This window comes from Poromitra crassiceps (genome assembly GCF_964638095.1).
Source record: "Poromitra crassiceps genome assembly, chromosome: 2".
In the NCBI taxonomy this organism is placed as follows: Eukaryota; Metazoa; Chordata; class Actinopteri; order Beryciformes; family Melamphaidae; genus Poromitra; species Poromitra crassiceps.
Genome location: NC_139624.1, coordinates 70419794 through 70563972, shown reverse-complemented (window position 1 = coordinate 70563972; position 144179 = coordinate 70419794). Strand labels below are relative to the sequence as shown.

The following is a 144179-nucleotide window of genomic DNA, read 5'->3' as shown; positions in this document are numbered from 1 at the left end:
CTTTCTCTTATAGCTTTTCTTTAGAAGGTTTGCTAGATGCATGTCTCCGATTAGTAATAATCATATTTACATGACTACACATCATATTGTTGCAAAGAAAGTAGCCCGTGTCTGCTCTGTGCAATGATTTGGCCTGGCTGGAGTCATACATGATTGCAATTTGAATCATTAGTGGTTTGACCACATTGCATTATAGATGATGTCTTTCTTTCTTGTCTCTTTTCAGGAGTTGGAGGATGTGTTCAGCCACTGGTCTCAGCTACATCAAATGGATTTGAGTGGAAATCCTGTATGTCAAAAACCCAAGTACAGAGACCGCCTGATAACTGTGTGCAAAATACTTGGTGAGAAATTACACGCTCACCTCCAACGCGCAAACGCTTCATGATAAAATGTCACACACATATGTCAGCTGAACAGACGAATGAGAAATTAACTTTTAGTTTGGATTTTTGTGTTTCCTTTTTTTTCCTATAGAGGATCTTGATGGAAAGGAAATTAATGACTTATCCAGACAGTTCCTTATTAACTGGAAAGCATCGAAAGAGGCAAAGAAGAAAGTGAAGGATGAGCAGATCATGACTGGACAGATCGCCTATTCAAGTAAATCACTAAATCTATACTTTTTTTTAATCTACTGTAACTTGTTTTGTATTTTGCTGGACACTATCATGAGTATTATTTATTCCTCACAAGATTGTATTTTGAACACATCAGTCTTTTTATTTCTAGTGGTAATTCCCATTTTCCTTTTTTTTTTTTTACCATTTCCCGTGGGTCTTCCTGATCATATCTCTGACTAGCTAGTATTGATTATAGAAGTGTATTGGAAGTGTAGTCATGTGAATCAGCATAACCACCTCAATAATCCTATTGTAACTGTTCAGTAAAATGTGGAAACCATTAAACCAAAGTGTTAATTGAATTATGTGGCAACGTGTTAAGGACCTTCATAGAAATGTCATTCGGAATTTGATTTGTCTTTGCTGTATTTCCTGCTTCCATCATGCTGGCTGGATTTATATACATTTAACTTTTCATTTTAATTGGTGTGTGTGTGTGTGTGTGTGTGTGTGTGTGTGCGTGTGTGCGCGCGTGTGTGTGTGTGTGTGTGTGTGTGTGTGTGTGTGTGTGTGTGTGTGTGCGTGCGTGCGTGTGTGTGTGTGTTGTGTCACTTGTTTATATTTCAGATGGCTTAAGCATAGTTCCACATCCTGGACAGAACTACAGCCAGATGAAGGTTCTGCATGAGAGGAAGCCGGTGCAGTCTCTGAGGTCCAGAGCGAGAGCCCGCTCCGGCCCCTCAGACTCGGACAGTGAAGCAAGAAAGTACAGGCATGCTGCACTGACTCAGTTCTGTTTCTGACAAACTGATAAAGTACAGGCACTCTGCACTGACTCAGTTCTATTCCTGACAAACTGATAAAGTACAGGCATGCTGCACTGACTCAGTTCTATTCCTGACAAACTGATAAAGTACAGGCATGCTGCACTAACTCTGTTCTATTCCTGACAAACTGATAAAGTACAGGCATGCTGCACTGACTCAGTTCTATTCCTGACAAACTGATAAAGTACAGGCATGCTGCACTGACTCAGTTCTATTCCTGACAAACTGATAAAGTACAGGCACTCTGCACTGACTCTGTTCTATTCCTGACAAACTGATAAAGTACAGGCACTCTGCACTGACTCAGTTCTATTCCTGACAAACTGATAAAGTACAGGCATGCTGCACTGACTCAGTTCTATTCCTGACAAACTGATAAAGTACAGGCATGCTGCACTGACTCAGTTCTATTCCTGACAAACTGATAAAGTACAGGCATGCTGCACTGACTCAGTTCTATTCCTGACAAACTGATAAAGTACAGGCATGCTGCACTGACTCAGTTCTATTCCTGACAAACTGATAAAGTACAGGCATGCTGCACTGACTCAGTTCTATTCCTGACAAACTGATAAAGTACAGGCATGCTGCACTGACTCAGTTCTATTCCTGACAAACTGATAAAGTACAGGCATGCTGCACTAACTCTGTTCTATTCCTGACAAACTGATAAAGTACAGGCATGCTGCACTGACTCAGTTCTATTCCTGACAAACTGATAAAGTACAGGCATGCTGCACTGACTCAGTTCTATTCCTGACAAACTGATAAAGTACAGGCACTCTGCACTGACTCTGTTCTATTCCTGACAAACTGATAAAGTACAGGCACTCTGCACTGACTCAGTTCTATTCCTGACAAACTGATAAAGTACAGGCATGCTGCACTGACTCAGTTCTATTCCTGACAAACTGATAAAGTACAGGCACTCTGCACTGACTCAGTTCTATTCCTGACAAACTGATAAAGTACAGGCACTCTGCACTGACTCAGTTCTATTCCTGACAAACTGAGTACAGACATTCTGCAGTGACTCTGTTCTATTCCTGACCAACCGATAACTGCAGACAATGCTTGAAATGAAATATATCTACTCATACACCCTGCTGTCATATTTGTCTGCCAGAGGATGGAACGTACAAAACATGAGTGATGAATCGCTAACAGTCGGGTGAAACGCATCCTGCTTCTAATTTTCCATAAAAGAAGAAAGACTTTACTCTGAAGACTACAAAAAATAGCTGAAACAAACCTAACGTACACTGAAACTTATATTAGCTAAAGATTAAAGTAGACAAGATTAGATTTGAACTTAATTTAATTTCAATTCTTTATTCCTTCTTTCTTCCCTGACTTGCCTTTTTCTGTCATCATCCAAACTGTTTTATTCATCTACTGTTTCGCATGGATATGATAGTTGTTATTGTGATTATATGATAGAACAACATATTTATGCATCACAAAATGTTCATTTCCCAACCCCATATGTAATGCAACCCGAGTATAGGCTACAAATTAATCGTACAGGGAAAAGCTCATTGACCGTTGACTAATGTTCTGATGGTGCGTGACCTTCATAAATTAATACGTTCTCTCTGATCTTGTAGGACAGGAATGTTCAAGATCCCAATGAGCGCAGGACTGCTCAACAATATGGCTGTCTCATCCCCCATCTGCAGCCATGTTGAGCTGTAAGAAACCTGCCAGTCCAGTTAACACAAACACACACACACACACACACACACACACACACACACACACACACACACAGCTATGACACTTCACAACTCCCCCCCCCCCCTACACACACACACACACACACACACACACACACACACACACACACGCGCGCGCACACACACACACGCACACGCACACGCACACACACACACAGAACTGTCAATGCTGGCTCTGCACCTTGCCGATATCTTATTATCCTGTCTTGCATTCTATATTACTGTTTAACATTAACAGCTTTAGACACTTCAGTCATTCTAATACTTTGTCCAGTAAATTATTTAGTCTGACTTGTTTTTGAAGATTTGACTTTTTTTCCACCTTCTGTTACAATATACGTTACATTTGTATTTTAATGTAATAAACTTGCTTTAAATTGGTTCATAATTTTTATTAATATTTTTTTGTATTATTAAATTGTCTTTATGTGATGAAAGATGTGTAAGTAAAATAATATAAATGGCAGTAGTGCTATATTGATTCTTTGCTGACTTTGATTCTTCATGGTCTCAAAGTCATTTATATAGGCTATATATTTCACAGCTGGTTTATTTCCAGTCACTTTTTGGTTTTTAACACAATACCCTCAGAGTCTTACAATAGGAACAACCATATCTCATGGGGTCAAAATCAAACTGTATTTTGCTGGACAAATTTGTCCACATCAGTGTCAAGAGTTTGCATGGCCTATATAAAATATATTTTCTCCATGCATTTTGGTAAATAAGTGAAGCATGAGACAGACATACATCACAGTTGCCCATAATGATCGTCAACGTCATAACAGGGTTTGTTTAATTATCCAAAGTTAATAAAATATGCTTCTATTCTGTCAGCTATAGATATACATCCCTCTTTTGGAGGCTGCTATATGTAGATAGCCTGCACAGTAATAACTTCAGGACGCATTGATGTATTAACTGTCATGGATGTGACTGAGTGTTTGAAGGAGGTTTTTCGAGCCACGTGGGTGTGTAACCCCTGAAAGATGTGGGGTAATTAGGGAACCAAGCTTACTTAACCTCCTTTTACTTTGCCTCATAATTAGTGGCCCCGAGCAGTACTGTTACTCCATCCTTACAAAAACAATGTTTATTAAGAACAGTCCGAGGATATACATAATATGAATAATTCCTTCCATTAATTTACCGACATCTCCGTTTGGAACCCTGGAAATCAGAGTGATTAATTTATGAGTCTTGCAAGAATTTCCTCAATGCCTGCCTGTTGATTGCAGTGTTGGGCTTTATTTATTAGCTGTTCCAATGAGCTTGCAATTCAAGACACCCTGGCAATTAGTCAAATGTTTTGCATATCAACTTACACTTGTCAACTTGTTTGCATGGTCTGTTGCAAATAGCGTTTTGAGTCTAGCCTTTATTTTGGACTATGACGGGCAGACTTTTGGGGGATAGAAATCATTTTGACCAAATTTCCTCTTTTTACTACTTTTTGATAGGCTTATAGTTATAGCCTAAAGAAAATACAGTGTCAGGTTCGCAGCCAATTGGAGTGGGCCTACCACATCAGAATTAAAGGGGGGAAAGTATGCCTCTGGCGTTGAAAACGAGTCTCTTCGCTCCCTTCAGACAGAAATAAGTTCGGAAAGGGAAAAGAGTCTCCTCCACTGCAGGGGAGTGTAGGCTTGTGATTAATTACTTGGGAGGGAAAGACTTGTCTACCGCTTTGTGTATCCAATAAATTAAGGGCTCCTCCTGAGACTTTTACGCACACAGGTGAAGTGCTCGATGCGCGGACAGGGACTGCTGCGCACCTTCTGTCTCCAGACGCGCCTCTTTATAAGGATAAGCTGGACGTGGACCGGGACTATTCTACATTGTATAGCGCTAATTCTGTATCTACCGACGCCCTCGTTGGATTGCCTTGATGTCGTTTTTCAAGACGGCGCTTTTGAGGAATACCAGAGGTAAGCGTGCAGACACCACCCAGGCGACCCAGCACGCATCGGCTCATGAGTTTGTAGGCTACAGACAGACAGGGATTTAGTTTGTAATGCAACTCTTTGTCAAATCAACAAGCAATCATCTCAGATTCAGGTGCCTTCAGCCCCAATGTAAGCTGCTGTTTGGTCATATGACTCGTTTGTTTGCTCGTTAGTGGATGACATGTGTGTTTAGTTTGTAGGACGATGCAACTTTTCAACATCATAAATAGTTTCCAATAATTGATCGCAGGCACAGAGAACTTTGTAATTGTTTAATTAGCCTAATAAACACAATATTCATCAGTTTCAATGTAGGCTATAGGTTAATGCTACAACAGACACATGGGTAGCCTAAAGATACGATTTCATAATATATGCCTAATTTATAACTTAGTTTTCATAAAACATTCAATACAATTAGGCTACTATAGTCTACAGTAGCCTCGACTATTAAAGCATATCCTATTAAAATATGAACTGATAGGCTATTCATCTCATGTAATCCTTCAGGTTTGTAAGTGACCCCCGATGGTAGGAAGGCAGACGAGTCGAATGGACAGCGACAACGGCCCCGGGACAGTGGCGGAGGAGAGCCCCGCATCCAGCCCGAGCTCCAGCCCCAGTCCGGACGGTCGTCGCCGGGAGCTGCAGCGGGCTCGCGACAGGGTGCTCCAGGCCGGGCCAGGCAGCGGGCTGGGCCTGGGCGGCAGAGGACGGCCGGCGGCGGCGAACGCGGCGCGGGAGAGGAGCCGAGTGCAGACCCTCAGACACGCTTTCCTGGAGCTACAGAGGACTCTGCCGTCCGTGCCGCCGGACACCAAGCTGTCCAAACTCGACGTGTTGATATTGGCCACCACGTATATTGCTCATTTGACTCGGACGCTGCAAGAGGAGGAGGGAGAGAGCACAAAACAAACAGAGGCATTACATTCGCTGAAAGGTGACGGCTACCTGCACCCTGTCAAGGTGAGCGATAGTAATATAATAATAACAACATAATAACATGCTAATAACAACTGCAAATATGAAAGATAATAGCAACAGCCTAATAATAATAACAACAACAACTTTAACCTAATCTAATCATAATCATAAAGGAAAGGTGTAACCTATTTTTGCTGCTGTTACAATTAGGCCTACATCATTTTCATCATGCTATAGGCCAGAAGGTGGCTAAATACTAAACAATTGTAATATATATATATATATATATGATATGATATATATATATATATATATATATATATATATTTGGCAAAGCATGTTTATGATCAGAACGAAATGTCTCACTGAATTAGGACTATTCAACATGAAAAAGTGTGACTTTCTAAACAGTGATTATACTTTGAATCGAGTCTTCTTCTTTCGAAAAGCATGTCAGCCATATTACTGAGTTCAACAGTGTATCTAATAATAATCATGTTGAATGTCTTTACAGAAATGGCCAATGCGGTCCAGACTGTACGTCGGAGCAAGCGGACAGTTCCTGAACACTTCAAATCACTCTGAGTCAGAGAATCAAGGGCCATCATCGTCCAAATCCAAGTAGCTAATAAAATCATTTGTATGAAACAATTTAATATGTGCATGAGTTCATGCTGTTTATTCTGGCATGGCGATTGTCGACAAACAATTAGCCGAACTGATTTTACTCCCACTAAATAGGAAGACATTGTAAATTAATATATTACGTGGATTATATGTGTATACATTTTGAGTTAGCATAGGCTACATTGTTTCTCTGTTGTTACTTTTGGCTAGTCCCTGTTTAGCTCTGCGTTGTGCAGTTCTATACATGTCCCAGGTATTATATTTGTTGAAATTCCATGGGGTAACGAGCCCGTCATGCTTGAGGTGTGCACTTTCAGTTAAAACATTTGCACTAAATGCATGTGTGAATAACTTAACATCTGTCATGTGAAGTGGTCTGTCAGAGAGTCAACAATGGAGCCTCTTCATCTCATGTTCTTTCTTATTTTTTTTTTTTACATGCATGCATGGATGTAATGTGTTTGTGAATAAATGACTTAAATGAAAGAAGACCCTGTCTCATAATAAACAGATAAGAAGGCTATATCATACATCTCATGGAAATAGCTTCCATTATTTAATTGGCTAAATAGGCTAAATAAAAGCAAAAAGGGTGTAGCTGTAGAATAGATGATCAATAGAGTTATGGTAGGCTATGTCCGAAATTGGACTTTTTAATTTTTTAGATCAAATTTATTTTGTTCATGTCATGATGACAAACTATAGCCTATATATTTGCTGGCCACACATTGAACACATCTGTAATCTGGTTCATCGCTATAGCCTATACTCGCTTCTGCTTCGGTGAATTCATATCGGACATATTCTCAGCAAAATAATTAAATATGCTATGGTGACTTGTAAAATAATCGATTTTAATAAGTCACATATATCTACAAAATCAAACTGTACAGCCTAGGCCCGGCCTAATCTTATTTAATGGGCTTTATGATTTAAAAGATTGTGGTGTCAAATTAAGTCTTTGGAGGGAGAGAGAGACACACACACACACACACACACACACACACACACACACACACACACACACACACACACACACACACACACACACACACACACACACACACACACACACACAATTAATAATAATTCCTGAAATATCTGTGCAAATTGGAGGCATGTAAATGTTAAGTCCATCGCTCAGTATTTTTACTAGAAGCAAAAGTTGCCTGTGCCTTTTTGACACTACTTATTTGATAGTGGGATAGGTGTAATTTATTATTCCCTAATTTAATTTAATTCTGGTTATTTCATGCCTCTTATAATATAGCCCATGCCCCAGTATCCCATAAATGTTTGGGCAAATCACCCCGTAATAAATACAGAGTTTGTTAGCCTACATTACAACAAGAGTTCAGTCTATTTTATCGGCAGAATCAAGGAATGCCCCCAAACTGGAATTCCTATTATAAAAACGATTGTGTGCTAGATAGTGGTAACCCCTTTGCTTTAGAGTAGAGCATGGTGAAGGTAATATTAATTCAGTGGCCACTGTTTAGTTAAGGACTGGTCCTGTGCGCCAAGAAAATCAAGGCAGCGTGGATCGGATCAGCTGCGCACATTTCTTCTTCTTCTATGAGCTGCGCACATTTGCTGCGCTGCCCAGCCGTCATTTCCTGCAGTGCGCAGCTCTGTGACGTCACGCCGCACGGAGCGGAATAAAAACCCTCTTTCTTTTGGTGGGCAGCCGCAAGCAGCACGCTCCGTCTCCAGCCTCTACAAATGAACTTCTATGTGATTGCGAATCAACAGTATGTAGGTAGGCAATAGCAGCATGGCATTATTTATCTTCACAACTCTCACGTTATTGTATGCGTGCTGCCGCCGTGTTCTCAAGTAAACACACAACTGATTCGTGCATAATGCACTGCACACGGTGGTTGCTAGCTAGCTAAGCTAACTTAAGCTAAATGACCTAGCTCTCTTGGCCACGTGGAACAAGGGAGCAGTTGTATCACAAGCTGGGTTCAAAATACCTTAGCTAACACTAATGTTACAAATGTTATCCTGTAATATAGATCAATATCCTTCAGCATTGCAAACTAGCTATAACAATTATAACGTTACTCCTTCAGTTATAGTTTGTTGAACCAGGCGCCTGGCTGAACGGGCCTGGCGTTAGCTAAAACCATGGGCTAAAACGTTACATTAACCTTACTGCTATCAATTATTAACGCGATTTTTGTATTCCTATTTTGGACTTTACACTCATAAACATGAGTTAATGGAATAGGAAAATTAACCGAATCTGTTAATGTCCCCCCTCACTGTACGCTATACAAGTCGCATCCCTCAAGAAATGCAATCAATCATTCTTTGGACAGTTGAAATGAGGAGCTGCCCTCTTTGTCATTGAGCGTCTTGCAGCACTGTCCATACATGGTTTGCGCCAGGGCCAGGGGGTCAGCAGGAGATCTGGCGGTCAGGGAATTGTCCCCTCAATGATTTCATTGGGGAAACCACTTCTTTGGCCCCCCTCAGAGGAAAGGTTATGGCATAGGTCGTGGCCTGCTGTTGAACCCGTCCTCAGACCTGCGGTCTTAGCTCTGCTCCCAAGCTGTGTTACATTTTGTCCTTTGACCTTCTGGTGATCAGTCATCTGCTCTGAGCATATTGGCTATTCCTTCAGTAGAGCTTATTCATGCAAGCTAAAAATCAATGGCTCTTGAGTAATTGGTTAAAGTTTGAAGTTGCGATGACAATCGCATGCTCTGATCTCGTGGAAATTATTGCAAAGCCAACCTTACTAACCTTTCAAACTTGTGTTGACTTTCACATGTGCAGATGAAGATGGCTGACTGGAATCATTTGCAGATGAAGATGGCTGACTGGAAACATGAAGACTGGTACACCTGATGTGGTAAGATTATTAATAATAAAGCCATCAGTATGGTATTTTTTGGTTATATTCTGGTTACTGTGTATTTCTGCTGCTGGAATAGTGATGAATTCACATTTCTGCCGTTTACCCATCAGACAATAAGGTGGTGAGACTGTGAATAACTGAATCTCCAGTGTAATCACACAAAACAGGGCTGGCTTATTGGACATCGATATTACCTTATATATGTGTATATATATATATCTATTTCAGAGGCTTCATATCTGTGGCGTTGCACACACATATATAATATATACAGTATATCTATTTCAGATGCTTCCGATCTGTGGCGTTGTCGCGCATGAGATGCCAGATGTAAGCCTTTGGATCGTCTGCTGATCTGGAGGTGAGCGCCTTAAGTGTTCTTTCTGCTACTGGACATTTCCGCTGTTAGAACAGTGATGTCACATTCTCAGTCAGGTTATCCATAAGACAGGGTGGTTAGCCTCTGACTCACCAGTGTAACTGACAGGCTGGTTAGCCTCTGACTCACCAGTGTAACTGGAAAAATGTACACTGTTTCTGAAAGGGATGATGTAGGTATTTGTCCTGATGTGAGTGAAAGGTACTCTGTACTAGTAAAATTATTTGGTGATGTTGCCCATGTAGTCTAACCTAGTAAATTACTATTTTTTAGGTACCCTGGGTCGAAGCCAGGTGTGTCAGGAGAAGGCTTGTCTGCTGTACTCGGTCTTCGGTAAGTTTCTAAGTTTGAAATATGTGTTGAGAATGTGTCACTTCTGCTGCTGGAATAGTGATGAGTTCACAATTTGCCGTTTACCCGTCAGACAATAAGGTGGTGAGACTGTGAATAACTGAATTACCAGCTACAACCTCAGAAATGCCCATTCTCTTGCAATTGTCTATCACTCTTGTCATACATGAATCCAACAAAGATCTGATTTTATGCATTTCCTGTATTTAAAGTAACATGTAAATGACTCATTTAGTAAAATTATTTGGTGATGTTGCCCATGTAGTCTAACCTAGTAAATTACTATTTTTTAGGTACCCTGGGTCGAAGCCAGATGTGTCAGGAGAAGGCTCGTCTGCTGCACTAGGTCTTCGGTAAGTTTCTAAGTTTGAAATATGTGTTGAGAATGTGTCACTTCTGCTGCTGGAATAGTGATGAGTTCACAATTTGCCGTTTACCCGTCAGACAATAAGGTGGTGAGACTGTGAATAACTGAATTACCAGCTACAACCTCAGAAATGCCCATTCTCTTGCAATTGTCTATCACTCTTGTCATACATGAATCCAACAAAGATCTGATTTTATGCATTTCCTGTATTTAAAGTAACATGTAAATGACTCATTTAGTAAAATTATTTGGTGATGTTGCCCATGTAGTCTAACCTAGTAAATTACTATTTTTTAGGTACCCTGGGTCGAAGCCAGATGTGTCAGGAGAAGGCTCGTCTGCTGTACTAGGTCTTCGGTAAGTTTCTAAGTTTGAAATATGTGTTGAGAATGTGTCACTTCTGCTGCTGGAATAGTGATGAGTTCACAATTTGCCGTTTACCCGTCAGACAATAAGGTGGTGAGACTGTGAATAACTGAATTACCAGCTACAACCTCAGAAATGCCCATTCTCTTGCAATTGTCTATCACTCTTGTCATACATGAATCCAACAAAGATCTGATTTTACGCATTTCCTGTATTTAAAGTAACATGTCAATTATCCATTTGAAACTAAGTGCCGCTACGTGTTTAGAGATCAGTGGTGTTTTGACATGGATCTTCCCCTGCAGATGAGCTGCAGCAGCAACGGAAAATAAAATCTGAATATGGGTTCAGCTTCATCGTAATTGTGGTGAGTAAAGCGAACACTCTGAAATTACCTCGTCGCTGTTCTGCATTTCCAATGACCTGAGACAGAAATGTGCACTTGACTGCTTATCTCCATAATAAGTAGTGGTGATGAATTCACACTTTCGCCCTTTACCCATCAGACGAAAATGGGCTGCTGAAACTGTGACTTAACTGAACTACCTTTGGAATTACATATTTCCATAGACTGGTGTCAATGCACAGATTTGTTATTATATATAATTAAAATGTATTTTTCCTTAGGTTTACTGTGCCAGTTGAATGCCCTGACTTGATACGAGGAAACTTTTTAGTGGTAAGTAGCATTTCTGGATCCATACACCACCACAGCTATTATGTAATATTGTGGATTTTGACTATGAACTTGTATTATGCCTGTGCTGTAATAGTGATGAGTTCACATCTTCGCCGTTTACCCATCAGACAAATTGGGTGTTGAGACTGTGACTAACTGAATTGCCTGCATAATTACATGCTGTCCTGCACTGTTCAAGTACCACTTGGTCTGAATGTGTTTTTATGTCTTTACAGTGATGCTTGAGCTGTTGGATCACCATTCGGAAAAACCATAGTTGGCTTCCAGATCTTTTGTGGTCAAGTTCTTGTCCCTGTTGGAAATTTGACTGCACCTATCATTAATTAAACTTACAATTTTGCCAGGAAAATGCCTCAACTTGATTTTATTCTTAATAAATCTATGAAACTTGAATCCTGAATTTGAAATTTTCGTTTTTTTTTTAAATATATTACAAACAGTTATGAAATCCTGCTTTATTTATTAATATTTTCAGTTCAAACTCAATACAGTTACAATACAGGGTTCAGGTTGCCTGAAAGTGCTGGAGAAGTGCTTGAATTGTACTAAAAAGCTGTACGAACCCTGTACAATGAGTGAAATGAGTTTGCTTTTGCTGGTGCCGATTACATACGTTTGAAATTGTGAAGAGATGCTCGTGTGGTCTCTACCTGTGCTTTTTTAACCTTGCATCTTAGAGGTCTTATTCCTCTGTGATGTATGCGTTGGCACCGGGTGCGTAGGCGTAGATGAAGCGCAGTATGTTCTGGTGGAGCTGCTCCAGGGTCAGGTCTCTCCTGTGCAAGTCGTCCAGATCACCCAGGTCACATGGAAACACCGCGTCAGGAGGAATAACCAGAGCAGAGGTCCCTGTAGGAAGCAGTTGTTGGCCTACTTAGGTACTATGCAGGAATCCTGTAGTTAAGTTAAATACATTTAATACAAGCCATTTTCGTCACATCAGTGATAGTGTAAATCACAAGTTTCATACGATATATTACTATGTAGATTCTTTCGACAATCGATATATTTGCTGATATTAAGGACTGCCATGATACAATTTTGATTCAATTCAGGGGTCTGCAAGTGCAATCAGACGATTAGAATATGCCCATTTAACATAATCAAAATGTAATACCTCATCAAATGGCGATTAAGACTACAGGGATGTAAACTAGTCACCTTTTTCATCCTAAAATAGGATTTCTGAGTGGTTTTATGCCTGCCTTGGTATCTGTCACCTTTTTCACTACCAATGACTTTGCATCCATGAGCCTTAATACTTTTTAAGAGCCTTAATTTTCCCTAAATTGATTTCTGAACTTTTAATACTTTTCAAGACCCTGTTTATAGTCTGTGAGCCTTTACATTGCTTGTAAATAACTAATAAATGGCACCTGGATAAAGCCTTGTTGAGACAGGTGAGAGGGAAACTTGATCTGTGAATGCATATTCTACCAGGATAGTTGCATTCATTACACAGCATAGGCTATTGATCAACAGTAGATGGTTTGGTTGCCGAAATGGTTATCAATATCGGTTATTGAAGGATTTTATGAACAGTAATGTAGGGGGGGGGGGGGGGGGGGGAAGTACCATGTTTGAGGGTGATCGAGTTTTCACAAAGGAGCACAGCGATCACAGCATCTTCCTCCAGTACTGTGGTTCTCAGACACAGTTTGCAGTGGGCCTCAGCTAGAGAGATCCTGTGACACAACACCATGGAAAGGACCATTTTTAACAGTGAATGCTTGTACAATTGGTTTTGACTTCATAATGAATATAGATCTGTAAAAGGGTATAAACAGAGGAAATAAAATGGCAATAAATAAATATGATTTAAATTGATATGTATAGCTCTTGCAAATATGCACTGGAACCTTGAAAAGAAGAAAAAATAATTGTGTATTTTCATATTAAATTTGACACCACTCTGAAAGGGCTTTGTAAACATTTGTCAAAACTATAAGCAAAAATAGTCTTTGAGAGGGTAACATGAAGGAGGGTGCTCCACCTAGTGGGGGATAGTAGCATCACAGTGGACATTGCCCATGATGGTGATGCAGGCATGTCGTTTTGAGAATAACTACAGATTAAATGCTTAATTAAAAAATGAAAGCCTCACAGTAGTTTGACGGAGGCCACAGACACTTTGACCCCCAGACTCTGGCCTGACCGGACCCTCCGGCTGGCCATGTAGTAGCCATGGATCATCTTCTCTGCCCCAGAACTCAGCTCCACTTGCAAACTCCGTGTGTGGGCCAAGAGCTGGAAGACATAAAGATGGCAAATGCCATGTAAGGTAAATGCATAGGATTGAATATAAAACATAGACACCCAGAGAGTGCATTGTAATAAAAAAAAAATCACTGCAAAGGACTTGATAACAGAGCTGTATTTGTTTACTTCCTGGTAGTCTTGTGTGGAGAACTGCATGCAGGATGGGTAGAGCGGTTCCCCGGGCTGCACTGCCTGCTGGATGGTGTGGACAGTCTGTGCGAGCAGGGCCTGCTCTCCCACCATTTCCCGACAATGAATGACCAGGCCAAAGACCTCTGCCAGCTTAGCTGGCACTGGACCCATGTCCTGCTCCCCAAAAAAGAAACTGGAGATCAAAAAGCTGTCCAAGTTGATTGTGATGCCATTTGTAAAAATGCTGTTTTCACATGGTTCTGCCAAGATGCTTGAAGTGCTTGGATTTTGAGTTGAAAAAATAAAGTCCTGGAATACCTTGAAAATAGCCCCTTTTTTAAACAAGGTGCTTAAAAGTCCTTGAATTTCACATGAACCACATAACGGTCTGTCAGTGATGTCACGTCTTATATTTTCACCAAAGTTGGTATTAAAAAGACAAAAGGCGCTTACTGAGGTATGAGCATCTGTTCAAAGTCAAAGCAATCTTTAGACAAATATTTTCATGTCCCATTCACAAGATTGATAGTAGAATTAACTTGTTAAAGACAGAATGTAATATAATGCAAATTTGATGCCCCTTTTGGGCCAAATTTATATTTGAAAATCAATTATTTGATTTGTGTTTAGTCCTTGAAAATGAAACAAATAGTGCTTGAAAAAGTGCTTGAAAGTCCTTGAATTTAACTTTGTAATGTCTGTATGAACCCTGTCTTCACAAGTGTTATACTTCCCTTCATATTGAAATCACTGAGACCATTCTATTTTGAGACAGACAGTAAATGGAAACAACCTAAAGAGAATGACAGCTTTTGAACGTACAGTACTGTTTTACCTACTATGGTAATAGATTAATTGTCCACCCTTCTTCAGCTATAAGGAAAATAGAAGCATTGTCTATTCTCAAGGGCTCTGCTCGGTAATTTGTTTTCTGAGTAGGGCCAATTAACTAACTTCCTTCAGGGAAGATAAATTGTCTGAATTTCCTGTTTTGCCTGTACTATCTATAAACATTTGCATCCACAGAGATCTGACATTTCTTGAACTCCTAATGCATTGTCCCAAACAACCTTCTAAAAAGTTCTACTGACAGTCTGACATTGTAACACAATATGTTTGTAAAATTAAATAAATTCAGACCTGCTAGTGTACATCCAGAACATGTTTTGTGTGACCTATATAAAGGTAATATGACATATGTCGGGATTGCACCCACTGCTGTTCCCAGTACGGCACAGTCTGTCTTGCCAGGCCGCCGGCAGGGATCTGTGGAGTCTGTCAGGGCCCAGAAGCTGCACTGGACTGGGAAGGAAAGGTGCTGGTCGGCATCCTCACCATACTTCTTCCCCGGGATGAACACAGACACGGTGCGGCTCTCCAGAACTGACAGGAAACACCAGAGGTGGAAAGTATATCAAAAAGCTCTGATTCTCTTATACCTAGCAGTATCCTCCACTTATACTTAACGCCATCAAATACTTATCAATGAATGACATGATGTTGTTATACTATTAACCACCTTGGTGCTCTACCTGACTGAATGGCATCCAATCTGTCCCTCTTGTAGCAGCACAGATCTCCCAGCATGCAAATGCCCCCAGAGGCCAGCAGGGCGGAGCCAGCATGGATGTTAGCGGTGCCCGCTCCACGTTCGTCCCGGGACAGTGATGCAAACATCTCCCCCGAGACCTGATGCCTGACCCCACGACATGCCAAGCTCAAACTGTATGCCATTAACCTGGCACACAAACACACATAGCAAATAGTAGTCACCATCTTTTTTTTCAGTGTGCCAATAAGGCACTAAGCATGGGTCGATTTCCGGTTTTACCGGTTCGGTGTACGAGCTCAAACCGGTTTGATCATGTGCGAACCTGAAAAAAATCATCTATTTTTTATTTTTTATAAAACAATAGTGCCAGTCCATTCTGATTGCACTATTTTTCGTATTAGCCTCTTCTCAAGTTGCACTAGCAGGGGCGTATCTACGGGTGGGCCTGGGTAGGCACACGCCCACCCACTTCTTGCCCTGGCCCACCCAAAAAAAAAAAAAAAATTTAATTGGTTGTTTTCTAGAGGCAAACTTGCTGCTGCATTGCTAGCCAATGGTTTTGTTACTTTTGTAAAAACGCAGGGCACATCATCTCCAGAGTCTAATGCATGACAACTTCATGACATCTAGGAATTTTGTTCTCTCTGTGGATAAATGAGGGCGTCTTGTTCAAACTTGAAGCAGCCTCAGTGTTGTTATTTTTTAAACTCACAGCAGTATATGGATCAGTGGTTCTAATTTCTGTATAAAGTAACAGTATACACACAAGTATAAGCATTCATGTATGCAACATTTGGCACCTATATGTAACCTTTTAAGGTTGAGATAATTGTATTATCATTATATGGTCCAAATATTTCAGTAAAGCACTTGAAACACTTGAAATATTCTTGCTTGGGTGGTATCATTCTACTTGAAATGATGGTCAAATGCATTATTTTTAGTAAAATAACACGTCAAATTTTTCGGGCGGCCGGCCTTTGGCCGGCCACCCGAGTGGGCCCGGCCTTTGGCCGGGCATCTGCACCCCTTCCTATCCAGGCCCACCCAATTTGATCCAGGCCCACCTATAATTCAATTTCTGCATACGCCCCTGCACTAGTAGGCAAAAATCTTCTTTTGTTTATTATGTTGATGTTTGAAGAAAAGTTAAGCTGAATAGTTATGAGAAATAAAAACAGTATGTTGTTACAGTTAAATGGTTCTGCTTATTTTTATTCAGTGTTAGTGTTGGTTGGCATACCAGCTTAGAGGTGCATTATCGCCACCAACTGCAGTCGCATTACAGTCATTATGGGCTACACAAAAAAAAAAAAAAAAACGATATACCGTTTTTTTGGGGGATTATCGAACCGGTTTCAACATTTTCAAACCGACCCATGCCTATAAGGTGCTACATTCAGATCACTTTACCTGTCTAGTATAAGAGTGTCAGCGGTCAGGACTAGCACATCCAGGCAGTGAAAGATGTCCGCTGCGTCCGCTCTGGTCTGCACCAAGCTGAGCAGCAAGCCGAGCTTCAGGGTGTTGTAAAGGCCTGGAGGAACCACGGCCGACCCAAAGGATTGAGCCACCATGGCAGAGAACCTCCAGGGAGAACAGGCTGTGGCCTTCAACAGAGCCTGGAAGTTGTCACTGACTTTATGTGGATCTGTAGGTAGTTGGTGAACATGGTGAAGGTTTAAGCACTGGTGCAATGCAATGCTGAAACGTGTTCTGAGTAATCGTATGGTATCCCATCTCAACGATTAATTCTCACACTGTACAAGTCAGAGATGCTCACAAGTAATTTTTTACAAGTCCAAGTCAAGTCTCAAGTCTTTGAGCTCAAGTCCAAGTCAAGTCTCAAGTCTCTTATGGATGAGCATTCTATCATCAGCTGCATGCCATCTGGTCTGCTTAGAACACTGCATAGCTCAAACTAAGGAATTCAAAGCATACACTGTATTATCCTCACTTCTGTATTAGCATACAGTATCAGCATTGATTGTTGACATTATCATTAGTAGACGTTTCCTTCATGTTAATGCACCAAAAAAAAAAAAGATTGTTCACGAGTCCCAAACCTTCAAGTCCAAGTCAAGTCTCAAGTCTTTGAAGTCCAAGTCTCAAGTCCCCATCTCTGGTACAAGTAGCAGCTGATACAGTATTTCTGTAGATGTGGATTTAAAGTGAGATGCTTGACTTCCTTACACTCTGGCTCCCATGGATGTATACGATTTGCCTCTACGCTCCAGGTGATGTTGGGCCACTGGTGCACATGCGCAGGAATGCCCAACACCCTGTAGAGTCGACCGATTGTCATCGAGTTACACAGCTCATCTATGAGGAGGAGGAGGAGGAGGAGGAGAAGGAGAAGAAGAAGAAGAAAAACAAAGCCATAACACTCAGGATTGTTCTGTCGTGCCTGGTGATTATTGAAGCCACCTACACAGCACTGCCAAGAGCAACACAGAGAGTGAGGCCTTTAGAACAAAGAGTGGTCTGTGTGGGAAGCTAATGAGTCCTCCTTGCACTTCTTAACATATATGTGTAGTAACGGGAGCCTCTGTATTGAATTCCTCCATAGGACGACTGGGTCAACACACAATATGCTAATCCTGCTGCTGAGATCTGCTGCTCTCTCAGGGGTAATGACTGCACAATGTTATTAGAGGGGACAGGAACACCTAATATCTCACCAAGAGGCACTATGCGTGTGTGTGTGTGTGTGTGTGTGTGCGTGCGTGGCTGGCTAGTGGCTACTCAACCCCCCCACACTGAGTTTGTGTTCCAAAATGAGGCTCATTTAGAAAGCAGTGGAAAATTAATGACAAACCTCAAGACATGTGACTGTGTGTAAATACAAGCTATTACAGCCATATCATTCACAGTGGAGAATTCATCTAACAGATTGTTTTCTTCTTTACCATCTGGGGATATTCACATACAGTGGGCTCTATCGTTGCATCGGCCTATAAACTGCGCTTAGTGCCAGGCGCAGCCCAGATTAGTGGGTGTGGACCAGCGCACTCGATATCTTGGTGTACATCTGCTCATTGGGGAAGTGCAGTAAACGAATCACATGCTTCACTTTTCAGCTCCAATTCCACGGAGCGATACAGTCCGGCTTCAGAAAAGCCGAGGGCTCTGATCTCCCCCCTCCCTTTTATCCCCTCTGTCTGTCTCCATATATAGGCTATTATTCCATATTATTCTCAAACCAATCTAACTGCAGTTTAAATACTGCAAGCATGTAAATACGCTACACTATAGCAAGATCAAAGTGAAAAGAATGTTCTAAACGCATCAGCTAGAAAAATATAGCCAATCCCTATGATGAGATTAGATTGGTGAAAGTTTGTCCAGAATGATATCGTTTTGCTACCTTTTCTTCTCCCCTGCTGCACAGGTAGGATGATGCACATAAATATAGCCTACATTATGTAAAGTCATTGCATGAATGTGTTTTTATTGTAAAACTAAAATGTTAAGTAGGGCCAATTTATTGGAGCGGCCATCACGGTAGGACATGACAGTAGAACCGCGTTACACTGTCACTCATCTAAATCACGTTAAATCTGCAAGGGATATATATAGCCCCAATATGACATATATGCCAATATGACATATATGTTTCACATAGGGTTGTGTTTTCATTTCAATGTTTTATTTGGTCCAATATTGAAATGTTCTGCAATTGCAGGTTGTGTTAACATTACACATTATTTAGATCTACCTTTCTATCTATTTCGGCTCATTTGGTTGCTATTTATTAGCTAAATGGATTAGCCCAATGCATGCTGGGAGATTTCACATTTGTGGCTTTGGAAGCCAGGCAGTGAACATTTGTTTGGGCAGGCTCAAAACTGTCATGTTATAAAAAACTGTCATGTTGTTATACTATGTACGGTACAGCACCTTCTTTTTTCTATCGGACTTGTGCGCAGGCGCGGCTCCAGTATTGGGCCTGGCGGGCCTAGGCCCACCCACTTTTTCCCCAGGCCCAATCAGATTTTTTTTTTTTTTTTTAATATATATATGTTTTTTTAATTAATTAATTTTTAAAACGAACATTTGAATACAAAATAAACACACAAAAACGTTTCCTGACTCTTTCTAACAATAAAAGAAAAATAAAACTGTTATATTAGACTTCAAGTACTGACGGGAGTTAAATTTGGCGCTTCAGTTGTTGTTGTAATGTACAGTGTAGCTAAAAAAGGTCAAAAAAAGCCCTCAAATCATTAATTTAAATGAGATATTCCTCTAAATATCGCTAAAAATGTAAAAAAAAAGACCTCAAATTTTTTTTTGGCGGCACCCGAAGGGTGCCGCCAAATCGGGTGCCGCCCATCTTGGCGGCACCCTTCGGGTGCCGCCAAGATGGGCCCAGCCTACATTTGTTGAGCCCACCCAAAACTGAAATCCTGGAGCCGCCCCTGCTTGTGCGTCCCTGTCTGAACGAGGGAGTGAGAGAGAGAGAGGGGGACAAACTGAGATCAGCAGAGGCAGAGCAGCTGTGCCTGGAATATCCGCGGCGCTATGAATAAGGCCTGGTTTTCAAAAGCGCAAAGCGCTAAATTAACGCCAGGTGGGAAGATATCATTAGGCCGGTATTTAAGGCCGAAACGCCCATTCTGGCCTATTCTGCCACTGTGCCACGCCTGTTTACCCTACAGTGCATTTCGTCGCCTAAAACCATGTTGCTATCTTCCCGAGGCAGGCGCAAGGCGCGTTTTTTTGCGTTTAAGTTTCTGCGCCTAAGGCCTGTGGGAAAATAGAGCCTCTTGAAGGATTTGACTTGCAGATGAGAAGGAAGCTTTTTAGAACTTTCATAACCCAACAAAAGTCAAAGCCCAGATTTGTTCTATGCTACAGTACAAACACTATAAGTCAGGGGTGTCCAAACTGTATGGGTTATAAAAAATAAAAATAAAAAATCACATACAATCGTACTCTTAAGTATTTAGTTTACCATCTGAAAATATTAGTTCTGCCTGTGTTGTTCCTACTTGGTGCTTGTCTACAAACTGTATGATAGTGTTGTCATCATTAGGTGAATGGAAAAAATGCAAATTGAACTTGCTTGATTAACCAATACTGTGTTGAGGGACATAGAGCAACAGTAAATATACAGACGCTGGCATGTCCAATCATAACGCCTAGTGTCTCATTGAGACTATAACCCTGTGTGCACATTAAGGTTGTTAAATGTATTGATAGTATTGATTAGTATCGATCAATTGTTTGTGTGTGAAACGGATACAATCAGTATCGATACCAGCTGAAAAATCAAACATACTGGTACTACTGATTTTCCCTCCCTATCTATTGGTGGGTATCTGTTGCTTCAACAAGTTGAAAGTGCTGTATACGTGCACATTTTTCAATGAGCTTGATCAGGCCTAGATTATGGAGAAGCGTACGTTTGTCAGTCCATCTGTCTTCCTTTATTTTTTATTATGCCTCCTGATGTGTTGTCACCCCCCCCGTATCGAAAATGGTATCAAGTATGGATATTTCCCTGGTTATCGGTCAGACATAGTTAGAAATTCTAGCATTGTGACAACCCTAGTGCATAATACTTTCTACTAGGGATATGAAGATTTTGGCCAATACTGATAACCGATATTAACACCTTAAGTGCCATAGCCGAAATAATTCGTCTTACATAATCCAGCGCTTGAGTGCCAGAGCCGAAATAACTCGTCTTACATGTTTTTTTGACGGTGGGACATCAATCAACCCCTTTTACATCTTCCAGATAACTATTTGGAGCAAGAGCATGCGTGTAATCTATTTTACCGACCACTAAGTGGCGACAGAGACCGAGAGAAGTCACAACCACGGGACCCAAAAGCCACTAAGCAGCCGCCTCCCGCGGAAAACCCCGGACACACACACACAGAACGGACAGAGATCCCTTCCCCCCAGAGCCGCGCAGCAACGCAGCAACGCGCGAACACACACACACACACACACACACACACACACACACACACACACACACACACACACACACACACACACACACACACACACACACACACACACACACACCGCGGGAGAAAGCCATTCAAGGAAATGGCGACGCGATTTTACAGTAATCCGTTTCAGACTCGTCTTGCCCGACAGGCAGACAGGCAGGCAGGCACGCAGACAGACAGGCAGGCAGCACAACGCGCTTCTGACACGCCCGCTGAAGCCAGGAGGAAGGAGGAGAAGAGCACGGAGGGAGGAGTTTGAATGAGAGGGGTGTTTCCTGTTGTTATGGAGGAAATTACTGTTCAAAACTATTGTTTAGAATGTCTGACGGTCTTACTGATGCCAAAAATGAATGGTTAAAGTGACTGTTTCACAAAAAGCCATTTATCTCTGAATAAATTTCCAGACGCTGAAACCATGCTGTACTCAACGGCTAATATCTACATAACTACTAACTCTGCAAACTAACTCTTTTAGACAGAGAAAGCACACATTCTATTAGTTATTTTTAGATGATTGGTGTTCATGAATTCTTAACAGAAAAGAATCCTCGGCTCTTCTAAAATGAGCCAGAATCGTCAAAAACACCCCTGGCACAACTTACCTACAGGAATGAAAACATGGCTGGCATTCAATGTGTTAACATTGCTGTTATATGGACAGTAACCGATATTTACAGATGATGATATGATCTGTATAAACACATTTCTATGATCATCAAATTTTGTCCATACTGAAAAACACATGTAAACACATGTGAATTTGAAAAAGTAATGCATTTCTTTATTTCCAAAACATTTGGAAAAGCCCATAAATATAGATTTACCACATTGTTTCCTCTCAGTGTGAACATTTTGGCTGATACGATAACCAATATTAACATTGCAACAGTCGGCCCGTTGCTGATATGTTAAAAAATCACTAACATCGGTCGATACCGATATGATTGCTGATATATCGTGCATTCCTACTTTCTACTGTATTACATTTTGGCACCCACAGCCTCCACCACCACTGACCATCACAAGCCCAAGCTCTTACTGAGGTGCTCCTCCCCAGGCACCTAATAAATCACTCACTCATAAGCAAAGCCATTCGTAGGGTAGTCTGGTCTTTGTTTTTTTTTTAGCAATGTGTAGCACGTACACAGTGTGAACTGTTACAAGTAATTTGATGAGTGGTGTGGACCTACTGCTGAGGAAAAGTCTGACAGACTGGTATCTACCTCTGAGGAAAAGTGTGACAGACTGGTATCTACCTCTGAGGAAAAGTGTGACAGACTGGTATGAGTGGTGTCGACCTACCTCTGAGGAAAAGTGTGACAGACTGGTATCTACCTCTGAGGAAAAGTGTGACAGACTGGTATGAGTGGTGTCGACCTACCTCTGAGGAAAAGTGTGACAGACTGGTATCTACCTCTGAGGAAAAGTGTGACAGACTGGTATCTACCTCTGAGGAAAAGTGTGACAGACTGGTATGAGTGGTGTCGACCTACCTCTGAGGAAAAGTGTGACAGACTGGTATCTACCTCTGAGGAAAAGTGTGACAGACTGGTATCTACCTCTGAGGAAAAGTGTGACAGACTGGTATGAGTGGTGTCGACCTACCTCTGAGGAAAAGTGTGACAGACTGGTATCTACCTCTGAGGAAAAGTGTGACAGACTGGTATCTACCTCTGAGGAAAAGTGTGACAGACTGGTATCTACCTCTGAGGAAGTGTGACAGACTGGTATGAGTGGTGTGGACCTACCTCTGAGGAAAAGTGTGACAGACTGGTATCTACCTCTGAGGAAAAGTGTGACAGACTGGTATGAGTGGTGTGGACCTACCTCTGAGGAAAAGTGTGACAGACTGGTATGAGTGGTGTAGACCTAACTCTGAGGAAAAGTGTGACAGACTGGTATGAGTGGTGTGGACCTACCTCTGAGGAAAAGTGTGACAGACTGGTATCTACCTCTGAGGAAAAGTGTGACAGACTGGTATCTGAGTGGTTTGGACCTACCTCTGAGGAACAGTGTGACAGACTGGTATCTGAGTGGTGTGGACCTACCTCTGAGGAACAGTGTGACAGACTGGTATCTGAGTGGTGTGGACCTACCTCTGAGGAACAGTGTGACAGACTGGTATCTACCTCTGAGGAACAGTGTGACAGACTGGTATCTGAGTGGTGTGGACCTACCTCTGAGGAACAGTGTGACAGACTGGTATCTACCTCTGAGGAACAGTGTGACAGACTGGTATCTGAGTGGTGTGGACCTACCTCTGAGGAACAGTGTGACAGACTGGTATCTGAGTGGTGTGGACCTACCTCTGAGGAACAGTGTGACAGACTGGTATCTGAGTGGTGTGGACCTACCTCTGAGGAACAGTGTGACAGACTGGTATCTGAGTGGTGTGGACCTACCTCTGAGGAACAGTGTGACAGACTGGTATCTGAGTGGTGTGGACCTACCTCTGAGGAACAGTGTGACAGACTGGTATCTACCTCTGAGGAACAGTGTGACAGACTGGTATCTGAGTGGTGTGGACCTACCTCTGAGGAACAGTGTGACAGACTGGTATCTACCTCTGAGGAACAGTGTGACAGACTGGTATCTGAGTGGTGTGGACCTACCTCTGAGGAACAGTGTGACAGACTGGTATCCGAGTGGTGTGGACCTACCTCTGAGGAACAGTGTGACAGACTGGTATCCGAGTGGTGTGGACCTACCTCTGAGGAACAGTGTGACAGACTGGTATCTGAGTGATGTGGACCTACCTCTGAGGAACAGTGTGACAGACTGGTATCTACCTCTGAGGAACAGTGTGACAGACTGGTATCTGAGTGGTGTGGACCTACCTCTGAGGAACAGTGTGACAGACTGGTATCTGAGTGGTGTGGACCTACCTCTGAGGAACAGTGTGACAGACTGGTATCTGAGTGGTGTGGACCTACCTCTGAGGAACAGTGTGACAGACTGGTATCTGAGTGGTGTGGACCTACCTCTGAGGAACAGTGTGATAGACTGGTATCTGAGTGGTGTGGACCTACCTCTGAGGAACAGTGTGACAGACTGGTATCTACCTCTGAGGAACAGTGTGACAGACTGGTATCTGAGTGGTGTGGACCTACCTCTGAGGAACAGTGTGACAGACTGGTATCCGAGTGGTGTGGACCTACCTCTGAGGAACAGTGTGACAGACTGGTATCTGAGTGGTGTGGACCTACCTCTGAGGAACAGTGTGACAGACTGGTATCTGAGTGGTGTGGACCTACCTCTGAGGAACAGTGTGACAGACTGGTATCTACCTCTGAGGAACAGTGTGACAGACTGGTATCTGAGTGGTGTGGACCTACCTCTGAGGAACAGTGTGACAGACTGGTATCTACCTCTGAGGAACAGTGTGACAGACTGGTATCTGAGTGGTGTGGACCTACCTCTGAGGAACAGTGTGACAGACTGGTATCCGAGTGGTGTGGACCTACCTCTGAGGAACAGTGTGACAGACTGGTATCCGAGTGGTGTGGACCTACCTCTGAGGAACAGTGTGACAGACTGGTATCTGAGTGATGTGGACCTACCTCTGAGGAACAGTGTGACAGACTGGTATCTACCTCTGAGGAACAGTGTGACAGACTGGTATCTGAGTGGTGTGGACCTACCTCTGAGGAACAGTGTGACAGACTGGTATCTGAGTGGTGTGGACCTACCTCTGAGGAACAGTGTGACAGACTGGTATCTGAGTGGTGTGGACCTACCTCTGAGGAACAGTGTGACAGACTGGTATCTGAGTGGTGTGGACCTACCTCTGAGGAACAGTGTGATAGACTGGTATCTGAGTGGTGTGGACCTACCTCTGAGGAACAGTGTGACAGACTGGTATCTACCTCTGAGGAACAGTGTGACAGACTGGTATCTGAGTGGTGTGGACCTACCTCTGAGGAACAGTGTGACAGACTGGTATCCGAGTGGTGTGGACCTACCTCTGAGGAACAGTGTGACAGACTGGTATCCGAGTGGTGTGGACCTACCTCTGAGGAACAGTGTGACAGACTGGTATCTGAGTGATGTGGACCTACCTCTGAGGAACAGTGTGACAGACTGGTATCTGAGTGAGCTTTGTGGATGGGCACTCAGAATATCCAGTGCTCTGACATGGATCAGCTCCACCAGCTGTTTGTCTGTCCACAAACATACAAGCACACATACAGTACATAACCACACAGACACAGCTTCTTATGATAAACCTTGTCTACCCAGGAACCCATTCAGATCATGCCCCATGCATCACGATCAGAGGCATCGCTCTCACCTCCTAACACCCTGAACTTGACATCCTCTTTGAGGGGAGAAGAGCAGACCAGACAGGTGAAGTCATTTCTCACGGTCGCCGACTCCGTGGCCCCAGGGGCATGGACCCGGATGTGGTGGAATCCTAGAGGCATCAGGGAAAAGCAATCAGATATGAATGTGAAGCTGGGATTTGAATCAGCGTATAAATCCAATCATATATTTGCTCTAGGGTTAAAGTCGAACTGAACCCGTTCATCACGTGCGTCGCAGTCCGTTTCAGACTGAAAACACAATTTGTCTGAGATGACAAGTTGAGAGGCGGGTCCAGGGCCCGAAATTAGAGCCCGCCACCCGCCAATGGCGGGCATATTTTAGCTTTGGCGAGTTAGATTTGGCGTCTCCGCCACGTGGCGGGTCGCAAAATAGTCGTCATGTAATATTAAAACTGTGTGTAGCCGCCTGTGTCCACCTAGCGACTGTTAAACGCTGGGAGTGCGCTGGGAAGCACTGATCCCAGCCACAATATACAAGGAAGCAGTCTGAAATTAACGTTAGTTCAGTGCAGTAGTATAACATGAGTGCTTCCTGAGGCTGTTTCATTCTAGCTCTCCCGTATAGGCTACCAGACTCTGGAATGAAATGCAGTCGTCAATTTAGACGGGCGAATCAATCAATCAATGAATCAATCGCTCGCGCTTGTTGCCGAGCTCTGATGAGGAGATGAATCAAAATGCTTACCACCAATAAAGCTGGAGCAGAGAACGAGTGCAGGAGAGCTAACGCAGGTGCCAGGTTTGGAGTGGGAGAGAAAGGTCCGTAGCCCAAGTTGTGCGCTGTCTGCACTGAGACTGTTGCAGTTATTACTTTTAGCTGCTTGTTTTTTTTACAACAATTTAAGCTCAAGATTGACTTGACATGTATTGATAAGATTGACTTGACATGTATTGATTAATCGATCATCAATCAATATATTAAAATAATTTGCTTCAAATTTTACTCTGGCCTCTTATTTAAGTGTGTATTCTTCAACGTAATACCTTATCTACTTGAAATGTACTGAAAAAAATGGATATATATTGATATATGTGACACAAAAATGAGTTTTTTTTTTTGGCCGGTAAGAAATATGCTTGGCGGGTAGATGTTTTCCATCTACCCGCCACTGGCCGGTGGGTCAAAAAGTTAATTTCGGGCCCTGGGCGGGTCATAGTATCATGTCTTAGAGATTATAGTTTTTGTTTTTTGTTCATGTTTCTAACAATTGGCCAAGTTAGTAGTTAGTTTATGGGATAGGAATTCTGCCAGATGACAGGCACTAGGCGCCATTTTCTACTTCATTTGGAAGAGACAATTATCCTGAAATGAATTGAATTGACAGCTGCATGTCGTGATATGATTGGTTGAAATGGGGTAGAAATTTGATAGTACTAGGTGATGTCAGCAAACTGTACATTACTGTTATCAATGAAATCTTGAAAAATGAACTTTTGATGTGAAAGAATTGTGAAAAACTTAAAGCAGCTACGAGCAACTTTTTCGATTGTTATTAAACAGTATAAATTTAATATCAATGCATCACATCTTACCTCTAATAGTCGACGAGACCAACGCGGAGTAGTCTCGCTTGAGCCCCGAGTGAATCGGCCAGTGTAGTCTGTCTGTGGCCAGGGAAGATCAGGAAGTGAAATGAAACGGTTTGCAGCAGCCACTTCGGCCATAACCACAAAATAACTTCCAAAAAACCTGTTAGAATATAACGAGAGATGTTCGCGAGAGTATGCGTGGCGTTCACATTGTTTATGTTATGTTGCTAGGCAGCGCGAACGGCGAGGCAGGCAGCTGCGTTTCACTTCCGGGTTTCACTTCCGCGTTTCACTTCCGGGTAGCCGGGCCGGCGGTAAGGAGAGAGAGAGAGAGAGCCCCCTGTTGACGCGAGTTTAGACAGACACAGACTTAATAATCATCCAAGGGAGCAATCTCCAATTCACAAGGCTTTGGTCTCAGCTAGTATTATAGGTAAGATGTGATGCATCAATATTGTAATTATACTGTTTAATAACAATCGAAAAAGTTGCTCGTAGCTGCTTTAAGAAATTAGACTTTTGTGATTTCTTTTTGCATACATTATTAAATAGGTGCACTGCATACCCAGGTATTTGAACTAAAAGAAAAGAAAAGTCATTTTTGGGTTCAGCTCGACTTTAATATTGCCACCCAGTTACTATACTTTATTACAAAGAGGAAATGAGAGCCCAGAGGAGAGTGAGTATCTTGTACCTGTAGAGCAGTGGCAGTCCTCCTGGCTGCAGAGGAATCGGGCCCCCTGGGTGTATTTCGTGACCCTCGTCATGGCGATGACCAGGCCCTCCATGACAACAGGCCTCATGGGGCCGTACCCACGCGGGAAAGCACAGAGGTCCAAGGTGTACTCAGGGAACGGAGGCAGGTGTGTCAGCTTCAGAATGACATTCACCTCAGAATGAACAGGCAGATGATGACAAACTGTTAAAGGACCAGCTGATATCCACAGATTGGAAATGAGCCTCTGGCTAAATCTGGCATATTGACATTCATTCAAACAAATGTTCATTACTATCATTGTCCCAATAGACCCTTCTCACGGGGGCCATTTTGTGTCGAAGAGGCAGGATAAACACAGGTGCAAGCACAACACTAATGAGGGTTTCCTTCTTCCATGATTGGAAGTTGGAAACCCTCATTAGTGTTTTGCTTGCACCTGTGTTTATCCTGCCTCTTCGACACAAAATGGCCCCCGTGAGAAGGGTCTATAGTGCAGTGGTTCCCAAACTGGGGTACGCGTACCCCTATGGGTACATGGAGGTACTACAGGGGGTACTTAAAGGGAACAATTGAAAAAGTGTAAGAATAAATCATGAAAATAAATGAAACATTGAAATACATCTGCTCAGGAGGCACTAATTGCAACTCATTCACTCCATTTCTTACTTTCTAATGTTATATTCTTCAAAAGGTGGGTTATCATTCATTCGTTGCATCATTATGCTATATTTTTCTCTTGCAGTTTTCTAAGCAAAATCGTGTAGTCTGTTAAGGGGGGTACTTGGATTCAGAGATCAGGGAAAGAGGCTACTGAAGCCAAAAAAGTTTGAGAACCACTGCAATAGTGGATGCAGGACAGGCACTATAGCTAGACTCAGCCTCCATGAGAAATATGTAGGCCGTAAATGACCAAGAGGGGGCGATCAACACAAATCAGACATACCTGACTCTGTTTGTGTATTTTTTCAATGAGTGAAAGTGTCTTTATTGCTACGAAGCAAACCTGAGAGAGGATATGAGCAAAATGCAGAATGTAACACACTTCATTTTAACTCAAGCCAAGATGTGGTAAGTCGGAGAGAGAGAGGTGAACACTGATCACGACTCACAGACTGAAACAGGGCGGTTGCTTTCAGGGGCTCGTGCAGAACACAGTCACCCAATGTAGGGTCCATCTCCATCACATCAGAGGGATTCACGCTGATACAAAACCTGTACACTGCCTCACTGTGCTGGGGCTCTGCAAAGAGTGGAACATCTCAAAGCCCACAATCTAGCAGCTAACGTAGCTAGAACGATAACTTCCAATTAACGTTACCTAACAATAACATAGAGCTAAAATTACGCCCCCCCCCCCCCCCCCCATCTCCTGCGTCTTACCGTTGAACGGCTTGCAGTCTTCAACAAGTTTCAGAAGACCACCACTCCTATCTAAATAGGACAGAACCGCTTCTTTTAACGATATAGTGGCGTCCATTTTCATTTACTTTACATAAAGTTAAAGTACCGTTACACGGAGATACATCCACGGGCCAGATGAGTCAAGAACGTTACAGGTAGGTAGCACGAGACGCTTTGGCATTGGGGTACTTGATTCAATTCGGAATTTCCCGGTCCATCATCTTAAGTGGCATAGCGCCTGTAGATGGCGTGGTTCAGTCATTTTTTTCAAGCTAATTCATGAACTGATAAACGTAACAAAATGGGAGGGGGGGGGGGGAGGTTAAATTAGAATGAATTATACAATGAATCATGGATTGTGTTCGTTTTACTGTAGTACCTCCCCCCCCCAATCTAGACTGCACAAAACCAGGTCCAGTACAAAGACCAAAATCTGGGCTAGAGTACCAAGGGACTAGACTGAGTAGTCTCATCAAGAAACACTTTCAGATTTGTGAAAACTGAAATAAGGGTGATTCCACTGTTGCCCCCCCCCCCCACCCCCACCCACACCCACAGATGGGTTATATTGGACTGGATTCTAGTGGAGAATATGCTAATGTAATAACATAAAGTCAGTATTCTAATCGGCAAAGCTTTATTACATACATTCAAAAATATATATTTCAATGAAAAATAAGCAGTGTACAATCTTAATATAAATCTTTATTGATTACAAAAAAAACAAAAAAAGGACCCCAGATAAGCCAGATAAGCTTGTTTTAAAGTCCCATAAGACATGTTTTATACAGTTAAAATATATGGGACCTTCTTATGTTGACCTCTTGCACCTGAGTAGCTCTGAAAGAAATTAGGGAAAAAGTCTGTAATTATAGACATATGATACACACAATTACTGAAATATTAACATTCAAACATTTACACATAAAAACACACAAAAACATTTGTTTGACTCAACACTAGGACAAAGAGAAGATCAGAGCCAAAGACACAAATGTAATAAATAAATGTATCTTCCTTCAAGCCAGTGGTTTGCAATACCTCCTAAAATCCCTGCACTTAAGATTCCTTCAAATAAAATGACAAGTCATACCTTCTCTCAGTCTCATTAGTTCTTGAGATTTCTCCTTGAGCTCTTCAGATTGCTCCTTGAGCTTTTGCTGGAGTTGAGCACAACCTGCACAACCTGCAGAAACATGAAACATACAACATTAAACCTCTGTATGCCAAGATTTCAGGGATTTCAGCGGTGCAGGCGCTTCTATAAAGTGACATGTGTGTCTGTTTTCACGCACATGTGGGCAATTCACCGGGATTTGAGCAGCGCACTGTGAGGTAAGCACGAGATTTAGCCGAGGCCCCTCCGCCCACCTCTACAAGGAAGCACAGTGCCGTGCCAGAGGCGTTATTTCGAATCGCACATAGGCTCCGCAATAACCACACCCTGTGCCCGCCTACGCAGCAGTCAAGCGCCGGGATTGGCCAGGCGCCCATGCTCACGAACACTGCAGGGCTCGCAGCCCAGCGATTTCATTAACCAACTGAATTGCTCTTGAGAGCGGACATTGAAATTAATTATGGTCACAAACTGAATGGGTGAATTGGGTGGGAAGTGAAAATGGCTAATTCATGTATTCAAAGCAGACCTTCAAAACAGGAAACCCAGAGATATTACTCTTGGGGTTGATGCATGTTAATGCGATTTTCTCACAGGGCTTTCTGAGGAGAAAGATCATTATTGCCTCAAATATCAGATTAAGACGAGATGAAAAAGTTGCGCTATAAGAACAATCTAACTGTTAGTTTTGCTAAGAAGTTTTGATGGAGAAAAATTTGTTAAAACATTGTTAATTTACCCTTTTACCGAAATCATGTTGGCAGCAGCACGCCGAGCTGCATGCAGGCTGAGGCCTTGTCAGTGTGCTTCTAGCGCACCTGGAGCTTGTCAATAAATCATCGTCCCATTGGCTCACGTAGCATGGGCGCCTGGCCAATCCCGGCGCTTGACTGCTGCGTAGGCGGGCACAGGGCGTGGTTATTGCGGAGCCTATGTGCGATTCGAAATAACGTGTGCCAGAGAGAGGGGGAGCCTGCGCAAACCTGCGCCTCTTACTTCAGCACCTGTGTCCAGGGCGTGACTTATTTTCAAATAAGATTTGGCTGAGTGAAGGCAAATATTCAATTGATGACACACCCACAAAATTACAAATGTATCCACCAACTGAAGCCATCTGATCATGGTGGTGGAGTAGCTGCAATCCACAGATTTGATTTCAAATGCTCTATAACTTACTTGGTTTGACATAATGAAGCCTGATTTAATTGTGCTTACCATGGCTTTGGGGATCCGCTAGCCCAGCTTTCTGTGTGGGCAGCTTCAGATTTCTAGATCTGCTCTCTGGGACACAGAAGGATGTCGAAGCTTCAGCAGCGGATGCCATTGAAGCATCTAAAAGTATGATGACATAAAAAGCACAAAAGGACAATTGTCAACTCAAACGTGTTTGGTACATGATCCACGCCTGCTTAGGCGGCAAACATGCTCAGATAGCCACAAAGACTATGATGTTGTAGAGGTCAAGCTACACTAGGTATACAAGGTGCCTTTTATGAAAGAACCAATGATACAACCAATAAAAAAAATATATAATTGTGGTTTAAACTTTATAATTTAAAACTCTGTATTTACCCATCTTCTTCTTCTTTGGCAACGGCAAAGATTCACCTCTGGCCAGGAGGTGCTTCTTTGGCTGCTGGCTGGATGCTTGTGCAGTCTTAAAGGTGTCTGTATGCAAGGACAGGAGAAATCAGTGGATTTAGTTCATGCACGTCACAAATCAAACAGCCCCACTCATCTAAATATATGATCTTTATTATTAAATGCTGGCTCAATCCCCCAGTGCCAACAGCACAGATACTTCAAAAGGGCTCAGTTGTCAATTTTTCAGTCCAGACCAGCAAGGTAGAAAAACTTATTAACATAGACTTTTATTGCTTGTCATAATGTGTCAAAACAAACCCAGACATGTAAAGCCTGACCACTAATGGCCCATTTCCACCGCTGGTATCAGCGCGGCCCCGCCCAGCTCGTCTCGCTTTTTTGTCTCATTCCACCGATCAAAAACCTGGACAGCCCGGGTTGAGTTGGGGTTGAGTCGTGCTAGTTTTGGTCCCTGCTTTGTTGAGGTTCTAGCGCTGTGGACCCGGTACCATACGGTGACATGAAAACACTGCAGACGACTGATTCGTCAGGCAGAATCGTGTCTACTCTATCTACTGTCAATGCTGGATACCAGTTTAGTGGGGATTACCTTCTCTTCTGTTATTTCCATCAGTCTTTTGTGTTGCTGCCTTCGGCTCTGGTGAAATAAAAGCGATCTCCTTACTCAGCTTAACATGACGGTGGTTTTCAATTGTTTTGAGAGAAAAAAAAAGCGCTCCTCAGGAAGCCCTTTGTAGCTGTCTGCAGCGTCGGCTCCGCTAGGCCGCAGGCGGGGCTTTGGTGAAGCCGCGGTCTTGCCAGGTGAGAGGCTGCCGGGGTAGAGGCTTCACTCTGTAGCGCAACCCCCGTCCCACGTGCCCGTCCCTCGCGCATCGCATGTGAGTTTTGACTAACAACAAAGTGATATCCATTCTAGTGGCCGATTGTCACATTTGCCCATGTACACTGTAGGTCATTTAGAGGCACCAGTATTTCATAAACAGTTTAAAAGTTCTGTGTATGGATTTAATTGTAACGTTATATGTTATAGCCTACTTCGGAATATGGGCAGAGGGCAGATATAGGGTCGCTATGACGACCAGGTGTGGGCGGGGGCAGATGACCAGCGGTGGAAGCAAAATGTCCATCGGGTTGAAACAAGTAGAGCCGAGTGGTGACGAGCTGTGCAGGGCTGTAAAATGTGGTGGAAATGAGCCACAAGTGTGTACCTCCTTTTCCACGACTGGCTGGGATGCCACTAGGCCGAGGTCTCAGCAAGCTGGTACAGGGTTGCTTGGATCCTAACATCAGAACAGAGGGGGAAAACCAGGGTGAACACACACACCAAGTGTGTTATTAGGCCTATGAAACATTCACCTGAATGATGAAACATGTAATTGTAAACTAGCAAGCACCTTCTGAAATGACATTCATGCAGGTACACACACACTTGCACACGCTGCCTACCTGTAACCGGACGCCCATAGCAGGAAGTGGGTATTCCTGTGGTCTTTGATACACAAAATCGGGGGGGGGGGGGGGGAGAGATGGGGGGGGAGAGATGGGACACAGATTTTAAAATAGAGCTTATTGTTATATGCCTAATCCTGGTTTATCCCCATCACCTCAATCCAGCTGATAAAAATTCTGTCAGAGAGCTTTACTACAACAGCAGCTATGTTACAGACAGCAATGATAAGTTAACATAATGGTGTTGCACTGCTTTTTGCTTATCCAGTGGTTTTCAAACTTTTTGTGCATGAGGCACACCAAAGGGCAAGACAGAATCTCAAGGCACACCACCTATATCAGAGGCAAAATAGCCTCTGTAACACGTGTTACCATTCTAAATGTTTTTATTTTATTTACTAATGCCAAATAAAAGTTGACAAACTACTATTACTCATGAAATGGTTAACAAAATAATTCAGGAATTAGTTTGAAACTGTAAAATTACTACATCAAAGCTTAAGCAACACACCCATTTAAACCAGGCACATCCCAAAATGAAAAATTGTGTGTGTAGGCTAATGGAATTGAAAAGAGGAAGACACTGAAAAGTGTTTGTGTGAGTGCATAGAAAGTAATGATATAGTAAAATAAAAAAATCACAACTTTTTGTACACTGGTCTAATCAAAGGATCAGAGGTATAAACAAGATGAGCTAAATGAGAGTGCTTGCTCGTCACAATTTCTCTATCAAAATTATAAACTATTTGTACTTTGTAATGACATTTTTAAATTCTTGTTCACATTCTAGCAAGCCATTGCCATTGCTAGAAGGATTTGTGGTTCAGAAATAACAGGCTAATTCTGCATAGTTGATACTACAAAGAGTCATACTTTGTGTCATTGAACTTTGTATTACTTTGCATTATGGTCATATCAAATCGTGTACCTATATATTTGCATATAGAATCATATCATTCCATCCCTAGCAGGCGCCGTTTTAATTTTGCACACATTGTATAAAAATAATGATCAAATATTCCAATCTTACCTCCAAGGCCTCTGCCTGGACTCTCTGCCGTGTCATCGGTGGACCAGAGGTAGGTAGCCCACCACACCTTCCTGGAATTCCGGAGGCTGGCTTGTATCTCATTTGGGATGCAGCTCTCGAAGGAGGCAACAGTGATTTAGCACTGGGGACTTTGAGGAATGTCTTTCGGTCACTGACTATGTTTGATGGGGGAGACTGGCAAACTGGTTTACTGGGGCCAGTCGGCTTACTGGAGCCATCCCCATACAGCTTCTTCTGCACCTCGGAGGCTTTGCCTGCTCCTCGTTCAGCAATTAGGCCCACCACTTTGGAACCAGGCATGGGTGTAGACGTAACAAGAGAGTCGCACCTCAACTCTAACGATTCATCCAGGTTGAACGCAGCCGCTTTGCCGTTCTCCATATCCGTGTTTTGATTGTCCAAAGTGTCAGAAAGCCCATCCGCCACAGATGGGACAGCAGTTGGTGCAGAGGCCAATGCCAAGATGGCTGACCTCTGTGAAGAAAGCACTTTTGAAGCTAACGCTGTTGTGGTGGCCGTCTCTGGAGCCGAACCAGATGAGACCAAGGAACGGTCAGTGGGAGTGTTGGCTTCAAACGTTTGGTCTGGAGGGCTCGTGGTCGGGTTACTGATCTTCTTAGGAGAAGGCTGCACGTCCAAAGCGTTCTGCGGACTGGAGCTCGATTCGGACAAATCAACTGTGCCACTGAGCTTGGAAGGAGGTTCCGAAGTGTCGTTTTGGAGGCAAACTGCTCGAGGAGCTTCACCTAAAATCATGTCGCCATTGGATTTGTGAAGAGAATCCATATTACAAGCGTTGTTCTGGGGAACACACAAACTGTGAGTCACAACGGGGCCAGTCTCAAAAGTTTTCTTAGAGATTGAACTTGTTTGCTCTTCAGCCTCTGCAGTGGGGTTAGCAACATTGAATGGAGGAAGAGCTGAGGCGTCATCTTGAGGGCAGGCTATTTGAACAGGAGGGTTGAAATCCGTCGCGGTGCTGCTCAGCTTGGAGGTCTGCAGAGCGGTAAAGGTGCTGTTCACAGGTTGTGGCACCTTGCTTGTTACAGCAACATCATCATGGTTGGTTAGCATCTTTGTGTCGTCGGGTTCCCCAGGATCGGAGCTCTCTATAGGCTCCACTCGAAGCTCGAGCGTGCAATTCTTTGAGTTGACATCGCTCTCCATATCACAAGTAGAGGACTGTGATATGATGCACTGAGCAGGCTCGTCACTGGAGACGCTCATGTTGCGGGTGACGTTAACAGGAAGGCTACTAGACAAATCCTCAGCTGAGCCTTCAATCACGACTGGTCCACCACGTTCTGCAATGCATTGTCCACTCAGCTCCTGTGAAGGGCAAGAAGGCCTATTTAGCAAATGATCCAGCGTAGAAATATCCAGAGTGACTTGGAGGCGGCTGGAGTCATTCATAGTTGTGTTTTTCCCAACGCACTGAGCAGATTTGCCACTAGAGGTGCTCATGTCGCGGGTGACATTGCCAGGGAGGGTACAAGATGAGTCCTCGTGTAAGCTTTGAAGCACAAGTGATCCAGCAACCACCTCCGCCATGTTTTGTCCGCTGAACTCTGATGAATGCATAGTGCTTTTCATACCATCTACTGTAGAAATATCTTGAGTGACTTGGAGGGAAGCTTCGAGGCAGCTGGAGTCGTTCATGGTTGTGTTTTTCCCAATGCGCCGAGCAGATGTGTCACTAGTGGAGCTCATGTCATGGGTGGTGACGGTGACATTGCTAGGGAGAGTACTAGACAGGTCCTTAGCTGAGCTTTGAATCATGGCTGATCCGGCAACCTGCGTTGCGTTTTGTCCACTCATCTCCATTGAAGGCCTATTGTTTTTGATACCATCTACTGTAGAAATATCCAGAGTGAGTTCCCAGGAAGCTTTGAGGCAGCTAGAGTCATCCATGGTTGTGTTTTTCCCCATGCACTGAACGGACTTGTCACTAAATGAGCTTGTGTCGTGCGTGGCATTTCCAGGAAGGCCACTAGGCAAGTCCTCCCCTGAACTTTGAATCATGGCTGATCCAGTGATCTGTGCCATGTTTTGTGCACTGAGCTCCAATGAATGCATGTTTTCCAAGCCATCTACTGCAGACATATCCCGAGTGACACCCAAGGAAGAGGTGCGGCAGCTGCTGGAGTCATTCATCGTGATGCGTCCCCCCACTGGAGTTAGCACTGAACTCATCTCGGACTTCATGGTTAGAGTAGAGCTCATTTCCAAGTCTGGACTCGTATCAACAACCTCTTCTGGGTTAGTGGCCTTGTCCCTCAGATATACAGGAGTCTCAGGCAGGATATGAGGAGAACTTACAGTGGACGGACTCACTGGCATAGTGGTATCAACTGTATCATCCATGAGACTACACTCTGGCAGGATCTCATCTTCCATCATGGACACTGGAGAATTCATTTGACTTGACAGTTGGGCAGAAGAGAAGCCTGGTCGGGCAGTGGAGAACCCTGTGACAACACATTGTCTGAGGTCTCCAATTCCTGCTGCTACCCCATGGTAAAAAGAGGACACGTTCACATCAGGATTGTTTCCATGACTCAAAGGCTCTGGAGACTTTGAATTATGACATTTCATGCCAAGATTGAAGTATTTGAAAATTGGAGTGAGAGCAGATTGGAAATTGGAGATTCGTCGTGACTTTGCTTTGCCACTGTGTGGAGCTGGGGTTGTAAAGTGGCAGCCATCAGCTGGAGGCTTTGTTTCTCCACTTGGCTCCGAGGAACATCCTACCACATCTCCGACTTGGACTTTGGAATTGAAAGTGACTTGTGTGGCACCGACGCTGGGGGGCGGAATATTCTCACGGCATCCATGCGTTTCTGGATCACCATCAACAGATGCTTGCATAGATGCCCGACTGGCCATGTTAGGCTCCTGGTGCTTTTTCACAAAATAAATGGGGCACACTTGCTTTTCACCACAAGACACAGGGGCTCCTTGACAAGTGTCAGCAGCTCTTCTCGAATTATCTTCGTCTGCAACCTGCGGATTGAATGAGTATATTGTATGAATGTAAAACACTCATTTCATATGGCTAAACAATGAAAAATAACTTTGATTGCCAGGCTAATACTCCACTAAGTTAAACAAACAAATTGTACTTTCATATTTCAACTAATATATATATATATATATATATATATATATATATGCTGTGAATCTTCACTGGCCTCACGATTCGATTACGATTCATCAGTCAACGATTCGATTCCACAATGCATCTTGATACAGCTCAAAGTATTGCAGCTCCAAGTATCAAATCCTCAATTTTCTGTATTATTCCTGCACATGGCTACTTTTTCATCAATTAATACAAGCAGTCAGATAAATATCAAGTCCCTTTTTTTACTTAGAAAGTGCTTTAAAATCTGAATCTCAGAAATTTAAACATAAACGATTCGATTCACACGTCCGTATCGCGATGCATCGATTATACGATTAATTTTGACACCCCTAATAAATTATATATATATATATATATATATTGTAAGGTTTTTGTCCAACAGGTTCAGGGAATGAACACCACTATGGTACAACGGTCAGGTCATATAAGGAAGGGAGTTCCAGACAATCTGGTCAGGTTGAATATATTTATTGTGACTGTTGCATTTGATTTGTTTTCCTGTGTGTGTGTGGTTCTGAAATAAACAGAGGAATCAAACTTAATCTAGCAATTATCAACTAGACAGAGTGCATAAAGGAGGATTCAGCATAGAAGCATTAAACATCAAAATGATAGTGTTTAACTAGCCAATAACCCAAACAGCATAAGCAGGATTTACCATTAAACAATACAAATCAAATCATTACTTACTTTCTGTCATGACACACACGGCTTGGTGCTCTCAACAACACTGAAGGCTTTTGCACACCAAGTCCGTATTTTCGTCCGAAATTGACGCACGAAAAAAAAGAAAGAATACGACCTCATTTGTGTCAATCATCATTGACACACCGAGTCCGACAATTAGTCCGTCATTTAAGTTGTCGGACGAGGTTCGATTTTCTGCGTTTTTCGCATCAGTCAATAGAGGGTATGCATGTGATGTCAGAGGCAGAAGTCACTGTGGGGTCTGAGTCACAGCAAGACTGAGCTTGAATGCAGTAATCAGCCTAGATAAGCGACACCTGCTGCTCAGGGAGGAATTTGACACTCATTTTGACACTCGTTCCCAATTAAGGGGGCGTGTTCCAGTGGGTGTGCATACCCTCTATAGATTTTTGCGAGCTGGGACCAGTCTGTCTTTTCAGATGACGGATTAAAAAACACGCATACGAAAACAATCGGACTGTGTGTGCAAAGACCTTGAGCAGAGGGTTTAGTGGCAGAGTGACTGCGGCTATAAATTAGTCCAGAGTACTGTCAGGTGTGTATGGGTGATTGCTGGCAGGCGTGTGTGCATTGGTGAATCAGGGGAAAGTGCAAATGTGAGGTGTGGAGGATTATGGGAAACTGAGTCCAGGATGTAACAGTCCGAGTAACTCTTTTGTGCACACACAAATTATAACATACATATATATATATACCGTATATATATATATATATATATATATATATATATATATATATATATATATATATATATATATAAATAAAAGAATATCTAGTATTTATTAATAATAAATCATATCCTCTCATTCAAATTACCTCTGAAATAGGATCCGATAGGTATCAAGTATCAAATCCTCAATTTTCTGTATTATTACTGCACGTGGCTACTTTTTCTATCAGTCTATATCCAACAGTTTGTTTTCATAGCTTTGTGAATGGGTCACCCTATAATAATTAAGGATAGGTATCATAGGATATATATATATATATATATATATATATATATATTATATATATATATATATATATATATATACAGTGTTTCCCACAGGATTTTGAGAATTTGTGGTGGGGGACCGCAGACCCCCTAGGGGGGTGTGGGGGCATGCCCCCCCGCGAGATTTTTTTAAACATTTTAAAGTAAAATGCATGAATTTGGTGTACTTTGAGAAAGCTTAAGAGCAAAATTAAAAGGCTAGATCTATGAAGAACATGTCATCATTACTGTGCTGTGGGTTTACAATGACAAACTAAATTTCTCCCTATAGGTCAGGGATACTCAACTTGCTTTGCCACTTTTGTGAAATGATAGAAGGCGAGGGGCCAGTTAATAAACAAACAATATACATTTTTCTGTAGCGGATTGTAGGTTTTTGGGGTGTCAGCCGGAGTTTAGGCTGACAGTGTTGTGCACGCCGGATAGTTAGTTAGGTTAAGTTAGTTAGGTTAAGTACATACATAAGTGCCTGGGTAGCGAGCAGATGGCGGTATTTGACAAATTAGCCCCTAAATCATAGATTATTGAAAGATATTCCATATTCCAGACTGAAATGCTATAACAGAAGTATTGGCCAGAATGACATGAACATTTATTGGACACTTATTCAGCGGATATCTTGCATGTTGCGTTCAGGTGCACTGTAATAAAAAAAAAAAAAAAAAAAAAAAAAAATTTTTTTTTTTGGTCAACATCTTATTGTGGCGGTCAAAATATTATTGTGGCGGCCCGCCACAAATTCCTTTATGTATGGGAAACACTGATATATATATATATATAAAATAAGAGGTTATTCGCGGGGGTACACTGGGATTTGACTTTTTTATTTATTTACTTAATATATCAGCATTTCAAGCCATCCAACTTTATACACATTATGTGTTATCGGATCCTATTTCAGAGGTAATTTGATTGAGATTTAGTACTACTAAACAAACGTTATCCTGTCGGATTTTCCACTGTCATTGGGGTGAGTTTATGTGAAGGCTGGATGCCAAAAAAGTATCTGGCTAGCTTAGCCTACTAGCCTACAGTAAAGTAAACACGTTATCGCGACACTATACATTTCCTGGAACCCGCCGTTTCTATTGGCCACTCGTCTGACGTCATACATGACGCCAGGCCGTAGGCCTATATAAAAGAGCATCTCCTTGCAGCCCAGCTATTCCTTGTAGCTGACGTCTTTGAGCGCTTGAAAGTGACGATGGAAGAATCACACGCCAAGGGAATTGATTGCACCCCTGCCTCCACAGCCGTGTCCACCACCCAAATGTACCATGGCACAATCCGCCTGGCCCCTCCAGAATCTGAAGGCATTCAGGGACTACTAGTACACGGTGCAGGAGGAGAGCAGATCGACACAGGCACAGCAGCATCCACAACCAACTCCCTATCTGAGACCCCAGTGACGCCCCCTCCCGTGGGACTGCCTCAACCTCCAACTATTAAGGAAATCCGCCGTGTAAAACAGAGAAAGGTAGCCAGAAGCATGGCCAGAATGGCGCGCGCAGACGGGCAGTCCGTGAATCCCCCCGCAAGAAAAAGGCTCGTCTTCAACGATGCTTTTCCAGAGAACCAGACCGTGACTGAAGCACTGAGATGGGATCAGCTGTTTGAGGAGAGCAGCAGAGGCACAGTGACAGCACAGCTCTTCCGCACTCTAGAGAGAACACGCACCACCAGCCTCCGCCTCCAAAGAAGAACATTAGTGTTTTCTCATCTGTGGGCAGATGCTTTACTCCGCGAGTGAAGACCCAAGACCCCCCCACTAACATCTTCCCTTTAGCATTGTCTGCATCAATAAAATCTTTATCTTGACTTACTGTAGTTTGCATTTGTATTTTTTGTATCTGTATACTGGCGGACCGAGATCACAATGTCCAGTGAACTGATAACCTCGCGTCACCAGGCTCTTCTCGGCGAGAAAGAGCCTGGCTTCCGTTCACAATTGATTTTGTCACCCTACCTGGTTCCGGCCTAGAGCCCGCCCTAGACAGGAAGGGCAGCGTTTCTAGCTCGTCAACTTTTACGTTAACTTGACAATTTGACACAAGTATCAGAACGGCAAACAACAAAACAAAAGATGGACGTACCGAACGAAGTTTTTGAAGAAGTTATTTTAGGAACATTGCGGATTCACAATCTCACATCTTTTAAGCCAATACAGAAGCTTTGAATCAGATAATTAATAGAGCGGCGATCCTCAAAGTCCGGACTCCGGTCCGCATCCGGACCGAGACGCCGTCCTATCCGGACTGAGCCCTATAACCTACAAATCATTGATAACTTACATTTTCACGGAGCTTTTCTATTTTAACCGGCACATGCTTTTCTAATCTTTACGGTAATACTGGTTCATCTGCCAGGAAGCTCACAGACCAATGAATGCGCTGTAAATCATCGCACGTGATGCTACTCGGCCAATCAAATAAGCGAATCGTTTCTCCCTGTCGTTTCCAAGTGCTGCTGTGAGAGTGACACATGGACGGAGGGGATGATAGAAGTAATTTCATATGGCGTGGTCAAAACAAATGACTCTTACATGTCCATTCATTGTTCTTACGGGCAGTTCAAAACCAGTATGTCTCGGTTGAAGTGCGATCCGATCCTGACCTGTCTATGGAAGCGCCACACATGAGCAAGCACACACACACCAGCGCGCACACACATTCACTTGCCCCACACATTCACTTGCCCGACGGAGAAGTTTGCATTGGGAACGCTCGACAGACAGACACGGACAGACAGAGGGGGCAGACGGATAGATTGATATATATATGGATGGATGGATGGATAGATAGATAGATAGATAGATAGACAGATAGATAGATAGATAGATAGATAGATAGCTCACTTCTCTAAAGAGAAAAGGTGGAGCCGGAGGTTTGTTGGCTTGATTTAACAGTCAGTTGTATACAGACATTGAGTTCAATGGCACTGAATCATAATGCAAGCTACGTTACAATGTTCCGGACCTTTGCTTAAGGAAATTTTCTCGAACTGGACCTCTTTGAATTTTAATTGAGTGCCCCTGTAATAGAGGAAAGAGACGTCAAGCTAACGGCAACAAAGACGTTTTTTGGCGCACTGCCTTCCGGTGTTCATTCTGGTTCCGTGGTTTACGCCCCATGACAAAAAGCGGGGTGAAAGGTGCCCAGACTAGTGAACTGATGCAGGGGTTATGTTTTTTATGCTGAGCACGTCTGTTATGTGTGTATATTTTATTGTTTTTCAATAAAGATGGAAAAAACTGAGGCACAACGGGCACCTGGCCAGTGATTTATATCACATCACTTATGGACGATGTCAACAGCTATCCTGAAGTGAGACCAGGCAGATTATGTGGTTTACAGAATGCACTCACTGAGTCTCGGTCGAGGCTACTGTATGTTAGGTCAGTGGTTATAGTAGGCTACTAAACGATTGATTCAGGTACTTTACCAGTAACTCTCACTGCTTCTAGATTTTCCAAGATGGACTATTGAACCAACTTCTTTATTTTCAACTTGTTACAAGGATGTCTAACAATCTCCGATAAGAATACTAGCCTATAACGTTACTGACAGCATTAGGGCCTTGTGGATTTTGGTCCAAAACCTAGCCTCAATAACAGGAAGTCAGTCAGTTTACTAGCCTCGCGTTGAGGCTATCAGTGTACACATTCGATCGCATTACCAGCGGTTTATTTGTCCGATATCGCTACAAGGTTAACGCTAGTTAAATCTATGCTAACGTCACTGTCGTCTCTGTTAAACCAATGTCAATGCTAATGTTAGTTTGGTGACGTTAACGTTAGCTAGCAGAAGGCGAGAACGTTCTTACCCGTGTAAACGAGGACTTCTGGATGGAGAGTGACTACGATGGAAATTATCGACATTAGCTAGGTATTGTTCTTGGATCCCCCAAATAATATAAAGTTAACTTAGGACACGGCGCACAACGACCACACTCACCACTTCCAAAGCGCTGTTAGTTTGAATCACGGTCTTCTTCTTCTTTTGTTTTATGGCGGTTGGCAAACAGCTTTTTGTGCATTACCGCCACCTACTTGAATCACACTCGTCCGTGATTGGTTCTTTTGCAGAGGAAGAAGACTGTCCCTCTCGAGTCGTCTCCGAGAATGACATTACCACCACCTATCGACGAGGGTGAGCTGCTACCCTTGCATTAGTACCACATCATGCACTAGATCTTGATCTATCATTTATATACCTCACGCCCTCAAGATCTTCAGATTTTTTTCTCCAGCATCATCAGCTCTGTTCAGAAATATTTTACCTGGACAAATACCACAACTCTCTACTTTTCCTACTTGATCTGTTCCCTCATTTGGTTTCACCAGAGACAATAACCCACTTCAGCATAGAACACAATTTCTCTCCTTGTTCATTTGTGGACACTGCTGCCTGGTGCTGCCAAGCTTCAATGAGTTATGAGGGCATAGTGGAATCTTGGATAAATAGATTTGAACCAGATTTACATGCTACCAACAAAAGGTGTGTGTGGGACTGTCCTGAAATACACTTTGTAGCTCTCTCTTCTGTTGTTTTGGCAAGATTTGGTGCCAAATTATGCTTGTGTGTTCCAACAACCATTATTCCTACTTTGTGAACTCATGTATAGGCAGAAAATACACTCCCATAGGCATACCTGGTTAATATAGTCAGATGAAAGCACGGGTAACAGGCTACCTGCTGGGCATCGCTGCCTGTCGCACCTCTGACGGTGCAATCAGGGCAGCTGCATGAAATGCAGAAATTTACTTAATTTTTATGCCGTCAATGATCTAGATCCAGATTTGAAAGGTAGTGTTATTGTGGCTAGTCTTTGAACTGGATCTGGTCTTATGCAGTCTAGATGGGGCAAAAACAGTGAAATCACCCCCCCCCCCCACACACCAGTTTTCACAAATAGGATAACGGTCTTGAGGTCAATTAGAAGAAAATGCTCCAGTAAAAACAAACACAATCCAGGATTCATTCATTCTCTCACACCCCCACACAGATTCATTACTTGAAGAATGTCATCCAAATATCTGATAAAAGACAGTCCACCACACACACAGTTCTCTAAGTTGTTATTCTATTTTTTTTTATTATTAGTAGTATTATTATTATTGTGCAAGAGTATAGTTGTGCATATTTCTAAATGCTTATTTCTGTCATATGAATACATGTCTTAAGGCGAAAAAAACAAACATAAAAAATGAACTCTGCAGACATAAAGAAAAAACATAATTTTTTTTTTTACATACACATAATGCATTGAAATGACCTGCCAACCAAAATGCTCTTTTCAGTGATCTCTCAAGTATTCCCAATTTCCAGCTGAAAGCTAAATTCACCCTAAATGAATATGATAGCTTTTTACAGTAAATACAGTGAGAACACATGAACAGAGAGCACAGACAAACACATACATTTCCACCTGTCTGTCAAACAGCTGAGAACATTTCATTTTCCTGTGAGGCTTACGTTTAAATTCAACTTTTGAAGTAAACTGCTGTGTGAAGGATGGATTTCATTTCAATTGCAGATTTTGTTCTTTTTAACCAATGGATTATTAAGGCTTTTTTTTAAAGGCTCATTTTAGGAACCACTTTAACTGGATCATCACAAACCAGAAAGTAATACATTAATAAAGAAAGGCTGTCCTTAATTCTTAAAAATATAATCTGTTATATATAAATACAATTGGTAAAAAATAAAAATAAAGTCTTTTTTGACACATTTTCCTGTAACCAAAATTTGTATTTACGTGCCATATTTTCTCAAATGCTTGCTTTGGCTTCACAGAATGGGTTCATCCATGGTATGAATTCTTCCCTTTAGTCAAAAGAAGTTAAGACAGGTTAAGGCAATTCAAGATGTCATCAGGGAAAGATTCATAGGAAGGAGTCATCAGAAGGCGGGGCGTAGGAAAAGCCAAGAAAGGCGTCGTCTGCCTCCATGACACTGGCGTTGACTATGGAATGATCTGCAGACCAGCACACAGAGTTGGGCACCATCTCATCTGTGAACTCGGGATCGAAGTTTGAGATATCATAGGGAGAGTTCTGTAAAGACATGGGGAGGGGGAAGCACACATATAACATGATTGACGATATTACAGCAGGCAGACATACAGATCAGTATCCAGCTTTGTTAAACAGCACGAAATTGTAAAGTGAATTTGAGTCACCTGTCAATCACAGCAAAAGATGTGTACATGTCGGAAGCAAATTTCAGGAGTAAATGACCCTGGTCCAAAAAAAATAAATGCTGCAATATTGCTCACCGAAACTTCGCCGTTGATATATGCACAGTTGCATTGACTGGATATAGGTTTGAAAAATATTTCCTAGTTTATTGTTCCATCCTATGCACCTGATTTAAAGTTTTTAAGGTGTGCAACAGCTCTTTCACAGACTTTGAAAAATATTATTGACATGCAAATTAATCACACGAGAGAAGAAGAAGAGAGAGAAAAAACACTCCCCATGTGTAACGGCCTTAAGGCTGTGACTACTGGCTGAGAAATGAGATCTTTACCACATTGGGCATGAACGGGGGAGGGATCTTCTTCTGTTCAAGGTCATCCCAGTTGATGGAGAAGAAGAAGGTGTGTCCTTTGATCTCATTCTGAACAATGAAGAAAACAAATATCACATCTACAGTAAACATAACTTTGTATTTCTAGAAAATGTTTACGTACTAGATCAAGTAGAAGTAATCAGTGATAATTCCTCTAATCGATGACTAAAAAGAGGTGAACTGATGTACACACATTGGCCACCAGAGGGTGCCCAGTGAATAATCCCACTCACAAAGTCGTCCCTGGAGCCCAGTCTGTGGGCGCCATCTTTCTCCAGCAGTGCCTGCAGGAGGGACCAGGCTGTGCTGGATGCGCCAGGGCGCATCACCAGTGGCTTGTGGAGGATGTTGTCATACATTTCATGTGTGTCCCTGCTGTAGAATGGAGGCTGGGAGACGACAAAGAAGAGAGAAGTCGCTGCATGAGTGTGACAGTGCAATATGGTGCTTTCTCATTTAGCATAACACTTCCCCTCTAATTTGCTACAGACAGTTCAGCAGTACAAAGAGTTAGAACTTTAAGCTGTGGGCAAGAGTAATATCCTCTTACAAGGCCACAAGCCCCCCCCAAAACAAAACAAAACAAAAACAACAACAACAACTATAATTTTGAGGAAGATGGTCCAAAGTAATAACTCACCAGGCCAAAAAGCATTTCATACAGTACTGAGCCCAGGCACCACCAGTCTACTGTGTTGTCGTACGGCTGCTTCCTCAGGACCTCTGGAGCTAGGTACTGCCAGTAAGAAGCAAAACTCATGACAATACATTCACAACTTTGCTTCTGATTTAATACAAACAAATCAAATGTATTATCAACTACATCTGTTCTTAAAAAAAAGAAAAGAAAAAAAAAAGTTCCTGCCCTGCAAAACAAGACACCCTATGCATGCGGTCCAAAGAATGAATACACTCATCCTTGTAAAATGATTAACTGCATTTCATTCTAAAATGGGTAGTTAATTATTGCAAGTTTGACACTGAAGGTGAGGGTTGTTCGTAAAATGCTGGCACAAAACTGGCAGTAGGCAGACAGTACACAGTAGGCAGACACAGTACAGTAGACTGTAGGCAGACACAGTACACAGTAGACTGTAGGCAGACACAGTACACAGTAGACTGTAGGCAGACACAGTACACAGTACACTGTAGGCAGACACAGTACCCAGTAGACTGTAGGCAGACACAGTACACTGTAGGCAGACACAGTACACAGTACACTGTAGGCAGACACAGTAGACTGTAGGCAGACACAGTACACAGTAGGCAGACACAGTACACAGTAGACTGTAGGCAGACACAGTACACAGTACACTGTAGGCAGACACAGTACACAGTACACAGACACAGTACACCAGTGATACTCAACTTGCGGGCCCGCGATGGAATTGCATTTTTTTTTTACAGTGCACCTGAACGCAACATGCATCTTGTCCAATACTCCACTTCTGTTATAGCATTTCAGTCTGGAATATGGAATATCTTTCAATAATCTATGATTTATGATTTAGCTGCTAAATTGTCAAATACCGCCGTCTGCTCGCTATCCAGGCACTTATGTATGTACTTAACCTAACTAACTTAACTAACTATCCGGTGTGCACAACATTGTCAGACTAAACTCCGGCTGACACCCCAAAAACTACAATCCGCTACAGAAAAATGTATATTGTTTGTTTATTAACTGGCCCCTGGCCTTCTATCATTTCACGAAAGTGGCCCCCGGGCAAAGCAAGTTGAGTATCCCTGCAGTACACAGTAGGCCGCGATACCTCAGGTGTCCCACAAAATGTAGAGGTGGTATCCGTCTGCGAAATGCCTTCCTTGCACAATCCGAAGTCGGTCAAAACGATATGGCCCTTTAAAGAGAGGAGCCGGGGACATTTTTACACAGCGTATGCCACACAAGCAGCTCATTATCCCCGGGGACTGAGGATTCTATTGTTGCCCAGGAATGTTGGCCGCAGCGTAGCTCCCTCGCTCCCATTCACGCTTTCCTCACTTTCTCAATAAGGCTAGCCAGGAAAATCGTTGGTAAGATGACCTAATATCCAATCACGACACACACATTCTGTCCTGCTGAAACTGGAAGTGACTCTTGTTCATGGGAGGTATACACTGCTGAGGAATAGGCTTGTGTCATATATCTTATAGTCCTCCTGTGCTGTAACTTTGCAGCATTTGCCCCACCCCCCCCCCCCCCCCCCCCCGACAACATAATATCAAACATGAGAGAATCAGCTGTTCAGCTGTCCTGGTATATATATTGATGTTGTTGATTACACAGCGTCGTCTTGGGGGGGAAGGGGATTACTCACTTCATGGTCAAGAAGGATATTTTCTGGCTTCAAGTCTCTGGAGAAAAAAAAATGTATTTCAACCCAAAAGACACTTCATCATGTGACTGAAGCCAACATCACATCACTTAATTTACAAGGATATCACTTGAAGTATCATGGGGACACACACTTGTGAAAGAAAATTACATTCAAGTCAATTTATCTGCAGTTTTACATTTGCATGCATTTAGTGAGTTAACTAGTGGCTTAATAAAAACGAGCACTGCTAGAGGCTGTAAAATGGCGACTAGTTAAAATGTTCTCAAACCTTTTATATGTGATCTGTTTTTAGGACCTCTGGTTAACTGAGAGATTTTGGTTCGATCATTCAGAGCACTTAAAGGAGAATTCTGTTTTTTTTACAACCTGGACCTTAGGAACCCCCTGGGTGGTACGGGGAGAACATGCAAACTCCACACAGAAAGGCCCTTTCGATGAGATAGCCCACCTGGGCAGTAGGCACTGAAGATATGGGGGGGTCACAACTCCAGCGCCCACAGCGTCCCAGGTGAGAATCGAACCCAGGACCTTTGAGCTGTGAGGCGACAGCGCTTACCACTGCACCACCGTACCCCTGAGTCTGAGCAGTCGATCAGCATGCTAAACACCGCTGATATTTATCTGATTTCCAGAATGTTGACAATGCATTTGAATTCGATGGCCGCCCGTATTTATTTGAGCTGGAATAACGTCATGTGGATTACAAACTGAGGAGCGGGGGAATGGGAGCTGCTATCTCTACCAATGAGACAGACAGCAGACAGAGACAGGGGTGAACACGCTGCACCAAGGTAAATAGAGCGCTCATTTTCTTATTGTCTCTATGATATAATAAGAATATGAGCCGCTGCGTGTCAGAAAATAAGCTATTTACAGGATGTAAATACACGCATTACAGATGCCTCGTTTTCCTCGTTCCCAGGCAGCTGCTTGGCACATACAGCGTCGTGGTACATCGATATAGCTATATATATGTATATATATATATATATATATATATATATATATATATACAGTATATAAAGTGCCCACCTACTATATATATATATAAACTTTCAGGGTGAGTTCAAAATCATAATTAAAGCTGAGAATAATGTCCAGGTTGTAAAAAAAAACTGACTTCTCCTTTAACATGAAGCATGTGTATGTCTAACTCAACCCTCTGCATACCTGTATACAATGTTGAGAGAATGCAGATATCCCAGGGCGCTTGCCATTTCTGCAATATAAAATTTTGCTCTGGGCTCTGGAAATGTCCGCTCTTTCTGAAGATGGAAGAAAAGCTAAAAGAAAAGGGAGGGTTCAGTTCGATTAGTTGAATGATTAGAAATGCCTGAGTGGGTCACGTCTGATCTGAGTGGGTCACGTCTGATCTCAGTGGGTCACGTCTGATCTGAGTGGGTCACATCTGATTTCATGCACTGTCGGCAAGTCCCGCGTCATGAATGCATAGTGCTCACACAGATTGAGCGCTTTGCCAAAAACTGGCTTGGCAAGTTGCTGTTAACTCTCCAATCAGGAAAAGGCTAATGCACCAACACGTGAAAGGGTTTACTACAAACTTGCTGTAAGACAAGTAAAGACATAATCCACAGACCTGCTTATGAATAAATGAACAGTATTGTAATATTTGCTATAAAGTATTGTACAAAAGTGGGAAAAATGCTGCTGGGTCAGAAACAAGGATGTATGCTGTGCTTCTGTCACTGATTTAATGGCATGTATACACATTTTCATAGGTTAATATAGGACGAATCAGCATGACGTCACTTGCCACCAAGAAATGCGGAACCCCGTGGAAGTTATTAGTATGAGTTGTGCCGAACAAACGTTAATATCTCAAAAACTATACATCACATCGCTTATATTTTGACATTCTGAGTGAGAGCAGAAGTAGCTCTCAAGAGTTTGATGTATATGTACATCTCGTGTTAAAGTTGTGTGAACTGTCGCAGTTTTTAAAATGTAAACCGAGTCAGCCGGCTAGAGTCAGACACTCACGTCTCCCAAAGCTCACGCTCCATAGGGTTCCATTGCCGTTGCCACCCAGTGACGCAGTTTGTTTACCAAAATGCTGCTCGGCTGATCCCTCGTATTGAGAGCCAAAGTGCCCAACTACCGTAAATTCCGGACTATAAGCCGCACCTTTTTTCCCGTTTTTTGGCCCCTGCGGCTTATATAACGGTGCGGCTTATCTATGGATTTAAAAAAAAAAAAAAAAAAAAAAAAAAAAAATCTCTCTTTTTTAGCACTCTTTCTAACTATAAATCCTATATAACTATAATAAGTTTTAATTTCCTCTCTTGCCCTCTTTTCACCACACTGTATGACACTGTATGACACTGTGTGCACTGTAAAAAACAACACAGGTGGTGTTGTGTTATGTTGTTTTGTTGAAATGTTAATAAATGGGAGCTTCCTCAAACAGCCATCTCTTTCCCGACAATCCCCTCTGTGCATGAACCCTTACATATGGTAATTAAACATTAAAACACAAAAAAAAAAAAAAAAAAAAAAAAAAAAAATACCATTAAAACACCCGCGGCTTATAGTCCGGTGCGGCTTATATAAGAAAAAAATAGTCAACTTTGCAGGTGCGGCTTATACACCGGTGCGGCTTATAGTCCGGAATTTACGGTACTTCCTGCTTCAGCTACGAACCAGCTACGAATTCGTATACCTACGAATAAATAAATAAAAAATGCTGGTGAGTGGTGACTTTCTTGACTTGCAAAGTGATCTTTTAAATTGACAAACATTATATGTGGACCTCACGGCTGGGATCAAAAAATGATTGTCTCTCGCCATTCACCACCATTCATATTTTTTCGCGGCTGGTTCGCATAGGACCCGAACGGAAGGAGACTTTGGCTCTCTATTGGCTTACACTGCGCACATGGTAAAGAAGTATTTATTCTAATGCAGGAAATTTGGCTAGCTAATACTAGTGTCCTCTAGAGAGAGAGTGGCGTCAGCGGAGGACCAAAATGTGTGACTCATTAGCCAATGAACAGCCAGGAAAGGGTCTCGCGCTACTTTTGAATGCTAAAATAAAACTGATAATGTACAATTTGATTCAAGAAAAAAAAAAAAACGTTCAAAGTACAACACAAACTGTCCATTTTGCTGCAACTCGACAGTGCTGCTTAATCCAGGACCTTACTTCCTGGAACTCTTGAGAGTAAAAAAACTGGTCCATGACCATTGGAGTGAATGAAGATGTTGCGACTCTTCTATATACACGGCTCTGGCTAATACAGTTCTTAGAGAAAGAGTAATTGTATGTAAATGTATGTAATGTGTGGACAGTTTGCAGCTTTAATTTCTGTCACTTTTGCAACAATGTAAGGGTAAGGGTCAGACTATTTACTGAGCATCGTGGCCACTCACTCACTCACACACACACGGTCAGTGACACATGCTGTATGGGCAGCTTTAAAAAGCAGCATGGCGGCTCACGCATGAAGGGGAATCATACTGCATTGAGTCATCTAGTAACCTCTGAGAAGACTTTCACACTGCCGTACTCTCAGTGGACTTCCTATCAAAGCACTTAGGCCATGTTCACATTACAGGCAAATCCGATTAGCTGATAAAGTCATTAATCATCATTATCTTGATTGGTTTCCCAAATCTGATTTGGGAGTGTGTCCGCACTGCCACAAATCTGATTTTCAAGTCAGATCTGTGTGTCCAGACCTAAACAGCCCATCTGCATGAGTTGCTATGGTAACGACGTGGGCGTCAGCAACGTACGTTGGTGATGTGGTTTTCCTGCGCAGAAGCATTTGATGACGAGTTGCGAGTGACGTTCAAATCAGATTTGGTGGATCTGCGCGTCCGCACTGAAGACACATCAGTCAAAAGTACATTTGAAGCAGATTGGAAACTACCTCCATATGTGGTTGGGGACAAGTGACACAAATCAGACTTGGAGCGTCCAGACTCATAAAACCAATCTGGATAAAGTCATTAGTAGGTCACTAAAGTTCACAAATCAGATTTGGCCTCCTAGTCTGAACAAGGCCTTAGAGATATCCTGTGTTATTGGTATTGGCAGCTCCCCTTGGCTCTGTGACTCATTGCTGTGTGAGTGAGCACATCATCACAATAGTGAAACTACTCACTTCTCCTCCATTGACGAAATCCAACACAAAGTACAACTTGTCTGTGGTCTGAAAGGAGTAATGAAGCCCGACCAGGAAAGGGTGTTTCACGTTCTTCAGCAGCACGTTCCGCTCTGCCATGATGTGTTTTTGCTGAGTGGAAAAAGGAAAGGTTTAGTAGGAGAACCTTAATGCCTGTTAGATGGATGGGATCAGGGTGATAAGACTGATATTTGACAGTCAAATAATTACCTCTCTTCTGTTGAGAATGACCCTTTTCTGTAGGATCTTGATTGCATAATACTTCCCATCGTGTTTCCGTTTTGCAAGGAGAACCTTCATCACATGGGTGAGAAAGCACATTGAGCACCAACAGCAGACACAACAGCAGCCTAAAACCTGTGTCACTCCTGCAAAGAAATCTCACTTCCTGAATGCAAATGTCACTACATACAGAAGTAAAACTGTTGTTGCAACTGGTGTTGAGGAAAAACAACAGCAAGAAAAAGTAGCTAGTCATTCAAGTCACTCATATATACTGTATGTGACTGATCTCTTGTCTTCATATTTTAATTTTTTCTGTGATGAAACTGTAATAGACATGGCAGCAACATTTGATCACTATTATAAATAATACATTATATTATTGCATTGGTCTTTTTTAATTCATAGAATTGATTTGTAATTACTCATGAGAATTTTCACACTGGAATTAGAAGAAAGCAACTGCACTTTGAAATACTGCATTGTTCACATACCTTTCCAAAACTCCCCTTCCCTATGACTTTTAAAAAGTCAAAGTCTGTGGGCTTCGCACTGAAAGAAAACAAAACAAGTACGTTTATTTTATGGAAAACAAATAAGATCAAACGAATGAGACGTTTGAAATAGTTACCAAAAAGAGACAACCTGTTTTATGTCAAAAACAACACATTCCTGCAGGTGCAGACATGATTTTTTTTAAGTGCATCTGACTATGGAACATACTGCGGGTTTCCGGACTGTCCCAGATCAATGTTTCTGGAGGTAGAGTTGTTCTGTTAACCAGGAGAGAAAACATGATCGATCAGCAACCAGGAAGTGGCTGAAGGCTATTGAACACTGATTCACTGTCTAGGCCAGTCCATGCATCCAAGAATAGTTTGTCATCAGTACTACACTGACAATATTACACACAACATGTCAACATATTTTGTTATTTGGCAATATTACCAGTTATTCACTGCCTCTCTATCAGTGTTTACCAGGTACCAATCCAAAACAACTTATATTTATATATATATATATATATATATATATATATATATATATATATATATATATATATATATATATATATATATATATATATATATGGAGAGTTGGCAGTTTAATCAGCTTGTAGTATTTCTTTTGATTTATAATTGAGTTGGAATCTGGAGGAAAATCTCTGATAGTGACAAAAGTATTTTAGCCCAGTATCTGACATCAGTGACCGTATCAGTGTATCCACTGTCAAGCAAACAAACAATTGGTCTCGGGACCACAATGGAAATAAGTTTGAGGACTTTTTTGTGATATCCGGATGAATTATTTTGTACTGTATATGCTTGTTACTGTATTTTTTGATTTGTCAAAATAAATTCATTCATTCATTCATTCATTCATTCATTCATTCATTCATTCATTCACAGGTTGATCAGTCACCTACTTTGTCATCCTCATCCTCAGAGGCATCCGAAAAGTTTTTCGTTTTGTCCATCTGTAGGAAGGCCCTCACATCTGGACTGTGACGTTAAAGAGGGAGGAAGACATTGTCGGTGAAATAGCAGAAAGCAGCACTACTTCATCTGTCTTCCTTCATCTTATTCATGTCAAGTATGAAGCATGGCTGATAACATTTGGTCCTCTTTGATTCAGATTTGATACAGTCGGTAATAGAGTGATAGTAACAACACTAATACTTACTGGTGGTAAAGTCGATAATGTAATAGTGATAGTAACAACACTAATACTTACTGGTGGTAAAGTCGGTAATGTAATAGAGTGATAGTAACAACACTAATACTGGTGGTAAAGTCAGTAATGTAATAGAGTGATAGTAACAACACTAATACTTACTGGTGGTAAAGTCAGTAATGTAATAGTGATAGTAACAACACTAATACTTACTGGTGGTAAAGTCAGTAATGTAATAGTGATAGTAACAACACTAATACTTACTGGTGGTAAAGTCAGTAATGTAATAGAGTGATAGTAACAACACTAATACTTACTGGTGGTAAAGTCAGTAATGTAATAGTGATAGTAACAACACTAATACTTACTGGTGGTAAAGTCAGTAATGTAATAGAGTGATAGTAACAACACTAATACTTACTGGTGGTAAAGTCAGTAATGTAATAGAGTGATAGTAACAACACTAATACTTACTGGTGGTAAAGTCAGTAATGTAATAGAGTGATAGTAACAACACTAATACTTACTGGTGGTAAAGTCAGTAATGTAATAGTGATAGTAACAACACTAATACTTACTGGTGGTAAAGTCAGTAATGTAATAGAGTGATAGTAACAACACTAATACTTACTGGTGGTAAAGTCAGTAATGTAATAGAGTGATAGTAACAACACTAATACTTACTGGTGGTAAAGTCAGTAATGTAATAGTGATAGTAACAACACTAATACTTACTGGTGATAAAGTCAGTAATGTAATAGTGATAGTAACAACACTAATACTTACTGGTGGTAAAGTCAGTAATGTAATAGAGTGATAGTAACAACACTAATACTTACTGGTGGTAAAGTCGATAATGTAATAGTGATAGTAACAACACTAATACTTACTGGTGGTAAAGTCGGTAATGTAATAGAGTGATAGTAACAACACTAATACTGGTGGTAAAGTCAGTAATGTAATAGAGTGATAGTAACAACACTAATACTTACTGGTGGTAAAGTCAGTAATGTAATAGTGATAGTAACAACACTAATACTTACTGGTGGTAAAGTCAGTAATGTAATAGTGATAGTAACAACACTAATACTTACTGGTGGTAAAGTCAGTAATGTAATAGAGTGATAGTAACAACACTAATACTTACTGGTGGTAAAGTCAGTAATGTAATAGTGATAGTAACAACACTAATACTTACTGGTGGTAAAGTCAGTAATGTAATAGAGTGATAGTAACAACACTAATACTTACTGGTGGTAAAGTCAGTAATGTAATAGAGTGATAGTAACAACACTAATACTTACTGGTGGTAAAGTCAGTAATGTAATAGAGTGATAGTAACAACACTAATACTTACTGGTGGTAAAGTCAGTAATGTAATAGTGATAGTAACAACACTAATACTTACTGGTGGTAAAGTCAGTAATGTAATAGAGTGATAGTAACAACACTAATACTTACTGGTGGTAAAGTCAGTAATGTAATAGAGTGATAGTAACAACACTAATACTTACTGGTGGTAAAGTCAGTAATGTAATAGTGATAGTAACAACACTAATACTTACTGGTGGTAAAGTCAGTAATGTAATAGTGATAGTAACAACACTAATACTTACTGGTGGTAAAGTCAGTAATGTAATAGAGTGATAGTAACAACACTAATACTTACTGGTGGTAAAGTCGATAATGTAATAGTGATAGTAACAACACTAATACTTACTGGTGGTAAAGTCGGTAATGTAATAGAGTGATAGTAACAACACTAATACTGGTGGTAAAGTCAGTAATGTAATAGAGTGATAGTAACAACACTAATACTTACTGGTGGTAAAGTCAGTAATGTAATAGTGATAGTAACAACACTAATACTTACTGGTGGTAAAGTCAGTAATGTAATAGTGATAGTAACAACACTAATACTTACTGGTGGTAAAGTCAGTAATGTAATAGAGTGATAGTAACAACACTAATACTTACTGGTGGTAAAGCTGAGGATGTGACACAAGTCGCTGGATGAACTCATGTAACCCTGTTCTTCTTTGTTTGATGAACTCTATGCGATCAATGAAAGCAGCTTATACTGATGTACTAGTGAATGATGCTGTCTATAGAGAGGCAAAGTGAGATTTTCATCCGCACATTTATTTTCCCATAGACATTTCGTAAAATGCGTATAAAAATAGTTTTACTGGTTCAAACCAAATGGTACAGATATATTTAGAAACAGGAGAGACCGCATAACTTTTCACTCAGACCAAAACGTAAAAAACTGCAGATTTAAAGAAAATATTTTTTCGATGTTTTTTGTTTTTGTTTTGGTCCAAGTGAAATGTTCTATGGTCTCTCCTGATTCTAAATATAGCTGAACCGTTTGGTTTGAAGAAGTAAAACTATTTTTATACAGAAAATAAATGGCAGATAAAAATCTCTGGTACAGTGATGAAGCAGGAAGTAGGCGGTCACTTTGCCTCTCTATTGAATTATGACACGAGACATATTTACATTGCATGCTGTGTATTGGTAAATGCAAATCTGGAACCACTATATGAATTGCTACTACTACTACTGACACATTAAAAATACTTCAGTGTTTTGTGCCAACACTTACCTGGGTCAAAATTATCCCCAAATATCCTCTTAGCTGGAATTTTCAAGTTCATAGATGGAAACTGTTTCCTTAACTGCATTAAAAGACATTAAAAGACAGTAGCAGAGAGACGTCAGGGCGTCCAAAAAGGCCATAATCACAAGATTTGAATGAATGAATGACACAATGGCATGACAAAAAAAAAATCAAAAAATTTGTGATTGACTCATATGGAACACATACTGAAATAGTCATACTGTCTGTACTTTTACTGAACTCTTAAAGATAATATGGTCATATGTTGGGTATCCCACACCCTGTAAGATTGATCTCTCTAAGTGATGAGGTTCTACTACTCACTGCGTTGTAGAGTTTATCAAACTCTGCATATCGCCTGAAGACAAACCACTCATGTCTTCCAACACTGACCATCACTTTGTAAACCTGCAAAAAAGGTAAGGAGAGCTCATGGAAACACAGTTGCCACAGCAGCAGCGTCACGCGTTAATATGGTGACTTAACGTGATTACGCTAATTTGACACAAATAGCATTCACAGACACTTGGTGCCCGACTATCAAAGATGTCAATGGTAACTGGTAGAATTCAATTCACTCATTGATCAAAGCAGCAGTGAAAAGAGGTTTTAGACGCACGGTGTAGCGCTTCTTCTTGTCCCTCTGCTCGTTGTAGCAGGGGATGCTGACATTGGGGCAGTTGGGTTGTTCCTCCATCCTGGGGGCCGTTGGCATTCACAGGTGAAAGGTCGTAAAGTAATGGTCAGAGGTCCAGTTCTTTAGGGGTCCTCCACAATAAGGCTTCATGTGTACAACTGGCCCATCCCCATGCTGGATCACTATGTCGGGAGGAGGAGAAATGTGCAAAATTAGAATTCCAACAGGAAGTTAAACTATTAGATGCATTTTTTCTTTTCTTTTTTAGAATTTCAAAGACATGCATTGAAATCTGTATAAAACAGTAATGTATCTTCTTTCAGAGAAAACAATTTTATTTGAGAAATTGAGAAAGATAAAAAAAAAAGGGGTGAATATCATTGTATTGACTCATATGTTACTGTTACTGTTACTGTTTTATATCGTTACGTGTAAGATTTTTATTTTGTTTCTTTTAGTTATCTGGTAGTCTAATACAAGTGAATGTGTTAGGCAGGTCTGCCATGCTCACCGAATGTGTGGTCTGTTATAGCAGAATGTGATTTTGTTTGGTTGTCTGTATGTCTGTTGCTAATGTTATCTTGTATTTGAGGGGAGGGGAGGGGGGAGAGTACAGTTCTATTGTGGAACAGATGACATGTTGCAAGTGATGCATAATGTAATTTGTTAGGTTACATAACTGTCAAAAATCCCTCAAACATTCAAACATCCTTGTTTTAAGCTTTTGTTTCTCAAAGAGCTAAGAAAGCCAAAACAAGACAATCAATACTTTTCCAAGTTAGTTCTATTCAGTAATGAGTACTGAAAAAGATTTTTTTTTTTTTTTGATGTAGCCCTTCTCAATTAGCTGATTCATTGATGAAACATTCTAATAATATGTTTGATTTATTATCAAAATAACGTCAATCATCGACCTTTGCCCCACGGTGCATCTACACTTATCAACCTCCTTGTGTTTGAACTGTTTGAATTGTTTGTTATGGCTAATTTATGGCTAGCCTAGCACATCCAATAACAACACAGCGCTCAGGTTCAGATCAAATAGCACATCCAATAACAACACAGCGCTCAGGTTCAGATCAAATAGGCCACTCCTCCCAAAAAGACCCCTTCAGGTATCCCAGTCATTGCCTGCATGAGTGTTGAAGTCTCCCAGCAGGTCTAGGAAGGAAGTCAGTCGGAGCCTTTTCCAGCACCCCACCCAGCCTCTCCAATACCCCTTTCAGAACCAAGGTCCAGCCAGGGTTATTAGAATAAAAGGGTTATTCCCACGTTGAATGTGTGTGTGAATGGGTTAACCCGCCCGCCCGACTCGGCCAGGTGGGTCAGACAAGTTTTGATTTCAGATTGAATGGCACCACCCGGGTTGCTATTTGTTATGCTAATATGCTAATTCTTATGTATCTCTCGGGGGTTGTGAGGGACCCGGGTCCTACCTGAATTGTCATGACCGGGCATTAACCTGTGTTGACTGACTTGGTGTGAATTGACAAAAGAAGGGTTGAACATGGGTCAAGTAACCCTGGTCCGACCCTGGTCGTTGGTCTGAAAGTGGTACAAGAAGGCCAAATACTCCAAACTGCTGTTAGGCGTGTGCACGCAAACAACAAACGTCCGAGTTTTCCCCTCTAACATGCAGTTGCATTGAGGCGACCCTCTCTTCCACTGGGAGAAACTCCAACTGTGCGACTGAGGCCTCCCATCCTGGACGACTCCCGAGTGGGAGAGGGACATCTTTGCTTTGGTTCCAGATCGACACTGTGCAGGAGGTGAGACCAACCACGGTCCACATCCTGGGGACACATGGTCTAACTTCGTTCTCTCTCTTTCCTTATTAAAAAAAAAAACAAAAAAAAAACGAACCTAAACCTAACCTAAACTTGTACCACTAACCTAAACTTGTACCACTGTTCATTCAGAAGTTGTAGTTGTCATAGACTGTGCTCCATAGTTGATTGCTCTATTGCTGACAAAAAATGTGTTATTGTAAGTCGCTTTGGATAAAAGCGTCTGCCAAATGACGTAATGTAATGTAATGTAATGTCTCACGCTGGGGACACATGGTCTCACGCTGGGTTGTTGCTCAAACTCACATGCATGCGCTGCGCGGGGGGCGGGAGTCACGCTACGGGGAGAAATGAAGCCACTTCCCCGGTGGCAACTCACCAGGCAAGACCGCGGCTTCGCTAAACCCCCGCCTCCGGCCTAGCGGAGCTGACGTTACACACAACTACAAAGGGCTTCCCGAGGAGCGGACTTTTTCTCTCTCAAAACAATTGAAAACCACCGTCATGTTAAAGCTGAGCAAGGAGATCGATTTTATTTCACCAGAGCCGAAGGCAGCAACACAAAAGACTGATGGAAATAACAGAAGAGAGGGTAAGCCCCACTAAACTGCTATCCAGTATTGACAGTAGATACAGTAAACACGATTCTGCCTGATAGTCGTCTGCAGTGTTTTCACGTCACGGTATGGTACCGGGTTGACAGCGCTGGAACCTCAACAAAGGCACATGTCCGTCATGCTCCCTGCCATTTTCGTTTTAAAGTATCCGTAGCGAAAAGCACCTTCGCGCAGTGGCAAACCCCGCCCCTTAGCGCCACCGTCAAATCAACAAGCTTATAACATAAATGGGTCGCACGTAAATTGACAGGGTCGGTCAGAAACCGGAACCGAAAAAAAAAAAAATTAGGCCTAAGGGGCACACGGTGGCTCAGTGGTAAGGGCCGTCGCCTCACAGCTAGAAGGTCCTGGGTTCGATTCCCACCTGGGACGCTGTGAGAGCTGAAGGAGTGCGTGCCCGTCCGCATGTCCTCGAGTGCCCACCACCGACTGGGTGGGGTCGTCAAAAAGGGCCTTTCTGTGTGGAGTTTGCATGTTCTCCCCCCGTGCCCCCTGGGGGCTTTCCTTCATATAGGAACCCCTCACCAAAACATGCAATATCCTGGTCGCTGAAGTGGTGCCTCCTCTGGTTGTTCAGGGCGCCTGTTCGGAGGGAGGGGAACTCGTTGGAATAGCGTGATCCTCCCACGTGCTATGTCCTACCAGTGAAGCTTCCCCTGTCAGATGAAAAGAAGCGGCTGGCTACTGCCCATGTCTCGGAGGAAGCATGGAGCCAGTTTCAGCTCTCCCCAGATCAGCAGAGGGTGGAGCAGCAACCAGTATAAATAAATTAAAATTAGCAATAATGGGGCATAAAATGGGATAAAAAATCTGGGGGGAAGCATGAGTGTTTCACTGAGTTTTATTGTCACAGTGATGGTCTAAAACGCTAGATTCAGGTGTGTTTTCACCGCGCCAAGAATGAAACACTGAATCTCTACAAATATTTGCCATGAAACTTTAAAGACATTGGAGTTAAAGCGGGCAGGCTCCCTCGCCGTGGGCAGTTAACTCACCCTCCTTCCTCCTCTGACCCTGAACACCATCATCCACCCTTTCATCTGAGTATTCAGCCACTCTCCCTACTCTTCCCTGCCACGATTTTCATGGAAAACCTCTTTTCAACATTATTGCAAAAATATACCCTAACACTTAAATATCACCGTAATATAGATTCATTTCTCTATAAGACGCCGCATCTCTCTTTTTCCATCGCTCCTTCCAAGAGAATGAGTGCAGATCTGTTAGCATCCTCCACAAGCATTCATCTCACACTCACACACAGTCTCTAGTGTGAACACATGTGAACACGTGAACACACACACACACACACACACACACACACACACACACACACACACACACACACACACACACGCACGCACTCATGCTGCGTCTGTGACATTCTCCCTGGTTCCTGTCGGTGGGAAAGGTAGGCTATTTTTAGATCCAGGGGTATTTGAAGCCTGACTTACACAATAGGCATAGCGCAGACCATGAAGTTATTCTTCCGGGACCTTAAGAGCAGGGGGGAGAAGCTCATTAACGAGTGAAAACACTCCTTCCATGACAGCTACACGTGACCTGCCTTCTCTAAAGAAGAGGGAAGGGGGCACAGCGCTAATACACTCATAGCTGCATTATAGCCGTCCTACAGTAATGAGATGTGTCCGCTGAACTCAACTGATGAGTGAACCGAAGACATGCTATTAAACTGTTCTGCAGGTTCAATCATAACGAACAGTGATTTGGAGTTGTGTCACGTCTGTGTTCCTTTGACAACAAAGCGCTTTTGTCCGCTGCTCTGACTTTGTCCATTGTTTGATGGCAGTGAGGTCAGCTTGGTTTTGTTGTTCCCTATTCTTTCCCTTCAGACCACAAAGCATCTTCTGCTCAGCCCGCTGGTCTCACAAGCATCTTCTGCTCAGCCCGCTGGTCTCACAAGCATCTTCTGCTCAGCCCGCTGGTCTCACAAAGCACTCGGCAACTCTGCTCATGGACACCTTTTTCCCCCATTGGACTATTGATCCTGAAGGCATCCTGACATTCTGCTCACGTCGGAGCGAGGATGCAGCGAGAGAGAGAGAGAGAGAGAGGGGGGGGGGGGGGGGGGAGAGGGAGAGAGAGAGAGAGAGAGAGAGAGAGGGGGGGGGGGGGGGAGAGAGGGAGAGAGAGAGGGGGAGAGAGATAGGGCCCTCTATAAAATGCACGATGTGTGCAATCAGAGGGACCTTCAATGCCGGCCTCTTCATCATCGCTCTCCTCTCCTTCTCTCCTGCTGTCCTTCTCAAAGTTTCTCTTTCATTTTCTCTCTCTCATTTGCTCTCAGAAAGCAGATTCAAAAAGACCAATATCATGAAACTCTCTTTCTCTTTCACACAGGTGCATGTGTGCACGTGCGCGCGCGCGCACGCACGCACGCACGCACGCACACACACACACACACACACACACACACACACACACACACACACACACACACGCACACACACACCAAAAACAGGTGGATTTCAGCTACTATTAAAAAAAGGTTATTAAAATAGCGTAATTGGGTGGGGAATTTTGAGATTTAACAGCCAGTGTCAAAAACGGTAGAGCAGCGGTTCTCAAACTTGTTTGGCTTCAGTACTTTTCCCTGATTTCTGAATCCAAGTACCCCCTTGCCTTTACCCAACTACTTACAATGCAATGAATGAATGATAACCCACCTTTTGAAGAACATAACATTACAAAATAAGAAATGGAGTGAAAGAGTTGATGCATTTAGTGCGTCCCGAGCTTTATTATACAGTATATGGTCCGGAGCAGATTTATTTTAACGTTTCATTTATTTTCATGATTTATTCTGACATTTTTACCATTTTCCCCTTTCTCTCACGTACGCCCTGCAGTACCTCCACGTACCCCTAGTTTGGGAAGCATTGCCGGGTAGTAGAGCCTACTACTTCCTTGAGCTTCCCTCCCTCACATCTGTGTGGGTTTCTCATGGTTCAATGACTGTGGAAGTCCCAGGCTAGGCTAGGACCCGCTTTATAACATTCCACACATACCTGTGTTCAAAGGGGAAATAAACTAGCCCATAAGCCAACAACCTAAATCTTCGGCCACTCATCGGTGTGGAATGCTGTTAGTACACCGCACCTTACTACTGCTGACAGGCATTGTCAAGTTTAGTGTCCAGAGAGCGGTAATTGAAATCACAGGTTGGGGGAAGCATAATGAAGAACAAGATGAATGTTTAAACACACCTCTGAGCCACAGCTCAAGCTACGCCTGCCTGCGTTCACTTCACGCTACGACTTGAATGAACTTGTGCTGACAGGCACAAATATGCTGGGCCACTACACGGGATCAGAAATAGCATTCTTCCTGCTTCGTTCAAACACACATCCTTGCCTGTGTGGACATCCTACGAGGATGTTGGGCATCATTTTTCAGCCCCTGTGTGCAGCATGCGCGTGTGTGTGTGTGTGTGTGTGTGTGTGTGTGTGTGTGTCTGTGTGTGTGTCTGTGTGTGTGTGTGTGTGTGTGATCGCATGAGAAGCAATCTGAGCAAGAGAGAGAAAAAACGAAGTCATCCTAGAATGATCAGATGTGAAAACTCATCCAAACATGCAGCCATTGACAAATACAAAAGGCACCCAGCCAAGCAGAAATGGTTCAAGTTAGCCACACAACACAAGCCTAGTTTGAATTCACTCACAGTGCATTCACAGAGAAACTACCTACTTCAGAAACCTACTGTATATAATGTCAATATTTTTAACAGCCTTTTGTTATAACCAGAGAATTATACTTCACAATATTAACTATTATAAATACAATTTCATTGACTAAACATGGTTTGCAAATGTCTGTTTAATTTGGTAAAAAAACAAGCACACCCTGAACAGTCCGAGTCAAACCATATCAGTTAGGACAGGTTAGGTCAATGTAAAGAATAGTCTGCATTCCTTTCCAAATGTCTCCTTGAAATGCAACTGAGAGAGAGCTTTCACTCGGATACAGGAAGTGCTAGTGCAGCTGGAGAAGTGTGAGGCCTGAACTCAGTCACCCCCTTAATGCATGTGACCTGACTGAGCATCTGGGTAAACGCCTAACCTTAAGCAAACTGTCCAGACCACTCACACACATCCACAGTCTGCTGCAAACTGTCCACACAACTCACACACATCCACAGTCTGCAAACTGTGGCTCAGTCTGCATTTCACACACAGACTAGATAAAGGGGTACCCAAACGAGTGGGATTTAGTTTCTGCATTAAAAATAAAACATAAAAATAATAAATGTTTGATTTCTTCTGCAAGCTACTTATTGATGGCCTGAGAATCTCCCTGTTGGGCACCTTGGCCTGGCCTGGACTAGATCAACTTGTAGTCTAGATCAACTTGTAGTCTAATGACAGACTATTGCCAACGGCTTCATCAACTGTAAGAAACACAATTATAAACACAGAAGCTGAGGTGCCCTAGATGTGCAAGCCAAACCGACTCTCCACATTAGACGATAGATTTGAGCTCATGCCACAATGGTGTGTGCTTGATCAACTTCTAGCTGTCACAGATGAATGGCTCTCAATGTGTGGGTTAGGGAAACCAACAGAAGACTGAGATTAAATTCACCGTGCCATTAAAAAAAAAATCTTACCACATAAACAGGTGCTTCACAGCCACCTGTTACATAAAGGATCCAGTACCTCTTCAACTCGGAACAAAAGGAAAGTAAACACATTTCCAGTTTACTCAAACCGGGCTATTGTTAAGGGGAGGTTCAGAGGGGAGATTGGGGGGGGGGGGGGATACCATCCCCTTTGTCACAACCAATTATCATTTATTTAACTTATCATTAACTGGGTTTTATGTCATAACATTCAAGAGAAAACAAATATTCGCCCACACATCATCCAACATAGAAATGCTTGATGACTTGAGTCTAAACAAATCAGCCACTGGCCATGATGGGACACGTGCAGCTGGATCAACACAGACGACATGACAGGATTCATTTGGACAACTTTTGACGTCTGGCACATCAAAACAGACAGAGCACACGATTTCAAACGTGGGTGTCATTTCCAAACAAAACAGGACTGAGAGGGGCCCACCTTCTCCTTGACTTTTGTTGAAATATATTTGCTAAGCAACATATATCGGCTCAAGAAAAGTAAAATTTAAAGAAAAAGTGGGTTCACTCACAATGTGCATCTAAGTTGCAGGTAGTATTTGTTGTGTTGTTTTATCTTTCTATTTTACTTGATTATTTTCTTTGATATGGATTTGATCGTTTTATCTGTCTTGTATCTGCCTTCTATTGATGTTAGCATTGTGAGATGCATGCTGTGTATGTATGAAACGTCGTATACAAATAAAGGTTATTAAAGTTTTAACTTGAGGCTATGCTGTGTTAGAAATCTCAACACAGATGACATGTATATTGTAGGAAGGAAAACAACATGCGAGAGGAACAAAATAAGCAAGAGGAGTTGAACACACACACACACACACACACACACACACACACACACACACACACACACACACACACACACACACACACACACACACTGAAAGGTTTGACAAGCGAACAAGCTGTTGTGTAGTCTAGAAATTTAAACGAACGAGCAAAGGTACTTACAGAATTGGACCATGCATGTGTTAAAACCCAACTAGTCTATTGTTTATGTTATGGTGCTCCAGTGGAACCTCTGGATTCGTGTCTTCAAAAACCGAAAAAAGTTATGTAATATCACTGCTATATCGCTACTATTCCCTATAAAATGTATACAATGTGTTGATTTCAATGCTTGTTAGGCTCGGTACCTAACTAGCTAGCGTTAACATTAGCAAGAGAGAACAAGGTAACATCCCGTACCTTACAGTATTTTGCTGCGGTTTCCATCTAACGTTATGTGTTTCCTTAGTTCCAGGGGGGGGGTGTCGGTGTAAAGCAAGCGAGTTGTCAATAAACACAACAAAAGCAGTAGTAGTTTGTGCAAAAAGCACTCAACCCTTCAAAAAAGCACAGGGTGTACTTTCTTGCTAAGCGCTACATAAGCTTCTGTCAACTGGCTGAAAAGCAGGAAACATCAGCGTCTATCCTGGCCGCAGAAAGTTCCAATGAAATTTGTCACGGGACCACACTTCTACAACGAGCGTCAAGCCACACATAATAGACAATGTAATTTCCTGCATTGTATTTTTCAAAATAAACCATATATATATATATATATATATATATATAAAATATTGGGAGGCATGATTATTTATTTCCGGTCTAGCTCTGCGCTATGTGGCAGGCTTTACACAGCTACTTGATGGTGAAAACAAAACAGCATGAAATGATCAAACAGTGTCACCTACAGGTAAGGCAGCATATTACGCAGATTGACCACACAAACGAATTGGTCATGATCTTTAGGCATCTTATTTCACGACACTGACACACTGCTAGAACAATAGATAAGCTGCAATGCTTCTAGTGCTGCAGTGTATTATAAACCTCTAGTCCTTTCTCCAACTTATCTGATCAAAATCATATTTATAGCGGATCAGACTAATTATTAGTGATGTGAAAATGATAGCCTATATATGGTTGGGCAGGGGGGGAAACAAACAAAACAGCCTATCTTCAAATAATAATAATAATAATAATAATAATAATAATAATAATAATAATAATAATAATAATAATAATAATAATAATAATGCTACTCTTATAATAACTCTAATAACTACTACTCTTCTACTACTACTACCACCACCACCACCACCACCACCACCACCACCACTAATAATCATCATCATCATCATCATCATCATCATCATCATCATCATAATACAATTGTCATTATCTGGACCTTATTTGCATGGAAATGACACCAGACTGATAATAATGGTAGTTTATTTTAATTATTTAGCATTTGAGCACGAGGTGTTACCGAAACACAATTTAAATCAGCTGCCAGCTGTAGAATATAATGGTGCAAGTCCAAATTACAGACTGATATAAAAATAATTTTAATTATTTAGCATGAATTGTTATCTATAGCTATAGCTGTGTGTGTGTGTGTGTGTGTGTGTGTGTGTGTGTGTGTGTGTGTGTGTGTGTGTGTGTGTGTGTGTGTGTGTGTGTGTGTGTGTGTGTGTGTGTGTGTGTATGTGTGTGTGTGTGTGTGTGTGTGTGTGTGTGTGTGTGTGTGTGTGTAGATAGGCTATAGACATAGATAGGTAGATAGATAGATAGATAGATAGATAGACAGATAGACAGATAGATAGATAGATAGATAGATAGATAGATAGATAGATAGATAGATAGATAGTTAGATAGATAGATACAGATAGGTTATATTTAGATATATAGTTATATAGATAGATATATTACACACTATGATGATGACTGAAAAAATATTGTCCACAAGGTGTCACCCAAACACAATTTAAATCAGCTGCCAGCTGCAGAATGTAACAGTGCGTAAGTGCTGCCTCTCATTGCTGAAGGAGACATTCATAATAGCTTCCTCTTTCGGTTACTGTAAATAATATTTTTTGGTAAATATATGCATTTCAAGTTATCAGGTCAACTAGGCTATTACACTGAGATGCGCAAAGCACACGTAATTAAAATACTAATTAGTGCCACTCAGGGATAACAACCTCAAACTATGAAGCAGCATCACAAAGTGGTTTAATGCACACGTTTTAAAACGTCACATTCGCTGTCTTTGATGAAACAACGAATTCCATTTTGGAACCCACTGGAACGCCGAGCAAGACCCCCGTGGGTCCCCGGACCGCACTTTGGGAACCACTGCCTTAATGAAAAGAGCCATTCTGCAGCAGCTGGTGAGTGGTGGTGATACATACAGTAGTCTGATTATTTTATGTACCTACACGCTCAATACGATAGGTGCATTCAGCTGCAGCAGTGCCCGGCCCTCCCATTTTCTGACCAATCATACGCAAAACTCCTAATTTCTGACCAATCAGACGCGAGTCTCCCCAGCCCTCTTTGCTCACCCCCATTTCTGACGAATGGGAGGCGAGGCCGCCTGCGCAGATTCAAACACCCCTCTATGAAGGAGGCTGGGCGCGAGAATCGGCGGGATGGACAAAAATCATAACGTCAAATAGAAGTACAGAGTGGGATGGAAACAGCCAGCCTGGACAATGTGTAACAGGGGTAGTGTGTTAGCTTCTGCAGCGTAACATTGGCTGTTGACGCTTAGATAGCCTACTTCGCTAATTAACACGTACAAGGAGAGGATATAGTTAATAGTACCGCTTCGCTTTGGTAAGATGCACCGTTGATGAGAAACGTATTTACAGAGATAGCATAATGTTATTATGGACTCTATGCTAAGTTAGCTTGCTCGCTAGCTGAATGATGCTAGCTGGCTGCTGCTGCATTGCAGAAACAGTGAGCAATGAATGACAGCAACTTCTTCTATGGATAAACGTCGGACAACTTCTGTTTAAATGGGATTTTAGAGCGCTGTCACACAGAGACTCGTCGTTGTAACGCCTTGATCAACCGCACGTACCGACTGTCATGGACAACGTGAAGTCACGCAGGTGGGTGCCAGTAGAGATATATTGTTGCTTTATTATCTGACTCGATATCTGTTTGTCACTGTCACTAGTGTTTATGTTGCACGTTGAAAATGGCTACAAATGATCAATACGGTACGTTAATCATCACTGCATGGCATGCCCTGGTGGATGACATTACAATGTTAGTATTGTATCTCTGACAGCCACGTGTGATGGCGATAAATTACATCGCATGTGTGCACCTGCACACAGTCACATTATTGTGACAAGGGCCAAACCAAACAGATTGTTTATGAATAGTTAAAGAGTAGCTACATTATAATTCAACAACGTTACGTAACGCTCCCACTAAGTTATAGTTTGGTTATTATAATGTTAGAGCGTGAATGATGCTTTCAGTTGAAAACTATTAGTACAGTCTTCAAATAGGCGTTATAATTTGACCATGGCTTTCACAGATGTTTTGTGTATTTAGCGCGAATGATATTAGAAAACAAATTACCATTTTCTAGTGTGCACGGTCAAACAGTAGTTATGCAATCCAGTAGCACAACATCCTGGAAACACACATTATAGTTGAAAGTGACAGGTAAGCCAACTTGTAGTTATTACTGTGTCATAGGCGTCGTGATATATTATTCGTGTGGCTTTTTTCTCTCCAAAAGGTCAAGCTACAACAGATAAGTGTTTCCTGCCTGTTTATACATACACATTTGTAGCATCGAGTCATCATGGCACACGGTGTTCCAGCAATCAGAAAAAAGTACATGAAAAAAAAGTACATGCAAGTTCCCCAACGTTAGTTTACAAAAACCTAATGTCAGAAAGAAACTGAGAGACAGACAAGAAATAGGGATGTGTTATTATTGTGACTCGATAACTCATATACTTGGCTTTCTTAAATTATATATTGAAGTAGGCAAAGCCTTGATTGATGATATTCAAAGACAGCTGGGCCTGGGAGCATGATGTACCGAAGATATTTGATATTAGTATTGATTTATGATGTGATTCAAGTCTACAAACATGGCAATGATGTAACTTCAGCCTAAATGAACTGTTCAGAGGCGGGTGTAGTGTACGGTACCCCCACCCACCCACTCCCTTTGTGTTTCCATCTGGGGTGAGATGGGTGGGCCTTTCTTTCACAATGACAAGACAAGCTCAAAGTTTGACCTGGGGAAAGCACTATAATGTGCTGGGCAATATCACAATATTATAATAATCCATATTGTGATATGAGAATAGATCATCTTAGATTTTCGACAGCTCACATGTGGCTTTGACTTACAACTGAACATTTAGCCCACTTTGTAGAAAATACCGATCATTCAGCCTAAAAATACTGAGATATGATTCTTGACCGCCCAGCCCCAAATGTGCTGATATCTTTTGGCCCATAGATGGGACATGGTGTTTTTACGTTGGAGTCTTTTTTATTTTCCACTACTACTGCGATGTTTGGCTTATATTAACACAGTGGTTTCTTTTACAAAGGGGAACTTAACCCTCTTAAACTTTTGCAGTGAGTTCAGTATTTTTTTTATGATTACGTTTTTATGTATTTTAAAGATAAGAAGGCCAAATTATGTTTTCTTCAAACTGTAAAAAGTCTGCCCACTGTTTTTTTGAAACTTCAGTGACTTGGACGGCTGGACCGTTAGGGCTTCGCCATCCCCCTGGCCACACCCTAGCGTACCGCCTCCGTGTCAGTGACACATACACACACCTCTAGAGGAGAAAGAGCCTGTTGTGGGATCACCTCTCTCCTCAAGCCCCCTCCTTCCTGTTCAGCCATAGGTCCACACTCAGTTCCACATGTCAGTGAGCCAGTCAGCTCATTCCAAAAGTTCACTCGCTAGGTTCAAGTCCCCACACTGAAGAAGACCTTTTATCCACGGTCAGATACGAGACCTGAGGAGAAGCCCTGTTTTCCCCGCTTTGTGTGTGTGTGTGTGTGTGTGTGTGTGATCATACAGGTCTGCTCTATGGTAACAGCTCGTGGCAACGGCTGTCTCAATTTATCGAGCTCGGCAGCGGTTTTAATTTATCCTCCATTTATTAAAGTCTTCTACACCACAATGTTAGGCAAAAGTGTTGCCCAGCAACATGTTTTATGGGAACACAGATTCACTGTATGGTGCTAGCCTACAATTCCGCCTGTCAGAACAGAACAGAAGAGAGGAATTATGCCTTGTGTATAGTCTTGACCTTATGAGCTGAGTTTGACAAACTTCTGGACAGAGTAGTACTGATGAAAATAACAAGATGGAGTCATCAGCACTCACAAAATAAGTCAGTGTCTAATCACCTTTTTAATGATGCACAGAGCAGACAAGCAAACAGACGCGTTTCAGCCCTAGGCTTTTTTCAGCACTCAAGAAAGATATACGTCTTGGCGACTTCATCTGTTATTTTTGTGTCTTTTTGGTCAGCACCTATTATACTCGACTGTGAGTGTTTCGTTTAAGTAGTATTCTGATTACCCATATAGGTCCTCTTCTATTGCATACTAGCATAATGTACCCGCGTTAAATAGGCACAACTGAGGTCTTTTGGTTGGCTGGAAATGATGGAAATGGTTTCCAGGACTTTCCAGGCAGTTCCAGGACTTTACAACCTGCCCACCATGATCTTCCCCAGATCATAACCCACCGCCATGCAAATTTTCAGCCCAATTTGACCCGGGTGTGGGCGTGCACTCACTCATTTGCAGAATATAGTTTGCGTAATAAAAAAAAATTGCTTTTATTTGAGCAAGTATCAAATTAAGTTTTGTTGACAATAATCAGACGTAAAGTGGTCTGGTACTGGTGCCTGTACTGAACATTTCCAAGCAATACCTGTCGTATATCAACATTCTTGCTTAGCCCTATAGGCCAGGGAGTGACAGAATAAAGAACTGTTGGCTCTATTCATATAATCTTCTCTTCTTCTTCTCTCCTTTCCAACCTTCACTCTATATGTTTTAGTGAGGATGAGGATGAAGAGCTACACTAACCTTCACTCTATTATGTTTTAGTGAGGATGAGGATGAAGAGCTACACTAACCTAAACCTTCACTCTATTATATTTTAGTGAGGATGAGGATGAAGAGCTACACTAACCTTCACTCTATATGTTTTAGTGAGGATGAGGATGAAGAGCTACACTAACCTTCACTCTATATGTTTTAGTGAGGATGAGGATGAAGAGCTACACTAACCTTCACTCTATATGTTTTAGTGAGGATGAGGATGAAGAGCTACACTAACCTTCACTCTATATGTTTTAGTGAGGATGAGGATGAAGAGCTACACTAACCTTCACTCTATATGTTTTAGTGAGGATGAGGATGAAGAGCTACACTAACCTTCACTCTATATGTTTTAGTGAGGATGAGGATGAAGAGCTACACTAACCTTCACTCTATATGTTTTAGTGAGGATGAGGATGAAGAGCTACACTAACCTTCACTCTATATGTTTTAGTGCGGAATGCGGATGAGGATGAAGAGCTACGCTAACCTTTACTCTATATGTTTTAGTGAGGATGAGGATGAAGAGCTACACTAACCTTCACTCTATTATGTTTTAGTGAGGATGAGGATGAAGAGCTACACTAACCTTCACTCTATATGTTTTAGTGAGGATGAGGATGAAGAGCTACACTAACCTTCACTCTATTATGTTTTAGTGAGGATGAAGATGAAGAGCTACACTAACCTTCACTCTATGTTTTAGTGCGGATGAGGATGAAGAGCTACACTAACCTTCACTCTATATGTTTTAGTGCGGATGAGGATGAAGAGCTACACTAACCTTCACTCTATATGTTTTAGTGAGGATGAGGATGAAGAGCTACACTAACCTTCACTCTATATGTTTTAGTGCGGATGAGGATGAAGAGCTACACTAACCTTCACTCTATGTTTTAGTGAGGATGAGGATGAAGAGCTACACTAACCTTCACTCTATATGTTTTAGTGAGGATGAGGATGAAGAGCTACACTAACCTTCACTCTATATGTTTTAGTGAGGATGAGGATGAAGAGCTACACTAACCTTCACTCTATATGTTTTAGTGAGGATGAGGATGAAGAGCTACACTAACCTTCACTCTATATGTTTTAGTGCGGATGAGGATGAAGAGCTACACTAACTTTCGCTCTATTATGTTTTAGTGAGGATGAGGATGAAGAGCTACACTCCACAGATCCAGAGAGCAAAGAGAAGGCCAAAGACAAAAAGCCCCTGTGCAAAGTCAAGTGGTCTCGAGACGAGGTACGTTTATTCGAGGCACCTGTGAGATCTGCTTATATGGTCGTTTCATATTCAGTTCTTTGAGTGAGTGAAATGGTGACTGTGGTGTATATGAGAGTAAAGGTGCGTTCACACCGACCTATTCAAGTTTTTCGCTGGCATCGAGTTGACATACAAAGTCAAAGCAAATGAGCGATTGAGCGTATATTCGCCCGGGAGAAAAATCGCTGGGCGTCCGAGCGACAGAGTGATAGGGCGAAAATTCGCTCGTCGCCCGAGATGAAATATCCCAACTTGAGCGAAATTTCGCTGGCAACAGTCGCTTGCTGATTGCTGATTGGCTGCCGTAACCCTGGAGTATTTATTCATTCTTGGGATCGGGGAAAAATGCAGTTGTGTTGTTTGCGTTATCATCCTGTCTAACGTTAGAGCTGTGTGCTGCTTGTTTCTTGACAGTGAAGATATTACAAGCTAGGTGGAAAAACCTTAAGGACACCTACAGGAGGCTGGTAAAACAATACAAGGAGGAGGGGAGGAGTGGGTCTGACCAGAGGACAAAGCCATGGACAAATTTCGCGGTCCTGTCTTTCCTCAAACCCCTTTACGCTCCCCGACCGACCTCGGAATTGTGCCTGTTGAGGAGCGATTTAAACACAGCGACAGAGCGATTCCAAAGGGTTGAATCGAGCGACAGGGAGAAAAATAAATATCTCGGTGTGAACACAGCTTAAGCATATTGTTTGCATGCAATGGGGGGCGTCTGGGTAGTGTAGCAGCACTCGCCTACCACCACAGAGACACGGGGAGCTTGGTCAGATGTTCCTACAGACACAGTCAGCCAGGAGTAAAATTGCAATGAACGATGGGTAGTCGCACACTTAGTATTTTCATCAGCAGCGGTAGATTCCCTGCCTACCAACACAAGGGTCGCAGGTTTGAGCCCCTGTTACCTCCGGCTTGGTCAGGTGTCCATATACCATGGATGTATTAGGTCCATAAGGGCACAATTGGCTGTCTGCGGGTAGTAAGCAGAGGAAGGGGGGAGGGTATGAGTCCTGGTCGCTGCGCTAGTGCCTCCTCTGGTCGGTCGGGGCGCATGTTCGTGGCGGAGGGGAACTGGGAGGAACAGCGTGATCCTCCCACGCACTACGTCCAGCTGGTGAAACTCCTCACTGTCAGGTGAAAAGAAGCAGCTGCTGGCAACTGCACATGTATCGGAAGAAGCATGTGCTAGTGACTAGTCTACGGCTCTCCCCACATCGGCAGAGGGGGTGGAGCAATGACCGGGACAGCAGGGGGGAAATTGGCCAAGTACAATTGGGGAGAAAATGGGATAAAAATGGGAAGAAAAGAAAGGTGATCAAAAAGAAAAGAAAATGACGTGTCTCTCTGTATGTTATGTGTCAGCATCTTCCCCTCTCTCCCTGCCTTCACTCAGGACGAAAAGCTGAAAAAGTTAGTGGAGCAACATGGAACTGACTCCTGGAAGCTAATAGCCAACTTTCTCCCTGTAAGTACATACAGTCATGTGTCTGCATGGTGTCATCGACTAGGCGTTGGCTGTCTGTCCCGACTAGAAATAATCTTCTGAACAGCGTCATCACAATTTCTTCTCTTTTATCAACATTGGCTGAAACATTGCTTATAGTGCAAGACTGTAAAATCACAAAAATGCGTATTTGCAAAAACACATGGAATCATCAGAAATGTAATCTTATTCTACCTTAAACTCTGAACTGAACATAGAGCAGTTTCTGTTCTCTTGAAATCTTCACATTTTAACTTGATTTTTCAACTGAACACGGTATTATACTCATTTTGTCATCTGAAAACCACAACCGGTTAATCTATTAACGTGTTTTCACGTTAATAGAAATTGGCTGTGGTGTCATTATCAGCGATGTTTTACTGCATCATATCATAATTATAACTATATTATTAGTGGCATACTGGCCCGCCCCTTTACATCCTAACAAATGTAATGGCTGCCCAAGCCATTTAGTGAGCTGGTAATTAACATGATCCCTAATTAGGATGTGTTTAACGAGCAGCCGTAGGTGTAACTCCTAAAGGTTAATGCTTTGGTGTCATGAGGTGTTGTTGCTTTGTGCCACTCTTTCACAGGGGAGGACAGATGGCCAGTGTCAGCACCGCTGGCAGAAGGTGCTCAACCCAGAACTGGTGAAAGGACCCTGGACAAAAGAGGAGGATCAGAAGGTAAGCGGAGCTGGGAGTTCCCGGTCCTCCTGGGTAGAAAGAAGAAGGATGATGAAATGGGTCAATGATAGGGAAGGTAATAGGAACGGGGAGTCGAGGGGTAACTTAAGTCAAAGCACACAGTACAAAATAAATGACACAATGTGTAATGTATCTTTTCCCCTCCTGACTAGCAGTGCGTGGTGGACATGCACAAACTCACGTCCCGCCAAAAAAACTCTCCATCTTGGCTTTTTTTTTTGGCTATGTAAATGCTCCACTACCTCATCCCCCCTAACTAACACAACACAGACTTTCCAAGGCACTGGTTTAGAGCCCAGCCCTTCTTTGTACCGAGCGGAGGCTAGTATCTGTCTGAGCTGTAAGACGAACAATGCGTTCCTTACATGGAACAGCACTCTGCAGGAATCTAAAGAATGTGCATCTCATTCCACCAAAATCCTGGCATCACAACAACAGAAACAGTCCTGTCGATAATACCGCCGGCTGCCAACCATGACATCATAAACATTTTCAACGATGACATCATAACATTCTTCAGCCAACAAGCTCTGGTGCTGCTGCTGCAGGGGAAAGAGTTAGAAACATATTGGTGGTATCAATGAGAGAAGAAGCACCTTCTCTGTTTATAGGCCTGTGCTATGAATTAATCCAACTAGGGCTTTACTCTAACTTCTTATACCAAAAATATCAGTAGATGAAGCAGTAGATACTGTATGTTTAATGAAGGAGAAATCACAACTGTCGGTGATTTAGTACATGTCCCTCTCCTGACTGCATGTGTCTGTCTGTGCAGGTGATTGACCTGGTGCACAAGTATGGCCCCAAGCGGTGGTCCGTGATCGCCAAGCACCTCCAGGGGAGGATCGGAAAGCAGTGCCGTGAGCGGTGGCACAACCACCTTAACCCGGAGGTGAAGAAGTCCTCGTGGACCCAGGAAGAGGACCGGATCATCTACGAGGCCCACAAACGCCTCGGCAACCGCTGGGCTGAGATCTCCAAGCTCCTTCCTGGACGGTAACATAAACCTCACACATATATACATTTCTCATCTCTATACAGAAGTGAAAGGTCGTATTCTCCTCCATCATCCAGAAGTGTAAATGTCTCCTCGCAGCCAGACAACGGTGAAGCGTACCGATGTTTCCAGAAGCTTTTATTCATGTTTATCAGTCACCTGTTTTTTTTACGTAAATTTACTTTGTCTTCTGTTGGAACACCTTTTCTTCATGAAACACACTGTAGAGCTACAGGACAGATAATAAAATGAGCTCTTGCTGTATGCCATATTAACCATCCATCCAAGCTAGAATGCTTCCATTACCATGACGTTACAGCTATCCATTCAAACTTTAAGCTAAAGCTAAAGTTAGCATGAATGTTACGCAATGCATTCAAACACTTGCCCACTTTTAAATCGACCAAATCACATATCACTGCTTTATCAAACAAATCACATAATAACTTGTTCCCATTTCACCTAGGCGCGTTAATTATCAAATGATAAACCCTTTGTATCACAGAGCAATGTTGAATAGCCGTCCTTCTGTGTTAGCCTGCTGCTCATGTCAATTAACCAACTCTCAGATGCGAGATCCCTATTTCCGCCAGAAGGGCGCCAAAATAAAAGACCCATTAATTTAAAAAAAAAGCACTACCAAAATAAAAGCTTGCAAGAAGAGGTTACCTTAATAGTCATCTCTTCAACAGGACCGACAACTCCATCAAGAATCACTGGAACTCCACCATGAGGAGGAAGGTGGAGCACGAGGGCTACCTACAGGAGGGCTGCCGGGGGTTCAGCTCCGCCCACGCCGGAGGGAAGAGACGCCACCACAGACCCTGCCCTCCCCCACCACCAGAGCCTCCACACTGTGACCACAGCCCCCTGGCCATGCCGGGATCAAACCAGGTCCACTGCCCTACAATCACTTTATGATGACAATATAGCCGATACAGAGTCTTTGATTTTTTTTTTTTTTTTTTTTTTTTATTCATTTATTTATTTGTTTGTTTGTTTGTTTCCCAACTAATTGTTGCCTCTTGTGTTGTCTTCATTGGGTTTGGGTTGGACGTGATGTTTTCTAGATGGGTGGATATCCTTATGATCCTCACAGCGGTCACTTGATGGACAGCCTCCCAGATACCTCCAGCTTCTTATCGGTGAGTCTGGTGTATGTGTTTCTGTGTATGCACCTGGGAAACACCTGTCACATCCCTTTATTTTCCTAACTGTCTGTAGTTATCCTTTTAATTGCTAACTCTTGTCTTCAAATCAAATTACTCTTATTTTCACTAATTTCAATCATGGATAATAAGAGGGGTGAATCTCAAAGGATATTCCATGTGTGTAAATCTGGTACCTTTTGTGTCTCTCTTTCTTTTCCTGGTTTTCCTTCCTCCCTCCGGTCCTCCTCTCATCCTCTCCTCCTCCCTGACGTTTGTGTATTCCAGCCGTCCTGCCTCGACGACCCCGACAGAGAGCAAAGAATTAAGGAGCTTGAGCTGCTGCTTATGTCAGCAGAGAATGAAGTGCCACGACAAGTGCAGTGCAGAGGTCCATGTGTAAGCGCACACACTCCCAATGTGTGTTAGCGTACCTAGCTAGCGTAGCCTGCGTGTGTGTTTGTAGCTTCCATACACTGCAAAAAAAACAACGTCATATCATTTAACCCCAGCATTGAGTCTTAAAATCATTATTATTTTCTTGAATCAAGTGTCATTTCCTCATCACTAGTGGAGTGAGCCTATTTAATCCGGCTTTTATCAAGATACTGATACAGATATTGACACTTGCTTCTAGAAAATTCCCAAATCTCACCTCCTTTTCCCTTGTTTTAATGAAAAGATTTGAAGACTCGAGACTAATGTCTTAATATGATGGACTTTTTGCAGTGTATACATGCGTAAACGAGAGTAGCGCACGTTTGTGTGCCTGTAGCCTGATTTGCTGTAGTAACTAGCTTCCCATCTATCTTGCTACTCATTCAGACTGGCCTGAAGCTGTGCTTAGTAGCCGCCCTACCCCACCCGCTCCGCCTCCATCACCATCGCCCCAAACATTAACCTCCTCTCTCATCCACCCCCCAGCCCTTGCTGCCATGTGCACGCTCAGCCCTCGCTGCCATGTGCACGCTCAGCCAGCAGTTTGGTTTGGAACCAAGTACTCTCTTCTTTTGTCTCCTGTTCGGTTCCTTTCCTCTCCCTCCCCAACACCCGTCTCATTCACTCCACTCATTTTACTCCTCATACTTCATTATCACACTGCAGAAGTTAGATTGATTAATATTGTATTAGGGCTGCAACTAAAGATTGTTTTCATTATCGATTAATCTGTTGATTATTTTCTTTGACTAATAAATTAGTCATTTTGGTCTATAAAATCTCACAAAATGCGGATTAACTTTTTCCCCAAAGCCCATGATGACGTCCTCAACTGTCGTCTTTTGTCCTGACCAACCACAACCCAAAGATAATCAGTTTACTGTAAAAAATATTCACATTTAAGAAGCTGGGATGAGAGATTTTATTTTATTTTATTTTTCTTAAAAAATTGTCTGAGCAGGGGGTGTCCCAGTGGCTCACCTGGTAGAGCGCGCACCACCAAGGCTAGTCTTTTGTGCGGCCGACCCGGTTCGAATCCGATCCGTGGTCCCTTGCCACATATCCCCTCTCTCTCCCCACCCCCTGTCTATCCAATGTCCCATCCAATAAAGGCAAAAATGCCCCACCCCCCCCCCAAAAAAACGATTAATCGTTGTTTTTTTTTTTTTACTTATTGTAACTTATCGTTGCAGCTCTTTACTGTATGATTGGTCAAGATTGGCCTAATCTGTTACAGTATCATCAGTGTCTGTTCCACATTTTAATGAAATGTATCTGATCACAGATGATTCCAAAATTGACACAAAATTAGAAAAATATTACATAACATAATACCAAACAATCGCCATTAAATTAGACACATCTGCTGCTGGAGCCATCTCTCTAACACCGGTGTTCTTTCACTGCTGCCCCTCAGAACTTGGAGCACTACTCGGCATGGTCTGACAGTGTGTCAGATGACACCCTGACAACAAGTAGCAGCAGCCTAGAGGAGCAGGCAGAAGGACGGCCCTGGAGGGGCCCCGAGGTCCCCCCGGGGCCTCCAGGACAGCTCCCCGTCTCCCCCAGCAAGTTCCTGGCTGTAGAGGCAAGTGCGGTGCTCTCTACATTGCAGACGATACCGGAGTTTGCAGAGACGATGGAGCTCATTGACTCGGTGAGTGTGTGTACGTGAGATGACACAGCAAAGAAATAATGGGAGTGTGAATTTGTAGGTAAAAATCAAAAGTCATGGAACATGGATGTATTGAAGAGCCACTGTAGATGTGTTTTGCTCTGCAGGACCCTGCGGCTTGGAGCGAGGTGGCCAGCTTTGACTCGTCTGAGACAGGGACACCGCCCAGGCAAACCCAAGGAGGTTACACCCCCCTCCATCAAGAGAGGACCATTGACGATTCAATGGGCTACACAGTCAACACCCCATCTACAATCTCTGGCCATGACAAGCACTGTGCTCCGTTTGGCATGGGCACTATGAACTCCCTCACTCCCATCAACACATCCAAACCCACCCAACCGTCCATCGGGAGGAGGAAGAGGAGAGAGAGAGGGGAACAGTCTCCTATGTGTGACAGGACCTGTGCTTCCTTCTTGGAAAATGTCTCAAACTCGCCCAAGAAAACGCCCACAAAGTCACTGCCATTCTCCCCCTCACGGGTAAAACTCAACCTCTATCTGCCTTTCTTTAACCGCTCAACTGACTTCATTGGCTTCATAGAGAGCCAAAGTGAACGTTACTTCCTGCTTCAGCACCGTACCAGAGATTTTCATCCGCCATTTATTTTCCCATAGACATTTCGTAAAATGCTTATAAAAATAGTTTTACTGGTTCAAACCAAACGGTTACAGATATATTTAGAAACAGGAGAGATCGGATAACATTTCACTCGGGCCAAAATGTAAAAAAAAAAAGTGGGTTTGAAGAAAATATTTTTTCTTTGTTTTGGTCAAAGTGAAATGTTCTATGGTCTCTCCCGATTTTAGCGTTAGCTGAACGTTTGGTTTGAACCAGTAAAACTATTTTTATAAGCATTTTACGAAATGTCTATGGGAAAATAAATGGCGGATGAAAATCTCTGGTACAGTGCTGAAGCAGGAAGTAGGCGGTCACTTTGCCTCTCTATTGCCATCATAGAATTGATGTACGATGGTTGCATGACGTGTGGGTAACAAACAGTCCATTCCTGCTTGGTTGTGTCCCCAGTTCTGCAACCTATCAGGGGCTGAGCATCTGAATCTGGATAACCCCGCCCTCACCTCCACTCCTCTGTGTGGCCAGAAGTGTCTTCTCAACACGTCCCTCCACAAAGAAACCACACCTAAGCACCAGAAAGAGAATGCTGGGTAAGTAAACAATAGGCAGCCACATATATCTCACAAAACATGTCTTGTCTTAATTATTGTGCTGTGCGGTTGACATGTATGCGTTTTTCATTGATATCATTAAATATAGCAATAAACGTCATTGTTTGTGATAATGGGTAAAACAGTGAAGCAAAAGGTACAAGACATAGCCGAGTATCATCACGCCATAACCACAATAAAGAACCTCCAGTGGCATGGCTTTTATACAGTGCCAAATTTACCAATGCATGTGTACTGTCTGTACTATGCTTCTGGGTGCAAATACCGTTGGTTTTAAACAGCAGTTCATGGTGAAACCATGGCCTCTTTGAACTCTAACTGCTTTAAGCTACGCACTCCATTCAAACTTTAAACACATCACCACTTTTAGAACTCTATCATCTTAATTCAGTTTAAATTTATCTTTCTATCCACATAAATATGAATAAACAGGAAAAGGCTAGAAAGATTGCCACCTAGATCCACAGTTCCCACAAGATTTGGCACAACCAAAGGATGAGTCTTTGACTATTCCTAGTGCTTGGTGGAAACACAGTACTATACATAATATGCTCTGACTACTTTCCAGGTCCAGGACTCCTAAATTCCGTAAGACCATCATGATTCCAACCCCGAGGACACCCACTCCTTTCAAAAATGCTTTAGCTGCCCAGGAGAAAATGCACGGACCCCTGAAGATGGAGGTAAGTGGTCAAGCATGGATCTCTGCATTTACCTGTTTTATTATTTATTTATTTATGATGTGCTTTTATTTGTCTGTTTTGATGTTTATGTGTTGCTTATGTCTATGGCTTGTGTTATCTCTCTTTTGCAGCCGCAGCCACTGGCGTTTCTAGAGGAGGACATCCGGGAGGTTCTGAAGCAGGAGACTGGAGCTGACATCTTCAACAGAGCAGACCTCCAGCCGGACTACAGAACGTGGAAACACAATGTATGTGTAACTTGCGCACCTCAATAACTTCCAGTATCCTACATAATAACCTACCCTCTTACCTGAAGAAAGAGATATTTTAACCACTTAAGAGACCCTGAAATGAACATGCAATTTTGTGCAGAGGGACAAGATGATTTATTGTTATGGGAATCTTGGACTTTCCATTTCAGATGGATGGCCCAGCTAGGAAGGTCCGCAAGTCTCTTGTGCTGGACCCTTGGGGGAAAGACTGCCTCAACACCCAGCTCTTCCAGGAGCAGCTCAACAGCGCACAGGTAGGTCACTCTGAAGGCTCTATATGACAGACACTGTGGACACAGGTAGGTCACTCTGAAGGCTCTATATCAGTGGTTCTCAACTGGTGTAGCCTCAGGACCCACTATTTTCCTTGTCATGAAGTCGCGACCCAAATTTCAGATTTTTTTTTAAACCACTCAAATTTTTTGCACAAAAAATAGCGCATTAATTTAATACACAATGCCTTCATGCACTGTTATAAACCTCAAATGAACAAAAAAGTGCAACAGAAGTGCAACTAGGGCTAAAAAAACAATTGAAATAAGGCAGACTTGAATTACAGGCCTATATGTTTTTAAATTTAAACAAGTCAAACTGGTCATGCTCAGAAAGTCTTATTTGAACTGTATGAAATATGAAATAAAAGGCAGACTTATCTTGAATTACATGCCTATATGTTTTTAAACAAGTTAATAATAATAATAATAATAATAATAATAATAATAATAATAATAATTGTTGGGTTTTAACCCTGAATAGCTGGATAAACGAATTGGCCGCTACAGGGCTCCTGCCAGAAAGCACTTGGGACACCAGGTGGGGTTCAACATGTTTACTTGTGGTAAGGCAGTCACCGACGGTACAGTGGTTTACAGTTTATCTTCTCTGACTGTTGTACAGGCAACCGCCGTAGTGAAAGGAAAAAAGGGAGGTTTTATCCCTCTGACAGGTTTCTAGCCGTTTATAGGTGCTCCACGTGTGTTTGCTCGTTTCTGACTGCTTCTAGCAGCTTCCACGGACGTTCATACCCGCGGTTAAGTCAGCCGCAACAACAGCTCTAACTTCCTGTTTGTATTTCCAAAATAAAGCATTACTAACACAAGATAATATCAACAAAACTCGCTGCATTAATATGAAATAAGTGATACAGCTCTGCCAAGGTGAGGAATTCTCAACAGCCGCCCCCACATTAGTCAATGTGTACACAAGGGAATTCCTCAAGTGTCCCGGGCGTTATCCTTGACAGCGGGGAGCTGGGTCGGGCAGGCGACTGGTCGGATAACTGCAGATCAAGTGGTGCCACCTCCGCCGCCCCATGACGGCAAGGGCGCAAACCCGCTGGAGGCAAAGCTATATCCCGCCGCCCCATGAAGAGCATGTGATGGGGACGGGATCGGCGCAGAGGACAGGGCGGCTCTGGAGGTCGGCCTGGGCACCGGTGACAAAGACGAAGTCGTTCCGGAGGACAGGCTGGAGGAAGACCAGCCTGGTATAGCTGGTCTGGAGGACGATCCGGAAGATGACCAGCCCGGCGAAGTTGGTCGGGAGGACGATCTGAAGGACGACCAGCCCGGCGGAGCCGTTCAGAAGGCTGGCGACATGGGGAGGGCTGCTCCGGAGGCCGGCGACGAAGAAAGGGCCTCCCCGGTGGCCGGTGACGGAGGCTGGGCCACCCCAGAGGCTGGCAACGAAGCTGGAGTGTGGGACTGGCTTCCTTAGACATCAACGGCTGAAGGTTGTGCCAGAGTGCAGTAGAGGCTGGCTGCTGGTGAGAAGAACTAGAGGTAGGTAGCTGGAGGGCAGGCTGGACCTCGGCAGGGCTAACGATCGAGGAGAAGAGGCACTGCTGCACTGAAGCCCGTTCTGGCGCACAACCCTCAGCACCCTGCAAAGCCCATCCAAGGGCCGTGTGGATTGCTATGGGTCCACCGTTCACTCCCCTGCGAACTGGCTTAGTGGCAGTGATGAGGTGTACATGATCTGACCCGAGCAACACTAGTGGACGTGCGTTGAAGAAGGGTTGCAGCGGGACCCGGCGTAAGTGAGTGTGCTGCCTTTTAAGCTTCTGCACTGGGTAGGTCTGCTCCATCAGGTCTAGACCTGAAGCGGTGAATGCTCCATGCACTTTGTAGCGCTTCTGTGGGTTACCTTTGGGAGAGACCTCGAAACTGACCTTTGCGCCCCGGAGGTGTGTAAGGTCTGTCAGCACCGTGCGTAGGACAAGAGTCTCACCCTCACCCTTCAACTGGAGCTGCTGGACAGCGGCAGGTAGAATCATCGTCCGTTGAGCTCCGTCATCCAAGACAGCGAATGACTCCATTGTGTTAGAACCACTGTGGAGCAGTACAGGGACAACCTTCAAGAGCACCTTGCTTGATGTAATGCTGGGTGTCAGGTAGACTTCTGAGGCCCTCGACGGTGGATCGCTGGAGCGACGTTGGGCTGCATTGTGGAGGACTTGGAGGTGAATGCCACCGCAGTCGCCGCAGGGCTTCTTGAGGTTGCATGTCTCAGGTGCATGGGCACGTGCACACCTCCAGCAGCGCTTTCCTTCTGCTATCCACTTCTCCAGGTCTGCTGCTGACTGTTCTGTAATCTTGCGGCAGCGGCTGATGTAGTGCTCTTTGCTGTCGCAGTAAAGGCAATGTATCTGGAATGGTTTCCTACCATTATACGACGTGGGATTGCTGGAGACGCTCGGTTGTGTGGGCTCTGCTCCGTAATAGATAGCTGCACTTTGACCTCTGCCCTTATACAGCATGTTCTCCCTTCCAGTACTTGGAGGTTTCTCCAGTTGGTAGCGCTGCACCAATCTGCTGGACAGACGCTGCTGCTGGGCTTTAAGTTGGAGCCATCCCGCTAAGTCCTGCAAGTTGTAGGGGTTGAGGCTTGTAGAGTTGAGCTTGCCTTGGAATTGCAGAGACTCAATGAATCCATCCCGCAGATATCTTGGTAGCTTGCTGAGCAGGCGGTCCACATGCGAGCAGCAGTTGAGCTCAGTACCTTGAGGTCCCTCTAATGAGAGCAGCATGCTGACTAAGAGGTGGACCTGAAGAGAGAAGCTCTGGAAGCTACGAGAGTCATTAGGTTTCACCTCAGGGGAGGTGAGGATCGCTGCTATTTCGCTCTGAGCCAGCTGGTGTGGTTGGCCATACTGCAGCTGTAGGGCCTGCACAGCTGCTGAGTACGGGTACAGATGGTGACGGCAAGACTGGCCAATCATTTGAGCCTCGGGCAGCTTAAGGTGTTCAAGTAGCACATGGTATTTGTACTTCTCGGTTAGCCCCAGGTGAGGCTCAAGTAGGTTGTCTAAGGCCAGCTTCAAATTAGCGAATTCTCTCTCGCTATCTGTGGAGAAGTCTGGGATTTTGGGCTTCGGTGCACCGTATAGTGGAGGCTGAGGCATGCTGAAGCCTGGCGATGCTACGGTGTGGGCTGATGGCAGCTGAGGAGGGAATGCTAGCGCTGGGCCCATCATCGGTGGGGCAGAATAGAGCGCCTGAGGTGATGCAGCGATTGAGGATATAGGAGCATAGTAAGGGGGAGCGTAACCAGATGAAACAGGTCCAACAGCTCGTTGCAGTTGTGAATTCTGCACCGTGGAATAGCTGTTAGGCACAGTGGGATGCAGCTGTACAGAGGCTGGAGCAGGGAACTGCTGTTGCACTGGAGGCGGTGCAATCTGGTCCGACGCAGCATAATAATGGAATGGTCCAATGTGGTGCTGCGATTGGGCTCGCAGGTGCTGCTGCTGCTGTTGCCTATGAGGCTGGAAGCTTGGTCCAGTTGGTTCATAGCAGTGGGGTCGTACTGCCGCTGCGCCCCATGCTTGCTGAGGGTCTGGCCTGTTGGGGTGTTGCCCGGCTTGTGGTAGCAACAACATACCAGACGATAGGTTAGAATAGAGAGAGCATGGAGAGGGCTCTGGGTGAATTGGTTCGAACCCCACATCATTGTATGAAGGCCTGGGGTACTGTGACTCTGTTGGTTGACTGTGCGGTCGTCCTGCCTCCTGCCTGAGAGGGATAGCTCTAGTCTTTGTCTGAACAGGAATCTGTCTCCGGTGGACCACCAATAGTTCTGGTGGGCATGATGCAGTCTTCCTTCGTTGAGGACTCTGATCCGCTTCTTCCTCCATTAGGTGGGATGTAATGTGCTGCAGTAACTCCTGACGACGACGTTGTCGTCTCTCATACTGTGCTAGTTGGCTACTAAGCTGAGCCATTTCTGCTGCCTCTCGCCTTTCTCGTCCCGAAATGGACTCGATTACGTCCCTCAGTGAACCCATACTAAGATGATCCGCTGAGTTGGGTCTGTGTATGGTTGTGTCCCAGTTTGAGGGTATACCTGCTTGGCTACCACTCGCTGCAGCTGCTGCTCCTCTCTGCTCCTCTTGCTGTCCCTCGGTAGGGCGGGAGGAAAGGGCAGGCTGGTGGTGGTTGGAGTCAAGGATATAATCCTCCAAATACCTGGGGGTCTGGTGTTGCCTCGAGGGTCTCTCTCGGCCATCAAGGCTTGCACGTGCTACCTCCTGGTCTGATGTCATATCTGTAGTAGCCAACGGATCCGGCTCGAAGGACCGTATGTTGGGTTTTAACCCTGAATAGCTGGATAAACGAATTGGCCGCTACAGGGCTCCTGCCAGAAAGCACTTGGGACACCAGGTGGGGTTCAACATGTTTACTTGTGGTAAGGCAGTCACCGACGGTACAGTGGTTTACAGTTTATCTTCTCTGACTGTTGTACAGGCAACCGCCGTAGTGAAAGGAAAAAAGGGAGGTTTTATCCCTCTGACAGGTTTCTAGCCGTTTATAGGTGCTCCACGTGTGTTTGCTCGTTTCTGACTGCTTCTAGCAGCTTCCACGGACGTTCATACCCGCGGTTAAGTCAGCCGCAACAACAGCTCTAACTTCCTGTTTGTATTTCCAAAATAAAGCATTACTAACACAAGATAATATCAACAAAACTCGCTGCATTAATATGAAATAAGTGATACAGCTCTGCCAAGGTGAGGAATTCTCAACAATAATAATAAAACAAGTTAACACATTCACTGCCAGCCGTTTTTTTTTTTACTGTAGGTAGGTTCTGCCAGAGGTTTTTTTTGAGGATTCTGGCTCATCTTTCAAGACCCGAGGATTCTTTTCTGCTAAGATTTTGTGAACACACAATATCTCAAAAGAACTAATAGAATGTGTGCTTTCTCTCTCTAAAAGAGTTAGTTTGTAGAGTTAGTAGTTATGTAAGCATTAGCAGTTGAATACAGCATGGTTTCAGTGTCTGAAAAATTATTCTGAGATAAACGGCTTTTTGTGAAATTCGATAGAACAGTCACTTTAACCATTCATTTTTGGCATCAGTAAGACGTCAGACATCTAAACAATAGTTTTGAACAGTAATTTCCTCCATAACAGCAGGAAACACCCCTCTCCTTCAAACTCCTCCCTCCGTGTGTGTTCTTCTTGGCTGCAGCGGGCGTGTCACAAGCTCGTTTCTGTTGCTGCTGTAACCTCGCGTCACCAGGCTCACTGCTTCTGCTGCTGCTGCCTGTCTGCTGGCGGCCGCTGTGCAAGTCTGGATGGGCTCGCTCGTTTCTTGTGGTTTCGGTTGAGAGCTTTGATGAAGCTTTTGCGATTCTGGTCTTATTTATGCTGCGTGTTTCAAAGTGTGTTCCACCCGTAATCTATTATGCAAATTTGCAATCCCGCACCGCCAGCAATCAGCGCGAAAACGAAAGCGTTTTCGCCAATCCATTTTCATGAGAATGGCTTCCTCACACTGCTTTTTGCTTGCCTTCCTCTAGTCTGGGAGAGCACTGTCGCCACTTAGTGGGTCGGTGGAATGGGTTGTACACGTTCGGCGGCTCCAATATTTATATAAGAGATGTAAAAGGGTTAGATGCACATCCCACGGTCAAAAAAAAATATATATTTTTTTTGACGTAAAAACACGTCATTGGCAGTCAACCGTTGGATTTTGTTTGACGTAAAAACACGTCATTGGCAGTGAACGTGTTAACCTGGTCATGCTAATCCAGTTTCAATAGTCTGAATTTAACTAATATGAAATAAAAAGGCAGACTTTTCTTGAATCACAGGCAGGCTATATGCTTTTTAGTTAAACTGGTCATAACTTTTAATTAAACTGGGGCCATGCTAATCCAGTTTCAATCATCTGAATTGAACTAATATTAAATATGAAATGAAAAGGCAGACTTCTCTTGAATTACAGGCAGAGCATATGCTCCAGCTTGTTAAACAAGTAAAACTGGTCAGGCTAATCCAGTTTCAATAATCTGAATTTAACTCAAATGAAATATGAGTTGTCCGCGACCCAATCAAAACGGCCCCGCGACCCACCTTTGGGTCGCGACCCACCAGTTGAGAAACGCTGCTCTATATGACAGACACTGTGGGCACTGGTAGGTCACTCTGAAGGCTCTATGACAGACGCTGTGGGCAGCAGTGGTGTAGAGGTTGTGCCGGCTTGTGACTAAAACAAATCACTGGTTTGAATCCTGAAACTGTATGGGAAAAGTGACCGAGAAATGCTCTCCCCTCCCTGACCCTCAGCAACTACCTCTGATGTGCTGTTGAGCAAGGCACTTACCCCCAAATTGCTGTAGTAGAGCTACAGTGGCCAGCAGTAGAGAACTGAGGTTGTACTGGGAGACTCCCAGATGTGGATGTGTATAACTGTATAAATGTGCTAGTGAAAAACAGCATGTAGTGTACTTTTTCTGCATAAATAAGGTTATTATGTCAAACTTCTCCGTTTGTATTTGGTAACAATTGATCTAAAATACCACATGAATTTAGTGCACCATCGCCATTATTGTTATTGTTAATTTATTGATTCATCACAAATGACTTGACTGACTCAGCATTGTATTGCAGATGCCAGAGGAAAGTCTACTGACCAGCTCTCTACTGATGACCGCAATCTCCAAGCAGGAAGAGTGCAGCCGCCCTTTGACCTCTGGGAGCGAGGGGCCCCCTTTAGTCCCCCTGCTTTGCCTCATCAGCCCCCGGGTGAAGAAGGTTCCCACCTCCCACAAAGCACCAGCACACGCCATGGTACAGGTCCATACGGGCCTGAGAGTATCGCTGCTCCCTTCAAAGCCAACAGACGCTTCACGCGCACCCAAAGTCCTGGAAACCCCACAGAGAGGAAACGTAAGCATTTTGAATGACTTTCATTGAAACTTCTGTTTGTCCTGAGTTGCATGTATTTAGCAAGCTCTTTATGTCCTTATTTTAAGCAATAGGAGCAGAAGTGCATAATCAAAGACTGCTATTATGCTACATAATTAAAGTTGAGCTGAAATGAAAAATGACTTATTTTCTATTTTAGATCACATCAGTTCACCTATTTAATAATGTATACAAAGAAAAATCACCAAAATCAAATTTCTTTAGTTTTTTCCAGACTTTCAAATTCATATCCCATTTCAACCAATCATATCACGACATGTCAGCTGTCAATCAATCTTAATTTCGAGGAGAAAACTGAGCAGGCAAGATGGCTGCCTAGTGTCTGTAACCTGCACAGAATTTTGTAGCTCATAAATGTTAATATACGTGGCCAATAAGTATGTAACATACAAAATAAAACAAACGGTAATGTCTTCATTTAATGTAAATGCAAAGACATGTAACTGGCTCGTTAACTAGCATTCAGGGTAACATTATTTATCACGGCTCTTTGCCATAGCTAGTCGACACTCTTGCCTCGGCTTGGAAATAGTAGTATGCAGTGAAGCGGCCAGTTGCCCGGTTCTCTGCGGATCCCACTCGTGTAGGGGCAGAACACGCTGAATCCCACTCCATTTGCGGGCTGAACATGGCATACAAGCGCCAGGATTGGCCAACGTCAACTCCAGTCCCCAGAACCGTCAAATCAAATCATCCACACGTTATGTTCCGCCTCTCGACCCTGTTCTAGTCAAAGCAATGTTTGTTTTCACTCGGATACGTCGTCACAGACTCTGAGATGTCATTTCATGCCGTCTTTAAAGTTACTCTTTACCAATACAATTTGGTTTCGCTACTGCTGAACGGGCTGTTTCAAGACAGAAGGGTCAACAGCGCCATTAAGGCCCAATTATACTCTACGCTAAAGACAGAGATGGACAGAGCCTTCTGTCCGTACGCTGCGTTCATTTCGTGCGTTTTCTGTCCGTCATCTGAAAACTTACGGATACGCATGAAACGGAGGAAAACCACACACACACTCATGCATTTGACTCTCTACTGCCCACTGGTGGATATATTGCTTAACATGATACCAACGTGAAAGACGCATGGAAGTATGTGGTCAGTGACGATATTAACGTTTGAAACGGACGCAACTATTTACGTATGAACATGGAGTATAAATGAGCCATTAGGCTCGAAATTATCAGACGCAATGTGAACAGTAGTGTTGGGCAAGTTACTTTCAAAATGTAATATACTACATATTACTAGTTACTTTCATTTGAAAGTAATACGTTACTTTACAATATTACTGTGTAGAGTAACGAGTTACTTATTACACTACTTTTGCATTACTTTCACCAAAATAACAGCAGTAACAGAATGACATCGCCGCCCCGGAACCATCCCGAAAAATAATTGATTCCGTCTGAAGTCAGTGTAAACCGTCCAAAATTCTAAATGTTATCTTTTTCCTTTGTTATTCTCATGTATAGTGGTTATTTGCATAAAAACACACAATTTGATTAGGAAATTATTATATCTTTATTTAAATATGTGATTTGATTAAAAAAAATGTTTAACTCAATTTGTAACTTGTGTTACTTGACAAAGTAACTGGTATAATATTACTGAAAGCCTATTGTAATAAGTTATATTACTGAGTTACTGCTAAAAGTAATATATTACATGTAGTACAGTATATTACTTTTGTAATGAGATACCCCCAACACTGTCCATAATGATGGCTAAATGGTCTTCAGCAGCCGTTGCTAACTGTCTTTCCTGCAGGTGAACAGTGAGTGGGAAGCGGTGGTTTATGGGAAGACAGAGGACCAGCTGATCATGACAGAGCAGGCCCGTCAGTACCTGACCCCCTACCCATCATCTGGCTCTACCTCAAGGGCCCTCGTGCTTTGAAGCAGGCCCCTCACACTACACACCGTCCAACAACTAAGACCTGCACTGAATCCTCCAAAAGACAATCTGGTGTAGGCAAACGCTTCTTTCTTCTTAAAGCAGAAATGCACTGCCAAGGACATCGACAAAAAAAGGCATGGCTGCTGTTATGTTTCTAGGTCACTGACTCACTGCCCGAGTAGTTTATTGTTTTTAACTAGTTGGCCTGTATTTTCCTTTTGAATACACACAAGCTGTTGTCCTGGCTACATCAACAGCTTTGTACAGATGACAAAAAAAAGCTAGATTTTTCTGCACTAGTCAATAATGTTGAAACAACCTGCACATACAGTAGGCTGTAGATATAGATTGTTTATTACTAGCAGTGGCTGCTTCTGAGTTTTATATTGTTAATATATTTGTTTAAATGAGGAAAAAAAAGATGTAATGCTACTCGTTATGTATCTCCTCCTCCCGCTTGTTTCATTGAACTGCCCTATCGCTGTTATCGGATCAAAACCACGTAGCATTCTTATTATTCTGACTGATGCCCAGTGTTTCCCCTACCATTCTACAGGCCTGATGACGCCCCCACCAGGCCAGAAATCTTTTTTCATTTTTTTATAATAATAAAAAAACACACATATATATATATATATATATATTATTATTATTTTATTTTTTTCCTGCTCTCCCCAAAATTTCAATAAACCTTTATGCCATATTATTACAATACAACAATACTGGTGTTGACAGTAATAGAAGATGCCAAATCATTCAAAACAATAAACATTTTGCTTTTAGGAGCAGCGGGTTCCAAAATGTGTCAACGTGTGTCGTTGCCTAGGAAACGCACATCCCATAATACAACTGTTCGCATCGCATCCCATAATAGTATGATGATACTTGCGATGCCATTGCGAACATAGATGCGAACAGGTTAGCTAAAAGTTTAGCGTCGCCAGCGAGGGCCCCCACCGTTGCGGTCGGGGTACGTTTCGAAATCCCTCCAGGCCTGAAAGTTTTTCTAGGGGAAACACTGGATGCCCATGGGTTTTCAATGGGTTTTTAACAAGCTGTCAGTGACCACAGGTCTCACACACACGTATATGATCATGTAACCTTTCAATTCAAATCAGAAAAACAAACACCAAAAATGCAGTTAGGTGGTTTTTTTGAGATAGCAAGCGTTATGTTGAGGATGCTTATCCCTGCTGATATGAAGAAAGAGGAAGCTGTCAGTATTGCACTACTGAGTTGAGTTTGCTTCTGAGAAAGGGAAGCAGGGTTTTAAGGGCAAACTGGACAGCACTTGCAACATGATGGTATCATTTTCAACAACACGACGTTTCCTTTCCAAGGCCATAGTGTCCGTTGAGACACTGGTTGAATGTATTTCATTGCAATGTAATTGTGTAAGAACCTCATAATGGAAGGGTACCTTAATGTTTGTTTATTTTTCTTTTATTTATTATCTGACAGCTCTAAAGATTAGATATTAATATAAATCAGACATCGTATGTTTTTTTGCTGAGAAGTTTACCTTCACCGACAAGACAGCCTAAAAACGCCCCAACGCAGTTCAGCTGCTCCTCTCTCGTCGCCGAAAACGAATGGTCACCATTGCTTTGGTCAGATGTTTCAGTGTGTGTGGAGTCTGGCACTGACCCTAGTGCTCTTATCATCAGTGTTCTACAACAAGCATTTGGTCGAGAAGGACTTACCTTTTGTATGAAGGCTGTAGGTTTTATTTATTTAATGTCTACTAATTTATTTATTTCAAAAAAAAAAAGTTTAAGAGAAATTATTGAAGAAGTATATTTTCTTTTCTCTGTCAAAATCAGGATTTGGCTACCGTTCCAGTTTCATTTCTCCAAGTTAGAAGTAAACATGCACTGCCACTAATCCATTCATTTTCCCCCCTTCTTCTGATCAGGTGAGAACTAGCAAATAATAACCATGATGTCATAACCATGATGTCATTGTATCACTGATAAAAAAACAAAGAAAAACATAGTTAGGACATTTTCTTGCCTTGGAATCAAAGTGTGTTCTTGTTCTCTTTTAGGTAGCAGGATTCCATCTCCGACCTCTAATCATAGGCAAATTGCACTTTTTACTCATTGTATTAAATGTTGGATTCTTTGTTTGTGCTGATGATGTAGCTCTTGTTTGCGTGTGTTTTTTTTGCCGTTAGATAAATGTCTCACTATGTATGAGTATTGAATACTGACATGTTTTCCGGCTTTGTAGAAAGCGTGTGAGTAATACGTACACTAGACCAAAGCCTCGCGTCTAAGAAGGTCTTAGATAGATGGCTCTGGACATGAAGAACACTGCTAAACTGTCACAGACAGCGACATGGGTGGCAGTGGGTCTCCAGTGTCTTTCAGCAAGACAGTGAGTGAACCCCTACCTGCTCGCTTATTGTTTGTCACTCTGGACAAGAGCGTCAACTCAATGCTTAAAATGTATTGTACATGTTGGGGGGGGCATGATGCTCTTGAAGAAACGGCACTGTGCCTCCACGTTCATAGGCTGATTTATGATACTGGTGTGATGAAGACATTTCTGTTCATGTCGTCTGTTATATAAACCAGACCAGTGAAATAACACTATACAGCTATAAAATGCTCTTCCCAGTGATATTGGCATGGCTGTATATCCAGTATTAGTTCTAATCTGGATGCTGTTGGGGGGATTAGCCAGGATTAAGCATTTGAGTGAGAAGAAGAAGGGAATCTTGTCAGGGAGATGGAGTGGAAAGATCAGCGCTCTTCACGACTCCAGAACGCGAAGGCTAAACTGATAAATTAACATCCACATACATTAAGAGCTTCATGTGTATTTTTAATATGGCGGCTGAGATGTGTCTAAACAGCTGAACTTATATATATTTGTGTTCTATGTTCTGTTTTCCTGTTTGTACATTCCATTCGTAAGTCCAAGTACTTTTGTTTGTATGTGAACACTTGGCCATGTAACACCATAGGTTTTGGAGGGAATGACGTACATGTATAGGATAGTAGCAGCTGCCATACTACTGTAGTTAATGCATGAGCAATACAACAAGATGCTGGACTTTGCTTTCCTCATTTACAAGGTAAAATCACAGATGTAACACTTGCGCTATTATTTTACAGTATTTTCAGTTGAAATCATAACCAAGGTACCATAGAATTCCTGCCAACTGTCATCATAACCATGTACTTCATGTGGACAAATAAAATGTATTTGTTGCATGACATGAACAGCGTTCCTGTAACTTGTGTTCACACACTGCCATGTGAGGGCTTTCTCTGCCAAGTGTCCCCGTACAAATTGCTATAGCCGACATCACATGGTGTTCCCCCGCCGAATTAAGATTTCTGATGATCTGACATGCTCCCAGCAGGCCATAACAAGATCTGGAGTTCTTGCCAAAAACGGATTTCGTGAAAACCAAATTCCTGGGGGCCAAACAGAAATGTGGGTCATCAAACCTCCTGTCGTGTCCTATTTGGTCCCATTCACTCTACAGGTGGAGGTGACAACTTGACAGATCCATTAAGGGGCACACAGCTAGAGTGCTTGAAGTTCAATCCAGTATTATTGTACGTTTGGGATGCTGTCAACTTGGCCTGGGGTCCAGGGGACACGAGCCCCCTCCATCAGAACAAGAGGCTTCTCCACAGGGTCAGCTGTTGGCCCTAAAGGGGCCCACTCACCCGTGACTTCATGCCCCGGCCTCCTTTGTCCTCGGGGGGCTGTTGGGTTTTTACAGCTCATTCACTCAACTGCCCCCAAAAGAACCTGATGACTTTGCCTTATGCTGATGGAGCCGCAGCACGCACACATACGGCCATGTGTACGTAAACACACACACACGCCATACACATGTCCACACACACACACCAGACACATGTCCACACACACACAAGTCCACACACACACACACACACACACACACACACGCCATACACATGTCCACACACACACACACACACACACCAGACACATGTCCACACACACACCAGACACATGTCCACACACACGCCATACACATGTCCACACACACACCAGACACATGTCCACACACACACACACGCCATACACATGTCCACACACACACACACACACACACACACCAGACACATGTCCACACACACACACACGCCATACACATGTCCACACACACACACACACACACACACACCATACACATGTCCACACACACACATGGCATACACATGTTCACACACGCACACACACACACACACACGCCATACACATGTCCACACACACACACACACACACACACGCCATACACATGTCCACACACACACACCATACACATGTCCACACACACACACCATACACATGTCCACACACACACACACGCCATACACATGTCCACACACACACACACACACACACGCCATACACATGTCCACACACACACACACACACACACACACACACCATACACATGTCCCCACACACACACACACACACACACACACACACACACCATACACATGTCCACACACACACACACACACACGCCATACACATGTCCACACACACACACACACACACACACACACACACACACACACCATACACATGTCCACACACACACACACACACACACCATACACATGTCCACACACACACACACACACACACACACACACACACACACACACACACACACACGCCATACACATGTCCACACACACACACACACACACACACACACACGCCATACACATGTCCATACACACACACACACACACACACACACACACACACACACACACACACACACACACACACACGCCATACACATGTCCACTAAATCAATCTGATGCCCTTCCCTCTCGTTCTAGGGCTTTTGTTCTTGTGTGACCCACACAAAGCTGAAGCATGTCATGTGACCCACACAAAGCTGAAGGATGTCATGTGACCCACACAAAGCTGAAGCATGTCATGTGACCCACACAAAGCTGAAGGATGTCATGTGACCCACACACAGACCTCTTCTCTCTTAATAGACCCTTCTCACGGGGGCCATTTTGTGCCGAAAAGGCAGGGCAAACACAGGTGCAAGCAGAACACTAATGAGGGTTTCCAAATTCCAATCATGGAAGTTGGAAACCCTCATTAGTGTTTTGCTTGCACCTGTGTTTAACCTGCCTTTTCGGCACAAAATGGCCCCCGTGAGAAGGGTCTATTGGTTATTGGCAGCAGCCCTCTTACACCTTGTGCCTCCTGCATGTATTGTTCTACTTGAGCATGTTGTTCGATTTGATTGGCTTATTGTCTTGCCAGATACCTTTACCATACGAGACTTGTTTTAGATTGACACAGCTTAATGTTCTTAATGTGCAATTTCATTTAATTAAGAGACACAATATTTTTGCGTGTTTCCCTCTATATCTCTGATCATCTCTGGAGTGAGTCATGAGAGTAGCTAGGTGTGTACAGTGTGTGTACCTTGTACATTGCAGATTGAGGAGAATGACATGAAACAGAACCTCCAAGCCTCCAACCAAATCTCCCCTTCCTTCTCCCTCTAGGCACACACCCATAAGCAAGCATGCACACACACACACACACACACACACACACACACACACACACACACACACACACACACACACACACACACACACACACACACACACACACACACACTGTTTGCCTTTGTGTATGCTAGACAGCAGATGGCAGCCCATTATAGGGCTGACAGGGCAGTCATCTGGCAGGCACCCTGTTACCCCCCCCCCCCCCCCCCCAAAGACACCCAGCACAACACAGCAGGGTTAGGACACTTTAGGCGGGAGAGTCCACAGCCCTGTGTGTGTGTGTGTGTGTTTGTGTGTGTGTGTGTGTCAGAATTGGACCCTGGCCTTTCTAGCCCTATATAGGTCACTCACTGTTTCCACTTGTGTGTGTGTGTGTGTGTGTGGTAACTGTAACTCAGACTCTCGTTTGGTCAGGAACAGCTACAGCGGCACGATGTAACACAACACTATAAAGGTATCAAAGGTATCTGCACGCAATGTGAATGATTATTCTAGTGAGAATGAATGCACTGCTAAACACATGTCAAAATATCTCTGAATGAATATAATTCCACCGTTTATAGTGCTACACACACACACACACACACACACACACACACACACACACACACACACACACACACTGTGACCTCTGTGTGTGTGAAGAACTACACTCTCAGGCATCCTTTGATTGACACATTAGAGACGGTCGTATTTTCTTTCATCCTCATTGCTCCTCTTATACTGTATTTGGTCTCTGTCAAACAGTCATAATGTGAACAGCAGGTTCGAGGTGCAGGAGTCAGAGAAAGTCATCTTTTCTCCTGGAATAAGGCTTGAACACAGTTAGTTAACCATGTGTTGTGGGCATTGTGGGTCCTTCACACACACACACACACACACACACACACACACACACACACACACGCACGCGCACACACACACACACACACGAACACACACACAAGATTTAAGGGGAGATTTCAAGTGAACATGAGTGAATTCTCAAGAACTCCTCCCCTGCATTTGAAAGGCAGGCTGTAACAGTAACGGTGGTTACTCTAATATCCACCTGGTGAATCAGAGCTCCCTCAGAGGACCAGTGACACGCTCTCTCTTTGGTCCCTCAGAGGACCAGTGACGCGCTCTCTCTTTGGTCCCTCAGAGGACCAGTGACGCGCTCTCTCTTTGGTCCCTCAGAGGACCAGTGACGCGCTCTCTCTTTGGTCCCTCAGAGGACCAGTGACGCGCTCTCTCTTTGGTCCCTCAGAGGACCAGTGACGCGCTCTCTCTTTGGTCCCTCAGAGGACCAGTGACGCGCTCTCTCTTTGGTCCCTTAGAGGACCAGTGACGCGCTCTCTCTTTGGTCCCTCAGAGCAGAGGTTCTCAAATGTTTTTCAGCCAAGGACCCCTTACAAGATAGAAAATATACCGGGGACCCCCTCATTCTGATTTGTGATTTTGGGCTAAGCTTAATTGTTTCCACGGTAACGTGCTTGACTTTTATTTTGATAGGTTTGTTATTAGAATGTAATCCATGAACCATTTTAGATTTAAAGCATAAACTATTTTCGTTGAACTATGAAGATTTTGCAATTTTTTTTTTTTTTTTTTTATTACATTACATTTACATTACGTCATTTAGCAGACACTTTTGTTTTGTCCAAAGCGACTTAAAATATCACAATTTGTCAACAGTATAGAAAACCACTATGCAACACAATCAATGACAGCCAAAATATTTTGATAGACTAGCACCATGTAGGAAGTAGTTTGAGAAGGAATAATTAACATGTAGCATTTTATTTTTTAATTAAATTTTTTTTTTTTTTCAACTTGAAAACTTTTCACGGACCCCCTGGCAAAGTGCCACGGACCCCTGGGGGTCCGCGGACCCCCATTTGAGAACCACTGCCTCAGAGGACCAGTGACGCGCTCTCTCTTTGGTCCCTCAGAGGACCAGTGACACGCTCTCTCTTTGGTCCCTCAGAGGACCAGTGACGCGGTCTCTCTTTGGTCCCTCAGAGGACCAGTGACGCGCTCTCTCTTTGGTCCCTCAGAGGACCAGTGACGCGCTCTCTCTTTGGTCCCTCAGAGGACCAGTGACGCGCTCTCTCTTTGGTCCCTCAGAGGACCAGTGACGCGCTCTCTCTTTGGTCCCTCAGAGGACCAGTGACGCGCTCTCTCTTTGGTCCCTCAGAGGACCAGTGACGCGCTCTCTCTTTGGTCCCTCAGAGGACCAGTGACGCGCTCTCTCTCTGGTCCCTCAGAGGACCAGTGACGCGGTCTCTCTCTGTGATCATGAGCTAACATTTACCACTGCCTCCTACAGCCTTCATTACAATGGATTATACCACAGAGCAGATAAAGGGGGCGGTGTGTGTGTGTGTGTGTGTGTGGGGGGGGGGGTTATTTCTTCACCCCCTGCAGAGGTCAAGGCCAAGGTTAGGATTAGGATTGGTGTTTGTGTTCGCTGGAAGGAGGCGACCTACAGCCCCACCGCCCAATAAGAGGTCCTGCTATGGGACAGCATGCTGGGAGGTACCGCAGAAGACGAAGACGACATGGAACTTCTGAGAGCTGCTTTAGTGTTGCCCCTGGCAACCGGCACAATCCCTGCTCTTTTTGGAGAGGCTTTCTTCAGCAGGCTTCAATCACACTTCCTTTCGCTTGAGTGTTTTTCTCTCTCTCTCTCTCTCTCTCTCTCCCTCTCTCTCTCTCTCTCTCTCTCTCTCTCTCCCTCTCTCTCTCTCTCTCTCTCTAACGCTGTTAAATAGGAGAAAGGCCCCCGTGTGTTCAAAGGGAAAATTCACAGGAGCTGAAGTGAGGTTATAATAGTGGTGCATGTTTTGACTCAAAATCAAAAAGACGTTAGCCAATAAGGTTGACTGATTTTATGAAAAATATAATTACTTACACAATGGACACATTATACAACCAAAGACAAATACCTCCGTGGATGTAGATAGCAGTTCAAGTTGTTAATAAACATGAATGACATACAGTAGAGCAGTGGTTCGCAAACTGGGGTACGTACGTGTACCCCTAGGCCGGGGTACCTGCAGCTACAACAGGGGGTACTTGAGAGAAAGGAGAAAATTGAAAAATGTCAGAAGAAATCATGAAAATGAATAAAACATTCAAATAAATCTCCTCACGAGGCACTAATTGCGACTCTCACTCAATTTGTTATTTTTGTAATGTTTATATTCTTCAAAGGTGGGTTATTGTTGCAGTTATCATTCATTCATTGCATTATATGCTGTAGTTTTCTCTTGCAGTTTTCTAAGCAAAATGTTGTAGTCAGGTAAAGGGGGGTACTTCTGGATTCAGAAATCAGGGAAAGGGGATACTGCTGAAGGCAAAAACAAAGTTTGAGAATCACCGCAGTAGTGGAACACTAAAATGCAGACATTGCAAACAGTATTTGGCATGAGTAGCATAGTGTATGTGCTTGCTAGCGTAGCTTTCTTCTTCTGCGAGTAGCATATAGTGTATGTGCTAGCGTAGCTTTCTTCTTCTGCGAGTAGCATATAGTGTATGTGCTAGCATAGCTTTCTTCTTCTGCGAGTAGCATAGTGTATGTGCTAGCGTAGCTTTCTTCTTCTGCGAGTAGCGTATGTGCTAGTGTAGCTTTCTTCTTCTGCGAGTAGCATATAGTGTATGTGCTAGCATAGCTTTCTTCTTCTGCGAGTAGCATATAGTGTATGTGCTAGCGTAGCTTTCTTCTTCTGCGAGTAGCATAGTGTATGTGCTAGCGTAGCTTTCTTCTTCTGCGAGTAGCATAGTGTATGTGCTAGCGTAGCTTTCTTCTTCTGCGAGTAGCATATAGTGTATGTGCTAGCGTAGCTTTCTTCTTCTGCACTGCACAGTGAAGTCAGAGCCTAGAGATGCAGCCAAAGCCAGTATACAGGATGTGCTCTACGAGTACCTGCCCAAATGAGGCTGATTGAGAAATGTCTTTTCAAAAATAGCCCGCCATATTACACAACTTCTCTCCGCCCACCCAGCTACTCCCCCCAGCCCGACCCATCAGATGTGAACTAGAGTCAGCCACCTAGGAGAGAGAGAGAGAGAGAGAGAGAGAGAGAGAGAGAGAGGCGTCTCAGTCAGCCTCGAACGCCCTGTTTGTGGTCCCCTGGCACTCTCTCTTTTTCCAGCGCTTGGAGGACAAGATCCTGTGGAGCAAGCCTGGGGATCTGTGAGGCTGCTGCTGGGGGGCCGGGGGCACAGGCACAGGGGTCCGGGGCCTCTGCACCAGGAAGGGGCCCTCCCTCTCCCGCGCCCGGACCCCATCCAGCCCCCCTGCTCCTCCTGCTCGGCTCCCCCTCCTGAGGGCCTGCAGCCTGTGTCCGCTGGGGGGACAAAGAGGAAATAACAAACACAAAGGCGCTGTTTATTCCCCATGACCCAAATTCCACCGCGAGTAGACAAGACGAGCACGGAGCTGTACAGAGGGCTCTGTGTGGTAGGTGGGTGAGTGTGTGTGTGTGCGCGTGTGTGTGTGTGTGTGTGTGTGTGTGCGCGTGTGTGTGTGTGTGTGTGTGTGTGTGTGTGTGTGTGAGAGCGTGTGTGTGTGTGTGTGTGCGCGTGTGTGCGTGCATGTGTGCGTGCGTGTGTGTGTGTGTGTGTGTGTGAGGTAGGATTCAATGGCAGACTGTCAAACACAACATCCCCACACTCCTCTCACACACAAACCCTGCAGGGCTAAGAGTGATACCCAATGAGACAACAACACTTTAGATCCGGAACATTGAACCGATGGTGTTGAAAAACTCCTCTAGTGGATCAAATGTGACATGACATCACTAAGTATTAAGACTAACCAGTCCCAGAACAGTTTGAATGTTCCGCCATCATACTTTTAGAGGGAAAACCAGAAACACTTTTCTATCACCTCCTCCCCCTCACCTCTCTCCTCTTTGCCCCTGGATGCTGTGAGTGAGATGCAGTGCAGTGAGATGGGACTGATCAGGGTGTGTGTGTGTGTGTGTGTGTGTGTGTGTGTGTGTGTGTGTGTGTGCGTGCGCACGCGCGTGCGTGCGTGCGTGTGTGTGTGTGTGCGCGTTGGGGGGGGGGGGGGGGGTGTAATCTGTGTGCTTTGTCAACTAATGAGGGAGAGAGGGGCCACCTGTTCAGGGGCGCTGGGCGGAGCAGAGTGGGGTTGGGTGTGTGGGGGTGCGGTGATGGAACAGCTGCTGGGTGGAGTGTGCATGATGTGTGTATATGCACTTGTTGACGGGGGGGGGGTGTATTATTGTGTGTGTGTGTGTGGGTGTGTGTGTGTGGAATCCTTTTTGTATACAAGTATACTGATAACACTCACCTTCCACATGTCACACTTATTCCTGTCACATTGTCCCAGGCTCTCAGAGTCAAAGTCCTCCGCAGGTCTTTGGTGGCCACGCTCCCCTGAGGATGGAAACAATCCAGTGTGTTACTCTGCTGATGTCCTGCCATGGCCTGCTCACTCTTCTTCTCTAAGTCCACACCCTGATGTCCTGTCATGACCTGCTCACTGTTCTTCTCTGCTGTGCTCTTCGCTAAGTCCACACCATGATGTCCTGTCATGACCTGCTCACTGTTCTTCTCTGCTGTGCTCTTCTCTAAATCCACACAACTATTCATTTTTCTCCCCCTCAAATGACAAGCTCCCCCCGGTTTTGTTTCTTTACTGAGACAGTAGAAGGATTGTGAAGTATAGGTAAATACAGGAAAGAAGGTTTATTGTGGTATGGGTTTTAACATCATCTCTGGACTAATTCCTACTCTTAAAAAGTATATTTTGCATAATATTTGTTGTAAGAAATGACATCTATAGATCATATTAAGGCTCTTAATATCGCAAAAGCATATTATATTATTATACAATGACCAAAAAATGTAATTGCAACAAAGCACTAAACTTGACGTTAATGCAAAGGATATGAATATTTTGGCGATTCTTTCAAAACTGATGTGGCTTCGGGTGCTCATTATTACGGGCCATAATAAACCACGAATGAATGAATCCTATATTGTCCAAATGTATATATTTGAAATAGAATAGAATAGAACAGAACAGAACAGAATAGAACGGAACAGAATAGAATAGAACAGAACAGAACACAATAGAACAGAACAGAATATAACAGAACAGAATAGAACAGAATAGAACAGAATAGCACAGAATATCATATAATAGAACAGAATAGAATAGAACAGAATATAATAGAACAGAATAGAACAGAACAGAATAGAACAGAACACAATAGAATAGAACAGAACAGAATAGAACAGAACAGAATAGAACAAAACAAAACAGAATAGAACAGAACAGAATATAATAGAACAGAATATAATAGAATAGACACTGTTCCCTGCGACAGTAGCAGCAGCACAGTCCACTGCATGCGCACCATACTGCTGCATTGCTGAGCACAGGCCGCCAACCAACCTGGCCCAGCTCCATCACACAGGAGGCGGGGAAGTAGCCCCGCGGGCTGTCCTGCAGCCGCCCAAACCAGCTCTCCTCCTCGTGTTTGGACAGCACCCGGCTGACGTCACCACGGGACAGTGCCAGCTCGTCTGACCAGTGGGGCTTGTTGTAGCTGTGCGCCACTACCATCTGCTGGATAAAATGAGAATTTCAGCCTAAACATTGTGTTATTTATTTTCAATTTCCTAATTTAGTCTGAATGATGTTTTTCTTCAAAATGTCAGGTGTACTGTGGAATACCATACTAACATCTGAACTAGTACAGTTTGTGACATGTTTTTTTATTTTATTATGCTAAATGTGGTAACCTGCTTCCATGTCAGGATGTCAGTGCTGTCTACAACTCAACGTTTACATTCAGAGTGAATGGAGAGGATTATATGTTCTAAGACTCAGAGATTAGCTGTTGAGCAGTGAAATAGAAACCCTAAATATGGGTCTGTTCTACATGATCTGGTCCTTCTAAATATGGTTCATGTTGGTCATAGGAATGACATGAATTAACAAGTGCGAATTAGCAATTAGCTGTGACCAGATATGCGTGACGTCATCCAATTATACACCAGTATAAGACTTGCATCAATCAAACTAATTATGAGGATTAAGAAATGTGAAATTTGCTGCAAAAAATGGGGGGGGGGGGGGGACCTGCACTACCAACCAGGCAAATATTAACATCAAGATGCAGTTTTCTATCAATGCATATTAGATCAATGTTTAAATCAATAGGAAATGATCAACTTGCCTTATCAGCTTCTGCTCTGTATCGATACCTTCCTGTTAACCATTGAAAGTAGAGATGAATCGGCAGAAAGTCAAATCTCAAAGGTTATTTGTGTGTTTGTCACAACAACTGCACATTTTGCACAGTGCACGAGAAATCCTGTTTTACTTTGTCGCAACACAGCATAACATTGGCATAATGCAGCGTGTGAATTTCTGATTATGGAATCACGACTACAAATAAGCAACCCATAGAGTAAAAACAAACTACTGGTGCATTGTCATCTGAACAGAAACATGCAATTTGTCATCATAAACAGTGTCAATAATGGCATGTTGCTCATTCAGCGTGTGCTAAATTGTGCTATGCTTCACTGCAGATATATCACTCACCTTGTGGTGCAAGGACAGTGGTGAAGACTTCAAAGTGCTCGTTGCTCTGCATGTAAACACGTTGCATCTTGAAGGTGTCTGCCTGGCACTTGCACACACAGAGACACTGCCTGGCACTTGCACACACAGAGACTCTGCCTGGCACTTGCACACTGAGCCTCCTGCACTCTCTCTCTGCTCTCTATCTTGCAATAAAGCAAGCGGACTAATCCATTTCCACTGCACCACCGGACCAGAGCTGCACACAAGCACACAGGCAGGCAGCCTATAGTATAGGGACGATACACACACACACAATGATATCACAGCACAGGACGAGGCGCCACATGGCAATCAAATGCACATGTGTTAGTTTATGTTTAAAAGGTGTATGATAGACTAACATGATGCATGGTCAATTCAGTTCCTGGAGATGGAATTGGAATGTCACCCAGCTTCAAGGAAACAGAACTGATGACATCATCAGTGATGTCATAAATTCAGTGATGTCATCCGTGATTATGTCATCAGTCTGAGGCTCATGAGAGAGACTGAGGGAGAGGAGAGGGAGACTGAGGGATAGAGAGGAGAGGGAGGGAGAGAGATAAGAGAGGGGGGAGACTGGTAGAGAGAGGGGGAGACATTGTGCGTGCGCCAATAGGGCAGGCTCTGGGCGACCACGCTTCACCCCCTCATCCTCCTCGTGCCTCTGCCTATTGTTGTCTGTCCATCTGGTCGCCTTCATCATTTTACCTCGTCAGAGCGCATGATTGATTTTAGTGGATTGACTGTGTCCCAATTTTTGAGCAGCCAGGATGAGACGGAACGATGACTGGGGACAGACAGGGTGGAGGACTAGTCAACAGATGGTGATTGACCCCCCTCTACATTGGAGATTGGCTGTGAGCTTGTGTCAGCAGTCAGAGAGCATCCATCAACAAGCTGAGAGGAGAGACTATCCCCTCAGTCACAATCATACCTCAGTGCTGGAAGCATACTGCCACCCTTTAACCACGTTATTTTGGCCTTGACATCATTCACTTTCTTACATATAGAGGCAAAGTGACCGCCTACTTCCTGCTTCAGCACTGTACCAGAGATTTTCATCCGCCATTTATTTTCCCATAGACATTTCGTAAAATGCTTATAAAAAATACTTTTACTTGTTCAAACCAAACGGTTCAGCTATATTTAGAAACAGGAGAGACCCCATAACATTTCACTCTGACCAAAACGTAAACAAAATTGCAGATTTAAAGAAAATATTTTTTCGATGCATTTTCTTTTTTTTAAGTTTTGCTCCGAATGAAATGTTCTATGGTCTCTCCCATCATTGGAAGCCCTCATTCGTGTTTTGCTTACACCTGTGTCGTTTACCCTGCCATTTCAACACAAAAAGGGCCCCATGAAAAGGGACAATTGTTTAGCTACTGTATTTCTAATCTGAAATGTTGTCTTAATGTACTGAAGGTGTGTTCTACATGTGAATAGTTCTCACCTGTCTTAACACACTGTAAAGTCTCAGGTCGAGGCCAAAGTAAAGCCTTTACATAACCAAAACCACAGGTAAGCCAATTAGAAACTGTGGTTACTACTAGGACGAAGAAAATACATAAGCAGCACTGAGCAACTCTTATTTCCAATCATCTGTCAGCACAGCTCAGGACAATTACTCAAATCAATGTCAAGTACATCAAGAAGCTGTTGCTACACCCGGTGTTTACGCTCAGCCATTTGTTGAGACGCAGGCTACATCACGGAAACATTCGATTGCATTCAATAAATCTACACTCACTTCAGTAATAATCCAGTTTAACACATTGAATGCCAGCCATGTTTTCATTCCTGTAGGTAAGTTGTGCCAGGGGTGTTTTTGACGATTCTGGCTCATTTTAGCAACAGCCGAGGATTCTTTTCTGTTAAGAATTCATGAACACCAATCATCTAAAAATAACTAATAGAATGTGTGCTTTCTCTGTCTAAAAGAGTTAGTTTGCAGAGTTAGTAGTTATGTAGATATTAGCCGTTGAGTACAGCATGGTTTCAGCGTCTGGAAATTTATTCAGAGATAAATGGCTTTTTGTGAAACAGTCACTTTAACCATTCATTTTTGGCATCAGTAAGACCGTCAGACATTCTAAACAATAGTTTTGAACAGTAATTTCCTCCATAACAACAGGAAACACCCCTCTCATTCAAACTCCTCCCTCCGTGTGTCTTCTCCTCCTGGCTGTACAGCGGGCGTGTCAGAAGCGCTTTTGCTGCTGCCTGCCTGTGTGCCTGCCTGCCTGCTTGCGTGCGTGCGGACGCTCCTTGTGCGAGTCAAGATGGGCCGGGGAATGCGTGGGCGATGGGCAGATGTTGATTATGGCCTTTCTGAGGTGTTTCAAAGTGTGTTTCACCTATGATCTATTTTGCAAATCGCTCTCCGCTCTCTGTGTGCTGCTGCCGGTGCGCGGCCGCTCTCAGGCAAGACAAGTCTTGAGTGGATTACTGTAAAATCGCCACGGCATTTCCTTGAACGGCTTGGTCCCGCGGCAGTTTTTTCTTTGATTTCGGTCGTCTGGGGGAGCACTGTCAACACTTAGTGGGTCGGTAAAATAGATTATACACATTATCTTGCTCCAATAGTGATCTCGAAGATGTAAAAGTTGTTGATTGATGTTCCACCGTCAAAAAAAAAAAAATGTTTATGTAAGACGAGTAAACTCGGCTCTGGCACTTAAGCGTTGGATTATGTAAGACGAATTATTTCGGCTATGGCACTTAAGGTGTTAATCTGTGCCGGGTATGAAGGCGCTAATCTGATGAATTATGAAAATACAGCAACATTCAAGAGCCTTGAGCAAAAGAACTATTAGAGAAATGAGTGTTGCTCTAAACAGCCTGATTCAATACAGCAGGCTTTTCATGGCAGTGGTGATGGTATTATCAGCAGTCATTCAGAGAGGAAGGGAAACAACCATCCGATTCAGATTTTAATTGGGGCTGTGCTATTGGAAACATACCTATCCAAATGTTCAACATTTACATCACACCACAAGTGAAGCATTTCATTGGCTTACATAGTGTACTATGGGGCCAATATTTACACGTTATTATGACAATTGTAAAGTGTCTCCTGGCCTGGCATACAGTGATCCAAAATACACTGAACAGTCAAAGCATCACACCGGCCCATCGTGGGTGAAGCCTTCAGTAAGCTCTCTCAGGACACAGTCATCGGCACTAATAACCACATCGCCCACATGTACGACATCCAGACGGGTCAGAAGACTGACGCTGAACGACTCCGCCCTCGTCAGCAAGTGGACCTCCTACTCGGAGGCCAAATTCAAGAAGAACTACGCCACCTTCAACCCTAACCCACATCTACAATTCATTCAGAAGTAACGGTCCATACGGAAGTGAACTGTTTGCTTTAGAATGGTCTGAGGGTTCTATGAAGACTCTAAAATGTGGAGTCTTCATAGTTTAGTTAAGTCATGCCCTGGGAAGGAGGGTTAATGGTTAAACAAATCTAAAAAAGTATTCTAAGTCTTGGACGATAAAAAAAAAAGAGGTCTTAGACTAGGTATATATAGTAGCTGAAGAGTGAACAGGCTCTTTCCAATATATATAATTATGCATATATATATACTGTATATACATTTATAAAAATTATATATATATATATATATATATATATATAATTTTTTTTCCAGTGGAAAGAGCCGGTTCTCTTTAACTACCACTGAAGTGATGTTGTGATATATAAGCAGTCGTTTCATATGAGACCAGGGTAACACTTTATTTGGATAGTCCGCCTACAGTCTACAGAGTATAACATTTCAACAGCTTATTAGTTGACATTCAACAATTCAACTGTCTTGTCTGTAGATGTTTTAACAGCTAATTTGTTGAGATGCAACAAATGGATTGGAGCTTCTCGTACCACACACACCTGCACCTGCGTATGTAGTTAGTGTATGTTCATGAATTGTGACATATTCTCTGTTAAACAGTTGAATTGTTGAACATGAACTAATAAGCTGTTCAAATGTTACAAATACTCTGTACACTCTCTGCAGGCGGACTATCCAAATAAGGTGTTACTGAGTCCAGTTCAAAGCTTTGATGACAAGGCACTTGTCAATGGGGATTTGGAGGATTCAGCGCTTTCCAGGTTTGGCACGCTTCTGTCCTCCACCACCTTTATGCCCTCCACCACCTTTATGCCCTCCACCACCTTTATGTCCTCCTCCAGCTTTATGTCCTCCTGCAGCTTTACCAGCTTTAGCTCCTTTCCCCTTCCCTCCCTTCCCTGAGAAGTTCCCCTTGCGTCCTTTCTTCCCTGCACCCTTCTTGTATCTGGCTGCAGCCTCCTCCCTGTCGTCCTCTCGCATCTGCTTGTTGACAGCCCTGGTGATGTCCAACTTGGGTTTCTTGCTGTCCATGAGTTTCAGGAGGTCCAGCTGCTTCTGTTTCTCACTGGAGAAGTCGCCGATGAGGGCTGCAAACTTCCTCTTCTTGCCTGTGTTCTTGGGCGCTTTCTCCTTGGGCAGGCGGTCCTGGAACTTGCCCACCGATGCCGTGGAGGTTCTGGCGACGCTGACGGCTCGCGCCAGCTCAGACTGGTTCTGCTGGGCCCTGGGGGTCAGCCCGCCGGTGCCCGGCACTTTGATCTTCTGCGCCCTGGCGATGTTCCTCAGCCTGTTCAGCTCGTTCTTCGCCACTCTCTCCTTCTTGGCATTGTTGCGCTTCTGAAACTGGTCCTCATTAGGGTCTGCGGTCACCGGCACCTCGATCAGCCACTCCTTGGTGTCGTCCTTTGCCCTCTTGTAGCCCCAGCGCCGCTTCCACTCCTTAGATAGACACACAGATAGATTTATTTGACAATCTCAAAATACACAATACTGCTTCACCTGAAGACAAGTCATCACATACACTTACAAACCGACATCCCAATACAAGAAAGGTCCCTATTCTCAGACTATTTGCTAGCCATTTCTTTATCGCCTGCTTAAAGGGACAGCTCACCCTAAAATCCAAAATACATATTTTTCCTCTCACTTTTAGTGCTATTTATCCACCTATATCATTTTGGGATAGTTGCCTGAGTTTTGGAGATATCGGCCGCAGAGAGGTCTGCCTTCTCTTGAATACAATGGAGCTGGATGAAAAATATATATTTGAAAAAGTCAACAGCATTGTCTCTTTCCAGAAATCATGACCTGTACCCTATACTACGAAGCTATCTTAACAGACCCGCGATCTGTCACTTTGATCTGGTTTGACTGAACAGGATCAAAGCTATCTAGTTTAAGGATACTACGACGCTGGTTTTCTACTCGATAACTGAAGCTGGATTAATCTGGGATCTGCCTGTGCACGCGCACGTTTTTCGCTAGTGCACAGGCGCGCGTCCACGCGAAAGAGGTGCGCTAGCCTATCACATTATGAACAGCTGAGTTGATCCACGCCCACACCCATTTCCACACCCATTTCCTCGTTCAATGAAAGAGCAGTGTGATCAGAGTTTTAGCGGATATTTAATGTATCCGCGATTTAATGTCAGAATGAAAATCCGCCTTGGATATAGTCTGCTGAAGGGCTGTCTAAAGCAGCAGCTTGTATTCACATCAGTCATTTGATTTACTTTGATCAGCGATTTCTGTCTCCTACAGCAGCAACAAATGTAAATGTGTAATCTCAGTCTATAAATTTCCACAATCTGTAAGCCTATTTAGACCATAGATTTAGAAACGCATGCTCATTGAATAATGATCTCTATCACTCATGTGTATGGTTGCACTGATCGAATAATTCATATATATAATAGCCTAGTATAAAGCCTAATAGCCTAATATAAAAGGGGAAACTGCTGAACTGAATTGAGACGATGCGGGCATAGTTTTCATTGATAAAAACTAGCCTATTTTTGCTCATATATTGGCATACAGCCTACAGGACACAGTTCCAGCTGAAACATGCAAGAGTAGCCTGCATATTTAGTATTGGGGCTATCCCATATGTATCCCATATCTATTTACCGTAAATTCCGGACTATAAGCCGTGGCTTTTTCCCCGTTTTTTGGCCCTGCGGCTTATATAACGGTGTGGCTTATCTATGGATTTTTTCAAAAAAAAAAAAAAAAAAAAAAAATCTCTCTTTTTTAGAACTCTTTCTAACTATAAATCCACTTCTGTTTTAATTTCCTCTCTTGCCCTCTTTTCACCACACCGCGGACACTGTGTGCACTGTAAAAAAAAACACAGGTGGTGTTGTGTTATGTTGTTTTGTTGAAATGTTAATAAATGGGAGCTTCCTCAAACAGCCATCTCTTTCCCGACAATCCCCTCTGTGCATGAACCCTTACATATGGTAATTAAACATTAAAACACAATTAAAAAAAAATATATATATATATATATATATTAAAACACCTGCGGCATATAGTCCGGTGCGGCTTATATATGTAACAAACAGGCAATTTTGCTGCTGCGGCTTATACTCCGGTGCGGCTTATAGTGCGGAATTTACGGTATATGTATAGGCTTTTCTGGCATGTAGGAGAATATCACCCTCACTCCATTTGAGGGTCCGTTTATGATATGCGCTCCGGTGATTAATAGTGATCATATTTCTCCACGCATCGTTGAGCTGTTAAGACATAAAGTGGTAAGTAGGCTTAATTTAATTATGTAGCCTACAGAGCCACGAATGTTTTTCTTGTTCTATTCTCAGTTGACTGAAATCTATTTTTCATATGGCGATCTTATATGAATGGTGAGTGACTCCAGAGAGCCGATTATATGGGTCTGTCATGGATTTTGATCTTATCTTCTGAAGCTAACCTGGTCGGGACCAGGTTAGCTTTGCAGCGTGAGTTGCCATGGTGATTAGAAGTTAACTTGCTTTGTAGTACGGCTAAACCAGGTTCAAACTCAAACTTACTTGGATAAGGCATTAATCTAGCTACGTAGTACAGGCCCCTGGTGACTCAAAATAATGCACAGACTTTGTTGTGAGCAGTTTCATGTAGGAACTATTTTCTTTTGCAGTCCCATGTAGGAACTAGCTAGCAGCTAGCGGGTGTAGTTCGGTCAAAAGAAAATAGTTCCTCCATGAAACTGCTCATAACGAGGTCTGTGGATTCTCTTTAGTAACGGGGTCATGATTTCTGGAAAGAGAAGAGATTGCTGTTGAGTTTATCAAAAGTATTTCTTTATCACTTTGAGCACCACAAGCCGAGTGCCATCCAGTTCCATTGTATTGGAGAGAAGGCAGAAACTCTGTGGCCGAAATCTAACACAAAACGATATAGATGGATAAATAGCACTGCAGGTGAGAGGAAAGATATGTATTTTTGGATTTTAGAGGTGAGCTGTTTCTTTAAAGTTTACTTGAAGTTTATTCCATTGAATTACAGCTAGGGATGTCAACGGTTAACCGTTAATCGATTAACCGTCGCTAACGTCGTTGTTCGGTTATTGCTGTCGGTCTATCAGTTAATTTTTTTTTTTTTTTTTTCCATTTACTCAATGAGCTCATGCCCAAACAAGGCGTGTCTATTTAGATGCTGAAATGTTAATGCTTTTTGTGTTAGAATTATGATTTTATTTTTTGTTGGCTTTGCTGAAATTTATAAGTTTATTGCCACATTTTGATCAGGTAATCATTCCAAAATCATTCTGGCTCTTATATGGATGACAAGGAAATATATTTTTGAGAGGAAATAAAGCTCTCAAAAATATATTTCCTTGTCATCCATATAGTTGAGTTGCCTCTTGTTGCATAGTTTGTGAATGTCGCTGAAGTGAATAAAGTAGTTAGACAGATAGCTATTTGGGGACTTCACAGCAGGCATTTTGACATGTTAAAGCAGGGGTAAACACAGGTGTAATGTGCATCTGAGTCCGTTTCAGACTGAAAACAAATTGAGATGCGGACCATATACGGTGTCGATGATTTGATTTGACAATTCTGTCGACTGGCTTTGAAATCGGGTGGGATTCAGCGTGTTGTCGTGCTACGCGAGTGGGATCTGTGGAGTACCAGGCAGCCACCGGCTTCGTGCGGAGCGAGCGGACAATCCGATGCATGGGTGATGCCCGCCCGACTGGAATCTCCGAGAGACGACCCCTGACAGCCAGGGAGGCTGTCAAGCTCGGAGGCGCCATTATCGTTATAAATGTAAATAATATTTCTGGAATGCGTGTTTTAACGAGCCAGTTACATTTCTTTGCATTCTTAGACATTATAGTTTTTGTTTTTTGTTCATGTTTGTAACAATTTGGCCAAGTTAGTAGTTAGTTTATGGGATAGGAATTCTGCCAGATGACAGGCACTAGGCGCCATTTTCTCTTTCTTTTGGGAGAGAAAATTATCCTGAAATGAAGATTTGATTGACAGCTGCATGTCGTGAAATGATTGGTTGAAATGGGGTAGAAATTTGATAGTACTACTAGGTGACGTCAGCAAACTGTAGATTACTGTTATCAATGAAATCTTGAAAAATTAACTTTTGATGTGAAAAAGTGTGGAAAAACTAAAGAAATTCTATTTTTGTGATTTCTTTGGCATACATTATTAAAAATAGGTGCACTGCATACCCAGGTATTTGAACTAAAAGAAAAGAAAAGTCATTTTTGGGTTCAGCTCGACTTTAACATTAATGACTGTGCCATTCTAGGTGTTCCAGTGCCAGGGTCCTAGAAGTACAGCAGGCTCGTGCATGCTGGCTCATTGGAATGGCTGTGGAACACGAATGGAATGGAATCGAGTAGAGCCTGGTGACGCGAGGTTAGGAATCGAGTAACACCTGTGATTAACCCGCTATGACCCGGTAAAAAATGGTTGCTGTGAAATTGTTCCATTTGATTTGCATGCTTTTTTATTTATTTTTATTAATAAGTTGTTGAACCCACCTTCCCGACTTCATCCCACACCAGATTGGTCTTCTTCTTCTTCTGTATGCCCTTCAGCTTGGCAAACTGCTCCCACTTGGTGGGGGCTTTGGGCTTCGGAGGGGGCTTCTCTCTGGGCAGTGGAGTCGCCGGGTCCGGTAGTTTGACGATGATCACCTCCTCGGCCCTCTCAGTAGGATGCTTCCAGATCTCGTTGATGAGAAGCTGCGTGTTGTCTCGAGCCAGCGCGCGCAGAAACTCCTCTTTCTTCTGCTTGCTGAACTCTCGTGTGTCGATGCGGTTCTTGTCGCACGCGAGCAGGTTCCCAATGTCAAACTCGAGCTCGAGCTCTTTGTGGACGGTGATGCTTTGGAGTTTTTCTGCCTCTTCTCGCTCGGCTTTAGCCAACACGTCTTCTACGCTGCATGCCGCCATGTTGGTTGATGATGTTTTGCCCCCACGTGTGTGAACCGGTGTGAAGCTGTTGCATGGTAAGGATTTCTCTCAATTATTTCCGGGTTACGGACAAGGAACCTATAAAGAAGGAAAATACATCGCCCATTATACAAACGTTGTGCTTAGCGTCACCAGGCTCTTCTGTTTAACCCATTAGCCGCAGCCAGTGAGTACTAAGAGACTTATCAGGGCAATAGTTTTAATTGATAAAGTCACCGAGAGGCCGTGCATTTGTGTTCGCTGCTGTACGCAAAGCCAAGCAAGCTAAGCTAAGCTAGGCTAGTACAACACCAGAGGCTCCAACTTACGGTTTGGGCCACACACTTTGGGGACGCTCTCCGGCTCGGCTCACCTGATTCAGCAACGTCGGATAGACAGATGGTAAGTACAAATACTTCGTTACGTTGAATTTTCAGGAATCTGTATTTTTCTGACAACTTTTTACTTTTACTCCATACATTTTAACACAAATATCTATACTTGCTACTTCTTACATTCTCGAAACAGCCTAGTTAGTAGTAGTTTAATGCATGACAGACAAAAACCATAACGTTGTTTGTTGTCTGTACAGAGACAGTGGATATAATGAGACATCCCATCTTTGAGTCACTTCCTGTCTTTGTGCCACGTGGGTTTTGCCCATGGTTTTCCACGTCCACGCCCACGTAGGAGACTTGTGGCAGGTCTGATCGTGCATTCCTTTATAACTGGGGACTGGTAATCTTACGACTTCAAAGGTCATGAGATGGGCGGTGGTCCATCAGAGCTGGTATTTCCCATTCCAAACCAATATGGAGAGATGATGGCTACTCCGCCCACTGAGATATATGAATGGAGAGAGCGTTCCTATCTCTTCCCTGTATGTTTTATTGAAGCCAAAATCCGGCCAGATCAGTGAACCAGAGTCTGCGCAGTAGCGCCCTTGATTTAGAACCTCTGAGAGCTCCACGCCCCTCTGAACTTTCTTATGTAGAGCTGCTGTTTCTAGAATGCGCACAGTGCGTTGTGTATTTATATACAGTCTAGCTCTGTAAATATGACAATTTAAGTTGTAATATTTTTTGTCTCGCCAAAAGTAACCAGGAAGAGTCCCACTATGAGATCAGTTTATCAAAATGACGCCTGTACGAAAATCTGATTTTGGTTGTCGGAGATTTCAGACCTCCGGGCTGCTGCAGACTGCTGAGTGCTCTCAGCGCTCTCAGCGCGGGCCGGAAGTGGAGGCAGGCCTCACTCACCCTCAGCCTCACTGGGGGGATTGCTGTGTTGACTAAGCTAGCCTAATGTTTTCGTGGCATTTTGATTAACTTTATGATTACATTTCTTTTGGCGCAAATGTTGGTTTAACAAATCTAACCGTGAGGCTACGTTGTTGTACCCCCCCGGTACAGTGTGTGGGCAGCCCAACCTAATGTTAGCCCAGTGAGTGCGTGAGCCAGGCTGCCTGGTCTATTGCCTGGTATATCATTATTAAGAGAGGAGCTTGTGAAGAACGAACATCCCCACAGTCAAAGCTTTTCCGCCAGATAGGCATATAAAAATGTTTGTTGCTTTAATAGCCTACAAAAAATAAAACGTCTGTTTGTATGTAATGCTAACCCGTTAGCGATGAGCTAACGGTGCTTGTGTACTACTAGACCTCATCCATATACCCGGGACGGGAGTTAACGTTATAAAACACATTTCCTGTCAGTTGGACAACCTGGTCAGTTCTGAAAATATGTGTCTATTATTGTGTTATTCCAGCTATCGTTATCGGTTGTTAAGTTATAGTAATATGAAAAACAGCTGACTAGCGCAAGCAGCTAACGCTAATGCTAGCCTGCATGTTAACACATTCACTGCCAGCCGTTTTTTTTTACTGTAGGTAGCTTCTGCCAGAGGGTTTTTTTGAGGATTCTGGCTCATCTTTCAAGACCTGAGGATTCTTTTCTGCTAAGATTTTGTGAACACAAAATATCTAAAAAGAACTAATAGAATGTGTGCTTTGTCTGTCTAAAAGAGTTAGTTTGTAGAGTTAGTAGTTATGTAGGCATTAGCACTTGAATACAGCATGGTTTCAGCGTCTGAAAATTTAAGCTGAGATAAATAGCTTTTTGTGAAATTCGATAGAACAGTCACTTTAACCATTCATTTTTGGCATCAGTAAGACGTCAGACATCTAAACAATAGTTTTGAACAGTAATTTCCTCCATAACAGCAGGAAACACCCCTCTCCTTCAAACTCCTCCCTCCGTGTGTGTTCTTCTTGGCTGCAGCGGGCGTGTCACAAGCTCGTTTCTGCTGCTGCTTTGCTGCTGCTCCTGTCTGCTGGCGGCCGCTGGGCAAGTCTGGATGGGCTCGCTCGTTTCTTGGAGTTTCGGTTGAGAGCTTTGATGAAGCTTTTGCGATTCTGGTCTTATTTATGCTGTGTGTTTCAAAGTGTGTTCCACCCGTAATCTATTATGCAAATTTGCAATCCCTCACCGCCAGCAATCAGCGCGAAAGCGAAAGCGTTTTCGCCAATCCATTCTACAGTATGAGAATGGTTTCATTGCGCGTTCCCCTGCAGTTTTGGCTCTGCTTTTTCTAGTTTGGAGAGCACTGTCGCCACTTAGTGGGTCGGTGGAATGGGTTGTACACGTTCGGTGGCTCCAATATTTTTATAGGAGACGTGGGGAGCGTTGATCCACGTCCCACCGTCAATTTTTTTTTTTTTTTTTTTAAGCCGAGATATCTCGTCATTGGCAGTCAACCGTTGGATTTTGTAAGCCGAGATATCTCGTCAATGGCAGTGAACGTGTTAAAACCATTGTGTACCTATAACGTAGCTGGAGTAACTCATAAAACACATATTTTCTGAACTTACTTCAGTCCCCAACCAACGTTAATTCCTCGCACACAAAACATTTGTTTTCATTCCTCAAAACAATGTTCTTTTTATTGGGGTCCATTGATGTCTGGTAGCCAGCACAGCCAACCCATGAGCCACCCGACTTCCAGGGAGCGTTGGATAACATGAAGCCGTGTGTCTTGTCTATGACGATAGATCTATAATGTGCAGAGCCTGTCCAGTCAATGACGGCTTGAGACTGGCTGCCACAGCGGTCAATCATCCATTTTTATCCCTTTTTATATGTCAAATAACTACTTAAAAACAAACTGATCAGAAAAATGACCACTTGCACAGGCATTAGCATGATAATGACTATCTAAAATGATACAAACCACCTTTGGAAAAAAATTATCTGACGTATACTGTGATTATTTCGGTTGTGATTTTCCCATCCACTAACATGGGGAGGCGGGCCTTGTGACCTAATACTGGATTCAGCTGCCAGAGCGGCGATCTAACATGCAGCGGCTTCACTGAACGGGACCAATGCTCAGTCCATCTTATAATATGTCCATGTTCCAAACTCGTAGGAGCCTCAGCAGCCCCAACCTCACAAATCCAAGATGGCTGCACCGCGCAACAACAGTAGTAGTAACCTTAGTAATGTTGTTTAGCACTTCTGTTTTGTTTGTGTCTCATTAAATCAGCTGTACACACAGCACTGCCTAACTTCTATCTGTGTGGACATGAGGCTGCAGTGTTTGTATGCGCAAAATGCAGCAAAATGCCATGTTGTCAATTGTTATTGCTAACAATGGCTAGCCTGGCTAGCGACTGGATCTGATCAATGAACAGTGAACTTCCCAGCTCAAGTTTTCTGCAAATGGAACGCTAACAAAACGGATGTGATGTCATTTATACCGTGCGATAAAGGAACGCACGATGAGAGTCTGTTGTTGGTTGAAGTCAATGGAAGGAAGGAACATTCTGACACTAAAATGGCATTTTTCAGACGGGCAGATCAGGAGAAAATTAAATTTATTCAAAACCTGTCTCTGTCCCAGCAACAAACTCTTCACGAGATTTGGTAACAGGAACTCGTGTTGCCTACAAGTCGCCTCATGTTTACCGTGAATACGAGACCGGAACGACACGCTTGGCATTCAAGTGGTCACGTCGTGAACATACGCAGTTGACTAGAAGCCACCGAGGCTAACGATGTAGCTACCACTAGCTAGTGAGTGGCTAACTACGTTAATGCAGGAAATGCAAAGGAATAATGACAGAAGAAACAAGATGAGACTGTTGAGAATATCCACATGTTCCTCAGACATATCATAAAATGACTAGGAAAAGCTCTATACAGCTAAAATGTCAATATATTTACTTTTCATCAACGTCCATGGCGTCCACCATTTTGTGAAAACGTCACAGACACTTCACAAGTCGTGAGCTTCGGAGCTTTGAGAAAGATTCCACATACCAAGTCGTGAATACCACATGAGGGGGCCGGGCCGTTCAAGTGGATTTATGTCGTATTCACAGTAAACACGAGCCCACATGAATCATGTTAGCAGGGAGCGATTAGCTAAAGCTACACGTGAAGTTCCTTGATGTTGTAGCTAAATCTGTGGTTGGAAAAATATTTTTTTATTTAATTTCTTAGTTACAGCTATATTGAGCTAACAAGGGGCAGCTTTGTGTTTATATGTGTAGTTTGTGTGTAGTTTGCGAATTAGCGATCTCTATTTCAAGTTAGCTTGCTAGGTCAGCACTAACCCCACATCATCAGGCTCTCTCTCAACACTTCAGGGGAGAGGTGACCATTTAGGAGAACTGCTAGTACCATTTCTTACAATTGGCGGAGCCTGCAGTGCCATATCTCTAATATTGACGATCTCTGGTCTCTCTCACGCTCTCCCAGCTTTCACGCATTATTGAGGAAAAACCATATCACACAAATTATTAATCAAAGTATAGTCTGTACATCTTAAAACATGTTTGGAGGGGATATTTTAAATATTCTTCGATTTATATTAATATGATATGAGGTTCAGTTACCTTTGCACCGAAACAACCGGTAGAAATACTTTAATATTTTTTCACTTCTGAGTACATTTCAGAGCCTGTATTTTTGTTTACTTTTACTTGAGTATCAGGTTGAATCGGTACTGCTACTTTTACCCCCCCCCCCTCTTTTGTTTTACAGAAGTAACTGTAGTTCTCCTTATGTAAAGAATGTGTTTCCCATCTCTGTGTATAGATCACACTCCAGTCATGAAGAAGTCTCTGGAGCACCACCTGCCTTCTCCCCGCTGCCCCGAGCCCAAGCAGAGACAGCAGGCGTCGCCTAACTTTACCGCCCGCCTGGGGAATACGGCGCTCTGTCCGAAATCCAGAGGCTGTCTGGATAGGCATCTGATATTTAGCAAGTTTCGTCCCGTGTCATTCTTCCACGAGCATGTGGTATTCGGGGGCATAACCGAGAGCGGTTTCAATTGTTGTGCCTTTTCAGCCCAGGAGCGGTCCCTGATGTTGGGAACCGTTGGCGGTGAGGTCAGAGTCTACAACATCTTCTCCGGCGAGGAGGAGGCCAAATACACCTTCCATGATTCACCCATCACACACCTCGAACCCTCTAGAGATGGGAAATTGTTGCTGACCTCATCTTGTTGGTGCGACCCGCAGTCTGCTCTGTGGAATATGGATGATGTCTTCAGCCAGATGACGTTTGCAGATGACGGCTATGTTGAGTTCAGTAAGCTCTCTCAGGACAGAGTCATCGGCACCAGTGAGCACGTCGCCCACATCTACGACATCCAGACGGGTCAGAAGACTCTGACGCTGAACGACCCCGCCCTCGCCAGCAAGTGGACCTCCCACTGCGAGCTAAAATTCAAGAAGAACTGCGCCACCTTCAACCCTACCGATGAAATGGTGCTGAATGATGGGGTAATGTGGGACGTGCGGGTGCCACGGGCGATCCACAAGTTTGACAAGTTTAACATGGACCTCGGCCAGGTTTTCCATCCCAACGGCCTGGAGGTCATCATCAACACTGAGATCTGGGACCTGAGGACCTTCCACCTCCTGCTCACTGTCCCCGCCCTGGAGCATAGCAGAGTCATCTTCAACAGCAACGCCACCATCATGTATGGAGCAATACGAGGGGAACCGGAAATCTATAACATGGGCCAACAATTGAAGAGTTCCTTCGGCTGCTTCAGGACCTTCAACACCACCAACTACACACCCATTGCCACGGTGGACGTGAAGTGCAAAATTTTGGACATGTGTACTGATACCAAGGACTGCTACCTGGCTGTCATTGAGGAGCCCACACAGGGGCAGGGCCCTGATTACTTTAACATGGTGTGTCGTCTGTACGAGGTTGGACGACAGAAACTGGCCGACTATGGAGACGAAGGCCACTTCATTTGATCATTTTTAATTCAGGTCGCTTGTCTCCTTGGCAGCAACAGTGACGATGAAGACGATGATGATGACAAGTGACGGTTCATACAGAAGTTTGTTTTAGTCTTATTAGAAGTCCTCAGATGAAGAGACTGAATTTATAGAGAGGCAAAGTGGAACGTCACTTCCTGCTTCAGCAGTGTACCAGAGATTTTCATCCGCCATTTATTTTCCCATAGACATTTCGTAAAATGCTTAAAATAGTTTTACTTCGTCGAACCAAACGGTTCAGCTAACGCTATAATCGGGAGAGACCATAGAACATTTCACTCGGACCAAAACAAAGAAAAAACACAGAAAAAATATTTTCTTTAAATCTGCATTTTTTTGGTCCCAGTGAAATGTTATGCGATCTCTCCTGTTTCTAAATATATCTGAACCATTTGGTTTGAACCAGTAAAACTATTTTTATACGCATTTTACGAAATGTGTATGGGAAAATAAATGGCGGATGAAAATCTCTGGTACAGTGCTGAAGCAGGAAGTAGGCGGTCACTTTGCCTCTCTATTCGGTCCCTCAGCGAGCGAGACCCTGAGTTGAGACACTCCTGCAGCGCCCCCTACCTGCCAGGGGGAGAATGACAAGGACTTTTGTTCTCTGAAACCCCCAGTTCTTAACCAGGGAAGTTAATGGCCTGGGGGTTTGAGGACATCATCGGTGATATCACAATGCCTCCTATGACATCATCAGTCAGACAAAAATTGAAACGGCACATTGCCCACTTGCTCCCTTTTATAATAGACTAGGGATCTCGTGCGCTCCGTGCGTTCGATTCCTAGGCTCACCTGCTACATGGCCTCGCCCGTCCTGCAGCTCGCATTCGCAGCTCGGCTGCGGTGTGGTCAATTAGACCAGCATCACTGATGATGTCACAGTGGGATTTATGACATCACTGATGATGTCACAGTGGGATTTATGACATCACTGATGATGTCACAGTGGGATTTATGACATCACAGAGATATGACATCACTGATGATGTCACAGTAGGATTTCTGACATCACTGATGATGTCACAGTGGGATTTATGACGTCACAGTGGGACAGCGAAACAAACAGACAGAGCTCTGGCTCCCATTTATATACTGATGATGATGATGATGATTGTTGACATGGTTGATGTTTTTGCACTGTAGTAGGCTACTACCCTGTATATGCTATGTGCTTTGGCAATACTGTACATGCCAATAAAGCCTATTTGAATTGATTTGAATTGAATTGAGTGATTTACACCACAGTAGCCTACTACTGGATGCACTGTTTGACAGAGATTGATTGACAACTGTGTTGTTTCACCTTTAAAAATGCTTCCACCAGATTAAAGAACTCATGTTGACTGATGTTTTATTATTATTCATATATTTTAATCTAAATGCACGTTAGATTTCCTTATTGGTCACCAAACAGATCATGGCTCTATCCAGCAGCTGCATAGCTCAACTCCAGCCCCTGTTTGCCCCTGTTTGTTCCACGATAGCTAGATTAGCTCATGATAGCCTACATGACCAAACGGGGAAGGTCTGACCTGTTATGTAAAGTGGTTTCTATAATTTGGTGGAATCATTTCTCAATCAAACATGCGCGTAGCCACGGGTGCGCTAGGGTGTGCAAATGCCACCCAGACAGGCCACTGGCACACCCAAAAAAATGGGGTAAAAAAAGTGTTTTGTTTTGTCTGCAAAACACATGTCAACGCTGTCATGCACTGTGTCCAACTGTCCGCTGCCCTATGTGCCCCGGAGCATCATGGGAAACTAGTTAAGCTGTCGTCCACGTAAAGTAAACAAATGCACGCACAGCAGCAGCAGCAGCAGCAGCAGCGCCAAATCAAGAAGACATGAAACAAAGCTCGCTTTTAAGCTTTTTCGGCAAAGGCAAGAAACGACGAGGAAGAAGATGACTCGTCGTCACCCTCCCCCTCAACAAGTGCGGATTGTAGTGCACCCGACCCGTTCCCGCACCTGTATTGGTGGTGTACAGTGGAGAACAGACAGACGATGATGAAGAAGATGATGCAGCCGAAACAATGACGTTAACAGCGGGGAACGCAGCCAACAACACACCGGAGGTTTGGGGCCAGAGGACACTGACGCTACAGATCTCTCTGCAGTAGACGAACATGCCAACCAAATTTGCGTTCTTTCCCGACTAGAACACTCATTGGAAAAAGTAGGTGAGACTTTTTTGAGATACTAAACAAAGTGGTTTTACATGTTGCCAAAAAATACAATTTAATTGACTGCTTCTACCTGCTAATAATGAGTGCGAAAAGGAGCAAACAACACACAAATATTCCTCTAAATCTGGTTTGAAAAGACCCAATTTTTTTTGGGCGGCGGCCTTGCGGCCGCCACCAAATGGTCCGCCCCCTGGCACAACCTGGCTTTCTGTTGCACACCCAATGAGCCGAGTCTGGCTACGCTACTGCAATCAAAGGTGAGACAACACAGATATGATGGTTTATAGTGGGACTTTCCATGCCCGCCCCTTGGCCCAATGCAAAATTTGCTGTGACTTGAGTGATGTATTTTCCTTCTTTATAGGTTCCTTGGTTACGAATGGGGTATGGGGTAGCTTCACGTTTTGTCCACAAGAGGGGAGTGTTAGCCCATGGCACTGCTTTTAGTCACACTGAAATACATTTTATATTTACTGAAATTATGTCACCCCCCCCCCTCTCTCTCTCTCCCCCCCCCCCTCAAAACTCTAGAATATTCGTATAAGCCTATCTGGTGTAGCCCAAGTCATTGCTTATAGAAGCTGCACAACATTTCAAAGTTTCACCATGATTTTTGGACAGCCCTCTAAAATTAATTATGGGTGTCTTCCTATACACTGAAATAATAATATCCCTCATTCACTCATTTGCCTTGGTGATTGTTTTTGGTCTGTCTGCTTCCACCTCCTTCCTTTTCAATAGTATCTGAATGGGTTTTCCTCCTCTCCACTAATTGGGAGAAGGGGGGTGGGGGTTGTTGTCCATTACCATTCACTGGTTGCTGGTGTTGCCCAAAGGTGCCGTTGTTCTTATTTTGGGCTGCAGTAATTGTATTCATTGCCAGACCTGCCACGTGAATGCTAAGGCTCTCGACAGGCACGGAGATAAGGTCACAAGTGACGCCTTGTTTGGAGATGTGAGGAGGAAAATCATAATGAGAGGCCTAAAGTCCCTAGAGGGTCCCCAATGACGTGGCTGTGTACTCTCTGAAATAAACAAGTAGGCTAATATAGCCTACACAGCCTAGCCTATATATGTAAAGATATTATTAACTAGAAAACTAACTAGAAACTGCCCAGCTCATCCATATCACCGCAAGTTGCAAGTTGGCATTAAGTCAAACAGGATTACTCTTTCATGGAAGGATACACTGCACTGGATAAAGTTCTCTGTGAGCTGCCTGTGACGTCGGAGCAAAGTCATCCCAGTCCTGCAGGGGCTGCATCATCACCACAGTGCTTCACTGTGCTTAAAGCATGAGTTTGAGATTAGGACGTCATATTCAAGTGACTGAGACTCACAAAGAAGCAGCCAGAAAAATGTTGGCAATCCAAGACGATGTTGTTTTGTGCAGATGAGCTTGTAGTGGGTAAGAAGTGAAAATGTAACCACTCATCTAAAATATGTATCTCTTTAACACAGAGAAAATACGAAACAAATAATGACGTCGTGGTGTGTTTTTCTCTGCACTTGAAGCAATAGGCTTATAAGGTCATCACATTAGATTATTTCTACACACTCCCACAATAAGTCAGGGCAGGAAATGTTCAGGGTGTAGAATAGATGACAGACAGCTGACACACATAATACAATAAATGAGATTTAATAGAAACTTCAAGACCTTAGCACATTCATAGTTTTAATGAATGCAGAAACTAACCAGAGGCTTTACACTTTCTGTTTCTAAAAGTTGACCTGTTAGCACCTGAGGAGACAGGAGGAGAGAGAGAGAGAGAGACAGAGCTTGAGGGCTATATGGAGAACGAGAGCAAAATATAGAAGTGAGATGCAGGGGATGTAACTGAAATAGTCTCATCAGCACCATCCTGCCATAAATCAGAAATTATTAGCTGTTTATTATTAGAGTTTCCTTGTGCAAGCATTTATATTTATAGTTATGTATTAATATATAAATTATTTTCACCTGGCTGAAAGACAATTGAAGTGACTTGCTGTTTACACATTCTGTCTCTATTGTGAGTGGAATCTCTTTCTATTTGTGGTTTGTTTTGTTTTTCATGCAGATGTTGTAGAGGTGACACGTGGCCAAGGCATGAATGGATCATATTCCTTCACCATGAGGGAAGGTCAACATACAGTGGAGCTACATTTTCTCTTTAGGGTGGTAGAAGCTTCACGTGATACAATGTCATAGAAAGGAATCCATTGGGATTGTCTATGTGAGTTAGCATGCGCTCTAAGCTATGTGAGTTAGCATGCGCTCTAAAGCTCTATCTGAGTTAGCATGCGCTCTAAGCTGTATAAATCTTTTGACTGCTCATGCAGAAAAAAATTAAATAAATCGGCACGACGAGTTGTTTGCTGATAGGCTTAAAGGCACTAGTAGCACTACTGTCGATTACATTCACAGTGAGCCACACTTCTGGCCTGAGTGTGGGCGGGTGAGCAGAACCAAGCATCCCCTGGCCAACAGAGTTGAGTTGGCTGACAGTTGAGGTCGGACGCTTTATTGATATGCTGTGGCTGGCACAGAAACACCATTTGGCCCCTGTGCAATGCCTCAGCTAGAGCTACCTGCTGCTTCCAAACTACTGCCTGCTCCACATGGCATCTCACGCGCCGAGAAGGACGAGCCAGAAGATAAACTGCATCATCTGTTTTTTTGCTGGGAAAAGGGACATCAACAAGGGCTTCAGTGAATCACAGGTCACACGGCTGCATGACGTCTCCTGTGTCCACTTCAAATCTGTTGCACACAACAAAACAGAAAGGGCGGGGCAAAAAAAAAAGAAGGTAATCCTGTGTTCAGGACAGGACGCGCACGTCTCGCTGCGGTGGGCAGGTATTGCCCGGCTCTCTGGATCCAGGTCCCAGCAGGTGTGTTGTTGTAGCTTGGCAGTGTTGCAGGTGAGCAGTGCACGCACCCTCTCCGGCCAGCTCACACACAACAAGCCATGCAGTTCAGCTACTCGCTCGAACCTGGCCCTGTTCCTAGAAACGACGCAGCAGTGTGGAGAGTCCTTGAGATATCATTCCAAGCACGCACATTATTAGTGTGTGTGTGTCACTGAGAGTATAAGACCATGCAAGTGTGTGTGTGTGTGTGTGTGTGTGTGTGTGTGTGTGTGTGTGTGTGTGTGTGTGTGTGTGTGTGTGTGTGTGTGTGTGTGTGTGTGTGTGTGTGTGTGTGTGTGTGTTCCATGCTGGCTTTTGGAAGCCGAGATTGCTGGTTACTGCCTGGTGTCATGGCAGCTCACAGAGGTCATCCCTCACTTTGGTATTCAGCAGCACTGTGTGTGGGCTTATCACAGTGACATCATAGGGTACGAACACCGTGTACTCTGTTGAGCCAGACGCTCCACCAAGTTTGCCCTGCTCACGATTGCAACCAAAAGAGATACCAGGTGCTCCTCCAGGTGAATGCAAGGTGCTCTAGAAGCTGTGACAAAGGGAAGCCACTGGGTTTACTTCAGGCACACTCACCGAGCCAATGATGTAGTTTAACATGTCTTTATTGGTTAGGGCATATCAACGTTTTTTTTTATTTTAATTTTTTATCACCAAGAATGCAGACTGGTTTCGACCCACACTGGGTCTTCATCAGAGCGTGACTGGAAATAATGAGAAATGTCACTGAGAGGCAGTTTACACCTGGCATTAAAATGTGTTTGAGTGATCGTATTGCAATCGAATAGTGCTTGACCACTTGAAAGTAGGTGTATAAATACACCCAAGACACATTGAGGACGTGGATTGTCATCCGTTCAGCCAAAGCACCCCCGGTCCTGGTCAGGGACGCATTGTAACCACATTGAATACAAAAAAGCAAATGCGTCCTCAATCCACATACAGCAACTTGTCACGCTCTTTCCAGTCACTCTCTGACAAAGACCCAGTTTGGCTTCTCTTCTGGGTGGTTTTTTCAAACTTTGATATGCCCTAACCCAGATGTTGTCAAAGTGGGAGGCGGGCCTCCCCAGGGGGGCTCCAAACCGTTTCAGGGAAGGCTCAGTGAATCAAAGTGAAAAATATTATACTTGTTATTACATAAGTTATCAAAAGGAGATAGCATATAATAGCCTAAATGTGTGATTTGGCGAGATAGTTCAGAGATTCAATAGTTTGGAGTAATTTTACTGTTTTTCCCACTTTCCCAGAGGCAGAAACAAATACATGCCTTCAGACAGTCTGAAGTATTTCAAACAGCAATATCAACCCACATACCCCACCTTCAAAAATAAACTTAAGGAATGGTTCAAAACTAACCAACATTGCACCCATAAGCAATAACTAATAGCCCTCTCATAATTTCCTTGATTTTGCACTTTATTGTACTGTATCAGCACTTTATTGTACTGATCTTGTCTCCCGTGCACTTTAACTGTATTGATTTTATCTTGTTTGAGTGTATTGTATTTATCCTGTGTATGTATTGTTATCCCTTGTGCATTTTTATTTTATTATATTGCTTTTATTCCCGTATTGCTTCTTATTCCCGTATTGTTTTTATTCCTGTAGTTACCTTGTAGTTTTTAGTTCTTTATGTCCCGAGGACTGCGGGTGAAATCCCGGCACATTTACTGTTGACATGTATGGATGATTCTATATGTGTAAACTGTTTTAATAATGTGCACTGTCCTGTCCAACTAAACAATAAACTAAACTAAACTAAACTAAGCTATCTGAATTGTTGAGTGCTCCAGGAATTTAGCAAAACTAACGTTAAGCAAGTGTGCTTAATCTGAGGAGAGGCCAACACTCTCAGACTTTGAAAAGCCCTGCCCTAACCAATAAAAGGCATGTTAACCTACTGTACATGTATGCTTAGCTAGGTGCGAGTGTGCCTGAAGGATGACCAGTGGCTTCCCCTTGCTTCAAGTTGCTCAGTTTACAACTTTGAAATAGAACTAAAAATACTGCCTCACGGTTGTATGCCTCCGCCAACAAGTTGCAGTCTACATCCACATCTGTCCAGACTCATACAAGCACAGTGGTGTGGCCATCCAGCCGTATGGCACTTTAGTCAATGTTTGGGGGTACCTCAACAACACGGCTAATCATTTTCAACATGGAAAATGGTCCTATCCCTACTACCCCTAAACCACCCACATCCCCGTATCCACTCCCTCTACCCACCCCTTGAACCCCGACTCTCTACGACCTTCCTATCCCTAGTTATTAGTCCCTTTTGAGCCAAATCTAAAGAAATTATGTCAAGGCGTTCCTGAGATATCACATTAATGAGCATGAAACGGGCGGTCGTGATGTCACAGTGACCTTGAACTTTGACCACCTAAATCGAATCAGTTCATCGTTGAGTCCAAGTGGACATTTGAGCCAAATTTGAAGAAATTCCGTCAAGGCATTCGTGAGATATTGTGTTAACGAACATCGGACCGGCACATAATCGCTGGCGGAGGCATACAAATTATACTCATCTCATACACAGGAGTAGTAGTTGATTTGTTTTTCATATCAACAAGAACCTGCAATATCTCCTTGTATCTCACAACCATCCCATAAAAAAACAAGGCCAGGTCGAAACCTGGCATAGGCCCGTGTGCTGCTAATTTGAGTGGGAAGAGGGGGAGGATTTGCTAGTGTAACAGACTGTTCTGTATCTGTTAATGTCTCAGCCAACAAACCTCCTTTTCTCTTGATAGAAGTGAGCTCCCACTCTGTCTGTCTGTCTTTCTATCTATTGGTCGCTCGCAATGCAAACTTCGCATGTCGTTGGGCAGTTTTGGCCGATTCTGATATTCTTTCTAAGAACAATAATTGACCGGTTATTTTTTTGATGTTATTATTATTATTATTTTACTTTGCTTTAATAGAATAAGATTAATGTCACATTTCTTATCATTTGCATGAGGTAGGACGATCTCACTCAAAAACATCTCAAAATAAAAGTGTTCCAGGTTACTGGACAGAGCTTTTCTTTTTTGTGTAAATACAATGAATATAAAACAACCAGTAGCCTATATCCCACAGCTATCATGCATTTACATTTCCAAAAGAAAAAAGGTGCAACAGAACAGGGGCTCCAGATGGAAAGTAGCCTATGGCTAAATCTGTTACAAAGCATCTCTTCCCCTATGGTGTTTAATGTTTTTTTTTATATGTCCCTGCCAAATAAACTAATAAACTAAAATAAATAAACGTCAAAATGTTATCCATGGACAAGGAGTTTATAGCCTATAGGCAGGGCCGTAGCCAGGGTTCCGAAATAGGGGAGGTCCAGCAAGGGGAGGCGGATTCGGCGGCGCCCATTAGGGCGGCGCCGAAAAAAAATTGAGGTTTTTTTCCCCCCTTTTTAAGCCATATTTAGAGTAATATATCATTTTAAATCAACATTAGGATTATACTGTTGTGATGTCATTCTTCAGCGTTTGAAGCTCAATTTGGGCCGTTTGAAGCCCAATTTGGGCCGTTTGAAGCCAGATTTGGGCCGTTTGAAGCCCTATTTGGGTCGTTTAAAGCCAGATTTGGGCCGTTTGAAGCCTGATTTGGGCCGTTTGAAGCCCAATTTGGGCCAAGTCCAATTTTACAATGAGATGCACCCACTTTAAACCTGAATAAAGTAATAAAACCACTAGTAAACCAGTAGGCGGCGCCTGGCCTGCTGTTCAGTGAGTGGCCTGGCCTGGCCTGCAAAAAAAAAAAAAAAATTTTTTTTTTTTTTTTTTTTTTTTTTTTGGCAGGCTGAAATATTAGGGGAGGTCCGGACCTCCCCGTCCTCATAGCTAGCTACGGCCCTGCCTATAGGTCTGGAGCCCAGAGACCTTCGAAGCCATGCCCACTCTACAGTTGTGGATTTGGCTGTTATTGAGTAGGCTAGATGAGGAAATTAGTTTGAGTTGACTCAGTTTGAATATCAGAGTTTACACACAGAGTCCGTTTTTTTTATCCGCCATCCGAAAAAAAATCATCTCGCACAGAAAACCTTGCACACTGGCCGATGCGTTTTATTATTATGTTCGTCATTCTATTCGCAATACGATACAAATAGTCCTCTCCTGTATCCACGTTACAACGTGACTGACAGATAGCAGCAGCAGCTGATCTGCAGCAGGCAGCGGTGATGTGGACTGCAGCTGGTCGGGGAAGAGCCCAGTGAGGTGAAGCGAGCCGCTCAGACTGGAGTGGACTCCAACGTACCCTGCCCCTCCGCAGCTTATTTTCGACTTGCATGTGTGACAAACTGTAAAATCTCCACAAACAGGAGGACATGCTGGCGTGTGTTTCCTTTTGGCTGCTTGGTGAACGCGTGCATCGTGTAGGGTGACCAGATCCCAGCAAACCAAATGTGGGACAAAGAGTACGTTTGTGTGGGACAATGTGGGACACGCTACCGATGATTTGAGGCAGTCTAAAATTTAGATATACTGTATTTTCTAACTTACAAAAAATATACATTTCTATTCACCCCTCTCTATGCTTTGCCCTCTGGTTGATTCACACAATCTGCAAATAAAAACATAAATTATCTGACTAAAATGTGTAGGCTACAATAAAACAGACCAGACAGGTTGCTGACATGGGATTCAAGTCATGGCTTCATGTACAGATTAAACACATGGCAGGTGTGTGCCTTCCACACACGAAAACATTAAAGTTAGTCAGACTTTTCTAGTAGAACAATATACTACTGAACCATATAGGTATTGAAGTAGAACCATAGTAGGCTAGCTTCATCTGAACAAAACATTAACTAACATCACAATAAGAGCACAGCTTAGAATGGAATTTATAATTGCCCATGGCAAATAGCCTGTAGCAGCTGTTGAGAAAGATTTGAGGCTGTCTTCAATTGTGCCAGTTATACAACACTAGAGAGCTTTGTGCAAAGATGCACTGTTGTATTAATATGGGTAGTAGCTATTATCATTAGTATGGTAAGTATTTGGCCATTGGTATTGTTATTATTGCTACTAGTTACTGGGAATACACATCTCTCAGGCTGCACTATGTGAAGTTAACCGTGCGCTGCACATCTCTCGAGCCACAGTGTGTGCTGCAGACAAGAGCAGCGGTGTGCACGCTCTCTCCCCTGCTCTCCCTCTGTCTCTCGGTCTATCTCTCTCCCCCGCTCTCCCTCTATTTCTCTCTCTGCCTTGGTCTGATCGCGCTCCCTCTCTCTCTCTCTCTCTCTCTCTCTCTCTCTCTCGCCCAAAATGCGGGACATCTTCTCAATTTGCGGGACTCGTGAAAAATCATGAAAATGCTGTGCAGTCCCGCACAAAGCGGGACATCTGGTCACCCTAGCATCGTGCAGCTGCAGGTAATTAACCAAAGAAAAAAAGGGGAAAGCCAACCGGCGCCAGAATCGGCAATTAGTAGGGTCATCTGTGGCACTTCCGTGACCGTGGAGAGCGAAGGTCCGTTTCTCAATGGATTTGTCATCTAGGAGGGTTAATAAACAAATTTAGCCGGGGTGTATTTTAAAAAAAGGCGGGGAAAATATTTGAGAGACCAAAATCCAAAATGTCTGCCGTGGAAATGAACTTTTTAATGGTTTGACCTACAATGATGCACAATACATGGTTTCAGAGCTTATTCTGGTCAAGGAATACATATTTGGTTTTTATATAATGATTTGACTTATTTTTTACCTTCAAATCCAAGATGGCTGCCAATTTTGAGCTCTAAAAGGCAGTTTTTTCAAAATCGTCATAGAGCCTTCATATTAGGCTTGAATGACAGGTCTTCTCATGATGAGTTGAATAATATACAGTATAAGTACACAGAAGTAATCTCTGAGGTCATTAAAGTCAATGTTTGTGTGTAAACAACAGTTGCTGATTTGCGGTTTCCCATTAAATAGGGTAGGCTACTGAGAATATGGTGTCCAGTTCATCCCATCACATTTTCATAATGAACCAAAAACAATTTTGCACTATAGCCTAACATAAAATAATATTCTGTATGCAAAGCTAGCAAGGTTAGTTGCTTGAGCTGAATTTAAAGGTCAACTCAAAACAAACAATGAAATTAACTTTGAAATTAAAACTGAATCCTAGGCTACTAAATTTCATCAGCACACAGTAAAGGAAACTTGTCTTTGAACTCAGCTGACTGTCTAGTCCTAATCCCTGTTGTGCAATGTCCCTTCTCAGTGAAGTTTTAGTTTTTGTTAAGAGTATGGACTTTTAATCTTGACCTTGTTGGTAGGCAACGGCCCTTTTTCAGTCAAGCATTTTCAGATTAGCTCAGTCAGTCTGTGAAGCAGTCAGTGTCAGCACTTGCGCGAGCTCGCTTTTTCTCTAACTAATGTTAACATTACACACTTTAAGACACTTTGTTTGAGGATATAAAAGGAGGTACGGTGGTGTAGTGGTAAGCACTATCGCCTCACAGCTCGAAGGTCGTGGGTTCGATTCCCACCTGGGACGATGTGAACGCTGAAGGAATGCGTGCCCGTCCGCAGGTCCTCGAGTGCCCACCGCCCGGGTGGGGTCGTCAAAAGGGCCTTTCTGTGTGGAGTTTGCATGTTCTCCCCGTGCCTCCCGGGGGTTTCCTTCATATAGGAACCCCCTTCACCAAAAACATGCAATATCCTGGTTGCTAATGTGGTTCCTCCTCTGGTCGTTAAGGGCGCCTGTTCAGAGGGAGGGGAACTGGTTGGAATAGTGTGAACCTCCCACGTGCTATGTCCTACCGGTGAAGCTTCCCCTGTCAGGTGAAAAGAAGCGGCTGGCTAACTGCCCATGTCTCGGAGGAAGCATGGAGCCAGTTTCGGCTCTCCCCAGATCGGCAGAGGGTGGAGTAGCAACCAGGATAAAGAAATTATGTTAGCACTAATGGGGGATAAAAATGGGATAAAAAATCGGGGGGGGGGGGATATATAAAAAAGAAAACTTTGTTTGAGGTTATCAACGTTATTCACTAGTCTAAAGATAGTTCTACCATCAAGAACATATAAAGCAAAAACAATTTTTATTTGCAGAAGTCATCATTGATATTTGGTGTTAGCTAACGTTAGGTAACGTTATTATTTTTAGCTAAAGTTAATGTTATCTGTCTCCACAATTCTGTCAACTGACATATGCATTTGCTTTTGAAAATAAACAGCGTATAACAGCAATATAATATAACAGTAATATAATAGCGAGTTGCTTTCCCTCCCAATGAAAGACAAAGCACACAATGTCCTATGAATGTGTCCTAAAATGTGACAAGCCTTGCAAGCCCACCGATACAATAAATCAAGGCAAATGGGACAGCTTACAATTAAAAGCCCAAGACTGGTCAGGACTTGATAAATTTGATGATGTTTACACCACCACCTCATGGGAAGATGGGGCAACCAATCGGTACATGCATTCGTCATGTTATATTTCTATTTAATCTTCAGTTATGCTTAAGCAAGCCAGGCTGTTTATTTTCAAAAGCAAATGCATATGTCAGTTGACAGAAGTGTGGAGACAGATAACATTAACTGTAGCTAAAAATAATAACGTTACCTAACGTTAGCTAACACCAAATATCAATGATGACTTCTGCAAATAAAAATTGTTTTTGCTTTTGTTTTATATGTTCTTGATGGTAGAACTATCTTTAGACTAGTGAATAACGTTGATATCCTCAAACAAAGTGTCTTAAAGTGTGTAATGTTAACATTAGTTAGAGAAAAAGCGAGCTCGCGCAAGTGCTGACACTGACTGCTTCACAGACTGACTGAGCTAATCTGAAAATGCTTGACTGAAAAAGGGCCGTTGCCTACCAACAAGGTCAAGATTAAAAGTCCATACTCTTAACAAAAACTAAAACTTCACTGAAAAGGGACATTGCACAACAGGGATTAGGACTAGACAGTCAGCTGAGTTCAAAGACAAGTTTCCTTTACTGTGTGCTGATGAAATTTAGTAGCCTAGGATTCAGTTTTAATTTCAAAGTTAATTTCATTGTTTGTTTTGAGTTGACCTTTAAATTCAGCTCAAGCAACTAACCTTGCTAGCTTTGCATACAGAATACTATTTTATGTTAGGCTATAGTGCAAAATTGTTTTTGGTTCATTATGAAAATGTGATGGGATGAACTGGACACCATATTCTCAGTAGCCTACCCTATTTAATGGGAAACCGCAAATCAGCAACTGTTGTTTACACACAAACATTGACTTTATTGACCTCAGAGATTACTTCTGTGTACTTATACTGTATATTATTCAACTCATCATGAGAAGACCTGTCATTCAAGCCTAATATGAAGGCTCTATGACGATTTTGAAAAAACTGCCTCAAAATTGGCAGCCATCTTGGATTTGAAGGTCAAAAATAGGTCAAATCATTATATAAACACCAAATATGTATTCCTTGACCAGAATAAGCTCTGAAACCATGTATTGTGCATCATTGTAGGTCAAAGCATTAAAAAGTTCATTTCCACAGCAGCCATTTTGGATTTTGGTCTCTCAAATATTTTCCCCGCCTTTTTTAAAAATACACCCCGGCTAAATTTGTTTATTAACCCTCCTAGATGACAAATCCATTGAGAAACGGACCTTCGCTCTCCACGGTCACGGAAGTACCACAGATGACCCTACTAAATGTGGACTGACGAGAGATCACGTGCTTTTTTCACCAGTCACCATTGGTTCAAGGCAACGCTGTGTTGCCTTCATGTGAACTGGGACACAGGCTCTCAAGTTTAATGCCGTTCTGATTTTTAACGCTCTGAAAAAAATATATATATATTGAAGAATTCTGTACTTGCACACGTGCCCCAAAAGGCATTTTACAATTCGCACTGTTCTATTTTTAGTTGCATATGCGAGTAAAACGGGTGCAGTCACCAGCCCTGCTCCTAAGACCAGCTTCGAGGTGCATTACCGCCACCTACCGGACTGCAGAGAGGTGAAGGACCAACGGCTAAATAGGCCAGTAAATAGGCCAGCAAACTCATTCCCGACAGACGGGAATCTAAGGCCCTGTGTGTTCTCACGACACACGAGCCAACAAATAAAATGTACATGTACATTTCAAATCCCAGTAAGAATAGCTGTAACATTTGCTGCGGCTACTGGGGATCCTAATAAACTGATACACGCTGAGGACGGCTTAATGTCGAAACGCGTCCGTGTGATACTGTGCGTTGCTGTTATGGACTAATAAAAGTTCCTAGTAAAAGGACATTGGAGTGCTGGCTGTTTTTCCCTATTTTGATCCTAATAAACTAAACTAAACTAAATCGGAGTCAGTGGAACATGACTGTATACCTGTCCAAGCTTAAATACAGCATAACAACCCGATGTAATGGGAGAAGAGTTCAAGTACATCACTCTAATTAGCAAGCTGAGGCATTCTGGTTCAGTTTGTATTGTGACACGTCCCTCCAGTCTTTCACTTCATATAAACATGGTAAATCTCTACAGGGTGTCTGTAAATAGCCTGTCATTCTCTGCACCCCAGGGTGGTGGTCTTTTTCACGTTCTTATAATCAGATTCCACACCACATAGAGAGAGAAAATAGAGACAGAGAGAGAGAGAGAGAGAGAGAGAAAGCAGAAACACCAAGTTTAGCCAAACTTGTACAGCCTATAGTGTCATGCAGCCCCTCGGGTAGATCCTCTTTCAAGCCAATAATGAGGGGGCTGAGCTGAGCAGCGGGCCCCTGCGTGAGCGAGGGGCATCCTGGGCCCTTATTGATCGTCTGTTAATTAGTCTGTAGATGCACACAGGCACATAATTAGACTGATACTGAGCTTAATGAATACAGACAACTGCTAATACCTCCAGGGAAAGGAGGCTCACTGCTCACTGGAAGGATTTTGAATTTGAATGGAATCTTTGAATTGAATTTGAATGAAGACACTATTTGGAGAATAATGACTGTGACAGATGTATTATGTACACAAACAACTACGCAAGGATCATTTTCTACACAGGACGAGTCGTTCAATGAGATCGATGAGGTTTGTGCGTTGAGATGATCGGCAGTACAAAGACAGCGAGCCGAGGACGCGCCCTTCACACAGCTCGTCAAAGACATGAGGGCTTTTAACATCTAAGTGCTACTCCATTTGACGCCAACTGATTTGATGACAATAGACCGTGGGGAATGGCAGAGGGAAAAAAACACACACGCACGCACACACACGCACACACACACGCACACACACACACACACACAGAGACAAAGAGTGAGTCTTATACAAAATCTGCATTCTGACAAGCGACAAATTGGCCTTTTCAGAGACGTATCAAAGACAGGATGAAAGCGCCACTGTCGCCCCCGTGGGCCACAGATGTTTCAAAGTAGCTCCGGACGCTGCTGACGTCAACTTCTATGTGACGAGCTGAAACATCTCTATACAAGCCATCAGTCAAACGCACGAAAACAAAGGACGTCAATTCAAGGGGGATTTTACCTATGGAGTCAAACAGACTTCAAAAAACACCACACGTGTGTTGAGCAGGAGACGCTGTCAGGATTTAAATTGCCAACACAATAGACGCAAATCAGTGACGTAGGGGTCAAGTTTAATTTATAGATGAACAATGCTGGTTCTCAATCTCAATTAATGTATTAAATTAATGTATGTATGTATGTATGTATGTATGTATGTATGTATGTATTGTAGCGATCCGGGGTTTGACGTCATGAACGTTTGAAGGCATGGGCAGTCAAGCCAGGAGAGAGAGTTGACTGGACGTGGGTGTAGAGCTAGCAGCGAAGCTACCGCTAGGAGCTGATGTGAAGCCACAGAATAAAAGCCTGTACCAACTTCAAGTCTCCGGTTCCTTGGACGAATACCTGATTCGTTACACTGGTGTCTAGAGGTGGGATCGATATCCCTCTGCGTCGGCCGAGAGGGGAGAGGGTGAGAGAAGGAACGGCAAAAGAGACTGTGTGTGATACGGCTTTTGGGCTCAGGCGAACCTAGCGGTAGTAGGTTAGCTACCAGGGGTGCTAACTGCTAACTGCTAGCTGCTAAGAGCACCACGTGCGATGGTGCGTGGCGGAGAATGGCCATCGGTGAACGGGAGGAAAGAGGAGCTGACGATGGGGATCAGCTCGATGCTGGCGGGCATGGAAGCCCGTGTGTTGAAAGAAGTCAGACGGCTGGTGGAAGCGACTCCTGCCTGGGCAGTGGAGGTGATGCGGGCGCTGCAGAAAGTCAGGCAGCGTGTGGATTTGATGAGCGCAGAGGTAATGCAGCGGGGAGAACGGCCGGAGGAGCCGCAAAAGAGACTGTGTTGGACATGCGGGGAACCGGGCCATCTAGCGAGGTGGTGTCGCAGCGGTCCCGGGGGAAAGACCAGGTACGCGGCGCGACGGTACTGGGAAAGGCCGGGAGCCTGCTGGTTATGTGGAACGATGGGACACCTGGCCAGAGAGTGTCGAAAGGCTGTCGGGGACAGCGGGAGAAGAGAGACGTGCAGGCGGCGGGCAGGTGAGACTCTGTTGGACGTGCCGTTCGCCGGAGCACTTAGCCAGAGAGGGCACGGGGACTTTGGGGAATGGGGGAGACATGCAGCCGGAGCAACAGGCAGCGCAGCAGTGGAGCAGTGCAGAGCTGGTTATTCAGGGCAGGAGAGTGACGTTTGAGCCGGCCCAGGCTAGCTGCTCTGCATACCAGCCGGTAGAGGGGGACATCATCATCAGTGACGAGACAATCAGGAGAGCGGGGATCGTGCTGAACAGCCAGAGGGAAGTGAGAGACATCACCTGCAATGCTGTTGCAGTCGGGAGAGTGATGCTCGTGTCTCCGGGTGAGCCTGGGGGGTTACCGCCGGGGAAACCGGCCCAGCCTAGCCGCTACACCCCCCCCCCACGGTTGCACTGCAGAAAGCCGAGGTGGAGATCGACGCCGGTGGTGTTCGCCCTGCTGCCCTCAACATGCCGCCCCCTGGGGGAGCGGGACGGGAGGACGAGTGAGTGCAAGAGGTGGAGCCGACAGACGAGGACAGGGACATCACGGATGTCACAAGGGGTGAGTGGATACGCAGACAGGCGGAGGACGCGGATATCGGCCCAGGGATCATGTGGGTGGCGGCCGGACGCCGGCCCCCTGTGGAGGACATTTGCATGTTTTCCGGTGCCACGAAGGGACTGTGGGCCATGTTTTCAGACCTGTGTCTGGATGAGGGGATGTTGGCGAAGACAGGGCACGGAAAAAAGGGGTTCCAGTGGGTTGTACCCCGTTACCTGCGAGAATTGGCACTGAGGGGGGCGCACAAGGGCCCTGGATCCGGTCATTTCGGGCCTGAAGAGACACTCCGCCGTGTTCGTGAACATTACTACTGGGGCAAACAAAAAGAGGACGTGCGGAGATACTGCAGTGCGTGTGATGACTGTAGAGCACAGAAAAGGGGCTGAAAAGAGTCACCCTGGAGAGGACTAACCCCACTGGGGGTTGAGCGGGAGTAGCGTGCTTCCTTGGACGAATACCTGACGAATACTTGGACGAATACCTGATTTGTTACAGTATGTATGTGTGCATATATATGTCTTTATAGGTGTAGTTTCCAACTTGTGGTTGGGGGTCCAAATAAATCCTATTAAAGAGATACAGATTAGAGAGGATCTTTTAGATCAGGGGTTCCCAAACTTTTCAGACCAAGTACCACTATGTAGTATGTACCAAACCAAATGTCCAAGGGACCACTTCCACTGCAGATTAAAAAAAAAATCCACAATGAAATAAAATTGGCTGATTTAAAGCCCCACTCAGTAAATTTTCCACTGCGCCCTCTGCGTGCATTAGTATCGTTAAAGATATCGCCGTTCAAAGTCAACAAAACACAGCGCCAGAAGCTCTATGTACATGTTGTGACATCGGGTACTCACCACGTGATGAAATAATAATGCATAGTCCCGTGAAACATCATTTTCGTAGCAAATCCGAATCGAGTTACTTCCTTTTTATTCATTCAGACAGCGCTTCCGCTGTACAGCGCATGCGCGCGTCCTGTTTTTTTTTCTTTTTTCTTACTACGGGACGTGGCAGACAACTTGCTTAGTCCCAGTGCTGGCCAATGGAGGGCGGTGTGGGATAAATAAAGACGAGGGTCTCCCTATTACAAGTCAATCTACCATGTCCTGTGACTAAAAAGCTCTTATATTAATGTCAAAAATGTCAAAAATCTTACTGATTGGGGCTTTAACCATGCAATAGCATCAGAAAGGCTAAATAACAACATAAGGCTATACTGGTTTAACACACACACGCGCACGCGCACGTGCATCCACTCACACACGCACGCACACACACACACACACACACACACACACACACACACACACACACACACACACACACACACACACACACACACACACACACACACACACACACACACAAACACACACAAAGAATCGAATTGTACATGATCAGCAGAAATATGTACAAAAAATAGAAAAAAGCAAATACACAGTTAACTTGACTTAACTAAACAAAACTCAACTCATAATAACAGAACTTAAATTACCATCTCATGCACACAGCTACATGCTGACGTCTCTCCCCCAACAGCCCAAAAGCAACTGCTTAAATAGCCACCCCTTCAATCATCAAGAGCCCCTCCTGTCTAAACCATTGTACTGCTGCAGGTGAAGTCCAGACATCTCCTGAAACAGGTAAGTATCAAAGTTACAAGTTGTCACAAAATTCCCCATAGAAATGCTTAGACACAGCTCACCATTAAACATAGGTTTGCAAGCTTACCTAAACAGCTCACAAACATTGATATATCACTGAGATTTATTTTCCTACCCCCCCCACACACACTTAGTCTTACCAGTGACCTCACTACTGAGAATGATTGACTGACTGATTGATTGATGACTGAATACAGATGATGTGAGTAAGGATGAAATTAAATGATAGAATGTTTCTAGAAATGGGTTTTAAAGTATGTAAATAAATAATGGTGAAGATGTTTGTTGCAATGGGGACAAATTGTATGTTCTCACCCACTTTGTCAAAAGGACCAACTCCTACATCAGTCAATGCTGTTGAGTGAGTCAGAGCGGTGATGCTCATTAGTAAAAGGGCAGAAGGCACCTTGCTGCAGCCATCATCCTCAGGGCCTCTGTCACTTCCTGCTAACACGGTGTCAGCGTGCTGATGGCATGCTAAACATCTCTGTATGGCCAGCTGATCATGTGACGCTACTACGCAGCGGTGGGATTTATCACAGTGTCACATATTATTGCCTCAAAGTGGCCCATGTTAGCCGCACCTTGGCCTGAAGTACAAGAGTTGTCTCCAAAGTTGACCATCTGATCAATATCATGCTGTGATTAAATGTTAGTCACGTGTTCATGCGACCCTTTGGCCTGACATCATGCAACATCCTCTAATTGCAGGCTCCACTCACCCAACTGGCTTCTCTCTTAAGGTGACAGACGCCGAACGCCATCCAAATCTCAAGGGATGTTCCCGCGCTATGAATAATATGGATCACATACATCTTTACAGGGACCCTGAAGCATCAGGATGGTTGCTTTGATATGTAAATGTAATCCTTGCTCCCCCCCCCCCCATGCCTTCGAGTTTGCGTGAGTAAAACAATCTGGGAGAACATCACAGGTCATTTCAGGTTCAGAATGCTCAAACAACCCATGCTTTCTGTGATCACATTTGATCTGAAATGTACTGCATCAGCATTCATCCATATCGTTGCCATAGTTGTTCAGAGTACTAAGACTTGGTGTATGATGATAGTGTGTGGGGGTAGAGAAGCAGGGAAGGGGCATCATGGCTGGTGGTGATGATGATAGTGTGTGGGGGTACAGAAGCAGGGAAGAGGCATCATGGCTGGTGGTGATGATGATAGTGTGTGGGGGTACAGAAGCAGGGAAGAGGCATCATGTCTGGTGGTGATGATGATAGTGTGTGGGGGTACAGAAGCAGGGAAGAGGCATCATGGCTGGTGGTGATGATAATGATAGTGTGTGGGGGTACAGAAGCAGGGAAGGGGCATCATGGCTGGTGGTGATGATGATAGTGTGTGGGGGTACAGAAGCAGGGAAGAGGCATCATGGCTGGTGGTGATGATGATAGTGTGTGGGGGTACAGAAGCAGGGAAGAGGCATCATGGCTGGTGGTGATGATGATAGTGTGTGGGGGTAGAGAAGCAGGGAAGGGGCATCATGGCTGGTGGTGATGATGATAGTGTGTGGGGGTACAGAAGCAGGGAAGAGGCATCATGGCTGGTGGTGATGATGATAGTGTGTGGGGGTACAGAAGCAGGGAAGAGGCATCATGGCTGGTGGTGATGATGATAGTGTGTGGGGGTAGAGAAGCAGGGAAGGGGCATCATGGCTGGTGGTGATGATGATAGTGTGTGGGGGTACAGAAGCAGGGAAGAGGCATCATGGCTGGTGGTGATGATGATAGTGTGTGGGGGTACAGAAGCAGGGAAGATGCATCATGGCTGGTGGTGATGATGATAGTGTGTGGGGGTACAGAAGCAGGGAAGGGGCATCATGGCTGGTGGTGATGATGATAGTGTGTGGGGGTACAGAAGCAGGGAAGGGGCATCATGGCTGGTGGTGATGATGATGATGATGATGATGATAGTGTGTGGGGGTAGAGAAGCAGGGAAGGGGCATCATGGCTGCTGTGATCCCATTGCAAGCTGGTTGGTATTGTTTTCACCTTCTTCGTCTCTGTGTGTGTCATCATGGTCCTGGAGATACAGCTCCCACAGAAGCGGTTTCGAGACTAATTTGGCAGGTATTTATATGTCTGTCTGTGATGAAGTCACGATGAAGTCACGAAACCTTACAGGTGTAGTTGAGATCACAATGAGGGCCGAGTTCGAAGATGGGTGTGGTCCGAGCAAGGGGGCCGCTGCCAGAGGTAGGGGGGTAGGAAGCAGGGAAGGGGCCAGTGGCCCCCCAACGTCACACCCCTGGCCCACATTCATTCTAAGTTGTATTCGTTGTAAGTTGTGGGCGCCACGGTGTGATTCCATCGTAAGATGGTCTCTAGTTAATGTTGAGGCTAATTTAGCTATGAATACTCGCAAGAATGATTTCAAAGTCAGCTTGCCAACTTTGGAAGTTGCATAAGAGAGCTAACCGTGCCCACTTTAGCTGCCCAGGTCTCCTCCAGGACCCCGTTCCAATACCCATACTTGTACTTCTTTCTTGTAGTATGTACTGCCGCTGCCCTCACAAAGTATGGATTGTAGTGTGCAGCATGCATGCAAAATGCATACTATTGGGACACACTACATCTGTCGTCACATGAGCTTCCTGAACTCCGACCTCTTGCTCACTTCCGCCGACGTCCGCAGCGCCACATTTGAGTTTTTATTTTATTTTTTTATTTTTTATTCAATAAACAAACTCTGGCAGTAACAAACAGTACATTATACAAAAAAATCAGACTAAACATTTACAAAATTGGAACAGACAATCAAATAAACAAAATAAAATAAATAAAGCAAAAACATTAAGTCAGAGTTCTAAACAGGAATCAAGATATGCATGTTTTGGTACACACCATGCTTGTTTGGTTTTAACATATTTCAAGGCTTTCTTAAAGTTAATTATCTCATTCATGAACACGCAGCTCAGTCAGTGCGACGTAACTCCAGTAGGTGGCGGTAATGCACAAAAAGTTGTTTGCCAACCGCCATAAAACATTAGAAGGAGAAGAAGAAGACATAACTTCCTGCTGCGCAAAGGATTGTGGGGAAGATTGGCTGGTGAAGCATGCATCGATGCATACTCCGAAATAGGAGCTGATGTAGTACAACATCCTGGTACTCTTGGCATACTGCATCTGACATACTATGTATTGGGACATACTAAATCTTTTTTTGCCTACTAAATAGTATGGAAGTATGGGTATTGGAACGGGGCCCAGAGGGCTTAGATGAGAGGTGGTGGTGGCAAGGTCAGCTGCTGCTCAGCTGGCAGAGTATGGCCATTTTGACTCACCAGGAAGTGAAAGAAGCCTTCTTACGGGACATTCAGATCAAAAGCATTTTTGGAGCTGCCAGCGTCTTTCTGCAATTCATTCTTCATAAGGACACGCTAGACGTGCTCCTCTTTCAAGGAACGCACCTGGCGTTTAAACGCTGGTGGCATCTTGTCTTTTTGGCGGAGCGCTCTGGGCGTTTTAAAGCTGAAAAAAGTTGAACATTTGGAGGAAAAGCACGCTGTTCGTCTTTTTACTCCTCCTACATTTTCTCCAGAGGGATCCTCAACCTCGCTGCTGCCAGAATTGGCAATAATCTGGCTTTCATGTTGACAGTGAATAACATCAAACAGACAAAACCAGCTGGCTACCGTCCGTGTGGTCGTTGTGTGCTCAACTCTAGTGCGCGCGACTGCAGGGGAAAATAAAACGAAGTGCAAAAAAAACGCTCCGTGCGCTGTGTTTTGTGCACAATGGAAGCGCCCTCGACATGATTTTCATAGCGTTCTGACTGAAAAAAACACTTTTGGTGTGAATGTCCCCTCAGCCTGCAGAATGCCAAAATGATCAGGAATTGGGCTAAAAAATAGAGAAATCGGTGAAATTTAAATTGGATTTTGTGTGGTAGCATTGAGCATTGACTGTGAACTGAGGAAAACCAAAAGAGAGTATGAATTTAGGTCGGAAGGATCAAAGGCCTAAGGTCTTTGAATAACTCAGTTTTAATTTCCGTTATGTCCAGCTTCTACAATGATAGACGTCATAATGCATGTGATGAAAACACCATAACACATTCTCTCTCTTTCATTCTCTCTCTAAACACGCGCCTCACATGAAACCAAACATCACCAGCTCTGTGCTCATTCTCAGGTTTATTTTGAGGTTATTTTAGACAATTCTGTGACGCAAACATTTATATATAATTTACACTCTGAGTGATGAGTTTAATTTCTCCATTGTCTGTCTGTATACAAGGCGTTGCAGGAGAATAATGCAGTGCGATAGCCGCAAGGCCTCAACTCCAGATCTACCCTGAAATAAAACATGATGATTCACAGATGATTGAGAGCAGATATAGATCCTGGCTCCTTTTTTTTATTTTTATTCTATACATAGCATCACATACAGGCAGAAGGGGGCGTAAACAAAGCAGCATCTCCAGTGTAATTGTCGTCCGACTCGCCTCCGGCTGTGTGCGACCTACTCGTGTTTAGCTCGGCTGCCGTTCCTTCTGCCCTGCTTCAAAGTCATTGCCAACCCAACCCGAGTTAAATCACCTCCTTGGCGGAGGTAACTAAACTGTGTCCAGCCCCAGGCTATAAGTGCTAGAAATGTATCAGCCAACTCAAGCAAGCAGATAGATGCATACACTTAAGACTGGGCCCCAGCTCTCTACTGGAGGTTTGTGTTAATGCAAGAAATGTGTGCCTATATATCATTGTGTGCATGATAGAAACAGCCATGCATACATGCACGTTATCGAGACATACATTACATTTGTGCAACGCCACATGAAATCCTTCGTGCAGCGCGGTCGGTCAGTGATGGTTTCCAGCTCGATGCAGAGCGGCTGATTGGTGTTGTGTGCCAATATCCAAATCCCTCATCTAATTAATGTGAACATAACTGTGGCTAATGTCGTTCGTGCTGCTCGCCCCTGTTGAGAGGGGTCAAGGAGCTTGGGGGGAAGCCCACCTGAGTTGACAATCACCTGTGTGGGAGTTGTCTGCACACAGCCCACTGAACTGGACACATCAGGAAAGGATTGAGAGAGAAAACTCTAATTACAAAAACACACAGTTCACAAACTTTGGCCACAGAACGATTCCCCTTGTTCAAAAGTTGCATCTGGGTGAGTGTTAGAGGTAAAGGCGTAGACCCTAATTCCTGGCATGCGTACTTCCGGCTTGGTCAGACGTTCCTATAGACATTGGCCGTGTCTGCAGGTGGGAAGCCACACATACCCCATGTGTCCTGGGCGCTACACTAGTGCCTCCTCTGGTCAGTTGGGGCACCTGTTTGGGGGGGAGGGAAACTGGGGGGGGGGGGGGATAGCGTGATCCTCCCACACGCTACTCCTCCCTGTCAGGTGAAAAAAGCAGCTGGCGACTGCACATATATCAGAGGAAGGATGTGCTAGTCTACAACTCTCCCCAGATTGGCAGAGGGGGTGGATGTTTTCTTCCCAAACACATTTCCTATTTTAGCGATGATGTAAAACATCTTTGCACTGAGATAAATAACACATTAATGATCAGCTTAATTAGGCTGTATTTGAACAGCAAAGCAAAGTAATTAAGTGAGCTTACTGATTAATAAAATGACAAACAACAGCGTAAATATAAAAGTACTCAAATATAATGACCTCGGATGAAACTCATTTCCTGTTTATCTTGCAGAGGAGCAAAGCAATCAGCGTAACCTGCTCTCATCAGAGATTACTGTCATGTTTCAAAGATGGTGCTTGAATTGTGAAAGCTACTCTAAATTCTTCTGTCTCAACTGGGCACCTAATATAACATGATATAATAAATCATCATCATCATCATCATCATCATCATCATCACAACAACAACAACAACAATGGCTGAGTTTCCCAACAAAGAAGCTTCTTAAGAGTTAAGAAGCTTCT

The 144179-nt window shown here is 43.5% G+C and overlaps 7 protein-coding genes and 1 long non-coding RNA gene across 12 annotated transcripts in view; 4 read left to right on the top strand and 4 right to left on the bottom strand.

The window, feature by feature from the left end:
- Nucleotides 1–3085, top strand: part of ppp1r42 (protein phosphatase 1, regulatory subunit 42) — a gene marked incomplete at both ends in the record, with an annotated part of 11490 nt that extends 8405 nt beyond the window's left edge. The window contains 4 exons of the mRNA XM_083662904.1: nucleotides 227–344; nucleotides 478–603; nucleotides 1191–1329; nucleotides 2998–3085. Of these exons, the coding sequence (XP_083519030.1) occupies nucleotides 227–344; nucleotides 478–603; nucleotides 1191–1329; nucleotides 2998–3085 (471 nt within the window). The remainder of the gene's footprint in view (nucleotides 1–226; nucleotides 345–477; nucleotides 604–1190; nucleotides 1330–2997) is intronic.
- Nucleotides 3086–5600: 2515 nt separating this feature from the next.
- tcf24 (transcription factor 24) lies at nucleotides 5601–6627 on the top strand (the record flags this gene model as incomplete). Its single annotated transcript, XM_083632070.1, has 2 exons — nucleotides 5601–6038; nucleotides 6511–6627. The coding sequence occupies 2 exons, from the start codon at nucleotides 5601–5603 to the stop codon at nucleotides 6619–6621; spliced, it is 549 nt and encodes a 182-aa protein (XP_083488196.1). The 3' UTR covers nucleotides 6622–6627.
- Nucleotides 6628–8303: 1676 nt separating this feature from the next.
- LOC310772305 lies at nucleotides 8304–12024 on the top strand. 2 transcript variants are annotated; one of them, XR_014552485.1, is made up of 9 exons: nucleotides 8304–8382; nucleotides 9408–9483; nucleotides 9778–9850; nucleotides 10142–10201; nucleotides 10513–10572; nucleotides 10884–10943; nucleotides 11258–11319; nucleotides 11580–11631; nucleotides 11868–12024. It is a non-coding gene; the product is annotated as an uncharacterized lncRNA (long non-coding RNA). The 2 variants fall into 2 exon arrangements; XR_014552484.1 differs by lacking the exon at nucleotides 10513–10572.
- Nucleotides 12025–12334: 310 nt separating this feature from the next.
- On the bottom strand, nucleotides 12335–29614 carry mcmdc2 (minichromosome maintenance domain containing 2; the record flags this gene model as incomplete). 2 transcript variants are annotated; one of them, XM_083632063.1, is made up of 14 exons in its annotated part: nucleotides 12335–12501; nucleotides 13228–13337; nucleotides 13757–13899; nucleotides 14038–14220; nucleotides 15260–15426; nucleotides 15576–15781; nucleotides 17009–17246; nucleotides 17789–17917; nucleotides 25623–25724; nucleotides 25856–25978; nucleotides 28114–28309; nucleotides 29081–29140; nucleotides 29247–29377; nucleotides 29518–29614. In XM_083632063.1, 14 exons carry the CDS (start codon nucleotides 29612–29614, stop codon nucleotides 12335–12337), a joined length of 2052 nt encoding a protein of 683 aa, XP_083488189.1. The 2 variants fall into 2 exon arrangements, with proteins under 2 accessions (XP_083488189.1, XP_083488190.1); XM_083632064.1 differs by having other exon boundaries at nucleotides 14038–14217.
- A 544-nt stretch (nucleotides 29615–30158) lies between these two features.
- Nucleotides 30159–37281, bottom strand: LOC310772296 (uncharacterized protein). The gene is made up of 7 exons (XM_083632061.1): nucleotides 34740–37281; nucleotides 33707–33749; nucleotides 33469–33540; nucleotides 32228–32323; nucleotides 31871–31987; nucleotides 30632–30724; nucleotides 30159–30378 (listed from the first exon to the last, which is right to left on the bottom strand). The coding sequence occupies exons 1-7, from the start codon at nucleotides 37176–37178 to the stop codon at nucleotides 30350–30352; spliced, it is 2889 nt and encodes a 962-aa protein (XP_083488187.1). The 5' UTR covers nucleotides 37179–37281; the 3' UTR covers nucleotides 30159–30349.
- Nucleotides 37282–44689: 7408 nt separating this feature from the next.
- Nucleotides 44690–66294, bottom strand: sgk3 (serum/glucocorticoid regulated kinase family member 3). 3 transcript variants are annotated; one of them, XM_083632065.1, is made up of 17 exons: nucleotides 65844–66294; nucleotides 57808–58007; nucleotides 57513–57596; nucleotides 57174–57246; nucleotides 56543–56618; nucleotides 54318–54393; nucleotides 53615–53664; nucleotides 53386–53443; nucleotides 52880–52963; nucleotides 52649–52780; nucleotides 49692–49804; nucleotides 48501–48537; nucleotides 47955–48041; nucleotides 46823–46918; nucleotides 46416–46571; nucleotides 46141–46230; nucleotides 44690–45665 (listed from the first exon to the last, which is right to left on the bottom strand). In XM_083632065.1, the coding sequence occupies exons 2-17, from the start codon at nucleotides 57901–57903 to the stop codon at nucleotides 45495–45497; spliced, it is 1479 nt and encodes a 492-aa protein (XP_083488191.1). In that variant the 5' UTR covers nucleotides 57904–58007; nucleotides 65844–66294; the 3' UTR covers nucleotides 44690–45494. The 3 variants fall into 3 exon arrangements, with proteins under 3 accessions (XP_083488191.1, XP_083488192.1, XP_083488193.1); XM_083632066.1 differs by having other exon boundaries at nucleotides 66081–66294; XM_083632067.1 differs by having other exon boundaries at nucleotides 66086–66294.
- Nucleotides 66295–68756: 2462 nt separating this feature from the next.
- mybl1 (v-myb avian myeloblastosis viral oncogene homolog-like 1) lies at nucleotides 68757–90753 on the top strand (the record flags this gene model as incomplete). The annotated part of the gene is made up of 16 exons (XM_083632062.1): nucleotides 68757–68779; nucleotides 72921–73020; nucleotides 74438–74509; nucleotides 75124–75216; nucleotides 76013–76233; nucleotides 76927–77128; nucleotides 77305–77379; nucleotides 77671–77781; nucleotides 79238–79477; nucleotides 79585–79977; nucleotides 80525–80664; nucleotides 81254–81368; nucleotides 81500–81616; nucleotides 81790–81894; nucleotides 88534–88719; nucleotides 90625–90753. 16 exons carry the CDS (start codon nucleotides 68757–68759, stop codon nucleotides 90751–90753), a joined length of 2322 nt encoding a protein of 773 aa, XP_083488188.1.
- A 15961-nt stretch (nucleotides 90754–106714) lies between these two features.
- Nucleotides 106715–113178, bottom strand: rrs1 (ribosome biogenesis regulator 1 homolog; the record flags this gene model as incomplete). Its single annotated transcript, XM_083632068.1, has 2 exons — nucleotides 106715–108698; nucleotides 112765–113178. 2 exons carry the CDS (start codon nucleotides 113176–113178, stop codon nucleotides 108006–108008), a joined length of 1107 nt encoding a protein of 368 aa, XP_083488194.1. The 3' UTR covers nucleotides 106715–108005.
- Nucleotides 113179–144179: the final 31001 nt, after the last annotated feature.

Coding starts and splice junctions, on each gene's coding strand:
- LOC310772296 (XM_083632061.1), bottom strand. CDS start 37,178: ATGAATTCTCCAGTGTCCATGATGGAAGATGAGATCCTGCCAGAGTGT. Junction 33,750..34,739: donor TCCAGGCAGAGGCCTTGGAG/GTAAGATTGGAA, acceptor TGTGTATCAAAG/ACCACAGGAATACCCACTTC. Junction 30,725..31,870: donor AGCGGATCCCCAAAGCCATG/GTAAGCACAATT, acceptor ATGTTTCTGCAG/GTTGTGCAGGTTGTGCTCAA.
- sgk3 (XM_083632065.1), bottom strand. CDS start 57,903: ATGCCAACGGCCCCCAGGATGGAGGAACAACCCAACTGCCCCAATGTC. Junction 57,247..57,512: donor TTGATAAACTCTACAACGCA/GTGAGTAGTAGA, acceptor CTTTTAATGCAG/TTAAGGAAACAGTTTCCATC. Junction 45,666..46,140: donor CCCCGTTCATGCCCAATGTG/GTAAAGATCTCA, acceptor ATGTCTTTACAG/AACTCTCCCTATGATATCTC.